Source organism: Crassostrea angulata, chromosome 2 (assembly GCF_025612915.1).
Source record: "Crassostrea angulata isolate pt1a10 chromosome 2, ASM2561291v2, whole genome shotgun sequence".
NCBI lineage: Eukaryota > Metazoa > Mollusca > Bivalvia > Ostreida > Ostreidae > Magallana > Magallana angulata.
Window position 1 is genome coordinate 19,693,223 of NC_069112.1, and position 122,963 is coordinate 19,816,185.

The 122,963-nt window shown below is 32.4% G+C and overlaps 6 protein-coding genes and 1 long non-coding RNA gene across 11 annotated transcripts; 4 read left to right on the forward strand and 3 right to left on the reverse strand.

Annotated features, from left to right (window-relative positions):
• Positions 1-12,415: 12,415 nt before the first annotated feature.
• On the forward strand, positions 12,416-20,756 carry LOC128173992 (scavenger receptor class F member 2-like). The gene is made up of 5 exons (XM_052839642.1): positions 12,416-12,419; positions 15,079-15,339; positions 16,286-16,411; positions 16,518-16,656; positions 20,192-20,756. Exons 1-5 carry the CDS (start codon positions 12,416-12,418, stop codon positions 20,334-20,336), a joined length of 675 nt encoding a protein of 224 aa, XP_052695602.1. The 3' UTR covers positions 20,337-20,756.
• Positions 20,757-24,589: 3,833 nt separating this feature from the next.
• LOC128173433 (protein glp-1-like) lies at positions 24,590-36,525 on the forward strand. 2 transcript variants are annotated; one of them, XM_052839119.1, is made up of 8 exons: positions 24,590-24,826; positions 25,807-25,860; positions 26,321-26,545; positions 27,036-27,296; positions 28,234-28,359; positions 28,490-28,627; positions 30,624-30,761; positions 34,096-36,525. In XM_052839119.1, exons 1-8 carry the CDS (start codon positions 24,760-24,762, stop codon positions 34,233-34,235), a joined length of 1,149 nt encoding a protein of 382 aa, XP_052695079.1. In that variant the 5' UTR covers positions 24,590-24,759; the 3' UTR covers positions 34,236-36,525. The 2 variants fall into 2 exon arrangements, with proteins under 2 accessions (XP_052695079.1, XP_052695080.1); XM_052839120.1 differs by having other exon boundaries at positions 24,591-24,826; positions 34,060-34,226.
• A 2,651-nt stretch (positions 36,526-39,176) lies between these two features.
• Positions 39,177-61,439, reverse strand: LOC128173993 (actinia tenebrosa protease inhibitors-like). Its single transcript, XM_052839643.1, has 7 exons — positions 61,342-61,439; positions 59,413-59,569; positions 47,103-47,174; positions 45,139-45,334; positions 40,784-40,857; positions 39,828-39,899; positions 39,177-39,417 (listed from the first exon to the last, which is right to left on the reverse strand). The coding sequence occupies exons 1-7, from the start codon at positions 61,378-61,380 to the stop codon at positions 39,221-39,223; spliced, it is 807 nt and encodes a 268-aa protein (XP_052695603.1). The 5' UTR covers positions 61,381-61,439; the 3' UTR covers positions 39,177-39,220.
• A 3,597-nt stretch (positions 61,440-65,036) lies between these two features.
• On the reverse strand, positions 65,037-67,519 carry LOC128173435 (uncharacterized). Its single transcript, XM_052839123.1, has 2 exons — positions 67,393-67,519; positions 65,037-66,576 (listed from the first exon to the last, which is right to left on the reverse strand). The coding sequence occupies exon 2, from the start codon at positions 66,565-66,567 to the stop codon at positions 65,554-65,556; it is 1,014 nt and encodes a 337-aa protein (XP_052695083.1). The 5' UTR covers positions 66,568-66,576; positions 67,393-67,519; the 3' UTR covers positions 65,037-65,553.
• Positions 67,520-78,751: 11,232 nt separating this feature from the next.
• LOC128173434 (uncharacterized) lies at positions 78,752-80,003 on the forward strand. Its single transcript, XM_052839122.1, has one exon. The coding sequence runs from the start codon at positions 78,783-78,785 to the stop codon at positions 79,851-79,853; it is 1,071 nt and encodes a 356-aa protein (XP_052695082.1). The 5' UTR covers positions 78,752-78,782; the 3' UTR covers positions 79,854-80,003.
• Positions 80,004-81,026: 1,023 nt separating this feature from the next.
• Positions 81,027-121,598, forward strand: LOC128173425 (mothers against decapentaplegic homolog 4-like). Of its 4 annotated transcripts, XM_052839107.1 has the most exons (13): positions 81,027-81,093; positions 86,488-86,784; positions 89,332-89,506; positions 90,491-90,520; positions 93,956-94,093; positions 94,791-94,952; positions 99,995-100,117; positions 108,762-108,836; positions 112,272-112,331; positions 113,092-113,275; positions 115,682-115,850; positions 116,767-116,905; positions 117,727-121,598. In XM_052839107.1, the coding sequence occupies exons 2-13, from the start codon at positions 86,551-86,553 to the stop codon at positions 117,948-117,950; spliced, it is 1,713 nt and encodes a 570-aa protein (XP_052695067.1). In that variant the 5' UTR covers positions 81,027-81,093; positions 86,488-86,550; the 3' UTR covers positions 117,951-121,598. The 4 variants fall into 4 exon arrangements, with proteins under 4 accessions (XP_052695067.1, XP_052695070.1, XP_052695068.1 ...); XM_052839110.1 differs by lacking the exon at positions 94,791-94,952; XM_052839108.1 differs by lacking the exon at positions 93,956-94,093.
• LOC128173449 (uncharacterized) lies at positions 85,936-86,422 on the reverse strand. Its single transcript, XR_008242506.1, has 2 exons — positions 86,230-86,422; positions 85,936-86,184 (listed from the first exon to the last, which is right to left on the reverse strand). It is a non-coding gene; the product is annotated as an uncharacterized LOC128173449 (long non-coding RNA).
• Positions 121,599-122,963: the final 1,365 nt, after the last annotated feature.

Sequence of the window (122,963 nt, forward strand, 5' to 3'; positions counted from 1 at the left end):
TGTTGTATCTAAATCGATAAAATCACAATTTATGAAATACACAAGAAGACTATCATTGATTTCAGTAACATGTTTAAAAAGGGTTTTTGCATGTTTAACTTTCACTTCAAATTTTGAGATTTGCTTTCTATATATCTATGATTTACTACAAATAATTAACTTGCATGTCTTATGCAGTTACTTTTTTAGGTTAATTTTTAGTTACTATATGAATGTATATCCTCTTTTATATACCATTATCAACACTGAAACGGTACATTTTTTATGGACTTATTTTCTTTTCAAAGATTCACTCATAATCAGCAATCGTTTACGCCTTACTTTATATTTTGAAACTAAATGCTTTTCGATTCGGCTTATTTTATTATCCACAAGTACAATAAGTTAAACATGTTACTTACCTTCATTATTTAGTGCCTTTGAAAATTGTTTTCTTTAATCATCAACATTTTGATAATATTGTAAACTAGTTTTAGAAATAGGTGACTTTTGAGTTATATTTCACTTATACGATTTACAGTAAACTCTGAATCCTTCTTTTAGTATTTGGTAACTGTTTGATTTCTTCAAATTATCAATTTCTATGTCAGATTTTAGCAAATATTTCAGGAAAATTATTATTTCAGTTTGGGGCCGTATTTTTCCAAACATTGCATGTGACATAGATCACAAATAAAATAAATAAACATTTTAGGTCCCCCTCTTTATATCTAAGTGGTTTTCGGGTGATTGACATTACTATTATTTCAGGAGCCAAGCTACTGAAGTTTTGTGTACACGCATTTAGAAATTTGGCATTTAAATACATTGTACTAATCACATTATTTACACAAAAGCAATACCTTAATATACACCAATTTTGAGGTTTGGGATTAATTCATATAAATGATGACAGCGGTTGTAATGAGCTGAGGCATTTTCCATATAGTGTGCAAGTGGGCCTTGTTGAATAGGTTGCACATATAGGTCATGCAGTAATGCATAATGATATGAAAATTGCGAGGAAAAGTACTTTTTGAATGAAAAAATTCAAATAAAACATACATTGATATTTGATGATAATTCTATTATTTACTTAGAAAATGTTTTGGCTATAACAAAACTTTTAAATATTATATAGCGCGTTTTCTGACAAGTTGAAAAGTTAACTCGTAATGAAATGACGATGTCAGCGTTTAAGGCGGCGCAGCAGTAACTGGTACAATTTTGTAAAAACCATGAAATAAATCCTAAGCGGCTTTGGAAGTAAATGAAATTAAGAAAATCGATTAGAAATGCGTATTGTGAATAAGTAGTTAAACAACATTGCAAATATTTGAACAAGTAGGATGACAATAAGTGAAAAAAGGAAACCCCGAACGATATGAATGGACATCAAAATGCAGAACGACACATTTCGGTAAGACGGACGTTAGACAACAGGTAATACAGGTGAAGTTTGGATCCGACAGATCGTTTGTACTTGGAAAATATTTTTAAAAAACACCTAGAAATATATGTTGAATGTGCACTCAGGATACATGTTCAAAGATGATATTTTTTCTAAGACATTTTCGGAAATAAAACGTAAATGTTATCGTAAAACGATGTGGAGGGTTTAGCAACAACGTAAAACTGGAAATTTTCGATGTCGCACATTGCGCCGCCTGACAAAACTTGTTGTTAATAATTACTTATTTTCTCGAGAAATAAATAGAATACAGATTTGAATTTTTCAGTATTGTTTGCCAAAGGGTCATTGAAGAAAACATAGAAGTCTGATGAAATTGCAGTGAACAAATTATAAATGTTGTGTCCTGTCTACATTATTTTGGGACAACCCTCGTACACATGTACTAACAATCCAAGTTAACCAAACGAAAGTGTTAGATTAATTATTTCTTACTTATAAATCTAATATTTCTTATTGTTTCAAAATGCAGTAAACTATAAGACAATGAAAAAAACAAGAACCTACCGTGTCAAAAGAATAATACGCAATACCTTTGCAGGTAAATTGAACCTAAAAATGGGTAACCATGGACGCCGTTGTATATTACGTAGTTGCGTGGCAGCTTTTGTTTAGGACTTTTATAATGTTAATCACTTAATCGATTTTTTAGGATTTTGTCCCGTAATTTTGTATTTCAATCAATTACAATCAATGAGGTACCCAAGACTACCATTGATTTCGGTAGCACGTTCAGGAACAGATTTCCGCATTTATCTATTTTATCTAACTCCATGAAATCACAGCTTAGGAATTACGCAAGTATACTATCAATTATTTATGTAACACGTTTATAAAGGATTTCTAGACTCGTATATCTCACAAATATTTGCTTAAAAGCATACACATGAGACACATTAAAGTAAATTCCATGAAAATACAGTCTTCTGTTATTTCCTAAAAAAGAAGCACTTGGATAGTATCAAAAGGGACATATATATGACCTAATTAGTTATAATTTGAGAATTGAACGAAAATGGCAAAGTTTTCAGATCCTAAAGTAATAAGGTAATGGACAGTTTTTTAAACGTTTTTGTTCTTTTGTAACGGATGTTACCGATTTTAAAGCGTTTTGAGACTGATCAGAATGCATAGAAAGCTAGTGTAGCTAAACTATTACAAGAACCTGATCAAATGTTAAATCCAATGCTGAATTTATATACGTGTATTGGTATATAAATGTTATATCATTAAGATGGTTTGTTTTTGGGGGGCAGATTCTACTAGATTTTTCGTTTTCTATAAATCATTTTGAGTAATTCCAAAAATTAGACTTATTCCAAAACACACATTGTCTCATTAAAGTTATTCATTTGCTTATATTTGTGTCTAATTCCTTAGCTTTTTATGATCCCCTTAGTTGGATATACTTAGTTAGTACACCTGAAATATAAGTGCTTCTAGTATATTTGAAGCGGAGACCATACCTTAAAGTATACCTTTATTCGCCATTTTATGAACCTCGTAACAATTGTTGAACAAAGGTGATATCCGCAGAAGGACAAAAATGCATGACTGCATATTGATCAATACTGACGGTCTAAAAAAGAAATGTTCTACAATGTTCTACAACACCATTGCCACGAACTAACCCAAGAGCTGTGGGATTTTATTTGCCTGCTGCAATTACTCTTCGATATGACCGCTATTAAAACCGCGCTGCAAATCAAGATAGTGTAAACGTAGCATTAGCAGCGGAATAAAACATTTGATATACACGCTTATCAAATTGTGTTATACATTGCTTTCTTTAATTTTTAAAGACTTTTTCAATGTAAAATTCTAATCTGTATAAATAACGGTTAAAAAATAATCGGAAGTTGATAACGAGTGAACAGCGTATATCCATCAAAGTTTCCCAACCTTATAAACTGGCGGCCACTGTTCCAGACTGTGGTGCAGATAAACAAATATCTAGAATTTTTTGTTTTCAAGCTATAAATTTAATTGTGAACCTCCTACGTCACATTGAATGATTTGTTTCTCTGTAGATTCTGAGTATCCTGACAAGTTTAAATTGAATTTCATTAGCAAAAAAGTATGGGAAAACTTCGGATCAAAGTATTTTTTACTTAACATTGTAACTAAGAGATCCTTTTTGCAAGTTACATGCAAGCTACAAGCCATCCAATCCTGTAATCAGATCAGTATGTCTGTCTTTATTTTTCAATTCATTTTGCCGAGTTTACCAAAGATCTCTGTTATAATCCAGAGCTATATCACCTAAATATTATCCTAAATTGTTCCGATCGACTGAAAAAGTCTGCTTTTCATATTGTAGATTTATTTTTATTGGTCCTTCCACATGTCTAAAACTTTGCTTCATTTACACTGCTTACACAACGTAAATTTTCACTGCATATCTGTATTGTTGCAACAAGCTCTTGTTTTACTGTTAGTCTTTTGACGTAACTATATTGGGTCTTTTGCAACAGTACAATTTGTTCTGTAGCAGTATATCAAACAAATATATCTCCTAAGAACCAATGAAGCTTTTTTGTCAATTGGTTTTGGGATAAAGCATGGCATTTATACAGTGATCTTGGATGGCTGTTTGTAGAATTCCCTGATTTTTTACCGAGAGACTGTATTTGTTTGATTTCATTAATATATTTATATAAAATGTGTTTCAATTTTATCTTGGTAATTTCATTTTCCATTTCCTTAATAACAATATCAGTTTTTCGATGTCACTTGTGCCCTAGATTTTCAAGACAAGATCTGGATTTCCGAGTCATGCACGATTTTTTCAAATGTTGGTGATTAAGATATTTTTAACATTTCTTTGTCTTTTTGAAGTTTCTCTATTTATAATCTTACAATGTTTTCTTATTTCTGCAAATAGACGTCCCTTTTGTTTTTCGGAAGATGTGCAATATATAAATGGTGCCTAGGAAACGCTCAAAATGGTTAACTTAAAAACATCTTGCAAAACCTATTTATTTAATCGGTTTAGAACATGTCACGTCAAATTACGCAGCTAGGTTCAATACGTGTGACATATCTAAATAGAGAACAACGTGTATGTATTATATGATATCCTTCTCTAAGTAAATATCAGCTAACCAACGATTAAAATGGCTGGTTTTGTATAGCGTGTAGGTACGTTGAATCATTTCTTCAATAGTGTTTTTGAAATTGTGATTTATTGATTTTAATATCATGTTGTTTTTCGGTTATTTTTGATCGATTTTCCGCAGTGTATTCATTTAAAACCATTTTATGGCAACCAATTCATTAAGTACACAAAACTACAATTAGTTTACCTTTAAAAAACACACTCATTTAAGCATTGAATGATAACGAGCGGTTTTCAATTTGTCTGCACCGCTTGGTGCGTCATATGACCGAGGACATGTAAAAAATAAGCGTTCAATGCTTATATTTATATTTTCATATTGATGTATATTTGTATGAAATATTTTTCATCGCCTCTAAAAAGCCATTATTTACGGCCTTAGTCAGGGATATGAAACATACATAAAACGTGTTATTTAGTTAGCTTCCACGGCAAAAAAGTATAGTGCCAGAAATTTTGTGGAGAAAAATCTTTATAATTAAGGAGTAGACATATTTTAATGATTGTTTTTCAAAAGTATAATCAAATTGGTTATGTAAGATTGAAAGTTTCATTTAATCTTACAATTTACAAAAAAATATAGCCAAAACACATTAAGACGCATGTATTTGTGCTCATGACGCATGATTTAGAAAAGTGTATTAATGAAAAATTGAATGTCGCAGATTTCCTATGCAAACACAAGGGTAAATATACATTGAATGAAAATATTCTCATTTTACCTTACTACATTTTGTCTAAATGATCTACACCAAAGCCTCACAAAAATGAGATAATCATAGTTTCACAGTCGGAAAGAAAACTATAGTTAACGTCGTTAATCTATATTTCACATCATTCTGTAAATCATAGTTAACGCGATCATTTTTGTTTCAGAAGTGTAAACTATAATTAACACTGAAAACAACCATTTGCGTTGGCAAAACTTGATTTATCTGATAAATATAGTTTCATGATTGTGAAACTATAATTAACAGCTACAAACTAAAGTTAACGAATGTAAATTATAATTTACAGATGTGAATCTATATTTATTTGCAAAATCTTTCATTAACGTTATTTGCAGACAGGTAGACTTAGATTACCATTAGTTAACTATAGTTTACAACCGTTAAATATAGTTTTACAGATGAAAAACTGTAGCTGACGAATCATTGATAATAGTTTACGGTTCGTAAACTATAGTTACCAGTTGTTAAAACTAATTTATTAAATGTGAATATATGTTAAGCTCATTTTGTGAATTTGGCGTGCCAGACATACAACTTACTGCAGATGTCGTTACTTCACTTGTCTTTGAAATACATCATCAGCCCCATAATGTGACGTGGTATGTTTACATATGGCAACTTTTATTACGAGGTCGGTTAACCTATAGATTGTTTAAAAGGATAAAGTTTGGGGCAAGTACAGCGACAAAAACGGTAGCAAACAGACTCAATATATAAATATGCATTATTTGTACAGGGTATTTTAGGAAATAAGATTGTTCTGTTCAAAACTAGCGTATTTTTCGAGCGCCGTAAATTGCAACTCTTTCGTAAGTTTCGTATGCTCTGTAGCTACATGTATTCAGTCTAACCCTAATTTTGTTCGTAGAGCTATAACAATGAACCATAAGTAGTTTTGTCACAGGTATACTCATACAAAATATACCCCAGAACCGGCTTTTCTGAGTAACCCCCTGATAAATTATAATTTTGCTCGTGCATAATTAAGTCTGCAACAGCAACCAATCAGCGTTAAGCTGAATCCACCAGTAAAAAAATTGTTGTTAGGAAGGCAGGAATTGTTAATATTCAGTCCAGCTGTTAAAATTAAACGTGACAAATAATTTAGAAAACATGTGTAATAATGTATGTTTTACAAGCTCATGCGTAGCTGTATTAGGTGCATGCTAATACCCGGAAAGTTACAAAGCTAAATATAGTTAGAAAATATAAAACTACACTGTTGTACAACTTTGTAAATGTGTTGTTTTTTACAATACTGAATAAAAATTGTATTACTAATAAATTAACTATTAATGTTATTGTTTAGGGTTTTATTTTCCTACGAGTGGTACGTAAAAGTAGCTGTACAAGGAGCATGCTAATACTGGGAAGTTTAAAAAAAACTTTACTAAAACCAGAAAAGATAAATAAACATTGATGTACTTTGTAACAATGCGGTTTTCACAATACAGTATATTAGTTTGATTGGCAATTTATAAATTTTTAATGTTTTTCATAGTTGTTTTGTTTTGTTTTCGTTTGTTTGATTGCTTGTTTATTTTGGGAGTTTTTGCAAGCAATATATTCTATAAATAAATAAAGAGTTAATTTATTTTGCTGTTTGTAAGTTTAAAAAACAAACAAACCAGAAACATATACATAACTTGTTATGTAGAGAAATGCGCTAGGACATAATGTTTAAAACTGTAATTGTTCGGAAAAAAAAAATTATACACTCAACAAAACCTCTAATTGTTCACCCTGATAAATAGAATACGTTGATATAGCGAAATAAAATCATGTGAAATTTGCAAATTACTTAATCAATATGTCTTTTCATTAATAGCACCGATGAAATAAGGCAAAAACGATTGAAACTAATTACCCGAGACGAAACGTTAAAACATTTTTTTTTTCACGTGCTTAATATGATTGACATTTTTTTGGTAATTGATATTGGTCTTTGGTGATATTTAAAAAGGAAAAGAAACCACTTATCATTGCCAAAATGATAATTGGAAAAAAAACCAGCCAGAGCCGCTAGAATATTGATGTCTGCATCGTTTTTACTGCGACCGATTGTACTTTTGAATTTGGTGCTTATTTTGTCCTCGACATTGTTTTAAATATCAAGCAATCCGAAAGACACATTATTTTGATATAATTGTTTCTCTTCCGTTACTGATTTCATTTCCATTGGCAATTTTAAACAATCTGAAAGCTCTGATATTTAGCAATGGTTGTAACCAGTGGTCAAGGTCAAAGCATTGCATTTAAAAGAAAACCAGTTACTTCGACGGCAAGACAAATAAACATTCTTATTTCTTATAGTAAATGCAGTATACTGGGTGAACACCTTGAACTTTGATTTAGTGTATATCTCAACAACAGTGAAAAAAATCAAAACAAGGAAACTGATTCAATTAATAGCTGGATAAAAACAAAACGAAAATAACATATCCGTGAATTTTAAAAAAATAAATTCCGTTTAACGAGGCCGGGTCTAATTTTTTCTGCCCTAGATTTTTGAATGAAATTTTTTACAAGAATTTCTACTGATATAATTATTATTTTAAGATAAAAAAAAATAAGACATTTACCACACCGTTTGTTTAAGGGGTCATCTCAAAGTTTGTTAATTTTTAACATAGGACCCTATGGGATTTTGCTTGAAATGTACCAAATTTGCACATTTTTTAAACTTCTGCCCTAGGGATTTCTTTTTCTGTTCTAGATATTGAAGTTATTACTAAAAGGCATCAAATTGTCAAATAAATAAAAACCTTTACCTCCTGGTTTGTTCCAGGGGTCTTATCAAAGTTATTTTTTGTACGCCCAATTTCCCAGTTTGTCAGATAATGGCTATTTTTTATTTGACAAAGACGGAAATGGTGATCTTTATTGTATTATTAAAACATTAAGACATATTAAAGTAATAAATAAATATATAACATCACATGTTAAGGGTAATTAATATAAAATACATGGTTAATGTCTTGAAAGAAATGAATTAAGCTATATTTAAGCGGGTTAAGAAAACATGACAGAGGGTTAGGCTTGCTGAACCCTCTTCACGTTTTCGACCCGAGCCCAAATATAGCTTATACTTCGAGACATTTATGTTTATTACACAATATAATATCAATTTTACACATCAAACGAGCTTTTTTCAACAAATTTCGCTGAATATCTGCGGTTGAAACTACCCGCCATGGCGTCAACAAAGCAAAAATATGACGTCACAATACAAATGAAACGCTGCGCGAATGCGTGCGTACTCGTTCTATACTCGGCCTCGTTAAGTGTTGAAATAATTGCAACCCGGCACAACGTGTGCCGACAGACGATGACCTGACACCAACATGGTGTTCCGGGCACATTATATAATTGTTTTACTTTCATGTTAAATACTGAAATCTGATTGGCTAAGACGCAGTTCATAATCCTTTCTATTACCCTCAGCGTTAGCAACGCACTAAGCAACGGGTAACATTAACAATTGTTACATGCGCGAAAATTATGCGCGTACGGTTCGCTGTAGAATTTACGTTATTCCTATATAAAAGCAGTAAAATTTTCTTAAAAATTAAGCCATTTAGTATAACAAAATAAATTGTGCCTGTTTGGGAGGATAACAGTTGAAATTGACACCCCGAGGAAACCATTGTCAACCGACGCGAAGAGTGTCAATTTCAACTATTATCCCCCCAAACAGGCACTTTTTATTTTATCATACTGAATGTCTTACACATGTAATTTTAGAAAAAATTTTACTGCTTTTATATAGAAATGACGTTAATTCTACGGTGAACCATTCGCGCATAATTTACGCGCATATAACAATTCGTTGTGTTACCCGTTGCTAAGTGTGTTGCTAACGCTGAGGGTAATAGAATTGATTATCCTTGAGGTTCAACCCTGTTTTTTATAATTGTACATAATAAAATGTACATTACTCTAAACCGATCACTATAAGAGCTGAGAATAATGCTTATATCATCAGGTAATACTTGCACTGTATGCTTTTAACAAATTCAAGACAATAACAGAGGCAATATATCTTGTCTAAGAGAAATTAAATTCTTTTATGTGCTAGCTAGGTAACTATGTACTCGTCTTGTTGAGGTTTTTTTGTCACTTATATCTTGTAATAATAGGTGTCAGGAAAATTACGGAGTAATGTTTATCTTTTTTTATGATACCGTGTAACGGGTAAGTATCGGGGTTGTTTACTTTGTGTGGTATTTTTCGAGTATGAAAAATCCGCAGAAATTAAAATCGCAAACTATTCTTAAATCACTTACTAAATTATTCACTAATTGGGATGATTAAAGTATCTACCGGTTTCAGGCAGTTTGTATTCTCAAATGTGGTAAGTATGTTACTCAGCAGTCTATACGCGGCATTTACCTCTTTACTCCTAATATCATTTTGGGTGGAACAGTTTCAGCTCATGTTAATAAATACAAGTTTATCTTTCTGCATAATGTTTTCCAAGCACTTGTATAAAATTCATTTCCTTTTCCAAAAATGGTTAGATAAACATTTGCCACGCGACAATTACCGCATCTAAAGTGTCAACAGGCGGCTGATAATGTAATGAGAAATTATCATCGAGAACAACACCCTCATTACAAACAGTAACGGCGGTGATACCCACAGCGGAGCACCCAAAATGCGCATGAACAAAAACTCTTTGGCAAAAAATGCGTAATTTATATAACAAAACTTAACGATATAAACTGAAATGTTGCTAGTTTGGAATTATATTCACAGTTGTTTAAATCAATAGCAACGACAGAAAAATTGGTCGATAAATTGATTGAGCATTCACTATCTCGCAGAAGGTCGATCGATCGATAAGCGGCCGGACTCCGGGAGATAACTCTTACTAATTATCAGCACTCAGTTTTTTGTTTCATCGCGCCGGTTTACAGAAAAGGTAAGATTCGGATTGCACAACATATTTTAAACAAAAACGAGAGGAAATTTCAAGGGGCTGTATAATGTCGCCGGATTGGACAGCATTCCGAAATACACAATATCCGGATTCATCGTTTAAAAGCGTAAAATTATTTGATTGAAAATCGGACCAAGCAGCTTTAACACTAAAATTTACATGTGTAAGACACTGTATTTGTCACGTCCATGATACTGTGCATGAATTATTTTCAATACCTGTTTATTCTTTAAAATCATCACCAATTCCATTCACAACTGTTGTCATTCAAAATCACGTGAGTTAAAAAGAATTTAAATTTTGAGTTGATCTAAACTGTCATGTATTCAAGGAATCCATTGATTTTATCATGTGTTACGTAATTAAGTAATTAGGTTTAAGGGGTCAAATGTCCAAACTTCTGATCACTCATGTATCATTTGATATTTGACCTTTTATTTGATATCAAGAAAAGGGGGCATGCCTCTCAAATTAGGTGGTCAGAGGGTTCAAAAGTATTTTATCTATACATGTAGCTCTTCACTGAGAGATATTTTGTGAAAGTTTATAAAAGCAGATATGTATCTTACAGTTATGTATCTTAGCAATATAATGATTTTATCAAGCGTTACGTAATTAGAGGTTTTCAGCGGTCAAATGTCCAAAAAATTAATAACCCATATATCAGAAAGGAAAAATCTTTGGAAATGCAGTATAGAAGAAAAGATGCTCAAAATGATGTACTGAGCAGTATTCAATCTTCAAAGTGTCATTTAACAGCCCTTATAAGGAGATAAGGGATCTGCCCCAAAAGTTTCCTTCACATATATCTCAGGAACGGTAATGAATTTCTAAACACACGTTGAACAAAATGTGTTTAAAATAAAACGACAATTTTTATTTGATATTACGAATTAGGGACTGATCCCTCAAATTAGGGATCAAGATGTGCCTTAAGTCTTTCATCTATATGGTCATTTACTGAGTAATGTTATGCAATAGGCTATAAAAGCAAAATTAGGTATATTACGTTTATATATCCCAACAATATAATAGTTTTCTCATACGTTACCTAACTAGGGATTTTAGGGGGCAGACGTAAAATAGTTTAATCTTTCGTATCTTAGTTGGAAGAAATGCAACGTAAGAGATTTTTTAAAAAGCATTAGTACTCAACACGTATTTCCAGTTCAAGTTTTAATTTGTTGTCGAAAGTCGATGACGTCATATAACCTTCTAAAATCGTACGGAAGACCTCCTTGTTGCTCGCAAACTACTTGACCAATTTACATGAAACTTTCAGGTCTCATTGATAATGATCTGAACCTTATATGAAATATTTTAATGATGACGTTACTTCCGGTTTTGAGTTATTCACAATTTAACGCTTTTACGTTAGCATTTTGCTAAAACGTGTAGAGCAAATTACTTGATAAAGTCAAGAGCTTTTATTTGAGATCAAGAAAAAGGGGCTGGCTCTTCAAATAAGGGGCTGAGAAGGCTCTAAAGTCTTTTAATTATATCTCTTTACGGTGAAATATTTTGTGATACAGTATAGAAGCAATAATGTTTATTATAAAGTTAATTACTTATGAATGACAATTGTGTACTCCTATATTACGTAAATAGGGATTTTAAGGGGCCAGAAGTCCAAAACTTTGATCCTCAATATCTCAAAATGGAGGAAAATTCTGAAAAGCAATATTGAACAGAAGATGCTCAAAATATTGAGCTTTACAAGGAATAAAGAATTATAAATCAATATAAAATATAAAATATATTAATATAAAAAATTAATATAAATTAATAAGAAATAGAATTATAAAGAAAAATTGTAATATCATAAACATCAGTACAGGAATACGCCTAGATATTATTCTTTTTTGTCGATCGAAATAAGTGAAAGAAAAGTTAACGAATAATAAAAATTAAACGATACCACAATCTGAATTTTACTTTTATTAACGTAATAATTATTCAATCATATAAGTGCGATTTTATTTATCAATTTTGAAAAACGAACAATTCGAGTTAACCGAACAAAAAATGACAGATTACTTATATTTCAATTATAAATCAAATATTCTATATAATTATAAAATGCATTAAACTATAATACAATAAAAGACAATAAAAAGGACCTACCGTGTCGAAAGAATAATACGTTATGCTTTTTCCAGTAGATTCTTATTAACATGGGTAACAGTGGCTGGTCTTGTAAATTGCAGATTTTTTTTTCAGGAGTTTCAAAATGTTTATCCACCAGTCGATAAAGGTTGATGTTCCGTACTATTTCATCTAAATCCATACAATCACAGCCAATGAAATGCGCAAGAAGATTCTAATTGATTTATTTAACACGTTTTCAGACTCTGATTTCTCACTAATACATGCTTGAAAACATACACAAGAGGCCCTTAAGCTTAAATTGCATAATGATACCGTCCCCTATAAGGTCCTCCAAAATACATTTGGATAATCACAACAGGGACCTTTATATAACTTAATCAGTTATATAATTCGAGAATTAAACGAGATTGGTAAAGTTCTCCTATCCTAAAGTACATGTATAAGCTAATGAACAATATTTAAACGTGTGGGTTCTCGGGGGTTTTTTCAGGGTGTTGATAGATTTTTTTGTAACCAATGTAGTCATTTTACAGCATTATGACACTGAATAGAAACGTAGTGTAGATAAACTATTTAAAGAACCTGAGTAAATGTCCAAGGTTTATTGTAGTTCCGTGTATTGGTATATAAATGATTTATTATAAAGATGGTTTGGTGGTTTTTTGGCAGATTCTACTAGATTTTACTTTTTCAAGAAATCATTTTGAGTAATTTAAAAAATAACACTTATTCTAAAGCACATATTGTCTCATTAAAGTTATTCATTTGCTTATATTTGTGTCACATCCCTTAGCTTGATATGACCCCCTAAGTTGGATATACTTTTTTAGGGCACCTGAAATATATTTGCCTCTATTATCTTTGAAGCGGAGACCTTGCCTTAAAATATACCTTTATTCGCCATTTTATAAACCATGTGACAATTGTTGAACAAAGGTGGTAACTGCACAAGGACAAAAATGCATGACTGCATGTTGATCAATACTGATCTACATTTATAAAAGGGTTATACCAAACATTTATTTAGATTTTTTCAATACATAATCACATAATATATAAATTTTCTGTGCAATCTGATACGAAGATTCGAAAACTTACGATTGACACTGATCGTGTTGCTGGTAGAGAAGTTTTTGATAGTCAAAAAATGTTCTACAATTAACACAATTGCCACGAACTACCCCAAGAGCTGTGGGGTTTTGAGTGCTACTTCTATTTCAACCTGTTCTTCAAATCAAGATAGTGGAAAATTGGCATTAGCAGCGGAATAGAATATCTGATATATCCGCTTATCAAAAATATCTTTTACATTGATATCTTTGAAATTACTGTTTAAAAGACATTTTCAATTTACATTATCTAATCTGTATAAATATGGTTAAAAATAATAATTGAAAGATGATAACGAGTGACCAGCGTATATCCATCGAAGTTTCCCAATCTTATAAACTCGCTGCTACTACACGGACACTGGTACAGAAACAAAAATTTCTAGATCTTATGTTTTTAAGCTATAAATTTTAATTGTGAACCTCCCACGTCACATTGAATGATTTGTTTCTCTGTAGGTTCTGAGTATCCTGACAAGTTTAAATTCCATTTCATCAACAAAAAGTATGGGAAAACGTCGGATCAAAGAATTTTTTCAGTTTACCTTGAAGCTTATAGATCCTTTTGGCAAGCTACGTGCAAGCTACAAGGTATCCAACCCTTTAAACAGATCTTTATTTTTTCAATTTATTTTGCCGAGTATGTTTACCAAAGATCTCTATTATAATCTAGAGCTATATCACCTTAATATAATCTTAAAATTGTTCCGATCGACTGAAAAAGTCTTCTTTCCATATTATAGATTTTTTTTCATTGGCCCTCTCACATGTCCAAAACTTTGCTTCATTTACAATGGTTACACAGTGTAAATCTTCACTGCATGTCTGTTTTGTGGTAACAAGCTCTGATTTAACTGTTAGATATTTGACGTAACTATATGGGGTCTTTTGCATCAGTACAATTTTTGTTCTGTAGCAGTATATAAAAAAAAATATATCTCCCAAGAACCAATGCAATGAAGCTTTTTTGTAAATTAGTTTTGGGATAAAGCATGACATTTATACAGTGACCTTGAATGGCTGTGTGCAAAATTTTTGATTTTTGAACTGTGTTCAATCACAATTCGTTAGATTCCTCAATGTCCTTAAATTAAACAAGTTTTTTTTAATAAGGAGTAGATATATATTAATGATTGTTTTTCAGAAGTTAATATCAATATGGTTATGTAAGATTGAAAGTTTCATTTAACATATTTTTCATAAGTTATTTTGTTTCATTTCCCGGAGTTCCGGATACGGACGGCCTGCTTTTACTACAAAACACTATTTGACTTGCTTCATTTAACTGGATAGAAACATTGATGATACCACTTAATTAAATATCGCACATTTAATTGAATAGCGCTGCGGTTAATAATTTTTTTTGTGGACGCATTGCATTGCACACTTTCGGCGACCAGAAAAATATACATACAAAGGGATGTTCCTTTCAATCATGATTAACTTAATAAGCATGTTGAAGAGTGAATTTGAAATTTGATATTTTACCTTATGGGTGCATGGAAAATGTGTAATATATATCGACTAGAATATAGTTGGTTAACCGACTTGTAGTTAGCAATGTAAGGCAAGCACATACATAATCTCATTTTTGATTTGATCCATAACGTCTTGTACAGGTTTCTGGTACTGGAAGAATCTTGCAGGCTATTATCTTGGATTCTCTGTGTATGTCTCCGATACTACGGATATAGCACAGGGAACGTTGTGTTTCAAGGACAACAACTTCACAATAAACACAATACCCCCTGTCTTTACAACAAACTGTTTTGTTCATGGACAATATGTCATATACTATAACGAGAGACTACCAGAAGTTGCCTACCCTAACGATTACAAGGATGATATAGCTATTAACCTCTGTGAAGTAGAGGTGTATGGTGAGTGTTTTGTATATTAAGTGTATTGATATCTTGAAATACGTTTATCTTTTATACGTTTATATTTTCAAAGATAATACATAGTATAGTGTTATATAATTTGGATGTTCTATATGGTAAGAACATGTACGTTTTTTCAGAAAGTATGATTATTTATCATGAATATTTTAAGAAATAAGCTTGATTACTTTTTTATATTTGTTAATAACAAAATGCATTCGCTTAACGTTTTTATGGCACACTTCCATGTGACGTATTGTTTTTCTAAATAAACAATAAAATTAAGTGTAATTATAGTATTTTCTTTCCCATTCTTGTCAACTAATATGGTATTGCATTGGGTTAGTGGGTTTACTATGAATTTGTAAGTCCTGAGTTCGAATCCCGCTCAGGGTTTTAAAATTTTCGCTTCTCTAAATATTTTTAAAGGCTATTTTTTTTGGTTAAATATTGTAAAGTTTGAAAATTCTAAACCGACGAAAGTATCTCAATTATAGTGTACTTAAATCCACATTAATATCGACATATGTCCCTTACCACCTTAACGCGTACGCTTGTCAAAAAACCCCAGAAGAAACCAATATGTATGTTCATTGTTCAAGAAAAGTCTTTATGCTGTATCTCATGCTCAGTGTTGTTTATTTTATTTGTTATCTCTATTTTAAATATCATTGCATTGAAAAATGGATATATGTCCGTATTGGTACCTTGAGTATTATTATGAATATTACTTTTATTCCATTTTTAAAAAAAATCATAGTAAAGTTTAAAACAAATACAACTTTTGATTTTTGTATGGCTCACTGATCTTTTAGCGTAGTTTTTTTTTTTTTGTTTTTTTTTTTTTGCATATACACACACATACAGATGCGATTTATTGCAGGAAATTGACATCAATATAATTTAAAAGAAAAACCAATACTCATAAATCACATTTGCTGTACAGGATGCCATGAAACAGGATATTACACATCGAACTGTTCAATTCCCTGTCTAGACGTTAACTGTCAGTACTGTCACATAGAGACGGGCACCTGTCAGGGCTGTAAACCTGGGCAGCGATGTGAACTAGGTAAATATTGTGTAATAAATGTCATATTTTTTATAAAATATAATACAGAGTTTCATTATGTATTTGAAAAAAAAGCACAACAATTATAATTTTATGATCGTTTAAGAATGTGACAGAGGTTTTTTTGGCATTGGATGCAATGAAAAATGTGGTTACTGTCATGATGAATTCCAATGCCCCAATGAAACCGGGGTTTGCTTGACCGGGTGTGGTGCTGGTTATAAAGGGGACTTGTGTAAAACACGTGAGTAAACAATCGGTAACGTACGTGCTTAATAGCTAACAGCACATCAACAATTATCATAATGGCGCGAGCTTATGGCAAAAATGTTAAATCACATCAAGATATGTTTTCTTTCATTACGCGACGTGGTAAGATTATTGGTATAATTATTTTTTCTTATTATCTGCTTATTTAATTTGATGTATAATGTTTTGTCTCTCTTGTGACTAACACAATTAAGCACAAAAATGAAAATACATTTAGAAATTAAGGAACGGCTATATACCCCATCCCCGCAAGTGAATCCACTTGATACTAAAGTGTTATATCAAGTACGATACTTGTTAAATAATCTTTTTTAAACAAATAAACTTCTTTCCGGTATTTCTAAATAGTCATATCTATTTAGTAATTTCCAGTTTGAACGATCACTACATGTTTGAGGACTATTATGTTAAATAATCAATATCTTAAGATGTTTTAGTTTTTATTCAAAAAATCTCTTTTGTTTTACGGTTTATAATAGTATATTCTGATGCTACAAGACATATACACAGGTGGCCAGTTTTCACACCTTACCACGGTCGCTCTGTCGTCTGCATAGTCTGAGCGTTGTCTGTTAGTTCTGAGGGTTTTACTGATCTCAGACTATCAAAAGAATTTAGTCTGCACACGTTCACAAAGAAAGATACAGTACTCTGTCCATCATACACATTTATTTATAGCTTGAACTTCAATTAAGAAAAGGGACAAAAACACAACCTTTTAATTAATGAGGGAAAATCAATTAATGTATAAATAACCGCTGGTCAAATTACCGTATGTAGTTCTTAACATGTGCATGAATAGTAATTCTCAAAAATCACAGCAAACGTCAGTATGTATCATTAAATATCAGAACCCACAGCAATTATCAGTTACAGTACAATTATCAGTTATTATCAGCAATTCTCAAAAATAACAGTACAATATCAGTTATTGTTTTCCCTTGGACTGAAATGTCACATTTTCATTGGTTTAAACATAGCACGTGATTGCCTCATATATCTCTATATTTGTTCTGTGAGAAATAATATTAGGCAATATGGCCGTCATTGGTCGACGCTTCGCTTACTCATTTCGACATTTCATAGTATTTTATACATAAACTGCATGCCGTAAGTTCTCAAAGTATTTGGAGTAGTTGTCCTTTGAAATTCTTTAAAATTAGAGTAGTTGCCCTTAGAATATTGACGTCACATTGTTTTGTCTGGAGCAGAACAAAATGGCAGCGTCGAAATTTGCTCAAATCTCTGCAGATGAAAGGGAAAAAACATTTGAAATTGAATAGCAACAAAACATTGTAAGTAAACATGGGTGAAGCAAAGATTTTTAAAGAGTATATGAAAGGTGAGATTGAAAATTTTGAAGAGTTTAAATGAGTTAAATTGGACGAGATGTAAGGCATCTTGTTTATGGCTTTGCGAAGATCATCGCTATTTGTAAATAAATATGTCGATTGATAGTCCTCGAGAAAACAAAACACTTATTAGGTTAGTTACTGACTCACTACGGAAATATATTGGGTTGATCAATCTCATAGAAGGCTCGGCTTCGCCTCGCCATCTATGAGATTGATCAACCCAATATATTTCCGTAGTGAGTCAGTAACTAACCTAATAAGTAATAATATAAGAAACTAGACTCTTGTTGCTATAGCAACAAAAAGGTCTTCCGTTCCTCATGTATTAATCTGCACAAACAATCCAGTTATCTTGTAAACAGATAATGGATATATGTACATTTTGTCTTTTCTCAAAGTTTGGATCTTCAAGTTTTCGTTAGTTATAATATCTCGTTGAAAAAATATTTTTATCTAAGTTCCGGAAACAAACAAACGGAAGTGATTTAAAAAACGGAAAGTAGTTATGTTAGTTCATTTACCTACGTACGTTACTGTTCATCACATTGAGTAAAATGTTTTTAAAAAAGTTAAAAGTTTTAAAAAAAGTTCTATTGCTTTTGAACATTTCAAGTATTAACCGGAAGTGACTTAGAACCCAATGAAACCCGTTAAACACATGTTCAATCAATGTCCAATATCTATATAAGTCTTGATCTATCAGTTTCTTGTGGGTACTTTGTTTTTAAAAAAGAAGACTACCTGAGATATTTGAGATGTCTCACCGGAAGTAGATCTTTTTTTTTACCATGTGTAGATGACTTTTTGTATTTCTATAGCTAAAATGTTACTTCAATGCTAAATAACCAAAATATTTTTAAAAATATCAAAATTGGGTGTACTTCCTGTGACGACCGGAAGTTACGCCAGATAAAACAAAAGTGTTTAAACACATGTACATACATAGGTCTATTATCCCACAAAGTTTGGTTGTTCAAGTCGTTACTGTTTTTGATATCTCGTCGAAATAAGGTTTTTGGTCTCTGGACAGGAAACGGGCAAACGGAAGTGTTCAATGTAAATTGTATTCAATATTTCTTGTATACTTGCCTTTTGTACATTATTTTCATTTATCTAACTAAAATATATCAAAGGAAAACAGTTAAACTGATAAACAGCTCGATTTTTTTTAACTCTTCCAGTATGGACCGGAAGTGACGGAAGACAAAATGAAACCGGTTTAACACATCTTCAATCAAATGTCTATCATCCATGAAAGTTTCGTGTCTTGATCGCTTATAGTTTCTGAGATCTCGCGGGTACAAAATGTGTTTTAAAAAAGCTACCTGAGATAATTGAGATATCTCACCGGAAGTAAAAACTTTTTGTTGATATCACATCGCAGAGATTTCCTATGTATAGATTTATGCTTATATATTTATTCTATTGACAAAAAAATTGATGCGTAAAAATAATTATCTTTTTTAAGTGCTTCCGGTGACGACCGGAAGATATGACGAACAAAACAAAAGTGTTTAAACACATCTACAGCTATTGGTCTATCATCCCACAAAGTTTGAATGTTTAAGTCTTTACCGTTTTTTAGATCTCGAGGTGACAAGCTTTTTGTCGTGGGACAGGAAACGGACGACCGGAAGTGAATTTAAAACATTTTTAATTAAAATCCTCTAGATCTTTTTATTTTCTGTCATTCCTGAAATTTTATAAAAATCCATCAAGACATCTCTGAGAAATTCACGAGAGAAAAAGGGGAAAAAAAATAATAATAATAAGAAAGAAAGAAAAAACCTAACAATCACAATAAGGTCTTCCGTTGGAAACGGAAGACCTTAATTATCAGTGGAAAATGGCACTTTTAGTACTTTTAGAGCCACTAGTACTCTAGCATTTTACCTTTACATTGTTTTTATTTTAAATGTTTAAAAAAAAAATAATTGCAGATTTAATTGCATGTTATATCAGACAATGTCATTCAGCATTTAACTCAATTGATCATAGCATAGTATGAAAATACCACATTAAAATCTCATACCACATCATTAGCATTGTATGCTATACACAATATAATACCCAAGAGGCTGTCTGTGAGCCATCATGTATCGTACAAACATCCACACCTTACAACATATTTTTATGTTCTTTTTACCGTTTATGAATGTGACAAAGGATCGTATGGCATTGGGTGTAATGAAACATGTGGACACTGTCGTGATCTGAACCAATGCTCCAATGTCAATGGAACTTGCTTAACCGGATGTGGGGCTGGTTATCAAGGAGATTTATGTATATCACGTGAGTAGACAACTACCAAGGTACATGCTAAGCAAGCACTTTATCATTATTAAAACAAATTAATAAAATTAATTATAATGACGCGAGGTTATGGTTAAAAAAGGTTACATCACATCAAGATTTTTAGTTTCAATTACGCAATGGGATTAATACATGTAGTGATAACAAAAACATATTTACAATAATCTTAAGAAACACATAGAACAGTCGTAGCCTGAGAAAGTACCTCCATATCAACGGTACATGTTTAACTGTATTTGATCAAGGTTATCAAGGAGGATTGTCCAGGATAAGTGAGTACACAACACATCTGAAACACGCATTCTGATTAGATAGATAGATAAATAGATAGATAGATAAATAGATAAAGAGATAAATAGATAGAGAGATAGATATATGTGGATCGCTTTATGACTATATCGATTAATATTGGGGTTTTTTATGTTAGGTTTCAACAAATAGGCAATACCAACAGTATTAATGGGGTTAATCTTTTGCCTTCATAATATTATTTACAAGTAGAAAACGTTTGATGGTGTACACTTAACAAGTCATTTTTATCTTTTTAATATGAATTAACAAATTAATCAAAAAGCAATGCTGCATTTATAAAATCTATAAACGAATCAATAAATACGTTAATTATTGAGCGAGTGTCTAATAAATCTCAAATGGATCCCAACTGGATCTCCACGAAATCTCAAAATGATCGGCAGATAAAAGAAAATAACAGTTCTATGAATACAACATTGATATTATATTTTTTTTTACAGATAACGCTTGTTCTGTCAAATCTTACAAACACTAAATACCACATACATGTATAGAGTTCTTTTCAAGATAATAAAGTAATCATATACTCATATTCAAAGACCCGGCAAAAATAGCACGTTTGCATGAGGTATTAACTTTTAAAGAAAATGCGAAAAATAATGATCGAATGTTTTTCGAATAAATTCTGGAAAAAGTTTGTATATGTTCACCTATCGTTGCAAAGATTTTTAATCAAATCACCATAAAATGAATATACGTAGATTTTGTAACTTTCATCAATATTATTCAAAATGGATTTGAGTTGTTCTGGGAAAACAGAATTATATACAATACGGGCGTAAAACGGCCCCCTAAAATGATCATCATCTGTTAACTGGAATTCTTTATTTTCTTTGTACCTATATATATATATATATATATATATATATATATATATATATATATATATATATATATATATATATATATATATATATATATGATGTTTTTAAATAATGTTCATTTTGATTCAACTACCCACGATTTAGAAATATGACATCGAAAAGACAACCTTTTCCCGCCATATTTGCATTTTTAGCATAAAACAGCTTGTTTTCAAACATTTATTCTTTCAGAAAACATAGAGCGCATGCTTGAACAAACAAAATATTTTAATCAGAGATGTATCTAGCCAAGTCTAATAAGTGACAAAAAAATGTTCCTTGTTCAAGCATGCGATCTATATTTCCCATTCATAAAAAGATAAGAAAAATGTCAATTTTTGACCGATTTTGATTGAATTATAGAAATAGCGTCACTTCTGACGTCATATACTGCCAGTGAGTCCAAATAAATCAAATAAATAGGTGAAAAAATATTTTACATCAACTCCGCTAAAATATAACATAACATTTTATTGTACCAGAAACACTAAAAAAAATGGCTAATAATGGGAGCCAAATTTAACTCTTATCATATAAAGTTCTTTTTATATAAATGAAAACAACACTTTTATTATCGCAAATACTATGATAAAACTCGTGTAGTACGAGGAGGGGTATGGAATTTGTTTTTTAAAGTTATTTTTTTTTTTTTGGAGCCCGGTAAAATTCTTAACAAATCTTTGCAAAATTGTACCGTTATAACGAATTCGTTTATTACGAATATACGGATAAAGCACACCTATCTTTTGAGTCCCGAAGAGGTAAATAATGACAAAATTAACACTTTTTAACAAATTATGGATATGACGAAGTATATCCATAATTCCTATGAGTTCTCTATGACCGAGTTTTAATGTATCAATGATATTCTAATAAACTCAACATAAAATTCCCGAATTCAATTTCAAGTTAATTTCCAAAACATTGTCGTCATCAAACGGTCACTGGTAATATTCCGCCATCAGCAGGAGATAAGTTATGTATATTGTACCTGAATTTACTTCACAGTAAGTCGCACTTCGTTACATCCGTTATGATAGAAAACTGTTGCATTGTGCGTCCGTTGTTTACTTGTTAATATTTACTGTCAATATTTTTTTCTGTCGAGCTATTATTACAATTATTGACTATTCGTCTATATAGAGTTATATTGTGACACTATACAACTGAACATAATCATTTTAAAAAAAACACACATAGAAAATACTCACAACGGTTATTGTGACATTATAAACGAACATATACGGGACATTTATTATTTTTCAAAAAGTATGACTGGAACAACATTTTTAGAAGCTTTTTTTCTGCATATGCCACAAGTGCTAACCATGAATTCTACATGTGATTTTTAGGAAAAAAAATTACTTTGTTTTGGCCGACACAAAACGTTCCGTAATCAAGCTTTCGCGTTGTTGTTAACGCGATGTCGCATTATACTTCGCGCAAACGTGTTAATACTATACAGTAATTGACTTGGTACGAGGGCAACGTATGAATTATTGAACCTAAAGATGAAATTGTTGGCTGATGCCACAGGCAACGATTTCACCTTCGGATCCAACAGTTCATATGCCTCATACCAAGTCAATGACTGTATTGTTATACCTTTCACTTAAATTATTTGCCTTAAAAGCATATGGTTAATCTTTCGTATCACGTCGTATCACTCTTTCTTAACTAAACTTTGGCTTTTGCCGTTCTGTCGAGTTTGAACAAAGATCAATTAGCTTTGACGTAGCGGTCAAACAATGTTGATGTTAGTTTGACCTTGTACATACATGTAACATTCGTTTTATTGGACTTTTTTGTAAGAATTATATGGAAGAATATTTATAAGGGTAACGCCTATGCACGTTTTTCCTTTCTTAGGGTACCATGCTTTATTAGTATTTTATACACAGTGATTAAGATATGTCTTTTCATGAGTTTTTCCTGAAAAAAAAACAATGTTTCATCATCGAGTACTCCTTTGAGAAGCTAATCGAAACACAGTATGAAAATATGTTTATTAGGTCAACATTTCCCATTATAATCCTCAGTAGGAAATCTATTTTCGTTCCTGTGAATTTTATCGAGGGAAAAATGATAATGTGTGAATGAAGTTATTTTAGGATTTTTCCCTTTCAACGATTTTAATTGCACTTCTGTCACAGGTTTGTGTAATTTTCTTAAAAATAGTTCAAATATGCAGCATAATTATCTTGGGACAGACTATAAATCTCTCAACCATAGAGTCGTTAACGTTTAGAGTTTTTGAAGGCTTTTTTTGCTATCTACTGATGTAGTATCTTACAGTGATAATTCCTAATCTGAAGAATGTGTTAGAAGAGTAACATTACATACAATGCAAAGTTTAGGTATCGATTATAAAACACAAACACTTTATAATTACTGATACTTAGTACCCAGGCTATTCTAATTGATTCTAATTGATATTTCACTTACTTTAAAAGTGTTATTTACGCTGGTGGTTAGGTACGCGCTACCTAAGGTCAAACAATACGCGTGGGTATTAAATGCAGTTACCTGATTTACCACATTAATGTCTTGATTTCTTGTTATCATTCGTGCGTAGATATTTTAAGCGGCTACATATTATTGCGTAACTAATGTTTTCTTTTTTCCGAGAGTGAATAAGCACTTTTGGAGTATTCATTCAGGGTATCTGTATCCTAAATATTTAAAGCTCATCTATCAGAGCTACATATGTTCCAATACATGTTTTTCATATCTACGATATGTTCAGTTATAATCCGGATTTATATGTACATAACCGGTTCAGAGTTTATAGTAGTACCTCCACGAGCGCCATGCTGTCCCATGTTCAGAAATGAGTCACAGACAGCTAGTAAACATCATTTATTCACTAGAAAGGCGTCAATGCATGTTTTTCATATCTACGATATGTATTGGAGCCTTTACTAGATTTAATGTCAGTTAATTCACATGAAGTTCAGTGCATCATTGTTTACTTTCATGCTTACAGGTTTTTATATATTGTAACAAAAAATGAATAGAGTTAAATAGACTTTTTTTTACATATGTGTAGCTGTCCCCAACCTATATTATGTAATGACAAGTTCATGCAATTGTGTAATAAGTGATTTTGTTTATATTGTAGTATCTACAGTTTATTCCTAGTGAATAAATGATGTTTACTAGCTGTCTGTGACTCATTTTTGAACATGGGACAGCATACTACATATTGTATATATTATAAATTTATATATTACATATGTACGTATTGGTTCTTCTGACTGTTAAACTAAACCAGGCGGATATATTTCAATTATATAATTCGAGTAAGTGTGGATATATTTCCTTGATTTCATTTTCACAATTTTTAGATTTCATTTAATCTTATCTTGCTCTCCTAAAAACGTTGAAACATGTATGTGAAGATGCAAATGCATATGCAAACGCATATGCAAACGCCTTGATAATAATAAGTTATAACTGTTTAGTAGGTGGATCAAAATGTAAAAAAAAAAATTAACGGGGAAATTCATGGCTTAGAATTTATGCTCATATTAAACTTTTTAAATTGGAAGGGTAACTATTTCCCTCACAAACAGGTACTATTTTTTTTTATTATACTGAGTCTTCCTTTTAATAAAACTATTCCATATAACAATTCAAATTATCAAAAGTATTTAAAATGAATACTTCCAATCAAGCACAAAACATCATATCAAAATGTCAAAAAATAGGACAGATTATAATTAAAACGCCTCTTGCATATTTGGAGTCGGCTTGCTCTTTCGTAGCGATTCTTTTTTAGATGTTGAGCTGTTAACAAAAAATGCAAATAGATCAGATATTCACTTCCAACATGATATTTAACAGCTAAGGACAGTACACTTTGTGCTCATAAACGCCCTTTTTAGAATATACATAATCTTGTAATATTTGTATGTTAAAAAAAAGGAAAACAATTAATATGTGAGTAACCACACAGAGTGCTTGTTTATAACTTTAAAATGACACTCACCGGGGACAAGTGGTGACGCGTCCAACCTCCTCATATTAACAATAAGGTAAAATGATTACCGGATACAAAAAAACTTAAGTTAATATCTAATGAGCATTTAAAAGTATTTGCAAGGAAACTACAATGTTAAGGGTTCCGCTCATAAGATGTAATCTGGAGTTTTTTTTATCCGGTAATCACTTTTTTATTATTTCCGCATAAAAGAATTGGTGGGATATATAACCCAGCACATGTATGCTTTTTATACTTTGTAGCGCAATGTTAAACTTCACTCGATGTATTTACCTTTAGCTATGCTGTCAGTGATTGTATTGGTGGTAGTGTTGGCGATTTCCCAGGCTTATGGTGAGTTTACATGTACCCACATATAATGTAATCAAATTTTGCAATTGTATTATGAAGGTAGTATATAAAATGTTCAATATTTCCTTTTTAATATATGACATTCTGATTAAGGCGGTTATCTACCTGTATTACTTATTGCTAGTATATTTTAAATATAATCATTATATTTTTTAAATTCACCTATTTACTCACTAATTTTTGTTTGGCATTTTGACAAATCATATTTACAATTATTCCTGATATATTTCTTACATTTTTAGAAACTATTTAAGATCAATACATTAGGATAGTTTGTAATTTGATATTAAAGGACAATAAATATGAGGACCAATCAAAAAAACACACAATTCAATGAGACTGTTAACGAAATGTCATTAATATGTAAATGTTAATTTAAATATTATCTGATTATGAAAATTTAACTAATGTTGTTTATGTTGGGATGTGCTTATGTTGACAGATAACATCGCCCTCAACAAATCAACATACCAGCAGTCCCCATACAAACCAGGTGACGACACGTATGACGCCAGTAACGCTGTGGACGGACGTAAATCTGACTTAAGCTGGGGCGGCGGTCAATGTGCAGCATCATTGCATTCAACAACAGCTATCTGGTGGGTGAACCTGACCACCATTCATAGCATCCATCACATTACTATATACTTCAGAACGGACAACGAAGGTAAAATTTACAGTCAATTTAGTATTGGTAATAATGAAAAGTATAGTATAAAAATGTAAATCAATACGCTTTATGTTTTGGTATTTGGATTTATCAATTTACCGAATATTTTAAACTTTATCACTGTGTGTTTGAAATGTCTAATTCCTGAATATTTTGTAGCGTGTGATACCACTCAATTAAACATCGTTCATTTAATTGTATAGAGCTAAAATTAATATTTTTTTCTTTGTGGGAGTATTGCACATTGTTCTTTTTGCGACCAGAAAAAATATACATGCAGAGGGATATTTCTTTCAATCATGATAAACTTAATAAGCATGTTGAAGAGTGAATTTATTTGAAATTTGATATTCTAAGTTATGGGTGCATGGAAAACGTGTAATATATATCGACTAAAATATAGTTGGTTAACCGACTTGTAGTCATCAATGTAAGGCAATCACATGCATAATCTTATTTTTCATTGGATCCATAACGTCTTGTACAGGTTTCTGGTACTGGAAGAATCTTGCAGGCTATTATCTTGGATTCTCTGTGTATATCTCCGATACTACTGATATAGCACGGGGAACGTTGTGTTTCAAGGACAACAACTTCACAATAAACACAATACCTCCTGTCTTTACAACAAACTGTTTTGTTCATGGACAATATGTCATATACTATAACGAGAGACTACCAGAAGTTGCCTACCCTGACGCTTACAAAGATGATATAGCTATTAACCTCTGTGAAGTAGAGGTATATGGTGAGTGTTTTGTATAAGTGTATTGATATCTTGAAATACGTTTATCTTTGCATTTATAACAGTGAATATGTTGTGTATTTTCAAATATATTGCATAGTATAGTGTTTTATAATTGGGATGTTTTATATGGTAAGAACATGTACGTTTTTTTAGAAAGTATGATTATTTATCGTGAATATTTCATGAACTAAACTTAATTACTTTTTGTTTTTGTCAATAACAAAATGCATTCGTTTAAGGTAATATGGCACACTTCCATGATGTAGTATTGTTTTTCAAAATAAACAATAAAATCAAGTGTAATTTTATAAGTATTTCCTTTCCCATTATTGTCACCTAACATGGTAACGCAGTGGGTTAGTGGGTTAACTATGAATTTGTAAGTCCTGAGTTCGAATCCCGCTCGGGGTTTTACAATTTTAACTTTTCCAAATATTTTTAAAGGCTATTTTTTTGGGTTAAATATTGTAAAGTTTGACATGCTAAACCGACGAAAGTATCTCAATTATAGTGTACTTAAATCCACATTAATATCGACATACGTCCCTTACCACCTTAACGCGTACGCTTGTCAAAAAAAAACCCAGAAGAAACAAATATGTATGTTCAAGAAAAGTTTGTTTGCTGTATCTCATGCTCAGTGTTGTTTATTATATTTTTCATCTCTATTTTTAATATCATTGCATTGAAAAATGGATATATGTCCGTACTGTTACCTTGAGTATTATTATGAATATTACTTTCATTCCATTTTTAATCATTGTTAAAAGTTAAAAACAAATACAACTATTGATTTTTCTATTACTCACTGATCTTTTAGCGTAGTTTTTTGTGTGTGTGCAAATACACATACATAAATGCGATTTATTGCAGGAAATTGGTAATCAATATAATTCAAAAGAAAAACAAATTATTATAAATCACATTTGCTGTACAGGATGCCATAAAACAGGATATTACACATCGAACTGTTCAATTCCCTGTCCAGACGTTTACTGTCAGCACTGTCACATAGAGAAGGGAGCCTGTCAGGGCTGTAAACCTGGGCAGCAATGTGAATTAGGTAAATATAGTGCAATGAATGTCATATTTTTTTTGTAATCTATAACACAGAGAAACTATTGCATATTCTTTGTCTTTCATTATGTATTTGAAAAAAAACCACAACAGTTATAACTTTATGATCGTTTAAGAATGTGACAGAGGTTTTTTTGGCATTGGATGCAATGAAAAATGTGGTCACTGTCGTGATGAATACCAATGCTCCAATGAAACCGGGGTTTGCTTGACCGGGTGTGGTGCTGGTTATAAAGGGGACTTGTGTAAAACACGTGAGTAAACAATTTGGTAATGTACGTGCTTAATAGCTAACAGCACATCAACAATTATCATAATGGCGCGAGCAAAAATGTTAAATCACATCAAGATATGTTTTCTTTCATTACACGACGTGTTAAGATTTTTGGAATGATTATTTTTTCTTATTTTCTGCTTATTGAATTTAATGTATAATGTTTTGTCTCTGTTGTGACTAACACAATTAAGCACAAAAATAAAAATGCATTTAGAAATTAAAAAACGGCTATATACCCCATCCCCGCAAGTGAATCCACTTGATACTTAAGTGTTATATCATGTACGATACTTGTTAAATAATCTTTTTTAAACAAATTAACTTCTTTCCGGTATTTCTAAATAGTCATATCTATTTAGTAATTTCCAGTTTGAACGTTCACTACATGTTTTAGGACTATTATGTTAAATAATCAGTATCTTAAGAAGTTTTAGTCCGGGCCATAATCACAATCTTTTTTTCAAAAAATCTCTTTTGTTTTACAGTTTATTTAAGAAATAAACAACGTTATTTAGTGAATATGGCGTTATGAATAGCAATTGCTCTGTTCGCATATTCCATGATGCATATGATGAATCTCTACCATTCAGTCAACTGAATAAAAATTGAATGGTCTGGAAAGGTGACTGAATGGCACACATTTCAGTTACCTTTCAGTCACCTTTCAATTGACTGAATGGCAGAGATTCATCCTGTGATGCGCGCTAGTGCATCATGCAAGATATGCTAGCCGAGCAGATGCTATTCATAACGCCATGTTCACTAAATAATCGTTTTTTATTACTTATATTTGCATTTTACCACTCGCAAATACCCTGCATTAGCTTACACCTTGACATTAAGCTATTGCATCAAAAATTAACATTTAGACTTTAATGCATCTTTTTAATTCACATAGATTTGTTAACAGAATCAATGATATGTTATTTAACAGTAATTCCTTTAAAATGTTATTATAAGACATGTTTAAATTAAATACATCAATTTTATGGAGTTGGAGAAAAACACATAATGTATCTTTTAAAGTGGTTTAAATCTATAAGGTAATGGAAAAGTATATGACGTCATACCTTTATGACGTCATAGTATATAGACAGAGCAATTGCAATTATAGAAAAACAATTGTAGTTCCTCCGTATGGACTCATAGTGGGAAAGAACAATGGATATGCAAATATAATCATTTGTTCTCATCAGTATATTCTGAGGCTACAAGACATATACACAGGTGGCCAGTTTTCACACCTTGCCGCGGTCGCTCTGTCGTCTGCATAGTCTGAGCGTTGTCTGTTAGTTCTGAGGGTTTTCTTGATCCCAGACTATCAAAAGAATTTAGTCTGCACACGTTAAAGATACAGTACTCTGTCCATCATACACATTAATTTATAGCTTGAACTTCAATTAAGAAAAGGGACAAAAGCACAACCTTTTAATTAATGAGGGAAAATCAATTAAGGCATAAATAGCCGCTGCTCAAATTACCGCATGTAGTTCTTAACATGTGCATGAATAGTAGTTATCAAAAATCACAGCAAACGTTAGTTTGTATCAGTAAATATCAGTACCCACAGCAATTTTCAGTAACAGTACAATTATCAGTTATTATCAGCAATTCTCAAAAATAACAGTACAATATCAGTAAATATAAGAAATTATCAGTGGAAAATGGCACTTTTAGTACTTTTAGAGCCACTAGTACTCTAAAATTTTACCTTTACAATATTTTTTTTATTTTAAATGTTTAAAAAAAAATGTAATTACAGATTTAATTGCATGTTATATCAGACAATGTCATTCAGCATTTAACTCAATTGATCATAGCATAGTTTGAAAATTCCACATTAGAATCTCATACCACATCATTAGCATTGCATGCTTTACACAATATAATACCCAAGAGGCTGTCTGTGAGCTATCATGTATCGTACAAACATTTACACCTGACATATTTGTATGTTCTTTTTACCGTTTAAGGATGTGACAAAGGATCTTATGGCGTTGGATGTAATGAAACATGTGGACACTGTCGTGATCTGAACCAATGCTCCAATGTCAATGGAAGTTGCTTAACCGGGTGTGGGACTGGTTATCAAGGAGATTTATGTAAACCACGTGAGTAGACAACTACCAAGGTACAATGTAAACTAGCACCTTATCATTATTAAAACAAATCAATAAAATTAATTATAATGACGCGAGTTAATGGTTAAAAAAGGTCACATCACATCAAGATTTTTAGTTTTAATTACGCGATGCGATTAATACATATAGTGATAACAAAAACATATTTACAATAATCTTAAGAAACACATAGAACAGTCGTAGCCTAAGAAAGTACCTCCATATCAATGGTACATGTTTAACTGGATTTGATCAAGGTTATCAAGGAGGATTGTGCCGGATAAGTGAGTACACAGCATATATGAAACACGCATTCTGATTAGATAGATGGATAGATGTGGATCGCTTTATGACTATATCGATTAATATTGGGGTTTTTATGTTAGGTTTCAACAAATAAGCAATACCAACAGTATTAATGGGGTTAATCATTTGCCTTCATAATATTATTTACATGTAGAAAACGTTTTCGATCTTATATCATTAGTTCTATTATATCATCTACCGTTAATATAAGAATCAACTTTAGCTTGCGTTATTCAGTGTAAGACCGGTCTGTAGAGGATACTCACTCCTCCATGGTACCTGATCCCACCTCTATTTTTTTAGGGGTCCGTGTTGCTCTGCTTTGAATTTGTATTTCGTTTTATTGATTTTTGAGACAGTTGACAGTTTATTATTGTCATTTTTTCACGATATAGTTGCAAACTGTATTGTATATATCGTATAAAATTGAAAATTAAAAAAAGCAGAAAACCGCGAATTGTACGCTTAATGCGCGAGGTGACATTTAACAACGATTTAGGGGAAATCACTGTAATAATGACAGTTTGAGGAAAAGTATGGTAAGTGAATATTTAATCTTAGCATGATCTGATTCAAAGTAATATTGGAGAAACAAAGATAATATGTGTTGATGATTTAAAAGGACAACAAATGTTGCATGCATAACATACATTTTAGCACTGTGCAGTCTAGGAATAAAACTTAGGTTGTCAACAGTAAAATGCAACTTTTCGATGTTTCATGATTTTTTATGCTTAGTTTTACGTCAGTATTATTCTGTTTTTGCTTCAATAAACCACTAATACTTACAATGGTGTAATGATAAATTTTGATTGATATAAAATAAGAAGTCATGGAGTTTAGTCGAAGCTAACTTTTAAAGAATAATTAAAACAAGTTTAAAAAAAATAAGTTCGTGTATTTTTGTACAGACTTCAATTTAGATATCCACTTGATATACAATGTCTGATATATTGTTTATTTATGTATTCAATTTTCAATTTTAGGTTTTGTTTTGTTTTTGGTTTTTTGTCGTAAAAAATGAATGTATAATTAAAAAGCTTGTTTATGCTAAACATAGCTGGGGCGGGGGTAGGTGATTTTGAATTAAGTTGGTCATATGTATCGGAGAAAATATTCTTAGAATAGGGGAATTACTACCTTTCTACAAAACATCTTACTTTGATGTAAACATTGATATACTTTGAAAAAATAGTAAAATCAAATATCAAAATTCATTTAAGGTGGATCTCTACACCAAATAAGTGTAGGAGATTTTTGTTGCATGCATTTGTTACTAATACTCGGCACAATATTCAACAATAATAGACCTCAAAATACAATACTCTATTTTCTAGAGAATTTTTAAAATATCAGTCTGATTCCAGATAACCCCTTATTTATCATATTTTTAAACATTTCTGTTTTAAAATTCTTATGAAAGTGAAATGTCATTAAGTTTAGAAATAAAAGACAAAATCATCATGAATGAAGTTTGTATGATTTTTATTGGAATCCACATAAATATGAAACTTAAATATAAAAATATTCTTTTAAGGCAAACTGCTGGACAAAATTCCACAAAAATCTGAAAATATAAACAATATTCATTGGTTAATAGGATGAAAAAAAGAAATTGAATGAAATTGAAAAATTAAAGAAAATACTGAATTATTGCAAAAATCTTGGTATGAAAGATCCTGTTTAAGAGTTGTCTTTCTTTATTTTACATGGTCTCAAATATCTTGGGACCATTTTTTAATTAATAAAATTCACGAAGAAAAATTTTTTAAAAAAGGAACACGTCTATGCTAAATATGTACATGTGTATATATAAGATTTGTAGTGCTTATGATAACATTTGAAGATGAAAAGTTATATTTTTGATAAACGCATTATATATATTTAACTATTCAAAACAAAATATTAGTAGTGAAATTGTCTTTTACTTTTTTATATACAATAGCAATTATAAACAACAACCATACGCATATTTATACATACATTAGATGTCCATAGTGATACACATGTACGTGAGGAAATGAAAAACATGCTCCTTTTCAAAATTCAGTCCTTCCCTCAACTGGCTTGCAAATACGGGCTTCCACTGCTATTGCTACATGTACCTAGCTTTATCTATTTAAATCAAAATACATAAGTTTAATGTCTAAGTTTCCATGCAAGTAGTTTACTGCAAATGTTTTACATTTGGGAAATTGGGATTAATTCAAGAGATCGTACTTCGGTACTTTCGTTTTATATTCATCGTACATATATATAGTTTAAGTGAAAATATGATATCTGCTTACCTATATCGATAATCCGTCACAAATATATGATCGTCTGTTGCAGATGACATGACTAAAACGTATTGCCAATAGCGGCGAAACAGTAAATTATTTAAATTCCACGTTTTCCGTACAAAACAGCTGATAATCAATGTTAGTTGAAAGCTTTAAACAGGAAGAAAATTGACATACTTATAAGCGTTTTGGTGACTATTTCTATATCATCTCCCTCGTTAGAAGAGTTCAATTTAACGGTGTATAGCTATTTTGTACCACGACAAAATATTATCAATCCGGAACAAAATGGCGTTTCGAACGGATGTCAGACATGTTTTGACGATGTAGCCTTCCACCTTAAACGTCATTACTTGAATACTAAAAATGTGCTCTTTCTTAAATGGCTCACATAATGCACTTTGCTTACAGTGTACCCATGTGTCTTTGAGGAATGCTTATAAGTAATGAGGGAGATACGAATAACAAAGTCACTTACCAAAAATAATATTATCTTGACGTAGAGATCAATATGAATAATATACATAAATATATATAGAAAGATAGCAATGCGAATAACACATGATATATAACTTTTTCAGCAAAAACAACGAAAGTTGATTTACATATACAGTTTGTATGTATATGCTTATTTAGATTGTTTTAAATGAATATATAAGTATTTGTTTGGTTTTTTTTATTCGTCTACATACGTCGTATAGGTATTATCCCATTGATATATCTCCTGTCCTAAGCAGATGGAAAATCCAGAGTCACAATTTTTCAACGAACTGTTCAAAAACCCTCCGAGGAGAAAGATTCTACCGGCCATATTTCTAAGTACCTCGTTGATATCGGAACATTAAGGGCAACAATCAAAACACGGAACACTTATTAATATGTTAAAGCATGTATCTATGCTGATATTCAGCAACTTTTGATGAAGCAGTTGTATGGTTAAAAAATGTTAACTCTACAAATGATCATAACACTGTTTTGTATGACCATAAGAGCTATTTGTTAATAGGTCCATAATAATGCCTAAGTTCATTCGAAACCAACCTCAATAGGTGACTGGTGTTTCCTGTTTACCAATACGTTATATCTACAAATATCATTCCCCCTGATACGTGATGAAAATCATTTTAAAAAAATATCTATAAAAGCTTTCTATAGATATTTTTAAATGATTTTTATTCTTAAATTCTGAATGGGATGTACTTTTATATACATGTACATGTACTTATTTTCGTGAATCGAAACGCGGGAAAAAAAGATTTTTTTTTTTGCCAAAAATATATATAAATGGAGGTTACAATTAAATTGTTCATGAAATAATTATGTTTGAATTATATGTATTTACTGTGATATTCCATTATATTAGTTTTCATTGTCTCTGTCGTTGATGTTTTATCATTTAATACTGATTGTCCATTGATTCGCTTTTCTTGACATAGGTTGCAAAACAATGACATATGTAAATATTTTGATTAATTTTATTCAGGTCACATTTTACAACATTGCATTTCAATATTGTTTTTGATGTATTCATTCAATACAATAATTTTCTATTTCGTTTCTGTAAAAAGAAAATAAACCCTCTAGCATACTTAATTAATATATTTGAAACAACCACCAAACTGTGTTCATTTTAATACAGTCAGTCAATGATGAGTAGGTAATTAACAGCTCTATTACTGTTAAGGAGATCGACGGGTTGAAAAGGTAAAAGCTATGATAAGAAGCAGCTTGTTACATGTAATACAGAGGAAAATAATTTGGATAATATTACTCAAATGGGATGAAACGGCACTGACTCTTGACATGCGTTGTCGTTTTTAGTTCAGATGGAGAAACAAATTTTAATTTTTTAAAAGAAAGATTAATGGGTGCAGAATTGTATTGTAACTTGCTTCAAGGGACACAGACACGATTTTGGTTGATCTTTGTTTTTTCTATTCTTTTTTTATTTACAATGTTTAAGTAATGCATTTCTTATAATCAAACAAAATTTAGAATGTCACTCCAAGAGTTACAAACAAGATAGATAGCTTACAATTCTTTGTTATTTAAACAAGGCTTGTGCAAGGTTTATATTTACAATTGTTCAATATACCGGTAGAAGCTCTTCTTTGAGCTGAATTTTTCTATCTGCTACAATGATAGATACATTTTGTGGATGCATCTTATCTGTTTAAAACACTCATCTCATCATTTATAAATTCTAAAAATATGTAGGATTTGTGGTATAGCTTGAATTAATTAAACTGTCAAGTGTCGCTTAGAGTAGCCTTTTTCTAGGCTATTTCCGCCGTTATCAGCTGTTTGTCGACACAAATGTGTCCAACTGCAGAGGCAGTCTCTGTTGCTTTACAAATATAGTATTGTCATTTGAGTATCACAGTGATAATTGTGTTCAAACTATCCACATACATGGAACAGACAATTTGACTCTACATATTGACATATTGTCTCATATTGAAAACAAATATACCTTCTATATAAAAGTACACAGCGTCTGGTGCCTGTGATTTTAAGATTACTTTTTATGTCAGATTAATATGCTTTCTTTCAAAACTCCGTCCAACTTATCACATAAATTGATGTTAACTGAAACTAATCACAAGGCTAAATGGTACCTGAAAATGACTTACTGATAACTGAAAAATAACTGAATGGTGACTGAAACATGATTGAAAGGTGTCTGAAACATAATTGAATGATGGCTGACTGATTGGTAACCGAAAAATTACTGAATGGTGTCTGAATCATGATTGAATGGTCACCGATTTTTTTTTTTGGCAATTCAGTCAACTGAACCTTAGCTAAAGTTTCGCTCAAGGCTAATGGAAAATCACCTTGCTAGTGTTTATTTTCTTACAAGTTATGTACCATACAGGTACCATTAGGTCAACCGAAAGGTCAGATTTCATACTGTATCTTTTTCAAAACAAAATCTAATAGACAAAATCTAACGTCTGAAATCAAGAAACACAAAGAATGTTGCAATTCAAAAAATGCTAACAAGTGTTTACAGAGCTGTTTTTTATTAAACTAAGGATTAATTGTAAGAGTTCGGTGGACAAACGCTGATACATGCAGCCAAGGTATCAAATTTGTTTGCATTTTCGCAGCATCCTCCGTAGAAAAAAGTCTCGCATCGCGTAGTTCTTCCGTTAAAATGATAACGTAGAATGCATGTTTTGCAAGGTCCAGATACTAGAGGCAGCTCACAGCGGTGGGTCAACTGAAATCATAAAGAGAGTTTGGGTATGGAGACACGGATATTGTCTTCGACCTTTGGTCTTTGGGCCTCCGGCAACATATTTGTACTTGGAAGTTTAAATGCACAGTGTCCCAGCACTTTAGGTAACTGTTGTTTGACTTTCATTCTCCATAAATTTATAAATTTTGGAACCAAACAATTGCTATTTGTTTCGCGTTTTACATTTAAGATTAGGTAACGTTGACTTGAAAGAATGATTTTGATGGAAATAGGAGAACCAATTCTTTGCAAGGATATGAATTACTGTTAATTTGTTTAAAGTTATATGAATCAACTAAATAGAGTTAATGTCAACGTTGTTTTAAGCGAACGCTTTCTATGTATTTAAAATCAACAGGAAATAAAAACATAATCATGTTTTACACTAATAAAAAATATTATCGTTACTTGAGTATTTTCTTCGAATTTTAATAAAAATTAATACTTAAAACCTTGTTTTAGGAAGATATGGTTAATCAAATCCAATTTAAATTCCTAGTTCTTTTATTTAAACAAAAAAGTAAATGTACATTTTATTGGTACATGTTTTTTGTCTTAGTTTTATTTTAATGCATCAAAACCAATCTGTCCGAACACGCTAAACATGGAAAAAAAAAACTTGGCATGGTCTATTATTTTGGCAAAACCAATCAAGATGACATTATTTTTTTCTCAGCACCACAAACTGTTAATAATAAATGACTTAGTCTTGCGGAGACGAATTCAATGTTAATTATCCGGTCTCCTAACTTAATTTTACACGTGCAATTTACGCAGCATTGTTAGGGTCCACCATGTGGTCGTGCTGACAAGGAAGTACGTTAAATGTTAATTATGACATCACACAAAAACAACAAGTCAACAAAATTACTAAAAAATAAGTAATTATCAAATTTTATGTGCATTAGCTGCTACATTAAGGGTGTTGTTTACCCAGGGTTTGAGTTCTCAAATCCGGATTGTTAAAAAGTTCAATTTCATAAGTAACATTTGTTTTAAATACAAAAAGTATTTATGAAATGAATTATTATTGACATAACAATCGATATTTTTACTAAATTATGGAATTTGGCTCTGACAAAGTTTGACTTTTAGAAAAACAGAGGAAATTCGGCTTAATTTTTCAGATTTTGTTTTCCACTGAAATATTTTTGGTAGTACTGTAATATTTAAAGTTAAGATTTTATTTGTTAGTCAATATAATTTTGCATATTTTCTGTTGGTTTTATCTTGCTTTTTCGTTTAGATAATTGTATGGCACACACTACAAAAATATAGAAAAATGCTCAAAAATGATAAAAGACACCATATCTCAAAATTTTGATCATTGCCCTCATATAAATTTTATGCCAACAGAGAAAGGTCAATATACTTAGTTTAATACTATAAATGCTTTAGCATTATCATCATTCAGGTTTTTTTATATTGAATCAAAAATGGGTAGTAATTTGAAAACTGGTAGAGGAAATTCGGACTAGAATATCTCTAAAAATTGTTAATGAAAACTTAATGCTTTGTGTCTATTTAATGTCATTACCATTCATAAACTGTTTTTCATTTGTTAAAGAGTTAAGCAATTTGTATTATTTTCACAATTAAGAAAATCTCAATCATAGTGTAAAATTTTTATGGACTTTTCTTAAATTTTCAAAAAATAATAAATGGCCATTTACTCAAAAAGTAGGTCATTGACCTACCTTTTTGAAAGTGAAGAATAACACTACCACGTAAGGTCTACAACACACAATAGTTGGTTTTTCATTATCATCAGTGGAATTTTTTTTCATTCTGAGTAAACGTCATCCTTAAAATACTTTTGCCTGCAACTATGACAAAGTCAAAGAAACCTAACATATTTAAATATGAGCAACTAACTGATTGTTAGTTTAATTAAATAAACGTAGCATAATCTGCAAATAATTTATATAACATTAATTCCTATTTATCATGCTACTCTCACATTGTAATCCAGCATGTGATTTATTTTAGAAGAATGGATTTGTTTTTCTAGAGTGTCTAATGTACAATTAAATGTGTATGACATCGAAAACCCTATTTGAATCCACTTTTTATGATGGTGTACACTTAAAAAAAAATCTTCAGATAACGCTTGTTCTGTCAAATCTTACAAACACTACATACCACATACATATATAGAGTTCTTTGCCATTTTCCATGATACTTTTTAATTACAAGATGTATGCTATCCAATGATTCCCTTTTCATAAAATAATATGCAAAATAATGTATATTGGTCTTAATGCTATATCATGTCTAGGGATTACAATGGTACATGTATATGATACTGGTATTACTTGTATTTTCCTACGTGCAGAGTTTGTACTCAGGATTTTTAATGTGCATTATTATAACACTGAAATGTAAACTTGCACATGTTATTAAGTAATGTTTTTCCTAACCGGGGAAAAATATTCGAAACAGTTTCATCCAAAAAAAAGGATAAAAGACATTCCAAAAACAGTGTTGGACAAGACCATCATTTGATTAATTATCTAGTTTGAGAATTGTCTGTCAGTGTTCATACCACAAATAATGGCGAAAATAGTTTGTATTGTTTTTCATAATTTTATTGCTTTCCAGTTCTTTTAAAAAACAGTTTAATTGTATGAACTCGAGGGACATGTGTTAGTGCATGCAGCTAAAGTTTCAAAATTGTTGGCATTTCCACAACATCCCCCATAGGAGAATTGCTCGCAGCGCCTTGTGCCTGAATTGTAATAGTAGCGAGGAATCAATGCTTCACAAGGCCCTGACACAACAGGCAGTTCACACTTAGTAGATAGAGGTGGGTCAACTGAAAAATAAAGAATTGTTTGGGTTTTTTTTCAATTATACTGTAATTATTTTTTAAAATATTGAATTTTGTTTAAATTTACTATTTGTTCACCATCTTTTATCACTTTCGAGTTTGAAGAAAAGCATTGCTTCTATATAAATTTTTCAAAACATTTTTTTTGAATATGCAAACAGCGCTAACCTCAGCTAACTGAAAATCTCTTGATTCATGATATAGACCACTTATACTTTTATTTATTTACATATGAAGTCATGTTTTTATAATGAATCAAATGACACTCTTTCGAATGTGCCATACACCTTTCATATCATTTATTGCCTATTGTTCACCAACTACAATATCAAACCTGATAAAAAAATATGTTTTCCGAACGTTGGATTTTAAAAGATACATAGATACGGACTTACTTGGCCACTCAGTGACCCCAGGAGGAGCACACATAGCTCTGCATCCACAACCCCATGAACAGCACTTGAAGTCTGTAATGAGAATAAATACTCATTGACACATTCAGATACATATTTTCTTTGTTGATTCATACTGGGTAAAATTTATGCAATCATTGGGATAATTTTTTTATATCCTGTATGAAAGTTGTTCTGTAATTTGCAGTTGACTGTGTTCAATATTGACCTTTTTTCGTTAGATACGTGAATATAAATTGATTAACATAATACTTTATAGCTGTATGAGAAAAATGAACTATTTCTAGTAGCAAATCATTATAATATAAAATAAAGTTTCTTTGAAAAACTATGGGATAATTTTTAAAAAGAACGGGAAAATTCGAGACATTTAACTCATTAAAGAAATGCATGATTTCATATAAAAATATTTACATCGACTAATTACGATTCCCGCTATTTCTTACAGAAATTGATTGTAATTCATAGCTCTATAGAAACTGACAGGACTGAAATCGATGCGATCAAGTTCCAACTAGTTTATCGATCGGTCGAAACCTTCAGCCATTTAAGAAAAATCACGGACTGTGTGAAATAATAATGATCATGACGGACACAAATTCAACAAAGACAATTTGGCTATTTCTTTTCTGAAACGTACTAATGTACATTGAAAATAAGGTAGTATATTTTAGTTATGTTTAGTTATTTTTGCTTCTTAATATCAATTCATTATCTTATACACAGGTGTAAATAAAATTAATACAATGCCTTCTTCGGTGCTAATTCGGATAAGATGTATTTTCCTGCAATGTCGCTGCCTTCATATATCGCATGAATCGTAAAAGAACAAGTATGATTGGTCTAAATCAGGTATAAAATTTTTAGATGTGTTTTGTGGTAAATTGGATTTCAATACGAATGCAGCGAATTAGGATGGGAAGAGGGAGCAAACTCACTTCCGGGACATTCTCCATCGTGGCTACATCTCACATTGTTTTGATTGCAGTCGCAAAAAGAACCCATTTGTAGGCTGCATTGTCAGGGTTTGGTTTGGATTGAACAGCTAGGGGCGGGGAAAGGCGGCGAAGGGGTCTGACCTTGAACCTGTGAAAAAAAATTATTATGTCAAGATATATATTCAAAAACCGGGTAAAAATAGCACGTTTGCAAAAAATATTAACTTTAAAAGATAATTCGAAAAACAATAGATGTTTTTCGAACAAATTCTGGAAAAAGTTTGTATATGTTAACCTACCGTTGGATATACTTTTTTATTAAATCACCATAAAAAGAATATAGTGAGATTTTGTAACTCTCATCAATATTAATCTAATTGGATTTGAGTTGTTCTGGGAAAACAAATTTCTATATAAATGAGAACAACACTTTTATTATCGCAAGTACTATAATAAAACTCGTTTAGTACGAAGATGGGTATTACGGAGTAAATCCATAATTCCTATGAATTCGCTATGACCGAGTTTTAATGTATCAATAATATTTTTTGGTGATATTTTAATGATTCTAAATGCAATGACCCAATCAGTGTGTATGAATTTACATGTAATTAACATAAGTAGTTTCCACACATTGATTTCTATGTTATCGGTAAAAAAAAACCCTTTGAAACTGTCCAACAATTTTTAACAGCAAAGTTGATGCTATTGAAAAACGCAAAATTTCAAGATTTTGTTTCTCATGGATTTTTTTTCAAGGTTCGTTTCAATATTATGATGTAAAAACCAGTGTAAACTGGTTTTTGAAAAAGCTGTTCTTGCTGTTACTATTTACTTCAACTGTGATCTGTAATTTTTTACCAATTTAGTTGATAAAATAATGCATTTCACCACTAAGGTTAATATAAGCATTAGATAATAGTTTAATAATGCAACACAACATTAACATGCGTATCAATTTTGTATTTATCAATTTATTGTATGTTGTTTTGCCGATTTGCTTTCGTAACTTAATTTCATCAAATGATAAAAATGTAGTTGATATGCATCGGTAATGAATTGATAACTCCAGAGGAAAATTAACATATTAAGTAAATTAGCTTAATTGCTTTAATAATATGCATGGTAACAAGAAGTCAATATAAAATAGTTTCAGTTTATAATGATAATTTTTCAGAACGAAGAGTTTGTAGTTGAAAAGAGAATTGTTTAAACAATAAAACGAGACCGAGAGAGAGAACAAAATAGAACAGAAAAAGCTATACAGACATAAAATGACCTTTGTGTGTATGTGTGTTTGTGTTCATTCAATGAAATGCCAATTTTTAAAATAATGTTGTAAATATGCACAACTATTTTTAATATGGCTTTTGAATTTTCATTTATCCACAATTGTCATTCATACACTATATATGTGACCATCAATTAATAAGGCATTGTTATTTAAATTTCTTGGTTGATTGTATAACTCGAGAAAAAACACAGTCATTAGAATATAAAATGTATTACGTTTTTATATTTGAAAAAATGAGACTTACCAGTTAAGAACACAAACAGATAACAGAATCACCAGCATAATGAACGAATACAGGGATTCAATGAAAAGAAAATCAACGTTGTAACGGTAGACGAATAATTCTGTTTGTGTTGTGCATAAGACTGCGTAGGCAATGCATAAATGAAATAGGTTTGTATCCTCTTTATCAAAATTAGAAATCAGCGATGCATGAATTTCTTGCACTTTTAAACAATCTTTTTACGCAAGGTTTTATTTAATTATTTGATTAAAACGGCGATTCGTGGTGATAAATACCTTTTTACACCATGTGTTAAGCACATGCAATAAATTAAATTAACATATCAACTAATTTTGGACAAAACAGGAAACAATTGCGTTCTTCAGCGACGTCAGGTAATATTTTGTAATTCAAAAACAGTAAGAAGTGGCCTTGGAAAGTATAAAGTCTTGAGATGATGAGACTCCATACAACAGGTCATGGTCCATATCACTGGCCTTCACACCAGAAATAGTCCTTAAGAGGGCTTAATAGCTGTGAAAATTTTACGCTTTAATAATCTCCTTCTAACAAAGAGCTCTGAATAAAGATAAAAGTAAATTGTTTAAAGTTGTTCAAATTGTTTGACGTTAAAATATTTGAATTTTTTCTGAATTAAATAATAGTTTATTGTCACAAAATATTATATATAGATATAGATAACTTTAAAGTAAGTTATCCAGCCTTCTTAAAATGAATTTTTAATAAGTGTTTGATACGATACCAAGATTTTAAAAAAATTAAAAAGAATTCTTTGAAACTGGCAGGATGTTTCAGTTTTAAAAAAAATCATATATACATTAAATATAAATATGATGTCAGGAACTGCTTTGTGTGATCAGTTAAGGCCAATCACAGTTGTAATCGTATACTTTCACTATTTGTGAAACATCTCTTTCCACTATAATACTTTCACACTACTTTGTTTATTATGCAGTGACAGCTTTGTGTAAATCTTCAAGAAACTCAAATCCAATTTGATTTATCTCTAAGGGACATTAGTTTGATGTATTTGGCTTGAGATTGCAACATTCAAACAGTTATATAATGATTTTAATCTCTTTTTTTCTTTACTTACGCTAGAATTTCATTCGGAAGCACAATTCGTCTACTATACGTAAACTAAAGTTTATTCGTTCTTTGCTATTCAAAAAATAACAAAACAACACAAGTTATTTTATTTAATGCATGGTTTACTTTTGGCATAACATAAAAACATTTCATGACGACAACTGATCATTCCTTTAAAAGTAAATACTTATTTCTTACCCCATTATAATGTTGTTGCTTCATATTGAAGTAAGACATTCTAGAAACACTCCGAAACTCCCTTTTGACTAAGGGTCACTGCTTCAACAATATAAAATCTTCATTTAAAGAATCGTTTTTGTTAATTAATGTATTTGTTTTCTGATATCGTGAACATTCACGTACGTTTGTTTATTCTATAGCTTTCATCCACCCACCAAAAAAAGCATGGGAGGGATGCATCAATACACATAGGACTGTCTTGTTAAAAGTTTAAAGCCACCCTTCTTCTTAACAACTGTAGTAATCTATTCATAGTTGTATATAGCAAACGTCGTTGTTATTTTATTTTCTTCTTTTTTCTCTATGACACTAGGACTCATTTATATCATGAAAATAGATACAATAGATTGAAATACTGTGATAGAAATTTTGGGTCTTTCATTTCTTTAAATGATTAAAAATTTTTAAAAAAAGTTCAATTACATAAAATAATGGCCAAGATAAGATGCGATGTTAAATATAGATCGTGAGCATAAGTCCATAATATGTATAATGTACTTGCGAATATCCATTACATTTTTCAACTTTTCCCAGGGGGGGGGGGGGTGGGGGGGGGGGTCCGATGAATAGATGTGTTTGCCAAAGATTAGGAGTCCGAGGCATAATATCAGAAACAGTGGGGCATCAGATATCCGGACGCCATATATCCGGACGCTTCAGTTTACGGCCGGATTTATTTGGGAACATATATGTTGTTTGTGTAATTATTTATCCGGAATTCCGCATTCCTGATCCGGACGGTCTCCCTTTACTACAAAACTTTCTTTCACAATGAACGTTAAAATGTAGATTATATCCAGCATTATACAATAGAAAGATAACGCTAGACCCCTATAAGTAACATATATCAACACTCCCGACTTTCAAAATCACTTTCAAATTACCGACAGTCCTTGTCAGATAGGATTAGCTACGTCTCACTTCACATAGCTTAAGTATCTTAGCCCATGCACCTGTCAAGTGCCATCGCTTTTTAAACTTCCCTTTATTTAAAAGAAAGAATGTACTTTTTAAATCAAGACAACTGGAAAGCTTTACAGAGCTTTGTGGTTTTACCATATTCAAAGGTAACTCAAATATGACTTGATGGTAATCTAGACATGTCTGAGTGGTATAATAATATGACTGAGTGGTAACTCAAACACGACTGACTGGTAACTGAACATGTCTGAGTGGTAACTGAAAAATGACTGAGTGGTATCTGAAACTTGACTTAGAGGTAACAAAAGCACTGAGTGGTCATAAATTTGTTTCTGTCTTTCAGTTGAATTAATGGTAACTGAAAAGTAACCGGCAGTCACCTTGTCAATTACCGTTCCTGGATAATTCAATTACAATTCAGATACCATGGGGTCCACCAAAAGTCAAATTTAATGTTGTAACTTTTACAAAATAAATTGTCAAGTAGCAAGTAGTAAGAATATAGCAAAATTGTTTAAACAAAACAAAACATTTCTTTGCAAGCTTCTTTTTTATTAAACTAAGGCTTATTTGTAAGAATTCGATTGACAAATGCTGGTGCATGCTGACAAAGTTTCAAAGTTGTTTGCATTCCCACAGCATCCTCCGTAGAAGAATGTCTCGCATCGCCCTGTTCTTCTGTTAAAATAATAACGTAGAATGCGTGCTTTGCAAGGTCCAGCTACTACTGGCAGCTCACAGCGGGAAGATAGAGGTCGCTCAACTGAAATCAAAAAGTATACAGCCTTCGGTAACATATATGGACTTGTAATATTAACTGTGCATTGTACTCTTGCAAAGGACTTAGTCCTGTTGTTTGACTTTAATTCTCCAAAATTTTTAGGAGGCCGATTTGGGTTTTTTTTGCGAAAAAACTACAATAGCATAACTCTTTATTTTTTAACCATATGTAATTTAAACCAACTCTAGTTTATATGCGAAGGTTCATGAAAATCGACCGTCTGGTTCTTTTTAGGGACCATCTATAAATAGAGGTACATTTACTATAGGAATATATAGGAAACTGTCATTTTCCTCACATCAAAGCAGTTTTAAAAAATACTACAATAGCTTTTTTCTGAAATTGTTATATATGAAAAGTTATATCATTTCCTACCTTATAAGTAAAAAACACAAAATTCTACCGTCTGGTTTTTAGTGGGGGCCATCTCAAAATATTTAAATGCACCAAATTTTGCTATATATTGGATCATCACGAATGATGATTGGTATAATGGATTCATTCCAAAAATAAGGAAAATATCCTCGAGGATAGCATCATTCTGTTTATAAAATTTCAACAGCGTACAATTTTTACTTTTTCTTTTATGTTATTTCTTATAACGTACTCCTACAAAGCTTCATTTTATCATAACGTCATAAAAGCGCAATGGAAATGCTCCCCCACCGCACAACGTAAAAATCGTATTAAAAATAAAAATTTCCTTTAAAAATCTTTATATTTTTATCTGTATTTTGTTTATTGTGCTCAATTTTATAAATGATATCGAAAAAAATCATAAGAGGTATAAAACAACTATATTATATTAGAATGCGCAATAACATGCGCAATGCATTTTAAAGTCGGCCTCCTTAAATATTTTCGCTTTTAACCTCACATTCTAGAACCTTCTAGAAAAGAATGATTGCTAGGATTATTTAAGAATCGACTATTTGCAGGTACATGTATTGAATTACAGCTAATTTGTTTTATGTTATAATATTCTACTAAGAGGTAACAAAATTAAGTGTAGTTAATTGCTAGACTGATTTCCCTTAATGAACGTTATGCCACTGAATTGTATTGAGTAAATAAGCCTTCAAAGTTAATGTTTGGTTTCTCATTGGTTGATAGCAAAGTGTTTTTCAAACGAAGAAATGCTTTGCTATGTCTTGTCATTCGGTCGGGAATTTTTTTCTTATGGGTTGATAGCAAAGTGTTATAGACTTGACATTTTGTAAACAGTAATCAATTAATCTGTTAAGTTTAACACAAAAACAAAACTCATAACTTGATATTCAATGAACTCTTTTTCAAATGAATTGTAAAGTGTTGTCATTTGGTCGGGGTTTTTTTTCAGAGTTATTTTACAACTAAACCACATAAAAACTGACAAAAAAACAAATCTGTCCATTGATATAACTCTTTTGTATTATTTTTGTTATCTGTTGTTATCTATTTTAGATAAAAAGCAGAATTCACCTTTCAAATTATTTTTCTTTTAATATATATTCATATTGATTGTCTAAATTTCTATATCAGCGTTTTATCACACACTTTTCTGTATAAGTATGCAAATTTTAGGGTTTTTTTCCTGATATAGCATAAAGGTAAGCAAATAAAGTCTAATTTTAAAGATTACGTTACAGATTACGAAAAAAATTCATAATCACTCTTTAAAACCCATCATATTCTACATTTTGTTTACTAGGTGTACAATCATCATTTTATACCTGATGTATAGAATAAGGGTAAAGAGATTAAGACATACCTGGCCACTCAGTGACCCCCGGAGGAACACACATATCTCTGCACCCACATCCCCATGAACAGCACTTGTAGTCTGTAACGAAAATTTAGAGATATTATTTTTATATAAAAAAAATTTAAAAAAAAAAACCTTTTGACATATGACCATTAAACACAGAAATACCAAGCATTGTAGAAAATGATTAACAGCATGGTAGGATTGACTTTTTTAAAAACTTTAAAAAAAATTAAAAAGGTTGATTTTCAAAATCATTCAGAACATTCATCAACCATAATTTAAAAAAAAATAATTAATAAATATTTAACTGTTTTTTTTTAAAATAGAAAAGGCATAATTATCAAACATATATCTTTAACTCTGTATTAACCTTACGGGTTCACCTTTCTATAAATAAGATGACGTCAATTGGAAAAAAAGAAGGAAAACTTACTGCCGGGACATTCACCGTCATGCCCACACCTGATGTTGTTAAGATTACAATCACAGGGGGAGATCATCTGTAGGTTACATTGTCCAGGTTTGGTCCTTAGTCCATAGGGACAGAAGGGGGCAGGGAAAGGCGATCCTGTATTCTTACCTTGTGCCTGCTAAACAAATCAGAAAGGTCAAAAAAGGTTAATTTAATGTTAGATAACAACGATTTAATCTGACATTACATCCTGAATTCGTTAACCTCAATTAACTTCAATATAAGCACATAATGGGTTTTGTTTTAACCTATCAATCTTCATGAAAAGAATTTGTTTTTATATTCGCAGTTAATCTAAGCATTTGTTGAGTTTTTTTTTGGTTTGCTTTATCGGATTATATTTGAAATAGCTTTAACTTTTTTGCAAAAAAAAAATTGCATCGCCGATAAAATCAAAGCCCAGAATAAATATTAGAAATTAAAAGTATTCAGAATTCTGGCAGGGTTTTTTCCTGTCTGAAACTTTTCGAGAACTTTCAATGATCTGAAAATGTTTTCAAAAAACGCTACGTTTAAGATATTTTCAACGTGTTTGTTTCGGCTTTTTATGTCAATTATCTAATTAAGCATTATTTTCGATGCCGTTTAAAATTTTGACCCTAGATACCATTAGCTTGATCAACTGTAAACATTGTCATAAAACGTACTTAAAACTCTACTTAAGAACTAAAATAAAAGTCGTACAACACGAAGAAGGTTATTAAAGGAAAACTCTTTTACCTCTTAAAAATTTTAAATTTCAACCACATGATCATTAAATATTTGCAAAAGATTTGGTGGTAGCAAATGGAGCTAGAAAGGAAGAGAAGGAAGTGGAGATAATCAGTGTGAATGTAAGTCTCTTTAATACAAGTTTTTTTGTGAAATAAAAAATATCGTTAAATAAATATAGGATCTCTCATTGTTTGCGATGGTAAATGATTTTTATCCTACGAGTTGTGTGTTTTCTATCCCCGAGCCTTGGCAAGGAGAGAGACAACACACAACGAGTTGGATAAAAATCGTATACCATCGCAAACCACGAGAGATTCTTTTTATCACATGTTTTACCATGTCTTATACCTCAATCCTTTCTATAAAAATTATAATTGTGAGCCGCACAACACATTTACTGCAAAATGTCAACTACTTTACGCATGGAAAAAAGTTCCTTGACGATTAATAAATGAAAATTTCATTTTCGAGCATTTTTGTAACAATTCATGAAAAAATTAAAACAGCATTAAATGTTTTACATTTAAAACTCCACACTTCAACTAAATTTATTTTTGAATTTTTCATTCTACGTCAATCAACAGCCTAAACCTACGTAATGTTTAATTATGACGTCACGTGGCGTAAGAACACACAGTGGAATATTAAAAATTTATCCCATGAGTGATATTCACCGTATATTGAGATAAACATGTAATAAATCTTGATTATAAGCACTTGAATAAAAAATAATCATTAAGTGACAAAAATAACACTGCTTAAAGTTTTAATATATTTCATGAAAAAAGTGTACTAAAATTACAATTTTATGATGAAACCCGCACAAGTTAAAGTAAAAATGATACTTACCAATGCAAAAAGGAGAGTACATATCACAATCAACAGCATGTCTACGAATCTAAGTTTCTTAAGTGAATGAATATTAAAAATTCTTTGCCTTTTTAAGTTATATTTTCGGGATTTTTTTATGAATCATTCAGGTCAGTCATAAAGCGCAACAATCATGATTCACATACAAATGATATACATTTAATGTTTTGGCAAAAGAACAACAAGATCTTAATTAGTTAAAAACTATTATGCAACAGCAATTATGAGCAAGATGGACATCTATTATTTTTTCAGTTTTCGTCAGGGACAGCAATTTTTTCCCAGAATTAATGACTTGCGTAGATGAGTTTAATGTTAATTATTTTATTTCCTTACTAAATCTTACAAATGCAACGAAGCATAAATTTTAACAAGTATTTAAAAAAAAATACATCATAAAATTCCCTTTTCAAACCACATTTGGTTAAGGAATGAATTCAATATTTATTAGTTTTATAAAATATAAAATGGTTTGGGGCAGTTTACGCTTTATAAACCGCGAAGCGGTTTATAAAAAAGCGTAAACTGTTCCAAACCATTTTATATCGTATAAAACTAATAAATATTGAATTCATTCCTTATGATTTAATTTATTTGCTATCAATTGTTGATAAAAAAAAAAGTCATTTGATATATAAAATGGCATCAAATTGTACAAAATTCAAACGTAACGTCAGGCGGATTGACACGTTTTTGACGTAAGTCTTACTATGACGTAGGCAACATTATTTATACGATATAAAATAATATTTTCAACCAATCAGAAAGCGTGTTACAACCAGAATTAAATTCTTTTAGAGTACAAGAATAAGTAACAAGGACAAAATGTTAAGATTATACCGTAATCGTAATGCTTAATTAAACATAAGAATATTCTAAGTTTTTTCACCCTTGACTTAAAAATGTGTTACTGAGGGACATGCATGGGGAATGATTCTGTTTGCCAAGGGGTGGGGATCGAGGCCTATTTTCAGTCAATTTACTACGCTAATTCAAATAATTTAACCCCCATGCGACCTCTTACATCCGCGTATAAGCGAAAAAAGTCATTAATGCTTTTATGCTAAAAAAGTTAAAGAGAGGATAGATAGAAGATCATTGATTATTATCGATCGGGTTCATCTTTCGTAGATAAATTTTGATAAGAAAAAACATTTGCTAGCTACTTTTTATAGCTGAACAATAATAAAGTTTATCCAATTATCGTGCTCAACATATATTAACTAGTATCTAATGACCCATTCTATCATACAGGAATAAAAGTCAGTAAAATCCTATAAAATTTCCAATGAACTGATGAAATGGAGATTTATTCAATGTTAATTAATTGGTCTCCTAATTGAATTTAGCACGTGCAATTCATATAAATTTTTAGATGTTTTTTTAGAGGTTTTAATTAAAAAACATAAAAAGTTTTATTGGCTTATTTTTTGTAGATAATTATGATAATTTAGTTTGAAGGACATCCCTTTAGAAAAATCATCAAATCACAAATGTTTTCATTATATAATGAATAAGATATAAATGAGACAAGATACCTGTCCATTTTAAAAATTAGATAGACAGTGGACATAAAGTTAACCAAGAATAACAACATCTTAGTCCTTTTTTCTCATGACCTGAACATGCAATACTAAGGTGCATGCGCACGGATCCATGACAGTTCTGGGAGGGGTGGGGTCTCGAGTGATACATGTAGTTGTGCGTGCCGAAGGGGTCCGAGGACAATTTTCAGTAAACTAACTATGTAAATTTAATTACTCTGGACTTTTAAGATCCCCCAAACATCTTCTAGATCCACTAATGAAGCAAAGCAGTAATTCATGCTGTTCTGTCGTATGATATATATTTATTATGTATATAACGAAAGGCAATGCGTTAATGAGAAATAGAGAGTTCTGGAGAAAGTTCAACCTACTGTCGCATATTCTAACCATGATAAAAAGGATGGAAGTACTTACAGATTTAGTTTCTAGCATCAAAATACACCAAATCAAAAAACATGTGTTATGTGAAAAACGTATTCTACATCAATGAATAAAGCAATCTTTTCTTCCCAAATAAAAGGTGTAACATTCTCTTTAAGATATTTCAATGATGGAATTTAAATGCCACTACTTGTAACAACAGATAGAAATATAAATCTTATTTTTAGTTTTAATGTGATGAATATTCATGATGGTAAACTAAAGAATAAATGTAACAACAGATAAAAAAATAAATCTTTTTTTTAGTTTTAATGTGATGAATATTCATGATGGTAAACTAAAGAATACATTCTTAAAAGAACTATATAGGCGATGTATGATAAAAATAAAGATCTTGTTATTTACAATCATGATCAACGCTTTCAAAACAATTTTATTATGCAACCACAGCAGTAACGTTTGATAAATAAAATTATACGCAATGCATGATAAAAATAATGTTCATCTTTTGAACAATCAAAGTTTTTATAACAGGTTTTTTTTTTCCAGCCACGGCAGTCACGTTTATTGTCTGTTTTGTATTTGTCCAATAAGTAGGTTGATGGCGAAGGAGGTTTTAACCATTTGCCTTATAATTCAATTTCTATCTAACTAGGGTCTTCCGTTTCCGACGGAAGACCCTTGTTATTCTATTGTTTCTTTTCTTTATTATTATTTTTAGGGTCTTCCGTTTCCAACGGAAGACCCACTTGTTTTTCTTCGGTTTCTTTTTATTATTATTTTTTTTTCTGACTCCTTCTCGGCTTTATATCTCAAAAATTTTTCATCCGATTTCCATGAAATTTTCAGAGCGTTTGTAAAGTAATCATGCCTGGACGATGTTTAAGTTTCAGCATTTACGTCACTTCCGTTCAAATCTGACGGCCATTTTTAATTTTTGAAAAAGTGATTTTGTCCGGAGGATTTCTCCGTAACCTTAAAAGATATCGCTTCGAAAATTTTACTAATGATAGATGCATCAGTTCTATGGTGTACTTGGGGGGTTTAAAATTTTATTCATCGATTTTGCTCAAAACCGGAATAATTTCCAATTTTTGTACATTTTCATTTTTTTTTTAACAAAATAAGACATTACTACAGTCTTATAGAAATTGCCATAGTAAATTAAAATCTCAAATCCGTTTGAAAATCGGACGATGCATTACAGAGATATCGGGGTTTAAAAATTGATTTTTCCGGAAATTTTGATTCCGCGTCCTTGGTTTGAAAAATAGCGAAATGTTCAAAGTTAAATAAACTCGTACCGAAAATTATTGTTAAGTCGTACTTGAACACATTCGGATTTTTTTTGTTAAGTCGTTCTTGAAATAAGAAAGGTTTTTGTTAATTCGTACTTTAAATTATTCTGATTTTGTTAAGTCGTACCAGGAATAATTCGATTTTTTCATCTTTTTATTTTAGTTACTCTTGTTATTGGTTTAAGAGCTCTGCTTCTTACAGGAACTTCCAGCTTTACTTCCAACATTAACGGAAGACCCATTCGTTGCTTTGCAACGAGCTTTGCTCTAGTTTTTTTAAAAAAAATTTTTCTGACTTTTTTCAAACGCTATTTCTCGTGAACTACTCGACCGATTTGTATAAAATTTTCAGGACGTAATGAGCATCATACGTACTTGATATTTAAAAATTTCTAGCTGATGACGTCACTTTCGGTTTGAGATTTTGAGGATTTAGTGAATTTTTAAGGCCCATTTTGTCCACGTAACTTCCCAAAAACTAATTGCGATAAACGTGAAACTTTTAGGGATAGTAGATGAATGTCTGTAGATGATCCTATTTATTTGATTTTTTGAAAAATGTGATGGGCGGCAAAGCTCGCACGAGCTCAAAAATTGGCACCAATTTTTTTCACGATTTTTTCGCACATTTTTAGCTTTCAGCCCTAGCTTTTAATGTGTTAATATTTTGTTTAAACATGTAATGCAAAAGTTGTTCAAATAAACTAGGACTTTCGTTTGATTTCAAGAAAAAGGGGTTGGCTCCTCAAATTAGGGGCCAAGAGGGCTCTAAGGTATTTTTGCCATAACTATTTACTGAAAAATAATTTGCTATCAATTATAGAAGCAAAAATGTTCATTGTACAGCTGTTTATGTATACAAAAGTATACCTAAGTCATATGTTACGTAATTAGGGGTTTCAAGGGGCCATAAGTCCAAAACTTTGATCTTTAATATCTAGAAAAGGAGATATATTTTGATAAGAATTACAGAACAAAAAATGCTAAGAATTATGTTCTTAACAATATGCCACCTAAATAATTTTTGTTGGTGGCCCCAGTAAGGATTTTAAGGGTCGGCCCCTTAAACACATTTGTTCAGATATCTTTAGAGCGGTCAACAATTTCTGAACACTTGATGAACAAAATGTGTTTTTATTTACAAGACCTTTTATTTGATATCAAGAAATAAGGGCTGGCCCCTTAAATAAGGGGCCAAGAGGGCTCTAAAGTCTTTTAATAATAAGTCTTTAGTGAAAAAAAATTTGTTATTAATTATAGAAGCAAAAATGTTCATTGTACAGTTGTTTATCTATACAGTACCATATGTAAGTCATATGTTACGTAATTAAGGGTTTCAAAGGGCCAGATTTCCAAAACTTTGATTATTAATATTTAGAAAAGGAGAAATATTTTGAAAAGCATTGTAGAAGAAAAGTTGCTCAAAATAATGTCCTTAACGATATGGGATCTAAAAAAATTTGTTGGAGGCCCTGGTAAGGAGTTTAAGGGTCGGCCCCTAAAACACAGTTGTTCTGATATCTCTAGAACGGTTAATAATTTGTGAATATTTGTTGAACAAAATATGTTAATATTTACGATACCTTTCATTTGATATCAAGAAAAAAGGACTGACCCCTCAAATTAGGGAACAAAAGGGCTACAAAGTCTTTTCATTATAACTTATATTTTAGGGATAGTATGTTATTAATCATAAAGCAGAAAATAAGAACTTATTATTAATAATTTAAAACTGAAACCCGGTCTAAAATCGGGCGATGTATTACAGAGATATAGGTGGTTTAAAAATTGATTTTCCGGAAGTTTTGATTCCACTTTTTTGGTTAAGAAAATAGTTTTCTGTTAAGAGTTAAATTACCTCGTATCTAAAATTATTCGATAATTGTTAAATCGTACTTTTACATATTCGGATTTGTATTTGCTAAGTCGTGTTTGAAATCTATAAGGTTTGTTAATTCGCGGTTTTTATCATTTGGATTCTGTTAACTCATACCAAGAATAATTCAATTTTTTTTCTTTTTGTCGTAGTTACTTATGTTTATTGGTTTAAGAACTCTGCTTCTTACAGGAACTTCTAGCTTTAATTTCAACATTATCGGAAGACCCACTCGTTGCTTTGCAACGAGCTTTGCTCTAGTTTTTTTAATTTTATTTTTTTATTTTTTTTTTTTTATATTTTTTTTTTTTAATTAAAAATGGTTGATATGCTCTAGTCTGAACTGTTCATTCCAGTAGAGAATTTTTTACCTACATGTATCAAGTAAAAAAATTCCAATTCCTTGAGTAATGCCTGTGGTTACAAAACAATCAATATTAATTACTTTCAGTTCACAATAATCATTGTCAGAGGCAGGAGATTGTAGTTGAACGATAACAATTATTTTTTTATATGTGTGTTTGTGTTCAATCATTCATTCATTCATTATAAAAATGCTATTTTTTTAAATTCTTAAAAAATAAGCAAATATAATATCTGTATGAAATTTAGAATTTTCAATAATTCACATTTTTATTCATTCATTTACAATACGTTTTACTACAAATGATAATGCACTGTTATTTTGTTTTCTTGGTTTGTTATCTCGAAAAATAATAGTCATGCATATATAGAAAATGTATAACGTTTTCATGTAAAAAAAAAAAAAATGAAACGCACTAGTGTCTGAACCAAAGCAAATAGCAGATTCAACAGCGTTCTTAATGTATCCATTGATTCTTTAAAACATGAAAAGGTCCCGTTACTCTTAGACTTCTAAGTTGTGGCTTTTGAAGAATTATACCGTGTCTGAATTTTTTTGTTTGAATAAAAAAAACAACTTTGACTGGTCTAGATCCGGTATCAAATTATACATGTGTTTTGTGTTTCATTTGCATACAACTGCAGCTAATACGGTTGGGGTAAAAGGGACTAAACTCACTTCCTGGACATTCTCCATCATGGCTACACCTCACGTTGTTTTGATCACAGTCACAAAAAGAACCCATCTGTAGGCTGTATTGTCCGGGTTTTAAAAAAAGACTGAACAGCTAGGGGCGGGGAAACGCTGTGCAGGGGTCTGACCTTGAACCTGCGAAAATAGATCCATCATGTCCATATTGATTAGACACATACTTAAATTAAAATCCTAAGCAAAACGGAGTGAAGTTATGGCCACAAATGTACAACGAAGTTCTGGAGAAAGATTCAGCTACTGCATGTCGCATATTTAAATCATGATTAAATAAAAAATTCTGAGATTTAGTTACTAACTCCAAAACAAATCAAATTAAAAAAATACGTTCTACATCAACGAAAAAAGAAATCTGGTTATCCCTTCGGGCTTGGGCCGATACCAACCGCTAGGGCTGATACCAGGGACAAGATCAAAGCAACAGTGTGATGTTGTTTATATCATATATCTAAAATCAAAAACTTTATTTATTCAAATTCAGATTCCAAATAAGGAATGTAATTTATCATGAAGAACCTATAGATTTTTTTTGGATTTACAAAACTCGTTCGTTTTTATTCCTTTTTATATGTGTTAAGAACTGTAAGAGTAGTTGGACTTTGTTAACAAACCATCATTGTTTGAAATACAGTAGAAGGGAGTCTGTCGTCTGAGATGAAGCACTATCATCTCTAATTTAAAATTATTGAGAGAAAAACTTCCAACCTACGCAACTTCTTAATGAGTCTGTAACGTGTTTTGTCCTGGGTTCTCAGGGATAATATATGCAATAAATTTTCCTCTAACTCTACCTGAGTTAATAATGATTAGTACAATGATTTTTCTCTAATTGGGTAACGTTTAAATCACTATCAATCATAAATGGGGATAATGTGTGAGGTGGGCTTTCAGTACTGTGTGTCTATACCCGGTTCCTATTGAGAGAGAAGTACTTGGTGTTTCAATCTTCTTCAGATTTACTACACCAAGCACCTCACCTCAATTCCCTGGGTTTCTTGCCACTAGTTTCTATTTAACCCTACCTCTTAACTCTTCTATCTTTCTTCTTTCTATTTTCTTTCTATCTATCTTGTCCTTCCTACTCCGCTGTTCACAGACGACTCTCCCAGACTCTACAGCACAGCTGTTTATATAACCTTGGAGTAGTCCACTCCAAGGGTAGTCAGGTTATTCCATTTCCCCCACCCAAATCTAATTCATTACAACGTTTATTGTAATAAGGCATAATCATTACAAGTCAAATTCTTTCACTGGGATTTCGTAAGTTTCCTGTCAGATTCCATTCATAAAAATCCATACTGTTATAGCAAGTTGTTTGAGAACGTTTATAAGTGCATCCAATACTTTAAGTTGATTAACAACTTAATTTTGACAATTTAAACTCTGGTATTCTAAGATTAAGTCTCGTTCCATCCTTCTCTATACCCTCCATAATTAAAATGTTGAGTGATATTAAATTAAGCGTGCTATTGTTCTAAATACACAAACTTTGTGTTGGTTACCTCCCTCTTACTTAAAAACAAATCACTCTTCGGCGCTATTTTTGAGTTATAATTTTTCAATTTTTAGAAATAAATAAAAATATTGAGACGTGTAAGGTGATGCTTTATTATTTATTTGTTATTCAATCGTTATTTCACAAACTAGTCTTAATTTAAAGCAAAGATATTTGGGATTAGCGATTTTAAATTTGAGGGCAATCCACCCTCTTGACGACGGGCTGAGACAGAGAAATAGCAGCCCCGAGGGCGATACAGCCCTAGCTTTTGGTGGCTATCTCACCTAGTCCAAAACACGTGTATCAGGGCTGATACACTACTAGATATATGATATTTCATGTGTTTTTCTCCAACTCCATAAAATTGATGTATTTATAATTAAAACATGTCTTACAATAACATTTTAAAGGAATTACTGTTAAAACATATCAATGATTCTGTTGACAAATGTATGTGAATTAAAAAGATACAGTACAGTCCGAATGTTTATTTTTGATGCAATAGCTAAATGTCAAGGTCTAGGCTAATGAAGGGTATTTGTGAGTGGTAAAATGCAAATATAAGTAATAAACAACGATTATTTGTAACTGGCAATCACCTTGTCAATTACCGTTACCGAATAAGTCAATTATAATTGCAATTCAGATATCATGTGGTCCACCAAAAAGTCAGATTTAATGCTGTAACTTTTACAAAATAAATTGTCAAGTAGAAAACAGCAAGAATATAGCAAAATTGTTATAAAAAAATTCCTTGCAAGCTCCGTTTTTATTAAACTAAGACTTATTTGTAATAATTCGATTGACAGGTGCTGGTGCATGCTGACAAAGTTTCAAAGTTGTTTGCATTCCCACAGCATCCTCCGTAGAAGAATGTCTCGCACCGCCCTGTTCTTCCGTTAAAATAATAACGTTGAATGAGTGCTTTGCAAGGTCCAGATACTACTGGCAGCTCACAGCGGGAAGATAGAGGTCGCTCAACTGAAATTAAAAAGTATACAGCCTTCGGTAACATATATGGACTTGTAATATTAACTGCGCATTGTACTCTTGCAAAGGACCCATCATTCTGGTCCTGTTGTTTGACTTTCATTCTCCAAAAATTTAAATATTTGATGAAAACATGTTCGCGTTTTACCTCAAATTCTAGAACCATATACAAAAGAATGATTGCTAGGAGTATTAAAGAATCGACTATTTGCAGGTACATGTATATGAATTACAGCTAATTTGTTTTTTAAGATTCTATTTAAAAGAGGTAACATCAATTTTGAATCAAATGTGTAATTTCTACACAACTTTCAAATTTTACTTAACAAAATTAAGTGTAGTTAATTGCAATACTGATTTCCCTTAATGAACGTTACGCCACTGAATAGTATTCAGTGAATAAGACTTTAAAGTTAATGTTTGTTTTCTCATGGGTTGATAGCAAAATGTAATAGACTTGACCTTTTGTAAACAGTAATCAATTAATCACTTAAGTTTAACACAGAAACAGTATTTATAACTTAATATTCAGAAAACTGTTTTTCAAACGGCGAAATGCTTTGCTATGTGTTGTCATTCTTTTTTTTTTCTCATGGGTAAATAGCAAAGCGCTATAGACTTGGCATTTTGTAAACAAAAATCAATTAATCTATGAATTAAAAAAAAGAAACAATACTCATTACTTCATATTCAATAGACTGTTTTTCAAATGAATTGTTAAGTGTTGTCATTGGGTCGGGGTTTTTTTTTCAGAGTTATTTTACAACTAAACCACATAAAAACGGACAAAAAAAAACAAATCTGTCCATTGATATAACTCTTTTCTATTATTTTTGTTATCTGTTGTTATCTATTTTTGATAAAAAACAGAATTCACCTTTCAAATTATTTTTCTTTTAATAAATATTCATATTAATTGTCCAAATTTCTATATCAGCTTGTTATCACAAACCTTTATGTATAAGTATGTAAATTTTAGGGTTTTTTTTTTCCTGATACTGAGTATAGCATTATGGTGGGCAAATAAAGACTAAATTAAAAGATTATCACATTTTACGATTAAAATTTATAATTACTCTTTATAACACATTACATTCTACATTTTGTAGTACTAAGGTGCACAATTATAATTTTATACCTGATGTATAGAATAAAGGTAAATAGATTAAGACATACCTGGCCACTCAGTGACCCCGGGAGGAACACACATATCTCTGCACCCACATCCCCACGGACAGCACTTGTAGTCTGTAACGAAAATTTAGAGGCATTCTTTTTCATATAAAAAAGAATTTTAAAAAAACTTTCGGCATATGACCATTAAACACAAGTACAAAGCATTGTAGAAGAATGATAAACAGCATGGTAGGATTGACTTTTTTTCAAAACTTAAAAAAAAAAAAAGGTTTATTTCCAAAATAGTTCAGAACATTTATGAACTATTATTTGAAAATGCTAATTAAATATTCAACTGTTTTTTTAACAGAAATTACATAAGGGCATAATTATCAAACATATATCATTAACTCTGTATTTACCTTACGGCTATCTCTAAATAAGATGACGTCAATTAGAAAAAAAGGAAAACTCACTTCCGGGACATTCACCGTCATGCCCACACCTGACGTTATTTGCATTACAATCACAGGGGGAGGCCATCTGTAGGTTACATTGTCCAGGTTTGGTCCTTAGTCCATAGGGACATAAGGGGGCAGGGAAAGGCGATCCTGTATTCTGACCTTGTGCCTGCTAAACAAATCAAAAAGGTCAACAAAGGTTAAATTAATGTTAGATAACAACGATTTAATCTGACATTATATCCTGAATTCGTTAACCTCAATTTACTTCAATATAAGCACATAATGAGTTTTGTTTTAACCTATCAATCTTCATGAAAAGAATTCGTTTTTCATTCGCAGATAATCCAAGAATTTGTTATGTTTTTTTTTCGGTTTGGTTTATCGGATTATATTTGAAATAACTTTAACCTTTTTACAAGAAAAAAAATTGCATCGCCGATAAAATCATAGCCAAGAATTAATATAAGAAATCAAAAGTATTCAGAATTCTGGCAGGGTTTTTTCCTGTCTGAAACTTTTCGAGAATGTTCAAAAATGTTTTCAAAAAAACCAACTCTTATCAATTCTTGAATTCTATATAATAGAAAAAAATCTTTCATATATATATATATATATATATATATATATATATATATATATATATATATATATATATATATATATATTTAACTTATTTCTAGTGAAGCAAAAAGACTGCCTAACCACAGAGATTTATCTTTTACATACGTAATGAATTGTTAAAGAAATTTGTTAAAAATACCATAATATCGTATTCTTCCGATGACAAGAGACCTTTTTTAGGTAAACATTTTTATTATGCATGTATAAACTGTTTCATGCGTTAGCGCCACTGACATTTTGTTTATGTCGTCGAAATAACGAGATACATTATTAGAAGTGTTTGGCCGCAACGTTTACGATATTTATTTTTTAAGTTAATTATCCAACTAAGCATTACTTTCGACGCCGTTTGAATTTTGACATTAGATACCATAAGCTTTATTAACTATAAGCATTGTCATAAAACGTACCTTTCACGATACTTAAGAACTAAGTCGTACAACACAAAGAAGGTTGTTAAAGGAAAACGTTTTTACATCCTAAAAATTTTAAATTTCTATACATGATCTTTCATTATTTGCAAAAGATTTTGTGGTAGGAGATGGAGCTAGAAAGAAAGAAAAGGAAATGGAGATTATCAGTTTTAATGTAAGTCTCTTTAATGCAAGTTTTTTGTGAAAAAAAATATCGTTAAATGAATATAAGATATCTCATGGTTTGCGATGGTATATGATTTTTATCCAACGAGTTGTGTGTTTTCTATCCCCGAATCTTGGCAAGGGGATAGACAACAAACAACGAGTTGGATAAAAATCATATACCATCGCAAACCATAAGAGATTCTTTTTATTATATGTTTTACCATGTCTTTTATTAAACCTCAATCCTTTCTGTAAAAATTATAATTGTGAGCCGCACAACACATCTACTGCAAGACGTCAACAACTTTACGCATGGAAAAAAGTTCCTTGAAGATTAATAAATGAAAATTTCATTTTCGAGCATTTTTATAACAATTCATGAAAAAATTAAAACAGCATTAAATGCTTTACATTTAAAACTCCACACTTCAACTAAATTTATTTTTGAATTTTTCATTCTACGTCATTCAACAGCCTAAACCTACGTAATGTTTAATTATGACGTCACGTGGCGTAAGAACACACAGTGGAATATTAAAAATTTATCCCATGAGTGATATTCATCGTATATTGAGATAAACATGTAATAAATCTTGATTATAAGCACTTGAATAAAAAATATTCATTAAGTGACAAAAATAACACTGCTTAAGGTTTTAATTTATTTCATGAAAAAAGTGTACTAAAATTACAATTTTATGATGAAACCCGCACAAGTTAAAGTAAAAATGATACTTACCAATGCAAAAAGGAGAGTACATATCACAATCAACAGCATGTCTACGAATCTAAGTTTCTTAAGTGAATGAATATTAAAAATTCTTTGCCTTTTTAAGTTTATATTTTCGGGATTTTTTTTATGAATCATTCAGGTCAGTCATAAAGCACAACAACCATGAATTATTCACATGCAGATTATATACGTTTAATGTTTTGGCAAAAGAACAAGATCTTAATTAGTTAAAAACTATTATGCAACAGCAATTAAGGGCAAGATGGACATCTATTATTTTTCCAGTTTCCGTCAAGGACAGCAATTTTTTCCCCAGAATTAATGACTTGCGTAGATGAATTCAATGTTAATTATTCGATTTCCTTGCTAAATCTTACAAGTGCAACGTAGCATAAATTTTAACAAGTGTTTTAGAAAAAAAAGTACATCATAAAATTCCCTTTTCAAACCACATTTAGTTTAGAGTACAAGAATAAGTAACAAGGACGAAATGTTAAAATTAGCCCGTAATGTAATGCTTAATTAACATAAGAATATTCTACGTTTTTTCACCCTTGTCTTAAAAATGTGTTACTGAGGGACATGTGCGGATCCAGAACATTATCTTAAGAATGATTCTGTTTGCCAAGGCGTGGGGATCGAAGCCTATTTTCAGTCAATTTACTACGCTAATTCAAATAATTTAACCCCCATGCGACCTCTTATATCCGCGTATAAGCGAAAAAAGGCATTAATGCTTTTATGCTAAAAAAAAGTTAAAGAGAGGATATATAGAAGATCACTGATTACTATCGATCGGGTTCATCTTTCATAGATGAATTTTAATAAGAATAAACATTTGCAAGCTAATTGTTATAGCTGAACAATAATAAAGTTTATCCTGATATATTTCAGATCATCGTGCTCAACCTAAAATAACTAGCATCCAGTGACCCATTCTATCATACAGGAATAACAGTTAGGAAAATAAAATAAAATTTTTAATGAACTGGTGAAATGGACTTGCAGAGATTAATTCAATGTTAATGAATTGGTCTCCTAAATGAATTTTACACGTGCAATTCATATAAATTTTAAACAGTTTTTTAAAGAGTTTTTAATAAAAAAAAAAAAAACTCCCTTTTAAAAAAATAAAAAGTTTTATTGGCTTTATTTTTGTAGATAATTATGATAATTAATTTATCATTTAATTAATTTAATTCATCAAGTCACAAAAATAAATACATGATTTATTATTATTACATAACTGCTTGAGAAATGTATATGGTTACAAAACAATCAACATTAATTACTTTCAGTTCATAATAATTATTGTCAGAGGCAGGAGTTTGTAGTTGAACGCAAATCGTTTCAACAAAAAAATGAGGGAAAAAGACACAGGACAGAAAATGTTATGTAGAGATAACAATTTTTTTCTGTATACGTGATTGTGTTCAGTCTTTCATCCATTATAAAAATGCTATTTTTTAAAATATTCTAAAAAAAAAATAAACAAGTATAAAATCTGTATGAAATTTAGAATTTTCAATCATTCATATTTTAATTCATTCACAATACGTTCTACTACTAATACTAATGCACTGTTATTTTATTTTCTTGGTTTATTAGCTCGAGAAATAATAGTCATGCATATATAGAAAATGTATAACGTTTTCATGTATAAAACACGAAACGTACTATTGTCAGAACCAAAGCAAATACTAGATTCAACAGCATTCTTGATGTATTCATTGATTCTTTAAAACAAAAAAGGTCCCGTTACTTTTAGACTTCGAAGTTGTGGCTTTTGAAGAAATATACCGTGTCTGAATTTTTTTTAAATGAAAAAAGACAAGTTTGTTGGGCTAGATCCGGTATCAATTTATACATGTGTTTTCTGTTTCGTTTGCATACAATACGTTTAAAATGAGATTCTCCATCATGGCTATACCTCACGTTGTTTTGATCACAGTCACAAAAAGAACCCATCTATAGGCTGCATTGTCCGGGTTTGGTTCTAAGCAAGACTGGACAGCTAGGGGCGGGGAAAGGCTGCGCAGGGGTCTGACCTTGAACCTGCAAATAATAAATCCATTATGTCCTAATGATTAGACTCATACTCAAATTTAAATCCTCAGCAAAACGTGGTGAGGTTAAGGCCACAAATGTACAGAGAAGTTCTGGAGAAAGTTTAAGCTACTGAAGCATATTTAAATCATGATTAAATGAAAATTCTCAGATTTAGTAACTAACTCCAAAATAAACCAAATTAAAAAATAATTGCTACGTGATAAATACGTTCTACATCAACGAAAAAAGAAATCTGGTTATCCCAAATAAAAGATATGATATTATCTTTAAAACATTTCAAAGTTTGAATTTAAATGAAACTACAGATAACAACCAAAAATCAAAGTACTGAAGTACTGACGGAAGTTGATTTTATCGATTATTATTTATCTTAAAATCAACGATATGTTATTTTGTCATTTTTATAACATGGATTCTCGGACTTTTCCGACAAGAATTTCGAGAAAACCTCTTATGAATCATGTTGTGTAATATTTAAAAATAGAATTGATTTCATCAATCTATGTATCGGTATTCGAAATATATTTCAAAAAGTGTATAGATCCAACCAATAATGAACTCTAGTCTCGTTCAACCAGATGCTCGGCTGTCTCCGTTTATCTCCGACAAGTAAGAGATACTAGGTCACGTGATAGCTTGATGATGCAACCTCTAAATATAGACTGACTCTCTGCTTGTCGGAGATGTACGGAGACAGCCGATGATTGAACGAGACTATATTGAACTCTGGCGTAGGAAAACATATGACTGCAAAAAAACTTCTAAATTGTTCGTACTTTTTAAAATCTGACTATTTCTTAGGTATTTATAAATAAGTTTCCTTTTTAAAAAATGCTTCAGCGTGCATTACATTAAATTTATCGATTATTTTTAAGAACTAACTCTTGTCAGCGGTGATGATTTGTGCTTAGGTCCAAACATTGTTTCAGTTTCGGTTCGCCAGAGTAACTGCATATGAGAGTTGATTAAAATCAACTCACAAAAATAAATCTTATTTTTAGTTTTAATGTTATGAATATTCATGATGTTAAACTAATTAATACATTCTTATTTATTTGAAGTGATTTGTATAATAAAGAACTGTATAGGCGATGTATGATATAAAAAAGTGCTTTAAATTTATAACAGGTGGGTTTTTTTTTTTTTTTTTTTTTTTTTGGGGGGGGGGGGTTGGTTGCAACCACGGCAGTCACGTTTACAATTTGCTTTATAATTAAATTTAATTTATTTTTTGTGGAGGTGGTTAAAAGTACTTGATATACGCTAGTCTGAACTGTTCATTCCAGTGGAGAATTAAAATAACAAAAATTAAATTATTATTTTTTTTTTTCTTTTTTAATTATTGAAAATTTTTAAAACAAAAAGACCCCGTTGCTTTTAATATTTGACTTTGTGACTCTTGAAGAAACAGGGTCCACTTTCAACTTTAATGGTTTGTCTATATGCAATATCTGCAGATATCAAAAGCACAGATACAACATTTACTTTTGGAGACCCCTCGATTTCATTGAACCAAGATAAATGTACCAGTACATCACACCATAGCCCACTCATTTATACATACCGTATTTATATTTGTATTAACTTTGTACTTTAGTTTAGCTGATAATGTCACAAATATTGAAAAACAACACAGTAAAAAACATTTTATTTTCATCTTAAAAGCAATAAAATCTGCATAAAAATGGTTTAGCAACAATTCACATTTACGATCAAGTTGTCGAACTTAAAGTATATCTTGTAAACTGTTGGAAGGCTGAGAGAGAGAGAGAGAGAGAGAGAGAGAGAGAGAGAGAGAGAGAGAGAGAGAGAGAGAGAGAGAGAGAGAGAGATCTTGTAAACTTTAAATTTACTCTGTGTGGGTGTAAAATGACATTGTATTTTGTATAATTTACACCATCCAGTAAGTTTATAATTTACAACATGAGAGGAGGATAGTTTAAGCTTCTAGTTTAGGCAAATGACCTAACACCTACTCCTAAAAATATTTTTTCATGAAGAATTTGGCTCTGTATTATTATTTTAGTAAATTGAAATTTTGATAAATGCATTTCCTTAAAAATTATTAAAATTGTTGAGAGTCACATTAGCTGAAACTACTGCACACTTGTGATACAATATTAGACTGTGATAACACAACATGGAGACTCATTTCTCTAAGATTTTAAACTTTTTGACCAATTTTGACTCTAACTCTGCCACCCAAATTGAGTCCACCCCGTCAAAGCACAGACCATGGGGCTCCTTGATTCCCGCTTCTTCCGTTAAAAGCAGACGAACAAATGCGCCATCTTTATCGATCACGTGAATACTGTGTCTAAATTGGTCTGCGATGATCACGTGACCTAGGGTGTCGGTATCGATATCCATGGGCAAAAATTGGTAGGATTTATTTTTAGCGACCCCGAGGTACGAGAACCGGAAGTGACCGTGAGCGTCGACTGCGGTGATTTTCTTCAAGTTGTAGTCGCTGACTATGATGTCCCCGTTGAAATTTTCAGTGATGTGTTCCGGTCGGCTGTATAACTTCTGATCTTCCCCCAATATCTCTCTTACTTTATTTCCGGAGACAGTGTACTCTTCGACTTTTCCTACTTGGTCCACCTCATAAAGAGGATCATGGTGGAAAAGTCCCACGAGGATCGAGCCGGACTGGGTTACACAGAGACCGCTGGGCGACCAATCCGTGCTCACAAGCGTCTGCGATTCACCACTTCCGGTCACCACTAAAATCCTCCTTGTCTCTACATCGCTGTACAATATACTGCTGTCTGGCAAAATTGCCATCCCGTCAGGTGATACCTCTGTGTCTGTGATTATCGAAGTTTGACTCTGTCCCTTTTTGTCTATCACCAAGATGCGGGGGTCGTTTCCAAACACAACTATCTTGGAGGACGATATACATCGGACCCCAAGCTGATATTCGAGATCCGTTTCAAAACAAGCTTTCTGTTTCGGTGCTTCCGCCAGGCAGCGTTTTAGAGTCCGGACCTTTCGACCCGTGATCGGGGCGATCACGTGGTGTCTCGTGATTTTCCGCCGGTTGTGTTCGGTTTTGCACTCGCTACATAGATACCCCGGACAGTTTTTACACATATATTCTGCAGCCGTTGTTTCGCACTCTTCGCAGGTCATTGAACAAAGCGCGGGTTCGATTGACATGTTTCGAACCTAAAAAAAAATATAAAACATTTTTATAAAATGCTTAACGAAAATACAAGAATTGTTTTCATTTTCATATTTTTGTAACAAATAAAACAAATTGAGGGATGGGGTAATTTTGAAACTAAAAATTCTATCTAAACAGTGTTATCTTCTTTTATAGCTAGTGAATTTTTATTTTAAACTAAGTGGTGAAATCAATAATACATCGAAGTTTGAATGTCAGAAATTTCCTTGACAATTCAAGAACAAAGTTTTCCGATTATGCCACAAGGTTATCTTTAGATTAGAAAGTTACCATCTTTATCGCGATTAATACGTCTTAATTTACGTTTGTAAAGATATATCCCAAAAAATCAATTTCTTGTACTTGTACTTGTACCCTGAAATCAAATTTTAAAATATGACCAACAAATTGGAATGAGTATACCTGTTATGTGTGGAAAATGAACATAAATGTATGCCAACATTATACCTCAAGTTTCTGGGTTTTTTTTGCCCCCCCCCCCCCTCTTAAACACACACACACACACACACACACACACACACACACACGAAGACTCAAGCTCCATATATATAACATACTCATTACTCCAGTTGAATATAGAATACGGTTATTAAACATGAATGTGTACATGTGCATGTCCTCACACCTCTAAAAACTTGCGAAATAAACATGAAATGTTAACCTAAAAATTTTAATGCTGTTTTCATTAAATTCTACATTAAGTGCCCATATATGGCGGTAAATGTGAAAATAGAAATGGGCAGTACATAGAAGAACACAATAAAATCAGAGGCAATGTATCAGCACAGTAGAATTACCTTAAAGGAATCGTTGCGAGTAAAGGGTCTCTTGATGAGCAGAGAGATTCTGATGGTTGGTAATGCCCCTTTAATTTAGATTCAAACTTCCTTTTCTACGAATTGCTTAAAGGTATGTGTATATTTATAGGTATTTCTTTATCTAGACGTGTTGCATTTTGGATTTTTTTTTTCGTGCATGTTAAACGAATCGTCCTTATCTTAAACGGAAGATTTATAAGGTTTGTGTGTATTTATATAGTGAACCTGATAATAAAATTTGATACCACTGGATTTTTAAACTGTCAAAAAATGACAAATCACCATGTGTCCTATTGATCGTCGTTGCATTAGTCTAGATTGCGTAATCTTTTTTGGGTGTTTGGGGGTACCCACTGGGAATGAGTCACCTAAAGGAGATAAAATGAATGCGTATATAATTCTATACATATATTCATGCGTATGAATTCGTTAACGAAAAAGTTATACTTTATCATTTATTGTTTTTGTCATTTCTTCAATGCACATACGCGGATCTAATCTAGAGGAAGCGCCAGGGAAAATTCAGATGTTCAAGAAATGCTAACATTTTTATTCTCAAATGTACAAGATGGCCGCACATTCCCCTTAACTTCAAAAAATAATATGGGCTATGTACATTTTTTTCTGCAATGATCGAAGGAATTTTATTGTTTAAACTAGCATTTACATCTTTCTTTTATCAAATAAACATTGCCATATCCCTATATTTCTCGACTATAGAACAATATAGAAACTACAATTTTAACGAACAAATGTAACTGATCGTCTAAGGAAAGATGCAATTGGTAACCTTTTTTTTTTTGGTAACCTTATTTTTTTTAATTTTAAGCACTTAACAATCTCAATTTCTTTACCATCGGGTGCTGATAGGGGGGAGGGGGGGGGCTTTATTTCTACTTTTACTCCCTCCCCCTAGTAAAACATAAGTATAAAACAAATTGTAGTTCTGTTTTACCTAATTTATTCTTTTTAGAATCGCCTTTCGAATCTAATAAGAATTCCACAGAGTAGTAATGTATATTTAACATACGTTTAATGAGTTAAGGCCATTATCTATCAAATTGATTTAATCTTAATTTATTTAGAAAAAGAGACAGTTAGCGTCACAATAGGTTTTTTTAAAGATATACGTACATGTACATATATTTCATTCAATGTGAAGGTTTGCCTTAATAACACGTAAAACAAACCCCCCAATTAAAATTCTCTGTTTATTTTGCCTTAGAAACAAAACACTCGCTATTTTTGTGTACGCCTACCCATTAGCAGGCGTAGATTTTTAGTACCGGAATAAGCTAACGCCTTATTGTGAAAGGCAACTTAGTCTGGTTTTGAGGTTTAGTCCCGATTAAGTCCGGACTAAGCTAACGCCAGTATGAAGGACTTTTTAAAAACTGGCCCCTGGATCGGCTTGGACCAGATCGCCGAGCGACCGGCATCCACAGAATAGGTTCCACGGCAGCTCTAGCGCCGCGGAGGATCGTTCTTATGGACGCACCGGAAAGCAAAGCAATCAAAAACTTAAATTCCTACCCCTAAATGTGTGCAGTGTGAACCGAAGACTCAATAACTCGGAATTCATCGAATTGTTGGCCGGTTATTAGACTAACCGAAACAAAAACCGATATTATATTAAAGCAGACATGAAATCATCGGTTTTTTGGCGAAGTTAAATGCACGCTTGAATGAAGCAAAATTATGCAGCACCTCACCATCGCCCCATCGGAAATTCTACGCCAGCCACTAAACGGAACTATGGAATATTAATAGATTAAAAACGTGTATGTCATACTGGATCAACAAGGGATATTCTTCATCGATGATCCTATCAAAGACGACGAGAACTTTCTTTCATTTGAAAACTTTCAAGACAACTTTAAAGTTCAATGTTCATACTATTTTTTTAACCTGCAAAGGGTTGATATCGGCCATCCAAAAGCGTTGGAAGAAATTATAATTATACAACATCCCAAGAGAAGAAATATGTGAAAGCAATATTGAAAAATTATAAAAAGGCGCAAAATTAAAGGTATCAAAACTGTTTTAACTTATATTTTAGCCGGGCTTTGCTGAAAGCAGAGTCCTGGATGTAGGGAGGCAAATCGCCAAAGATACTATAAATAGCACAACTTCAAAAGTAAACGAAAAACCGAGCAGCGTCAAAGTAAAAGCTTCCGCTATAAAAATAGTTACACAGAGAGCCATGTTTTGTCAAATCTATTGGTTTTTCATTTGTTTGCGAATAAATTTAGCTTTGAATTTTTTTCCCTTTCTCATCAATTACGTGTTATTTTAAACAAGACTTTGCGTTTTGGGCACATATACAATGGGCATGAATTTCCATGAACTACTTTTCAAAGCATTGGTATTTGGCTTCACATAGAAGTAGTGAGGGGAAGGGGGTTGACTTTATAACGCTTGTTTCAAATTTCAATGCAACTGTTGATTTTTTTCTACTAGACAGACATATTTATATTTATAGTCGCTAACAAAACAATTCAGTCGCTCTCTGGCACATTTCCGACATTAAAAGCATGAGAGAGAGAGAGAGAGAGAGAGAGAGAGAGAGAGAGAGAGAGAGAGAGAGAGAGAGAGTTTTTACTACAAAATATGCATAATGACACATCAAACGAGCCCGGCTTTCAGTACTACTTCAGTACTTTGATTATATCATCTGTCGCCGAAACCGTTGTAAACGTACATGTGTAAACCAGAAGCAGTGGAGAAGATGCCAATAGAAATTGAAGAAAAGGAAAGGGAAAAAAATATGATTCCACATAATGTCACAATGAACACGAAATTGATAATTTGCTAATTCCAAATTTTACATAGAATTATGTTCACAAACTCTCGACTATCTATATCTAAAATTTTTAGAACCGTGTTAACAAGAGCTTGGACTTTCGGTCGGATGTTTCTATCTAGTTCGGTCGGATGTTTCTATCTAGTTCGGTCGGATGTTTCTATCTAGTTCGGTCGGATGTCGGATGTTTCTATCTAGTTCGGTCGGATGTTTCTATCTAGTTCGGTCGGATGTTTCTATCTAGTTCGGTCGGATGTTTCTATCTAGTTCGGTCGGATGTTTCTATCTAGTTCGGTCGGATGTTTCTATCTTGTTCGGTCGGATGTTTCTATCTAGTTCGGTCGGATGTTTCTATCTAGTTCGGTCGGATGTTTCTATCTAGTTCGGTCGGATGTTTCTATCTAGTTCGGTCGGATGTTTCTATCTAGTTCGGTCGGATGTTTCTATCTAGTTCGGTCGGATGTTTCTATCTTGTTCGGTCGGATGTTTCTATCTAGTTCGGTCGGATGTTTCTATCTAGTTCGGTCGGATGTTTCTATCTAGTTCGGTCGGATGTTTCAATCTAGTTCGGTCGGATGTTTCAATCTAGTTCGGTCGGATGTTTAACTGTCAAACATTGTCCTTTTTTCTTCTAATTCGCTAAGAGAACCTTATTAATATTCATAGACTGTCCAAACCGTTGCTCTGCTGGGTAAAACTGACACTGTTTTAGCGAAATATGCATCCCTGGATGAAGTCGGACGAGTGTTGACCATTGCGTTCAATGTATGCATATCTATTAGCCAATGGCTGGACAGTTAACCATTAGTAGACCCCGCCTTCATTGAATCGGCGTTTATCACGTACTGCCCAAAGTCCAAGCTCTTGTTAAAACGGTTCTAGATCCTGGACTGTGTTCATTTTGCCGTGAAACTAAGGAGTCAATGATTCATCTTTTTTTTCTATATGATTGTCTGCATGCACGAAACTTTTGGATTACAATATGGAAAAAACTTAAGATTTAAGTAATTTTGATGTATGTCTTAATGAACAAACAGTAATCAGTTTGTCAAGCCAAAAAAAAGTATATATTCCCAAAATCATAAAATTCCTAATCCGTAGGGGGGGGGGGGTAAGAATTTTTGATTTTTTGATATCGCCCTTATTATTTCCTTATTTCATTTAATTCCTTACTCTCTACCGGAAATTTGGGGTTTGGGGGGGGCTGGTCCCTCCCTGATGCTATGTGCCTGATGGTTACTTGTAGGTCTAACTTTGCAAAAAAAGGGGAGGGGGGCTAAACCTTCCCTTCAGCAACCCAACCCCCCAACCCCCGTGGTTCCGACGCCTATGCCATTTATCAAGCATACGAAAAGAACATGAGGTAAAGGATAGTTGGCGGATCTTGTCAAAAATATTGTTTTCTTGATGAGTTTTCATTCTTTTATATTATGATGGAAGAAATGCAATCTTTGTACATGCATAGTTTTATGAATAAAATGTGGGGAAAACAACAAAATTAAAAAAAAAAAGCAATATCCACAGCAGTTTCAACAAAAACATTACCGTTGAATATTTTGCGGATATGTGCAACATATTATCATGGAGTGAAATTTGAGTAACTGTTATCTATTCATAAATATGCCTTTCCCTTTGTACAAGACAATAATTCACTTCAGTTATAATTGCTTAATTATTTTATTAACTCTTACCCTCACCTTTGATTTAATTGACTCACTCATATTGAAGTTTTACTCTATGACATATGTCACTCGTGCTTAAGTGCTAATTACTATTGTTTTCAATTCTTATTTATATTGTGTTATACACCATTGTCGGGAGAGAGGAATTAGGTTTCGGATTGTTCGGGTGTAGTTTTTGGATTCCCAGAAATCACCCATACCGACCTAAAGTTCAAATAAAGTGCTTTTTACCATCTAGAGCATTTGAGTCTTATTGTCGCCGGATATATAAAAACACCTTAATTTCCCCGGTGATAGTTTGGTGGAGATATCCTAAGGGTATTTTACCCGGGACTGCTACATATACTTTGTAGCAGTAAGATCCTGCGTACCAGCAACCGAGCGAGTTTCCAAGAGCATCAACAAACGACGATAATACAACCTAAGAGCAGAAGATTCAAACGCCTTTTACGACCATATACCAACGTCGCTGCTTTTCGAGTTTTGGACATCCCAGGACTTGCACGGACATACTCTACGCCTGGATTCCATCCAGCATATAACAAGAGATGGATGACGTCATCCTGCGAACACTTGTTCTCGTTCTGTGTGTTTCGTGTGTGGATTTCTTTGCCATTATGCTAATATGTTCTTTTAAGCGACCGATTTATTGCATTCGAATCCTAGGAAAATTTTTCGGGTGTGGCGACCGACGACAAAGGTTCGTTTTAAATATGGTTCAGCCCAGAATGCCGTGTTGCAGTTGTGGATCTCCGCAATGTAGAACACATTTTGCATATTCCGGCCAAGACCTAAGCAAACGACGCTGAGATACAGACCGCACATTCCCTACAAATCATTCCGGTGATCTTCTAGACGAGGACGTCTCATTTTTCGAAGCGCGAGGGAATTATCATGGAGTGAAATTTGAGTAACTGTTATCTATTCATAAATATGCCTTTCCCTTTGTACAAGACAATAATTCACTTCAGTTATAATTGCTTAATTATTTTATTAACTCTTACCCTCACCTTTGATTTAATTGACTCACTCATATTGAAGTTTTACTCTATGACATATGTCACTCGTGCTTAAGTGCTAATTACTATTGTTTTCAATTCTTATTTATATTGTGTTATACACCATTGTCGGGAGAGAGGAATTAGGTTTCGGATTGTTCGGGTGTAGTTTTTGGATTCCCAGAAATCACCCATACCGACCTAAAGTTCAAATAAAGTGCTTTTTACCATCTAGAGCATTTGAGTCTTATTGTCGCCGGATATATAAAAACACCTTAATTTCCCCGGTGATAGTATACATATATATACAAATGCAAATATTTTATTGGCACAAACACAATTACAATAATTGGCAAAGGCGCGACATATGCATAAACAGAAGTATTGAATTATTACATGCAGGATTTAAGGTATCCAATGTATAATGAAGGGATGTACATGTTGAACAATTTTGAATCATTTTAAACCAGTTGAATATGTATTGCTAGATAACAATGAAAGTGAAATGAACCAAATTCACATCACTGACCACAAATAAGAAGCCGGTCATTTTGCACCTTAAATTTTTTTAAAGAGTTATCTCCCCTTGTTGAAAAAAAGAAAATTTTAATTTTGTCAAAATATCTGCGGTAAATGATTCATTTTATTTCATATTTTAAAAAAGAGAAAGTTTATGCATGTATTAACCAAGAGAGTTTTACAAATTTTAAGTTAATTTTTACAATATCTTATTAAAACATACGTTGCCCATAGACTTCAATGCAAAATTCAAGGTGTTATTAGTTGGACCATAATTAATATTTTGAAAATTCCTTTGGTGGAGTATTTTAATTTGATAACATCTTCAAAATGATATCATGATTAAGAATATCGGACCATTCATTTATTAGGTACAAAATGTGGTAGTTATACGTCGAATACCTTAATTATATAATTACATATAATATAATTTAATATTTAATTTATCATGATAATGACAGGATATAGGTGCAGGAGAGGTGTGATTCTACATGTTAACGTAAACTTAAAGAGACGGACACTAGATTAACAGCTGTCAAAGAGAAAACGATAGAACTAGAAAAAAGTGCTGGATTTGTATCAAATAAAGTGCATGATTTTGAAAAAAATATCCAAGAAATGAAAATCAGCATGAATAGAAAGGAAAAATCACAGAAAGAGCTATTAGACGAAATGAAGAGAGACATTAAATCTCTGCAAACAGAAAAAGAAGATATTGGGCAACTAAAGGATTCAATCGTCGATCTGCAATGCCGCTCCATGAAATACAATCTCTTGTTTACGGGGCTAGGTGGGTAAACAAAGGAAGAGGACACGGAGGGCAAATTGCGGGACTTCATATATTTTGAATTAGGAGTTGACTGGAAAGTGGAGTTCTGTAACGTACATCGGTTCGGTCGATTTCAACAGAACAGGAGCAGACCTATCGTTGCGAAATTCCTTTATGAAAATGACCGAGTAAGTGTTCTAGAAAGAGCCTATAAATTAAAAGGAAGTGGATTCGGCATAAATGAACAATTCCCGCATGCTATTGAGGAAAGACGAAAACAACTCTATCCTACCATGAGGGAACTCAGAAGTCAAGGAAACAGAACCAAATTAGTGAAAGATCGTCTGTATGTGAACGGAAAGTTATATAAAGGTCCAGAAAGCAGAGACGAACACCACACAGGAACACCAGATAATAGACAACAACGCCACGCAGCCACACACGCGCAACACATAACTCGATCGACAGGAGCCCAAGGACGACCCAACGAAACAGCAGGACGGCATGAAAGACAGACTACACATCCAACGACCGCGTACAGTACAGTCGCCTCCAACTCGTACACTGGACATTCTACCAGTCACTAGGACAGGCTCGGGAGTAGGAGTGAGGATTTATCTATCATCGCATGGAATGTTAATAAAGGCCTAAAAACTAAACTAGATAATCTAGACTTTGTAGAACTTATAATAAAATATGATATAATTATTTTATTAGAATGTTGGATAAATCAAGATGATTGTTTCGATCTACATGGATATAATAATTATAGTTTTCATAGAACAAATGGAAAAGGAGGTGGCATTGTTATCTTTATTAAAAACATGTTAGACATGAACATATCAATTGTCTAGACCAATTTTGTAGTACTGGTGTCTGGATACGTTTTGAACATAAAAGTAAACAAGGTACACCCATTTTTGTAGCCGCATGTTATATACCCCCAGAAAGTAGTGTGTTTTATAAAAAAGAGAAAGTTGATATTTTTGATTATTTAGAAGAATCTTATTGTAGTTTTCACAGTAAAGGTCATATATATGTGGTAGGGGACTTTAATGCCCGGTGTGGAACTTTGGATGATTTTATTTCTGATGACAAGCTTGAAAAGTCAGTAGAAAAGAATTTACAGTCATTTGTAGACTATGACAATAATGCCAATGTATACTGTAGACATAATGCAGACAGAGGAGTGAACAACTTTGGTAAAAAGTTGATTAATTTGTGTAGAACTACCGGATTGAAAATTGTTAATGGAAGAAATGAAAATGACTATAACGGTAATATCACTTTTTATAACGCCAATGGAACTAGTATGATAGATTATTTACTTACAGATGTGTACAATTTTGACAATATTGCTTATTTTTCAACAGGTATTTTTAACTGCTTCTCCGATCATGCGCCTGTTTCTTTTTGTATTAAAACTAACTACATAGATGGGGGATCAAAAGCCTTGTGCTGTGCAAACACTTCACAAGGGAACGGGAGTATAAATCAATGTACTTCAGTTAGATGGAAAGAAGGTGCTGATTTAGAAGCTACGTGGTCAATAAGTGAACACTATGATTTATTTTTGTCATATGTAGAAAACCAGTTATATACACAAGAAGATGTTGACAATTGTGTAACGAATTTTAGTAAGACACTCTGTAAAATAATGAAGCCCTATTGTATTATCACTGGTGGACTGGCAAATACAGTTATAGATGCAGAACGTTGTATTGATAAACCCTGGTTTAATGATATTTGTAAATCAAAATACCGTGATTATAGAGGTGCACTGCATAATTTTAATGTATGCAAGTCGGATGTAAATAGAATTGTACTTTGTGCAAAGAAAAAGGTTTATAAAAAAACAGTCCAGAAGTTTAAGCATAACTACGAACGATATCAGGGAGACAGAATGGAATACCTAAGAAAATGTAACCCAAAGCAGTTTTTTCGTTTATTTAAGAATAATAAAAAAATCAGTTGTGATGTAAGTGCCAAAGAGTTTTTTGAGCATTTTAAGAACCTTTTTGAAAATGTAAAAACTACTACGTATGACAACACTAGTGATGATTATGAAATATTACCATGTTATGAAGAGTTAGATGTGTGTATTTCAGAATTAGAGGTTGAGAAAGCTATTTTGAAACTGAAAAGTAACAAGAGTAATGCTGAAGATGGTGTAATTAATGAATTTTTTTCGAAATGTAAAGAGGTTATGATACCTATATTGTGTAGACTTTTTAATAATATATTTGACTCTGGTTTTTACCCAGACAATTGGTCAAAAGGTTGTATTGTACCAATTTTTAAAAAAGGTGAAATGCAAGATTTAAACAATTATAGAGGTATCACATTAGTTAGTTGCTTGGCAAAACTATTTACAAGTATTATAAATACTAGATTGTTAGAATGGGACCAGAGATATAATATCATTACTGATGCTCAGTTTGGTTTTAAACCAGGGGTAGGTACAATTGATGCCATATTTGTACTACAGAATCTCATAAGTAGAACTTTAAAAAACAAAAAAAGATTGTACTGTTGTTTGTGGATTATACAAAGGCCTTTGACTTAATTGATAGATCAAAACTATGGTATAAATTGCAAATGGAGGGTTTTGGAGGAAAATTATTACGTATTATTAAGTCTCTATATAAGAATATAAGAGCATGTGTTAAACATAAAGGTACATTTACAGAAACATTTAGAATCTCAGCTGGAGTTCTACAAGGTGAAATATTGTCTCCATTATTATTTTCAATGTACCTTAATGATTTTGAAAGATATTTCATAAATAGTAATTGTACATCAATTGAATTACAAATGATTAATATGTTTTTAATTATGTATGCTGATGATACTGTCCTTTTGGCAGAATCGCCCGAGGGTTTACAGGATATGCTGAACACATTGCACAGATATACTGATGAATGGAAGTTGTCTGTTAATGTACAAAAAACCAAAATTGTAATTTTGTAATTTGGGTGTCAGAAAAAATACTTGCAACAGTGCAGTTTATTATGAAGTAGGTAGATTTCCATTAGAGATTTTCAGGAAACAAAAAATTTTTAAATACTGGTTTAAATTGAGAAACAGTAAAAACTGTATTTTAAAAGCATGCTACGAAGACATGGTGAAAAGTAATGACATATGGATTTCAAATATCAGGAAAGAATTGTCCATCTTAGGCTTAGCCGATTTATATCAAAGTACTATGAAAGAGTCTGTTATTTTAGATATTATATTTAATAGAATGTGTGATGTCTTTAAACAAAAAGTTGTTAACGATATAAGCAATGCATCAAAATGTATATTATATAAACATGTTGTTGATCATTTTTGTTTACAAGTTTACCTAAAGAAACCAATTCATGTAAAATATCGTAAATTAATTACACGCTTACGGTTGTCCTCACATGACTTAAAGATTGAAACAGGGAGGTATGATAATTTAACACGTGATTGTCGAAAATGTGAATCTTGCAACTTAAATGTAATTGAAGATGAGTTCCATTTTTTACTTATTTGTCCATCACTTTGTAGTTTAAGAGATAAGTATATTAAAAAATACTACTCCCGAAAACCAAGTGTCTATAAAGTTATACAGTTATTATCTACCTCTAATACTAAAGAACTGTGTAATTTAGGTAAATATTTATATTATGCAAACAAGCAACGAACTCTCCATGTGAATTATCCAAATTGATTATGTACACTTTGTTTTTCTTACTGTTTATTTAATATGTATATGTTCATATGTATAACCTATGAGACATTTGTCTCTTGGAATAAAGAACTTGAACTAATTGAACTTGAACGTCTGATTAACTTCCACCCACATGATTCATCTATATCCTCAAAGACGCCCGAGAATGCAAATTAGGTCGTGCACTTTGTTGAGTCCGTCAGTTTTGAGATCTTCTATCTTTCGTTTGTTTACTCACACCCACCGCATTTCAAGCATACATTATGTACATAGGCGTCGGAACCGGGGGGGGGGGGGGCTAGGGAGGGCTTAGCCCCCCCCCCCCCCCCCACACTTTTATTGCAAAGTTATACCTAACCATTATAGAAACATAGCATGATAGAGGGTTCAGCCCCCCCCCCCCTACACACACACTTTTTCTCGCAGGAAAGATTATTGTTTCTAAATTTACCTTGTAAGATTGAGAAGTTGGATTCAGAAGCATACTAGCCCCCCCCCCCCCCCCTCCCCCACGGATTAGGAATTTCATGATTTTTGAAAAAGAAAAAAAATTTTTTTTGGAAGTATAGGTATACCCGCCCCCCCCCCCCCCCCCAAGGATTAGGATTTCCATGATTTCGGGAATTACTTTTCTCTCAATATTCCTGAGGATTAGTCTAGCCCCCCCCCCCCCCACTTTCAATTTGCTTCCGACGCCAGTGATGTAACATGCAACATGCGTGTGAAGATTCTATACTGTCCTCAGAGCAGGGTTTGTACTTTGCATTAATTATGATATGGACTATTGTTGAAAAGGCAATTAGATAAGTGTCTTACTTCAACTAATCCCTGGTTTGCACAATTTTAATACATTATATGTACAAATTGGAAATTACAAGTCAATGTTGATAAATCTAAAATCATGGTTTTTAACTCAAATAGTAAACATCAAAGCATCAATTTCACTTTCAATGGAAATACTATGCAAGTTGTATCAAAATACTGTTATTTGGGTATTGTATTGAAAAGTAATGGGAAGTTTAATTTAGCAACATCTGTGCTTGTTGAAAAGGCCAGAAAAGCATATTTTAAAATGAAAAAAATAATTGGTATTGATAATCCATGTAAGCTCTTAGAAAAACTTTTTGATTCTATTGTACTTCCTGTACTTCTTTATTGTTGTGAAATATGGGGAGTGGATCTCTCATTGAAAGATATTTCAGTTATCGAAAAATTTCATGTAAAATTTCTTAAAGATATACTTGGATTACATTGCAAAGCATCTAATGCTGGTTGTTTGGCAGAATTAAACAGGTTACCACTTTGGTCTAAAATCTCATTCTCAAGCATTAAATATTGGAATCACTTGATAACATCTAATTCTTTAGCATTTAAATTATATCAGGGAACGATCAATTCCAATTCCTGGACTAAGAAAATTTATGGCATCCTAGACAATTTGGGATTCTCAAACATTAGTAATTATAAAAGCACAATCCAACACTTTTTACCAAACATAAAGCAAAGAATCATTGACCAATGTATCCAAGAGCAATCATCAAAAATTTTTAGTTCAGAAAAACTTTCATTTTTTCAAAAATTATATATGAGAAAAAGAAGTCCTTATGTTGATATACTCAGGAAAAGATCTGAGAGATCCTCTATTAGTAGAATAAGATTAAGTGCACATAAACTTGCAATAGAAAGTGGTAGATATAATGCCACAATTAGGAATGAAAGATATTGTAATGCTTGTAAAACTGGTGCAATTGAAGATGAAACTCATTTTCTTTTTCAATGTAAAGCCTATTCTCATCTAAGGAACAGCTATTTTAGTAATTTTTATAAGATAAGTAAAATAAATATTGCCAATAACTTGGACAAAGAAAGATACATTTTACATGTATGTTTAAATAGTGAAATACATACTATTTTAAATATTACTGTTAAATTCATTAATGACTGCTTTGAACACAGATGTCAATTAGTCTAAGGAAATGTTAAACTGATCTATATAGATCAGTAAAAATATATATACTGTACATGCAACTATTGTAAACATACAATGATGTTCTTATATATTCATTGGGCCTTTGCCAATTATTGTAATTGTGTTTGTGCCAATAAAATATTTGTATTTGTATTTGTATGTACATGTACATTTACTGTATAGTACTAAATTTAAGAATGTGTGCAAAACGGGAACAAACCGCACACGTTTAGATACAGTATTGCTTTAGCATGATCGAGAAGAACGGAATTAGGACTTTTAAAAAACGTAAGTATGAACTGGGTAGAGAACATCTTTCTAAATTATACATTTCATTCGTTAGACCTACCCTTGAATATGCTTCGATTGTGTGGGATGGCTGTTCTGTGCATGATGCAGACAAACTTGAAAAGGTTCAATTGTGTGCTGTACGATTTAGATTTAAATAATATTTCATTGTGTATATCTATATTATAATTTCTTTTGTTCTATATTCATGTACATGACAACTATTGTTTCAGGAGAGGAACTTGTACATGTACGTTAAGTTGTTAGAACTTGTTTCTGATTCTTTTGTTTAATCAATAAAATATGTTCAAAACAAAACAGCAGAACGGACCTTCTTTAAACATTGCCTCTACGTGGAAGCAAGTAAAATATATATTATATCTTTAATGAATGACATGCACGGATCCAGAAAATTTTTCCAGGGGGGGGGGGGGGGGGGGGGGGTCCGAAGGATAATTGTGTTTGCCAGGGGGGGGGGGGGGTCCGAGGCATATTTTCGCGATAATTTTACTTTGTAAATTTAATAAATTTTCATTTTCCAGGGGGGGTCGGGTTCCCCCCGACCCCCCCTCTAGATCCGCGCATGAATGAATTGAATAATTTGCATACACATGTAACATGTGTAACGTGAAAGTTGTCTGAAATTAAACGAATAAAAATAAATAAATAACAAAGAAAATACAATATTCAGTTAATTGTGATAAAATATGTTATCATTTTAAACCATTGTTTTAAAAGTTTGAAAGACCTTCTATCCCGCCACTTCCATCTGAAGCTCAGTGATCCTCAAACCCCTATATACCCACATCAACTTCCAGATCCGCCACTGACAATGTTGAGTTAGAGTTATCTCGCTTAAAACGGAACTGTCTTTAATGATTTGTGCGCATGCGTTCTTCATTTATTTTGATTTTCACTCGCGCCATGAGATTGTCAAAAACATACAGTTTTTCAGGTAACGTTGTTAGGAAATCAAGACCACGCACACAATATTTTGTTCTCATCGTTACGTTTCTTGCCCCTGTGTCTTTGTATAATGGCTTCAGCTATAGAGCATACCTATCTTGTTTTGTCGAAAGACAGGACCGACAAAATCTGTCGTTTGGTGCCAAGATGTCTAGGTCTAAATACAGTATTCTTTGTGGTCGCAACGTGGCTCACGAAGGCATCGACCAACAGTGAGTTACAAAAGCAGTTGGCCCGAAACATCGGTTTAGCTATTATTATTTTTTTTTCATAAAAACGACAAGGGAATTTGGCTCAAATTGAGCAAAAAAAAGGTGGGGTGAAGCATAATAGGAATGCTATCATAATATTGCACCCCCCTTTTTTTAATCAAATACCTGTAAATAAAGGGATGATAATGATATGAAAAATTTCATTAGACCATTTTGTATGAGCAAATGCTCGATATCAATCTCAAATGGTGCAACTTCTTTCAACACCAAAATGTTTGTCTAAACAGCTGATATCATATGCAGTTTTCAATGCTGTTTTATTTTGTATTTTAGTTTGATGTTTTTAAGAGTGGACATTATCCAAAAGCTAGCAAGAGGAATGTTTTTCTTTTGAGTTAGGGATTGAATTCTATGTTGATTAGTTTTATACGATATAAAATGGTTTGCGGCAGTTAATGCTCTTAAAAGGCATAAACTGTTCAGAAACATTTTATATTATATAAAACTAATAAATGTTGAATTCATTGCTTATAATTTAATATCTTGCTAATAATTGTAGATAAAAATGGTCATTAAAGGGACACGGGACACGATTTGAGATCAAAAATTTTATTTTTATTTTTTATGTATAAAATGGTTTATTGGTGCATTTTAAATGATTGACCAACATATTAAATGTTAAAGTCAAGTTACAAGCGAGATACAGAAGTAAGAATTGATAGTTATGTAAACAAAGCTCGAGTCTTATAGATGTTTACAAAAAATGTAATGTAGAGAATTACCATTTCTTAGACAAAATGACATGTAAAAACAATTTCAACTAATTCAATATCTTCTTAAATACTATTATCAACAAAAGAAAGTTACATTTGATTGAAATTTACACTAATACAACGAATATATTAAAATGACAATATATTTGAGCTTTGTTTACAAAACAAAGAATTATGATATCTGTATCTTGCATATAACTTGATATTTGACTTTCAAATTTTGACATAGCATTATGAACTTCTATATTTATCAGTATGAACATTGAAACTGGAAAAACCAAATTTGAAATTTTTAAATCAAATCGTGTCCAAGTCCCTTTAACTTAAAAAAATGACATAAACATGTATCAATTTCAAACGTAACATAATCTGGTGTTTGAAGTGTTTTTAACGTTAGTCTTATTATGAAGTAAGGAACATTCTTTATATGATAAGAATATTTTTTTAGCCAATCAGACAGCATGTTAGCCGTTACAACTGGAATTAAATTATATGATTATAATTAGTACTGTATGATAAACGCAGTACTGCATGTTCTTATTGAGGACACATTGGCGATTGCTACTGGTGCGTAACCAGTTCATAGTATGTGTGTAATTTCTCGCCAATGCATTGTTGCATCATTTTGATGTACGAAAATGACATAGAGCTGCAGTGAATGCACTAGCGAGACTGTTACTAGGCGAGAACTGGTCACACACCTGTATAGTTTGTAATTTTTTATGAGTTGATAAAAACACTTTTTCTTATAAGATTAACGTCATCAGTTGCTATAAAGTTATAACTGTACATGTATGTGATGAGTCGATTAAAAGACTCATTTGACCCAAAGTATGATGCCCTCTAATTTATACAGATACTTATTGTTAATTCATAGCTCTATAAAAATATACTGGAATGAAATCTACACACCCTGTTTATCTATCATGTCTATTAGTCGAAATCTACAGAGAACTAAGAAAATTTACAGACTGCACAAAATAATCATGATGTCAGACTTAATTCCTATTATAGCAGACAATTTGGCTTTTTCTTTTAGCTTACATACTGATGTGCGTTAACAATAATTTATTTAATTTAGTTTACTTTTTACAATCAATTTATTATTTTGTTTAAAGAACGATGTAATAAAAAAAAAATAAAATGCTTTCTTTGGAGATTCAGGCCACAATTAAAAATATTTCAGTTTGTCCAAACCCGACCCATGATGACTGGGTGTGGGTAGGTAGGTAGGCAAATTCTTTTTTTTTTCAGAATTTGCATGAAGATATTGTAACACTGAGTAAGGTATATCTTTTTCACTATCATACCTTTGTAGAGACAATCAAAAGCCATGAATTTAAGACCTGTATATACATGTATTAGTCTATTATACTGAATTAAATCATTCAACAATAAATTGGGTTTTTAGCACAGGGGCTCGTCACGAAGTTTTTCCAACCTTTAATATCTACCACCTCTATACAATAAAATATACAAGGGAGGAATCAAAACTCGAAAAATCGCTACCTCCCGATTTCGGTCGCCTCGTATTAATTCTTCTCGGACGTTAAACCCTGCACTCTAGGTATCATTAGATCGGGAAAGGACCATAGTTTTTAGGAATACCAGCAAAATTTAAACATCTGCAACAATTTTAGAAGTTGTCACGCATTTTCTTCCAGTTTACTCTCCGGTGACACTTTCTTCGATCAGATGTCGTGCTCTCATTGGTCAATTCAATATTGCTCAAGATAATTCGTACGCGGACTTGTATTTTAGAGGGAGGTAGCGATTTTTTTTGAGTTTTGATTCCTCCCTTGTGTATTTTATTGTATAGAGGTGGTAGATATAAAAGGTTGAGAAAAAAAACTTCATGACGAGCCCCTGTGAGCGGACACGAAAAATATCCGAAAAAAAAAAATTCTTCCAAAAAACGGCAAAAAAAGAATTTGAGTCGGCGGGTTTTTTTCGGGTCGGTCGCGTTTGGGCAAACATACAATCTTTTTATTTTGGCCTCATCCGAATTATGAAGGTTACGATCATTGCAGAAAAGAAATACATAACTCTCTAACATGGGATGTGAATTTTTCTGCAATGTGGTCACCTTCATTTCCGGCACAAATCACCAAAGAAAGCATTTTATTATTTAAATAAATTATTAATAGTTCATGTATATCATATTTATAAAACACTAGCTTGGCTACATGGCAGGGAAGTGATAGACAAATGATCTTAAATCTGTGCTGAATAAAGTAGGTTAAAAACTGTGATGCAAATTCAGACTTTTTCTTACGATGTGTAAATTTAAGGAATGCATTTTATTTCCAATTTGTTTGAAACTGTAAAATAAAATAAAAGACTATGATAAAGTAATTGGTTTTAATCCATAAATTTGTTCTAACTAGTGATAAATTTTCAACCAATTCTTCAAAGTCGACCTATTTATATTTTTTTTTAGTAAAAAACGGGCTCCATCGCCCCATAAAGAGGATCAACGTAATTTCTAAAAAAATGTGGTATGAGGGTTGTTCAGAAATTACTGAGACTCTTATTTTCTTGGGGAATAAGATAAACCCTTGAAATTTTACCAAAACGTAAACAAGGGTAGAATTTATCAATGTGAAAAGTTATTGTTCCAATGTTTTAAACATCTTACAGACGAACGGAAATTAGAAGATATTCTCTATTTCTCATCTCAAGATGTCAGCATTTGCATTTTCTCTCAATTCTTGATTTTTTCACCTTATTTCTAACCGAATGCAAAATTACTGTGAAATGTCACCGACAGTCATCATGGTCATTCTTTATACATATTTTAGAACTGTTGACATCAGTTAGTGTGTAAAAAGTACTTGATATCTAGTCCCTTTGTCTTAATCCTAGTTAAGGTACCTCACTACACCTGGACTTATACTTTTTAAGACACTACGTCACAAGATGGTGATTTAAATGTTTTGTTAAATTGTTTATGTATATCCTTCGACAGGGCTGTATATCGTCGTAGGTCAGTGGTTAAAGTTTTGGGCTTCTGAACTGCAGATCATGAGTTCGAATCCTCCTGGAGCTCTTGTTCTTGTTTACTGAACTTAATTTTTGAAAATGTAATTCTTCATCCAAAATTGCACATTTTTTGGCCTTTTGACTTACATACTTCTTATCCATTATGATATCTATCACAATCAAGTAATACTCTGCTGATTTGAGAAAATATTTCAAGGTGTATAGTGAGCCACCTTAATCAATTGGTGAAAAAAAGACAATGGACTTAAGCTATTTACCCCTTGCCATCATATAGCTTTATTTCCACCATGTTGATGTATGTTCGCTGCACCGCCTTGACGTCAAAATTCAATATTCTGTCACTGTCAGATTTCTATTGTTTGGTAAAAATATCTGTACCATATCCCTATTTCAGATTGAGCACTAGTGAAGCCTGATCAAAAGATAGTCACAATAATTGGCAAACTGTACATATATATATAATTTGATGTCTTTTATCATAAACTGCAAGTTTTCAAAACTTAAAAAAGAAGATGTTTTAGTTTTTTTATTCTTCAAGTTTATGCCTGCGGCATACTTGCCAACTGACCCGATTTCGTCGGGTCACACCCGATTATTCAACCCTTCACCCGATTATTTTTTATGACCCGGCGGGTCATGCTTTTCACCCGATTTTTGTCGTACAACCCGAAAATCTCCCGATTTCCGGATTTGGTTCGTAAATTACGTTGCGCGTTTGACTTTCAGTCATGAACCCTGCGCCGGGTACTCCAACCATTAAATTTTTTATCTACCGTTGTAAACAAAATATAAAATATTTTTTTATTTTAATTTGTTTAAATTTTTGTTGGGCTTTCTTCAATGTTTATGCTAGTTTTCATCCTAATTCATTACTTAGAAAGGGAAATTTAATTCGTGTTGTCTCAATAATTTCCGAACAATCCTCCTAAGTGTGTTAAAATATAAAGAAACAGTATTATCGTAGCAATATTATTACATGTTATTTCATGTGGTTATTTATTCATTAACACTAGACCAACCTATATAAATTGTGCCTGTAAAAGGGCAGTTATTATTTCATTTTTAAAGGATGGCCTTAATATTGCGATTTTCCTTTCAGCCATTTTAATTGATAATCAATAGTATGCATGACAAGACTTGTTTTCAAATTTACTTTTGATCTTGTGTCCAATCCCTATTTTCAGCATGCCAGTTGGATAGGAAATTGATTTTAGCTTTCAAACCTGCTAATGAGCGTGATAATTTCTTAAATAAAATGACTGTTAAATCTATAAATAAATATCACATTTGTTTAACTTGTGTTAGAAAATAGAATTACATAGTACCGACAATAAACAGAGTAACATTGTTGGCATATAAGAGAAAAGTCTTAGTATCTATCCTCATGCGTTCCAGGTAACAAAAGTCTACGAGGACAAAGAATTTTACTAAGACGAGAACACTGAAGACATCGTCGTCATGACGCAGGCACCAACGTCTAACGACGCCTGTCTGAGCATCGTCCATAGTCTTATGTGCCATAGACAGGGAGGAGAGAGCGAGAGCTTCGCCAAGCGCGCCATAGAGAGTCTGGTGAAAAAACTGAAGGAAAAACGGGACGAGCTTGACAGCCTCATTACGGCAATCACCACCAATGGCGCACACTCCACGAAATGTGTGACCATTCAAAGGACCCTTGACGGACGGTTACAGGTATTTATTTATTTATTTTTGGAGGGGGGGGGGTTTGGAATTTTTTTTTGTTTAAATGAAGGAGAAGGAACAATTTTGCCCTTGTTTTAAGAGGGTTGAATGGATGTGACCATTTTTTTGGACTCTATTTACCTCCTTTAGAAGAAGAACTTTATTTTTTATAATAAGGTATGGAAAAAATACAAATATTTTTTAGTTATTTTAAAGCTGAAATATATGATATTATCAATATTAAAATATATTATAGTATTTATTATATATAGAGAGAGAGATTAAAATTCCAGTGAGAAAGTAAACCAATTTCAGTAATGAAATTAAATCTTGAAGATTTTACTTTTGTTTTATGGTTGTGCAAATTACCTATACATGGTAAAATAGAATGATAAATATGCTTATTTTTTCATCTTGTTCCAAACATGTGGACCATATTTCCTAAAATGGGTCGAATGATTGTTGCTTGTTATGGTTTCTAACCTTCGGTGCTATAGATCATTTATATACTTGTCCAAAAAAAAACAAATCGAAGGAGTGTTCAAACTTGTACAAGACAGAGAAGTGATAAAAATATATGATGTACGAAAGTTCCGATATTTATTTGGAGGTGTTAATTGCACATGTATGAACAATTAACATGTTCAATACTTTTTAGCATGTTTGGCGCAAGTCCGCTTCTGATTAATAAGTATTAATTAAAAAGAAGTTACCTCACCAAAATTTATTGCTATACATTTAAAGAATAAATGGTGATCGCTACCTTCATAACTTGCATGAATCATCAAAGAAAGCATTTTTATCCCCTCGCGCAACTTGATGCGAGGGGGGGGGGGATATAGCATCGCTGCTGTGCTCTGTTGCTACTGTGTCTAGGGTCCAGATTTTTTTCCTGTATAAATAAGCAAATTTTCTCTTGATTTCTTGAACTCTCGAAACTCTTGTTCCCTCAAAGTCAAACAGCAGTCCTGTTATTCATAATCTTAAGTTTTTTACTCTCGTTACCTCGAAGTGGCTGTGTATATCAAAGCTTTACCTACCTAATTGAAACCTACTTGGTCATTTTAATGGTTCCATAATTAACACCAAATGTTTTACGATAATTGTGAAAATGAGAAATTAATTGAGATGAAACGATAATTTTGAGCCATGGTAAAAATTTAAGAATTATTAAATAATAGACATTATGCTTAATATCAGGATCATTGTCATTAATATAATGAATATTACTGAACAAGTCTTACAGCTGTTGTAGTATCCGTAAAGTGGAAACAATGGCTTAATCATAACATACGGTAAGACAAATTCCGAACTCTTGAAAACTCAAAGTCTTCATAACTAGAAGTTTTCCTCAGTGCTATGGACTTTGAGCTATCAAGAGTTAACTGTGCTGTTAATGTATACTTCAGCACGTTGGCTAAAAGAGACAGACAAGTTTTCTTGTATATGAATTTGAGCAGTATTTTGTGCAGTCCATGATATTTCTTAGGTCACTGTAGGTTTTGACCAATCAATAAACAGGAATGGTAGATTTCCATTCTGTCTGTTTCTATAATGCTATGAAATAGAGGGAATCATTCTCAGTAGATGTAAAAATATATATGATTACGTACGTAAGATTAGCCAATCTTGAAAAATACGCTGATTCAAATCCTTGTTTATTTGTGAAAATTTTGTCTACAAACATGACAAAGCATTTTATATGCTAAATATTATGTGTTTACAGTACTTTTACCAATTGTGACCAAAATGATTGAAATTTCTATTTGTTTAATTTTCACCAGATATTCCAATACTCATTATTTTGAATTTATCAGAGAGAGAAAGAGAGGAGAGAGAGAGAGGGAGAGAGAGAGAGAGAGAGAGAGAGAGAGAGAGAGCAGCTCTTGGTTTAAAAAATAGCGCAAAGTTAAAAGTAAAATTAACCCGTACCAAAATTAATTTTGATTTTTGTTAAGTTGTACTGTGACACATTCTGATTTTTTTGTTAAGATGTTCTTGATATCGTAAAGGTTTTTGTTAGTCCGTACTTAAAACCATTCAGATTTTGTTAAGTCATGCCAAGAATAATTCCATTGTATTTATCTTTTTGTTTAAGTTGCTCTTATTATCGGTTTAAGAACTCTGCTTATTGTAGGAACATCAAGCTTTACTCTTGACATAAATGGAAGACCCACTAGTTGCTTTGCAACGAGCTTTGCTGTAGTTTCTTGTTTTAATTGTTGACAATTTTCTATTATTTACTGACTTATCTAAGTGTCAAATTTTGAGTTAAAAGCAAGATACAGAGCTTTGTGCACAATGCTATGTTTGTACAAAGACTAAGGTCATGCTTTAATTTGTTTATATTTTAAATGCTGAATAGAAAATACCAAGTTTGGCACAATATTCTTTGAATGCCCATATAAAGCCAGTGTTGCTCAGGTGAGTGATGTGGCCCCATGGGCCTCTTGTTCGAAACTTGCAATAAAAATGAAATACCTGCATGTCTATTATAGTTTTTACTGCCATCATTGCATAACATTTGGGCCTTAATCTTGCATATTATTCTTGCAGGTGGCAGGAAGGAAGGGCTTTCCTCATGTCATTTACGCCCGTATTTGGAGATGGCCTGATCTTCACAAAAACGAGTTGAAACACTGCAAATTCTGTCATTATGCTTTTGACCTCAAGCAAGACAGTGTCTGTGTGAATCCATATCACTATGAGAGGGTGGTTTCTCCTGGCATAGGTAAGATACCACTCTGTGAGGGTGGTCTCCCCTGGCATAGGTAAGATACCCTTATTAGAGAGTGGTCTCCCTTGGCCTAGGTAAGATACTAGGACGATTCTGTACTTGGCCGATTCGTGAAATATCACGATACATGAGATGTGATACGATACATATCACGATACATTGCAACTAAATGAAAACATGAATAAGGGTTAAAAATTTATTCAATCTGTCGATTTATTACCGCATGTCCAAAATTATTTTGATATAGTTAAAATGAGCATTGCACAATAGTCTCATGTACACTACTTTTTCATAAACAAGTAATCCAAAAGTTATCCACACTCCAGATTTAGCTTCCTAACAGTTTTGACAACTTTACAAGGTTTTCCGCCATCTTTGTACTTTCATATTAGGCGCGCAGACTAAAAATGGCCAATATATGAAGCTCGGATATTTTTTGAAAATAAAAAAAAGTTTGCTTAGGTATCGTTGTATTAATGGTAAATGTATCGATCCAAATATCGTCAAAATAAATACCGTGATGCATCGGTGGATCGTCCCATCCCTTTAAGATACCACCAAGAAAGGGTGGTCTCCTCTGGCATAGGTAAGAAACTACTATCAGTGGATACTCTCCCCTGGCATAGGTAAGAATTAAGGAAGCTCAACATACTTAGTCTCCACTAAAACTACTTGAGCCTAGTGAGTTTTGAATGACTGTTGTTCCAGATTGGACTTTGAACGAAAAACCAGTGCTGAACATTGTCTAAGAAGTTTTACGAAATTATGAAATGATATCTAGTAGATATTTAACTTTTTGAATATGTGAACTTGGTATTGTTTTTCAGCAAACTAAAGAATATGTTCTTTTAATTTACTTTATGTCCTTGATTGCTAGTGCATTTATGGAAGAAAAAATATTTAACAATTAACAAAATTATAATTTTAAAGTTTACTGTACTGTGCAAACTAATTTATAAGTGTTTTTTTTTCTCACAGATCTATCTGGACTGAATATCCAACATGCAGGTAAGGTTTATCAAAAGGAAATAATTCTAAGACAAGCCAATGCAGTATTCTTGGTGGTTTATTATTCAAGTTGTCATAATATGTTTGTTAAGCAAAGGGCAGATTGAAAATTTCAAGTCTAAAAATTGATAATGGGGAAATGATCTGTCGATATTCTAAGTCTGTTAAAGTGTATCAAACAAAAAACCAAAAATAATCTGAGACGAGCCAATGAAAAGCTGTATTGTGGTTTATTGGTCACTTTGTCATAAGCTGTTTGTTAAGCATCCAAAGGGCAGACTGAAAATGTCAAGTTGAAAAATAAATATTGGGAAGTGATTTGTCAATATTCAAGTCTGTTAAAATTTATCAAACAAAAAGAAAAATAATCTGAGACAATCCAATGATAAGTAGTATTGTTGTGTTTAATTGGTCAAATTATTATAATCTGTTAGATGAACATGTAAAGGGCCGATTGAAAATTCAAGTCCGGCCACAAAATATGCAACGAAACTATATATATATTTGTTCATCAATAGTTACTTTATTTGTACTAGATTGTACGAATTAAATGATCTTAAAATTTTAAACATTGGATGAAAAACTTAAAGATATTAATGTAAATTTTGAGAATCTGGTTCTCTTAGCAGTGTTTTCTAGCTGCGAAATACAGTTTTTAGAAACTTTGAGGAAAAAAAAAAAAAAGATTTCTAGTAAATATAATGTTGACTTATTTCAGTCGGATTGATACAGGTCTGACGACCCCTTAAGGGGCGTGCTCTGTATGGAAGGTAAATTTTTAAACAATTACAATGAGCAATACTGGATCAGGCATTAAGATGTTGGGGCAAGATTGTTAAAAATGTCACTTAAAGGGGCATCATAAGTCACAAACTTGGGTCAAAATCCATTTTTGGGAGTTGATTTTAATCAACTCTCCTATGCAGTTACTCTGGCAAACTGAAAGTGAAACAGTGTTTGGACCTAAGCACAAATCACCACCGCTGACAAGACTTTGTTCTTGAAAATAATAGAAAAATTCGATGTAATGTATGCTGAAGCATTGTTTTTCAAGGAAACTTATCTATAAACACTTTGAAAATAGTCAGATTTTATATAATACGAACAAGTTAGATATTTTTGTACTCTCATGTATTCCTACGCCAGAGTTTAATATAGTCTCGTTCAATTAAGCGCTCGGCTGTCTCCGTAAATCTCCGATAAGCAGAGAGGCTCTTTTGCTTGTCGGAGATTAACGGAGAACAGCAGAACGTCTGGTTGAACGAGACGAGAGTTCGACATCAATAGTGCTTGGATCCATACAATTTTTAGAATTGTTTCAATTACTAATACATAATTTAAAATCCATTTTTAAAAATTACACAACATGATTCATATGGGGTTTCTCGAAATTCTTGTGAGAAAAGTCCTAAAAAATCCATATAATACAAAAGTGCGTAATTCAAATACAGACTAGAAACTAATTGCCATGCAAGATAAGTTGATTTGAAAATAAATGATAATCGATAAAATCAACTCCCGTCAGCACTTCAGTACTTTGATTTTTTTTTTAATGTTATCAATCGTCTATAAGTTTTTATGAATATGACAATGCTTATATCCTTTATAAATTGGGTAACTTGATGTCTGATTGGTTATTATCAATTTTTTTTATTTTTAGGACACTCTTAAAAGCGAAGCATTGATCATTGTTGAATCTTTGTGCACTTTGGGATATTGTTGAGATCTGTAATGTGGAATCATTAAAATTTGTGGGGGCAAATTTTTGTGGATTGCTTAAATTTTACAGGTTCAAAGGGACGTAATTTCGTGTATTCTCGTATACCTACAAAAGGAAATATGACTTTATTGCCTGAAATTATTAATTCGGGGAGGATGTTCCATGAAAATTGAGCCACCACAAAATCTAATGATTCCACAGTATTTTGATTAGACTAGATAAGACTGAACAAAGTTAGCTTATCTTTTGTGCAGGTCTGACTTCTCTGCATGCACAGAAACTAGTGTCAGGGACAATCTAAAAAAATCCAATGTCAGAAGTCAATCTTTATTCACATAGGATATTTCCCAATTAAATGTGATGAATTATGTGGGTGTAAAGTTGTGAGAAGCAACCTTCATTAATTTTGAAATCTTTTGATTTTTGATGTGTGTAAAACAAGGAATCAATAGGTGTTAATTCAAGTTGAGCAATGAATAGTGTTTTTTAAAGGAATAAATTGGATAGTTACCAAAATCTTGGATTATATACTGGTTATAGCTAATTTCAACTTCAATTAACCTGTCTATCAGATTTAAGTAAAATGTAAACTTTTCCCGACCAGTTAATAATTGCATGACTGGAATAGCAAATTAATTCATATTGAAAAAAATCTCTGCTGACATGAATAAAAATATTTTGAGTACTGTGGAATCATTAAATTTCGTGGGGGCCAATTTTCGTGGATTGCTTAAATTTTACAAGTTCGTGGGGACGTAATTTTGTGTATTCTCTTAAACCTACAAAGGAAATATGACTTCATTACCCTAATTTATTAATTCGTGGAGGATGTTAATTCGTGGATGAGAGGTACCCACGAATTCCACAAAAATTGAGCCGCCACGAAATCTAATGATTCCACAGTATGTTACTGTTTTTTTAGAGTCAGGATAAGGCATACAATTTTGTGGTTGGGGTTGCTTTACATATTTCCATTTAGTCTCCACACTTTACCTTCAAGTTGAAGAATATGTGTTGGTGATGTTATAAATCTTGAAATATTTTTGGGTATCCAATGTAAGAATGTGATGGACAGTGAAATACTATGATAGGAAAGGCCTTACAAATTGGTTACTGCCATTGCTTCCATAGCGTTTATAGAAGTAGATCTCGAACTGTGTGATGGATAAAAAAAATCCCTGAGTCAATGTGATTTTCTTGTGGTTTAGGTGAGAATGGAAACTTCAAAGTAAAATGGCTGTCAATGTGGGGAAACATTGGGTCCCTATCCTCTAATTGCAGGTCTAGAAATCCCAATTATATGTTACAATTTCCAGTTGGGTATGATGATACTTTGAACGAGGCTTGACGGTCAACAAAATTGTCCATCAGATTTTAGCCATTGTTTTTTTAAGCTATAATTAACTACTACAACTGATTAAAATCAGATCCTTTGATCCGCTCACGAAGTTCGCTACACTAGCGATCTTAGTGAGCGGATCAAAGGGTCTGATTTTAATCAGATTGTTGACTACTATTTAGTGAAAGAAAATTTCACATTTGTTTAACTTAGAAGTTTGAGTATTTGTCATATATCTTCATACAGAACTCTTCTCCTCAAGGAGACCAATATAGTATAAAAATGGCTGTGACCATCGAGCCCTCTTGAGTAGAGAGTGTGGCCTTCAAATCATGATGAAGAAATCCCAATTCCTGTGATTTCTGATATATTTCAGCTCCCCCATCTCGGCTTGTGAAGGATGAGTACGGAAATGAGATCGGGATGAGCATGTCGAGTTCCGAGGAAGTCTCGCAAACCGTTCAGCATCCCCCGCAAAACGAGTTCGCTCGGATCCTTACTTCTGGAGGAATGGGTCTGTGCTCAGTGTACTGTATTGTCTCCCTTTGGTCAATAATATTGCAGGGTGTATCCAGATGAACTGGAACTGTGTAGTTGGAAGGAGGCAAAGGGGGGGATGGGAAAGGATATTGAGTGTATTCAATAAGTTAGGATACCATAGGGTTGATTTTTTATCTTTATTGCGGTAATTAAATTGAAATTTTGGATTTTTTTAAAACCATTTCCCTACAGGATTAAAAACTTTCTCTTTTATGAACAAACACTTTAAGGTTTTTTTAGTTTATGAACAAGAATGCAATAGCTGAATTGGTGGTTGCATGGCCTGCCATCAATAGCTTTGATATTGTCAAAGTTATTGTCATTTCAGTTAAAGTAAGCACTTTGTTTTCTTTTTCTGCTTTCGATATCAATGTATGGCCTTATTGATATCAGATATCTCTGAGGGAGATGTTGCTGATATCACAAATATCAGTCAATGTTTGTTGCTGTATTTTTACACTTTAGCTCGATGTTTACTATGAAAAATTTGTTTTAAAAAATATTTTTTAAGCTTAATATGTACAAAGTATAATTTCTATTATTTCTGTTTTTGTATTATTCAGATTTCAGGCCACTTTGATCTCGTTTTTTTTTTCCTGCAAAATGTCTGCACCTCTGATTTTCAGAAGCGGATGGATTTTAATGCTCTGATTGGTTGATTTTAAACACAGGTCAAGGGTCAAGTGGCCCTCAATCAACTGTACCTCAGCACCCCCATACAGCGGGACCGGCTATATCTAGCCCTCTGGGGCGGGGCTCGAGTGCCCCCAACACCCCACTCCATAATCCACTGTCTCCCTCAGCCAATCCTTTATCACCGCAGGCACATTCAGGTTCTATTTTTAGTTTTACCGTAGAACTGCTTGACATGTAACCTTGGTGCTGTAGATGTGGATTTTTTTTTTTTTTTATTGTGTGTTTTCATAATGAAACGTCTGTGTATCCGGCAATAGTGTGTGTGTTGTGTTTGTGTGCACAACGAAATGCTTGCTTTGTAAGCGTATGTTTATCTACACCCCTGCTTGGCTTTTTCTTAAATCGCTTGGATGTCTAGAGAAGACAGTTTGACCTATAAGGTTAAAAGATATTCCTACTGACCATGTTTCCCTTTTTATCGCCTCTCACTGTATGTCCATCTGTCTGTCTGTATCTCTTTATCTCTCTCTAAAGATAGACTACTGTTTCAGGTATGAAAAAAAGAAGTCTAGTGATATTAAGGAAGTTCCAGTCAATTGTATAGGAAAACCAAAATTACAAATTACAAATATCATATAATAATTTTAAATGCGTACAGCTTTAAACATGTTTATTTATTAAGTTATCTGTGGTGAAATTATTCCAAATAAGGCTTCATATAATATTGAACACTCATTTTTATTTTTATGTACCTGTTAGCACCTGTATTTTTTTTATGGTGGCTCAAATAATTTTTTTTTAAACAAATGTTTAAATTTAGTTATTTCAAATCCATTGATATAAAATTTTCTATATGTTTGATTTACTAAGACCTGTAATAAGTCAATTCAAAAACACACACCAGCTGTTTTCAATTCATCAGAAAACAGTCTAAGAGTAGCCCAGGTTAGAGTGTTGAGGATATGGCCTATGCGTCAAAAGGTGGCATTAAGGGGTAAAGAGTTGAATCAAACTGACGTGTTTAAGTATTCTACACATGCAATTGCATGGTCATACAGGTAAGCTGTCAAACATATTAGGTACTTCTTTGTAGATGACATCTAACATTGAATATGAATTGAATAGCAGTCAGGAATATTCTAATATTGGTGTATGGTATTTGTTTCAACACTTTCAATTACACCACAGATGTAGACAGTCAAAGTCCTATAATAAATCAAGCAAGCCAACTCATCAACTTCAGTCAAGACATTTAAAGGCATATATACATTAAATCTCAAGACAATTCGAATGATATTTATAACTCTAGACAGTTGACCTACGGTATATATATTTCACCAAGATTCTGCAAGTCAAGTACTGTAGATTAGCAAATAATCACGATGGATTTAATTTCACTATGTGTGCAATTTATCATTTTTCCACAAAATTAAACCCATCATAAGTTTTCAGAAACATTTTGAATGCTTATTTTGATCATTGCAGTGCAAAATTAGAACCATCCCGATTGGTGCTTTTTGGAGAAATCATGAAATTTTAACAGCGTAGAATTAAAAAGAATTCAGTATTAAAGACAAACCAAGTCGTGCATCAAATCAAAACAAATCATTGACAAGTCATATATATTGGATATTATTTTAATTCGGGGGGGGGGGGGGGGGGGGGGTCAGTTACACCCCAACGCCCATAACTCTCTGATAACTGAAAAAAGTGTTCAGTGCTCAATTCTAAAGTCTTCTCTCGGCATGCTTGATCTGCACGTAGTGTCGCTGATTTTTACGCTTGTGCACGTCTGTAGTCTGTAACCTTTACATACAGTGCATGTTGTGTATTTGGTTTGTTTGTTTGTTTTTTGTTTTTCCCGAAACAGTCTAATCCCCAAAAATGGAGAACTCGATTTCAGGAAAATGCTCATCGACTGACATACCGATGGACATTGTATTGAGTCATGTAATTTTCAACTTATTCTTCACTTCATTACAAAATTTATTATTTCACATTCTCATCTTTTTTTGGGCAGTATTGTATAATGAACTTTCTCATCTGTTAGTACTTCCAATCGTTGTTTCTTGTTAAGCAGACAATGTACAGTAAAACAGCGGTTGTAGCGGAAAGGCTTACAATGAATCAACGCTTACAGTGAATGATTTTCATTCCTAGTGACTTTATTACATGTTGTAAACTTAATATAACAAATTACGCTTATTACGAAGTAAAATTGCTAATCCCTGGCACTTCATCACATTAGCGTGTTTTACTGTAATGAGTCACTGGTTGGAGGAGGGGCGGAGGTTTGCAAGATGTGTTTGATATTATGAGTTAGCACGTGCAATTAAATGCAAACTCTAGAACTGATTTATTTTTTCAAATACCAATTTTTGCAGAAGATAATGATGGAAAAAAAGAGGGGTAGGGGGTGTTAAGTCTCCAAATTCAATTTTGTTTCAGGTATATTTAAGGAACCTTACTACATCGAGACATATTTTTTAAGAGACTACATCACGAGATGGCAATTCAAATGTTTTGTTAAATTTGTTTCTATCAATTGATATGGTTAAATATCCTCCTAGCCCCATGGTTAAAGTAATGGGCTTGTGAATCGTAGGTCATGAGTTCAGCTCTGCCTGTGGCTTTTGTTCATATAATTACTTTGAATTAAATTTTGGAAATTCAATTTTATTTATCCAAAATTGCACATTTTTTCACTGATTTGACTTACATACTTCTTATGCTTTATGCTGTTTGTTATTATATAAATAGTCAAGTAATTTTCTGCTGGTTTGAGAAACTATTTCAAGGTGTTCTGATGCTATGTTAAAAAACAAACCAGAATGGATGGAATGACTTTACTGATTAAAGTTCAGTGGCAGCTCTCATAGCAGTGGGAAATTTAAACTAAACAATAGATATTTCTTGATATATTCATTGTTTTGTTTTTTGGGTTTTTTTTAAGGCGTCGAGCTAATGCTCGGCAGCCTTCTAGCGATCGTCTGGATTGGCAATCGTCCAAAAATTCACGCGCTGCACCGCCTTTTAAATGCGCATAAGAAATAAGTTCCTAAAAGTATTAAACGTATTACAAGATTTTTTTCCCATTTATTCAACTAAATTGTGTACAAAAAACCCAACTTTGCCTCCCTGGTGATTGACAACTCATTGCATAAGAATAAATTTGCTTAATCAAGAAATGGCGGATGAATACAATCAGGCCTAAGTGTAAAGATTCACTATTTATTATTTTAGTTTATCGCTTACATTTTAATTGGAGACTGTGCCCGATAGAAATAACATTTTAGATGTAAATTTATTTGTTATCGGGCTCGGTCTCCAAAATAAATGTAAGCGATAAACGTATCTAGTAATTTCGTTGCAAAAAGTAAACTCGATAATGCAGTTAGTTTGGTCGAGCATTATAGATAGCACATGTTGTGGATTTGTTTGTAAACAACCATACCATAGGAAATCTTGTTTCAAACGGGAATTGAAATAAATAAATGTATGTTTTATTATTATAATTAGGGACACACTGTTAATGTATTCAAATTATGAACCTATGAAAGTTGTTCAAAGACTGCTTGAAGCAGAAAGAAACAAATTATTTTTGAACTTTGAAATTTCTTCGATTTTTGCAATTATGATGAGTTATTGTATTAAAAAAGCACCACTACCTATTTTATAAGAAAATATACCAATTTTTGTTTTTAAAGCAGCAGAAAACATAATTCAAATACTTTCTATTCTAAGTCTAATATCATTTGATATGACTATTATTTTATAGTACAGAAATTCAAATTATTGGTATCATTCTATATAAAAGAAAAAAATGTCAGCTCGACGCCTTTGTGGCCGTTCCGGCCTTTGATTTTTAAATAATTATGATTTACAATGATAATAGATGATAATTAATTCTCCCCCTTTAACTTCCTATACAGAGGACTAGCAAAAACCAGTATCCATGGAAATAGCAGTGGCAGGTATTAAAATTCAAGACCTGTGGACTGTGCTTTTTGAGGATGATCAGAATTGTTTCATAAGCTGGGCCTTTTGAGGCACAGGGTGATTATAATTGGAACATAATCTGGCCCAGGGGCCACACAGATAAGAACTAGTTCATTTTTAGCTCACCTGCGTTTTCATGAGAACTGATGTGTCAAAGTAAGCAATGTAAGAACTACTGTTGACCAGTTTGTAAAAAAAAAAATGGCCAAGATTTCCCACAGTATTGTATTCATACAGAGTTGAAATGTATTTTTCCTTGACATTAACTTAGTGTAGATAATAGCTAGTTGTTTACCTTTCAGACCAGTTGTTCCTCTGTGTTTGCGTATTGTTTTTAGGAAAACCTTGTGTAAATGTGAAATTTTTCAATCTTACTCCTCATACCCTCATTCTAAAGTCAAAGTTCTGCAGGTTATTTGGTAGGGTAGAAATAGGCAGTAAATTATTCCAACATTGCTAAAATTGGAGTCATTATAGATATCGATCATACTTGGAAACCATTTTAATCTTCAAAATACCATGTTTGAAATTGAATGGCTTTATCTGCTAGAATAAACAATAACAATACTTATACTAGTATATACGGATCTTCAAGCATGGCTTGATTTCCTCTTTTGAATTATAACTGCTTTTGGAACCATTTTAATAAGAGCTTTGACTTTTGCCTACAAGAGCTTGGACTTTGGGTAGTCATGTCAAACAGCAATGTGACATAGGCCTGTCTATTTCATTGCTGGCCACTCAGTCATGGCTCTTTGAAATCAACAAGATTTCTGGCTTTTGAGCTAAGTCTAATTGCAATTAGGGCATATTTGGTTGAAACCACATAATTTTTAACTTGTTTTGTCTCAAGAAATAGATGGCTATGTCCAACTGAAAGTCCAAGGTCTTGTTAAAATGGTTCTAATATTATCTACCACAGCTACTATTACTACTTTCCTACTACTATTTCTACTACCTGTAAAAGTCAGGAAAGTATTCTTCTTATAGAAATATCAAATAAATTCCAAAGGTAAGGAATTTTGAAAATAAAAGGATGAATTAAAGAACCTTTGAAGAAACAAAAAAAAGCCTTTAAAAAAATTGAAATTTATTTTTAGCTGATTCTTGATAACTCCTGAAATTTAAGCACCATTTTTTTTTCCACAGGATTTTAAGTTTGGAATATATGGGGATGAACATTTAATACATTAGAAATGATTCTTTGGCGAGGGTTTATATTTTTTCTCTCTGACCACAGCTGCTGCCAGCGCGATGTCGCATGGGCTGCCTTCACCTATGGGGGACGGATTCAGTGGACCGGTGTCTGCCCATGTGTCCCAGGCCCCACCGCTGTCCAGTATTAACGCCTTCCCCCCACGCAGTAAGTATAAGTAGATTATAAGTACCCCGACCCCACAACTCCAAGCAGTAAGTCTTGTATAAAGTGACCACAAGCAACTTATAGCTGCATTATTTTAGTATGAACGCCTTACCTCATGCAGTAAGTTTATGTAGTTTATAAGCACACCCACCCCTAGCAGTAAGTCCTGTATAAAATAACTATAAACAAGTTTTAGCTGCATTATAATAGTATGAATGACTTTCCCCCACGCAGTAAGTATAAGGTGAAAAGTTGTGTCTCAATTGGGAAACCCAGGGCATGTGGCGTACCTTGCCAGCACCAAACTACTGAGCTATTGAGACCTGACTGTTAATTGACAGCCACACACCCATTAGCCAGCTGGTTACAAGTATATAAGCACCACCCACCCCTCCACGCCGTAAGTCTTGTATGAATTAACAAAAAAAAACATATAGCTGCATTATATTACATAGAAAGTGATGTCAACAAGTGAACACAGTAGGGCTTATCAACAAGTCTTAGTATTAGTATTAGTAAGTTATGTCAACATGGTCAAGAAGTCCACACACAGTAAGGTTTATCAACAAGTCTTAGTACGAGTTCGTATCATCTTCGCTAGCCAAGGGTTTTCAGTATACTTTGCTCCCCATAAACCCTTGGCAAGCATAGAGAACCGAAAACCCTTGGCTAGCGAAGATGAGTCCCTATAGAAAAAGGACATGCCTGACATCATGCAAAAAAAACCGTTTGGGTGTCCATGTTATCCAGTGGACAGTGCTCTTGCTTCTCATTGCTCAGACCTGGGTATGATCCACATGATCATGATATGTGAAAGCCTATGGGTATGGTGGTCCACAGCTTGGGCACATGGGTTTTCTCCTCAAATTCTGACTTCCTCCCTCATTAATGACCCCCCTCCTCGCTCTTGTATCTTTGCAAACGAGATATTATCATGAGTTGTCAGAACTTATTGTACATGATTTAGATTGCTGTAGAAGCACATATTTTCGTTGGGTCAAAATTTGTTGTTTAAAACCAAATAACACTTCGTTGCCATTTAATTTCTGCATATCATAATCTCTTTCTATGAATTCATTGTTACTTGGGTTAAAAAATTCGTTATGGATTTTATTACGTTGATTTGAAAAAAACGAAAATAAATACTCAATGAATATTTCTGCTTCTACAGTATCAATCATTGTAAAATAAATAAAGCTGATTTATCTCTAGGTCTGTGCTGAATGTTTGAAGTACATGTATTACTCATACTGTTGATGTGTTAATTGACCTAGACATGTTAGACCTTATTATTCATAGCAGGAAAAATTTGCGTGACAAATTTTTATTTCAAGCAGACAAAACACAGACAGTATTATGTATATAATATATTATGATTAATACAGCAGACTGTGTGTGCAACTTTTTAAATTCAATTACAGTTTAGAGTGAGGTCATGAAATTTGAGTCACAAATTCTAATTAAACCGAACAAAACACAGACAGTATTACATAGTTATAATTAAGGCCATATAAAAGTAATATTTAGATTCTTATCCTAATTTGCTAAAAATATGGGGTGGGTAAGGGGACTTTTTAAATTATTTTTTATTTTAAAAAACCACCTTTTTCATAGTTCATGTTCTAGAAATAACAACTGCTGTATTTTTTTAAGTTTTTAATGATGCTAATATAAGTACACAAACCCAGGTGTTATAATTGTTTTGAATTTTTTGTATACCGAGCCCAAATTTTTTCCCCGAAAATATTCTTTCCATAATTTTTTTTTTCAAAACAAAATAAAATGCATCGGGGCGGGCAATTTTCAAAGGGGCGGGCGGGGATAAGAATCTAAATATTAATTTTGTGTGGCCTAAAGGTCTCCGATACTCAGCCTCAGTGTATTTTTTCATCATAGAAATGTTATTTTCTTTCAAACTTTATAAATAAGATAAGATGAAAGTTTAAGATGGTATCCTTGCATTTTACAAAGTTATTGCAAATTTGCCCACATGGATGGATATAATGGAATCAATTAACAAGTTGAGATTGGAAAAGAAAGTAACAGTTTGCCATGGCTGGAACTCTTTACCAACATGTAGTTGAATAATAGTTCTCAAGGAATCCACAACACCAAGCACGTAGTTACATGTACTATGTGACCATGTAATGGTAGTACTAACACTAGATTATTATTAAAAACTGTCTGTATTAAAGTCAGATTTATGGTAAGAATAAAAGAAATCCAGATATTTTAGAGTTGGGTTTTTTCCCCCAATTCTGAAAAATTGGGTTGATTGGTCTTGAAAAATAACTTCATGCAATCAAAAAAAAAAATAGCCTAAGGTTAGGCTTGATGATCAACTAATTATTAATATTAACCATCTTCCTTAAATTTTTGGATATGCTTGGTTAGTTACAAACTGTCATTTAGAAAAGAAAGAATAATCCATATATTTTAGCTTTGAAGTTTGAGTATTTTGCTATACATTAAAGCTCTTCCTTTAATTAAAAGGAGATAGATAAAGTCTATAAATGGTCATGTCATTATCATGTTAGCCCTCTTAACACCTGTACAACAAGACTGTGCGACTTATTGAAAAACACATGAAGCATCCATGATGTCATCAATGCAACCCAATTAAGTAAATTAAGTAAATAGGAATGAGTCACTTATTTTGAGTCTCCTTCTTTAACCAAACAAAACACATACAATATCACGTAACCTTGATTTTTATATCAGATTGGGCAACTCATGTCCAATAGAAGCATCAATGAATTGTCATGAATAGTCTCAATAATTAAGTATAAATTAATAACTTGAAAGTTATGTTCACAAGTCTATACATAGAAATTGATTGAGGTCAATTAATTTAAGATCACAAAAGACCTTCTCATCTGTAGGTATTAAGGACACCTTGCGCAGATGTTCAAATTAATTTGAAATTTCAATTTCAAAAAAACAAAAGAAAATATTAAGAAGGCTTGTTGGTCACGACCATTTTTAGACTGTTTTGGTCTCCTTAAGAAGAAGAGTTCAGACTGAGTATAAAGATATTGGAAAGCATAAAGGTATGGGAACATACTCAAATTTAATAGCTGAAATTTATGGATTTTTTCTATACTAAATAATACTTTCTAGCTAATCAAATCCTTTCTAATATTTAAAGGTGAATCTGGTCCCGTTGAGTGATTTATTGACCACCCAGCCCCCTTAAAATTTGGCTCTTCTGAAGTTTAGTTGTTGTTTAGAAAAACAAAGTATACTTAGTCTCCGGTGTAGGTGCTAGTGTAGATTATATGCTTGATGATTCAATTAAGTATATCCCAGTGTTAGAAGACTGTGAGGACGAACTGTATATGTCGGATAAATTCTGTAAAAAGCGAAAAAACCAGGACAAAGAGACAAATCATTTTGGTAAACAATTACTAGATCTGTGTGCTGTGGAGGGAATTCATCTTGTGAATGGTAGAACCAACAGTGACTTGTTAGGAAACTTTACATTTATTTCTAACAGAGGGTGTAGTACAATTGATTACTGCATAGCTGATTCAGCAATGTTTAAGTACATTAGTGATTTTAAAGTATTAGATGTAGATATTTCCCTCCATCTTCCCATACTTTGTACTTTAAATATTGTTAATAATAGTATTGAAGTCATGGAGGTTGATGTACAACTTGAACATTTACCAAAATTTAAGTGGGATATGAGTAAATCTGTTGAATTTTCACATAATATGCATAATCCTGATGTGTTATCAGAAATTAAATGTATTACTGAGTCATGTAACTTAAGTACGCAGGAAACTGTCTGTAAATTGAGGGGTGTCTTGGAGAGGTGTGGTGAGCACATGGAAGTAAAAGGTGAAAAAACAACTAAGGCAAATACAGAAAGAATCAATCAAAAATGGTTCGACAAAGAGTGTGAACAACTCAAGAAAACAAAGTGCCAACTTCTTAACAAGTACAGAGTAACGCACACAGCAGAACAGCTAGATGAATACCTTGAATGTAAGAAAAGATACAAGGACCTATGTATAAGTAAAGAAAGAGACTATAGAGAATTTATGAAAAATAAATTGTGTGAAGCGACCAAAGACTCTACCGAGTTCTGGAGAACTATAAAGTTGCTGAAGTCAAGCCAATCAACAGTGAAGAAAAAACCTGTTATTTCAGCCAGAAAATGGGCCAATTACTTCTGCAACTTATTTAACCAGGAAGAGACCATAACAAATGACTTTACTGAACATGTAAATAATATGCTAGAACAACACAAGGAAGGCTGTGATTTGTGCTCGTACAATTCTGATGAGATTCTCGACAATGAAATCACAGAAGAAGAAATTCAGGAAGTTATCAAAGGTCTAAAAAACAATAAAAGTCCTGGACAAGATGGAATCCCAAACGAATTCTACAAGTATTCCAACAAAGAAGTAGGAAACCTACTAAGGAAACTTTTTAACCAAATATTTAATTCAGGACAATTTCCAGAGTCTTGGTTCAAAAGTGTGATTATTCCTCTCTTTAAAAAAGGAGACAGAGAAGACCCTAATAACTATAGGGGAATCTCACTACTTGATTCCTGTAGCAAAATATTCACAACAGTTCTAAATAAGAGACTCAATTTATGGTCTGAGACCATGGGTTGTATTCCCGAGGAACAAGCAGGATTTCGTCATGGATATTCCACAATTGACAATATTTTTGTTCTACAATCTGTAGTGCAGAAATACATTACAAAAAAACGAGGGAAGATCTATTGTGTCTTTATAGACTTCTCCAAAGCATTTGACTCTATCGATCGTAAAAAACTATTTTATTGTCTTATCAACAAAGGTATACATGGTAAGATGATCACAATATTACAGTCTATTTATCACCGTGTGCTAAGTTGTGTTAAAATTGGAAACAAAATTACTGAATATTTTACATGTAATGTCGGTGTCCGTCAAGGATGTATCCTAAGCCCATGGCTTTTCTCTATGTACATAAATGAATTTATTGAGATGCTACGCAACTCTCAGTGTGAAGGAATCCATATTACAGAACAAATATCGGATATAACAGCCCTCCTGTTTGCTGACGATCTTCTTATGATATCAGACACTGTAAATGGACTTCAAAAGAAACTAAATGTACTACAAAAGTACTGTCTGAAGTGGAACCTATCAGTAAATATGGACAAATCAAAAGTAGTGGTTTTCAAGAGAGGTGGAGCAATTGCAGGGACAGAAAAATGGATGTTCAATGGGAAACCTATGGATGTTGAGTCTTACTACAAGTACCTTGGTACCACATTTTCCTGTCGACTGAAATGGACCCAATGCTGCAAGTTACTGGCACTACAGGCACGAAAAGCATTAAATATGTTAAAACATTCTTTGAAAATCCTGAATAACCGTGATCCCAAGGTGTGTTTTAAACTTTTTGACAGCATTATCGTTCCTATTCTAACATATGGAGCAGAAGTCTGGGGAACTGATATCAACGAAGAGATTGAAGCTGTACAGAATGACTTTTGCAAATGGATATTGGGAATAAGCAAAAAAGCTACCAATATAATGGCTAGAGGAGAATGTGGAAGACTACCCCTTTATGTTATATATATTATAAAACCAGTGAAATACTGGCTAAAAATACAAAATATGGAAACTACAAGATATCCAAGACAGTGTTTCGAGATGCTTTATAATTTGGATTTGTGCAGCAATCGTTCAACTCCAAACTGGGTATCTAAATTGAAATCAGTCTTAAATCACTACGGCTTTGGGGACGTTTGGTTAAGTGGTGGACCCGGAGATCCAAAGGTCTTTATGTCAGAATTGAACCAAAGGGTGAGAGACTGTGCCCTACAGGATTGGAACTCAAAGTTAGACAATTCACCAAAGTGTGCTTTCTATGTGATGTTCAAAAAACAACTTACATGTGAGAGTTACCTCACCTTTCTAAGCTACCCCTTAAAACAGGCATTAGCCTCTTTCAGGTGTTCCTTACATAAATTACGTATTGAAGAAGGTAGATTTGAGGGAATTGATAGTGCAGATAGATTTTGTCAACTTTGTAATTTAAGACAAATTGAAAATGAAGTACATTTTCTATTTCACTGTCCAATGTTAGCGGACTTAAGAAGAAATTTTTTATTTCACTGTCCATCAGAAAGAAAAAAGGTTCCAATTTGTATTGACCAGCTTTTTAACAGCAATGACCAAAATGTCATCAAATGTACAGCAATTTTTATCAAAAAAGGTCTGTCAATAAGACAAGAAATGTTAACTCTATGACAATCTATGTCAAAACAATACAGTATTGTTACAAATTTTGTATGTATATGCATTATGTATATAACATGTTTATGTTGCATATTAATATGATGCCTAGATGTACAGTGGGCAATGGCCTTTAAGTACCAAATAAAACATCTTATCTTATCTTATCTAGTCTCCGGTGTGACCGGTAGTTCTAGTCGAGTGCCATTTCTCGCCAGTACATTGTCACGTCATTTTTCGTCTATAATTTATGTGCTGATAAAATGACGTCACAATGTACTGGCAAGAAATGGTACTCGGCGAGAACTGGTCACACACCAGCAGATGAGCAATTCTTTGTAGGAAGTTTTGATTTGACAATTTTTTTTTTTTTTTTTTGTATCATACCCTTTGTTGTTAAAAATGAGTGTTTTTATTGCATGTTTTTAACGACAAAAGTATAGATGTGCAATACTTTTAAGGAAGTTTTGATGTGATGATTTTTTTCAAGGTGTCATCTCCCATTACTGTAAACATGATACATTTGGCTTTGTATTCTATTTAGTCTTTTTAGCAGAATGCGGCCTCCGCTAAATCAAGTACATCGCTAAATGCATCCATTTAAGTATAAAAAATCTGGAATCCTATAAGTCAAAACCACACCAACTTGTTAAAAAACTGTGTTTAGTCCAAATATCACACTCACAATATTATAGCGTTTACAGTATAGGTAATTTTGTGTGTGTGAAGAGTTAACTGCTATTCATTATGTTTTAGCATTATAATTTGTAATGCTTACACAATGAATGGCAGGGTATGCTTCACACATACAAAATTACCTATGTTGTAAAATGACCTATACTGTAAAATTACCAATTATACTGTAAACACATTAAATTTGGTGTGTTTATGATTAGAGATGGGCAATCGCACTAAAAACCTTAATTGATTATACGAAAAAGTTGGACACATATAATCCATTAATAGTTGATTATGATGGGTATTTTCATCCAAATTGTTAAAAAAGCATGGCTTGCTGAGTATTAATAAATCTGGCAGTTACAATTATAAACCTAAGTTTTGTTTCCCTCCTTTGATCACAATTAAATAAATCTAAATTTTAAGTCATGGAATTTAGTTTATAATGTATCCAAAAAAGAAATGTTTTAATATGCAATTAAAGTATACCATTAAGGGAGTCAGCAAGATCCCAGTTCCCCAAGAGCAAGTCTATTTCCCAAGGCAAAGCGGAGGGTAATAGGCTTGCTTGAAGGGAACTGGAATCTTGCTGACTTCCTTAATGGTATACTTTAACTGTTTTATTATGCCAATACAATCAATCCGAAAAAGTTCAAGTTAACATAATTCTTCATGTATCCAACAAGTTATAATTAATATAACGTCAAAGTAAATAAAATTAAATTGCACGTGCGTTGTATTGTGACGTAGGCAAGTTATGTTATATGATAAATATGAATAAGACTTCGTATAGCCAACCAAAAAGGACATAGCATCTAGAATTAAATCATATGATTATGAATATTCATGATTTTGTTTGGAATATTTTGGATTTTTTCGTTTGGTTAACAGAAAGTGTTCCGAATAGGTGTGTATCAGTTTCTGATGCACCTTTTTGTAGGAAATCAGTCAGTTTTGCAGGTCTGTTTACGGCGATTTTCAGGGAATCAGAGAAATATATGCAATTACTCTTATATAGTGAAAATATAGGTATTTTTAATAGGTATAATAAAACCTATTGAAATTACTTTTAATTACATATCACTATTAACACTATGTGGTTCCTAAAATTCAAAGCATAATGGGAACTAATTCAGTATCCTGTAATCATCTTGCATTTTTCTGTAGGGATTTAATTGAAATCACACTTAGCTTGATAAATATAAAATATTGAAATTCAAGAGTATGATTACAGATGCTTGCAATTTTTACACTGTATTTGACATGCTGTCAAACTTATTTGTTTTTGTTTGTAGGGTTTCTTTTTAATCTGTATAACATTGTAAACTCGGATATATTTGACATTGTAAGTTCTGAGGATGGATAAACAACCCAACCTCCTTAATTGTTACTGTCACCATTAATGCAATCAACTACCTTTTTTTTCTTGTTTATATATCGGGTTTGACATGTAGAAAATAAAATCTTAACCAAAAGTTATCAAAATCTGGATTGTTTTTGTTTTTGATTAGTGATGTAGACGACTTTTATTTTGAAATTGATTACTAGCATCGTGGGCCTCAGAACAATAAACGATTGGTCAATAGCAAAAATTGTGTCAGTACTAATTATAATTGTTATGTGAGCTTGATCAGCTTTTCAAATGTGTATCATTAATTAGCAAGTTTTTGAACTGAGGATTAGATTCCAGAATTTGTAATAAAATATCTATCTCTTTCCAGGTTCTATGTCTGCGACAGCAACTTGGGTTGGCAATAACACAGCAACTTATACCTCTTCCCAGGATCCGCAGTTCTGTAAGTCATCATTTGCTTAATTCATTTTTCATACTCCCACAAAGTAATAATTTGCTGGGAATTTTGGTCTTGTTAAGAGGGATAGATACAGGACCAGATAGATACTGTAGATTCCTTATTTTATGTGAGTACTGTATCCATTAATTAACGGTTTTGCATCAAATGGCAGAATATAAAATTTGGAACATCTAATTAAGGTCTTCCGTTTCCAACGGAAGACCTTATTGTTATTGCTTTGTTTCTTTTTCCCTTTTATTTTTTTTTTTTTTTTCTTACGCTTTTTTGTACAAGCGATTTTTTGAAAACGACTTGACCGATTTTCGTGAAAATTTCAGATCTTGTAGATATTGATAAAAACCTTATATATAATTTTTTATTTTAATGACGTCATTTCCGTTCGGGAGATATTGACGTTTTAGTGAATTTTAGAGGGTCATTTTGTCCTGCTATCTCCTCCTAAACGAAAAAAGATATTGAATTTAAATTTTCAGGGATTGTAGACAAAAGATTGTAGATGTGTTTAAAGGCATTTGTGGTTGTCTGGCTTCAAAGGCGTCGAAGCTCGCCTGGACCCGAAAATCGAGTTTAAAAAAACGACGTAATTTTTAATGGTTTTCGTTCTTTATCTCCTTTCCTGAAAATATTTTACCATGACATATAGAGCAAATAAAATTTATATTTACACGATCTTCCGTTTGATAACAAGAAAAAGGGGCTGGTCCCTTAAATAAGGGGCCAAAAGGGCTCTAAAGTCTTTCTCCCATAGCACTTTACTGAGAAATATTTTGTAATATGTTTAAGAAGCAAAAATGTTCATCTTTTACTAATAAAACTATACATTATAAATTTTTTATTATGCGTTACGTAATTAGGGGTTTTAAGGGGCCAAAAGTCCAAAATTTCGATCGAATATATCTCAAAAAGGACAAATATTTTGAAAAGCAATATAAAATAAAAGATGCTTAGAATGATGTTTTAAACAATATTCAATCATAAAATTTTGGTTATCTGGCCCCAATAAGGAGATTAGGGGTCGGCCCCTAAAATGTCCTTTCCAAGATAGCTCTTAAACGGCAAAGAATTTCTAAACACTTGTTGAACAAAATATGTTTAATATCAAAAGAACTTTCGTATGATGCCAAGAAAAAGGGGCTGGCCCTTCAATTTAGGGGCCAAAAGGGCTCTAAAGTCTTTCTTCTATAGCACTTTACTGAGAAATGTTTTGTAATATGTTTAAGAAGCAAAAATGTTCATCTTTCGCTAATAAAACTATACATTATAAAAGTTTTATTATGCGTTACGTAATTAGGGGTTTTAAGGGGCCAAAAGTCCAAAATTTCGATCGAATATATCTCAAAAAGGACAAATATTTTAAAAAGCAATATAAAATAAAGGATGCTTAGAATGATGTTTTAAACAATATTCAATCATAAAAGTTTCGTTATCTGGCCCCAATAAGGAGATTACGGGTCGGCCCCTTAAATATCATATCCCAGATAGCTCAAAAACGGCAAAGAATTTCTAAACACTTGTTGTACAAAATATGTTTAATATCAAAAGAACTTTCGTATGATGCCAAGAAAAAGGGGCTGGCCCTTCAATTTAGGGACCAAAAGGGCTCTAAAGGCTGTCTTCCATAGCACTTTACTGAGAAATATTTTGTCATATGTTTAAGAAGCAAAAATGTTCATCTTTTACTAATTAAACTATACATTATAAATTTTTTATTATGCGCTACGTAATTAGGGGTTTTAAGGGGCCAAAAGTCCAAAACTTAGATCGAATATATCTGAAAAAGGACAAATATTTTGAAAAGCAATATAGAATAAAAGATGTTTAGAATGATGTTTTAAACAATATTCAATCATAAAAGTTTCGTTATCTGACCCCAATAAGGAGATTAGGGGTCAGCCCCTAAAACGTCATATCCCAGATAGCTAAAAAACGGCAAAGAATTTCTAAACACTTGTTAAACAAAATATGTTTAATATCAAAAGAACTTTCGTATGATGCCAAGAAAAAGGGGCTGGCCCTTCAATTTAGGGACCAAAAGGGCTCTAAAGTCTTTCTTCCATAGCACTTTACTGAAAAATGTTTTGTTATATGTTTAGGAAGCAAAAATGTTCATCTCACATTTATTTAACAACATATTATAATAATTTTATCATGTGTTCCGTATTAAGGGGTTTTAATGGGTTTTAAGGGGCCAGAAGTACCAAACTTTGATAACATACCTCAAACAGAACAAATATTTTAAAAAACATTATTTTGAAAATCAATATAGAATAAAATGCTGAGAATGATGTTCCTAATAAAATTCAACCATTAATTTTTTTGTTGTTGCCCCAATAAGGAGATAAAGGGTCAAATATCAAAGTCAAGGTCATATAACCTTCAAAAAATCGCACGGAAGACCTCCTCGTTGCTCGCAACGAGATCGTGTCTAGTTTTAATAATTATTCCAAATAGCTAACACCTGTCTGAAAAATTAGATTTTGTAGGCTATATGTACCTCGATCCTTTTGACAAAAAGCTGCGCATAAAGATATAGAAAAGGGTTCAAACTGTTTGGATTTTTTTTTACCAAATGATGGGTTATTGCCAAATATATTTGAAATGTTTCGGTAGGGATGTGTCCCTGACGAATATTATCAAATAAAGGAGCGGACTTCATACTGCTTTCTACTTGTGTTCGAAGTTTATTAAACAACGCAGACACAACGCAATATTTTGACAATGTTCAACATGTGATCATCGCATGCTCTGGTCATCTCTTATTCCTTCAATATGTGATACTGAAATAAAACAAAGAATAAAACTAATTCCGTGCATTAATCTAAATATTACTGAATTAAATCATAGCAATATTTCACGTTTAGGAATATGTATCTCTACATACCTTCTTGCGCCCATTTATAAACAAAGAAACGTGTACATCTTTCACTTTTGCACTTTCATGTTTAAAATTCTCCAAAACAAAAGAGTTACAATAACTTGTGCGCATAATAATTCATGATATAACTTCTGTGTTGACCACTCATCCTCCTTAAACTTGAAGTCTGGCAAGTATTGAAAATAGTTCGAAAACAATTGTCATGGAAACCTTTCCTGAGGATGTTGTATACTCCGAATGAAAAAAAGTCCACTGACGACAAGGAAACCCATCCTTTGTATGTTATAGAACTTTGATTGTAGCATCAATGACCAATTAAATGTTATTGAAAATTTTCTGAATATTTAAAAGAAAAAAACCTTAAAATTTCACACTATGATTGAAATTTTCTTTATGAAAATAAAACATATGAATAAGCATTTTCAAATTAAATACAGTTTACAAAGAGCAGTGTCATATCAAAACAAGGCCCTATGTAGTGGAGGGTGAAGAATCTGATTCTGATTTGATTGCTTTGATTTCTAGAATGTTTCTCATTAAAGGGAATAACAACCACATGCAGTCGTCTGAAGTGCAGTCATCTCCCCTTACCAATCAAAATCGTAAGTACCTACCTTAGTCTCATCATTATCTACTGTAGACGCAGAAAACATTATGGTGTTTTTAATTTCACTTTGTTCATGGTCAGACAATTTTCAGTGAGCATTATTTAAGCCACTGTGAATATTCTGTGCATTTTTTGCCTTCATTAAGGTTGCCATTACAGATGTGATTGTGGTTGAGCGGGGCCTAAGTTACCACTTGTTTATCGTAATCATACTTCATTTTACATGTAAATTTGGTAAAAATAGCAAGCATTAGTATTACTTTAATTCAATACAATTAATATCATAATTAAACAACTATAATGGAAGATTTATTTCACCTTTATCTCTGCAACCCTTTGAAAACATTTGTTAACACGGACGGTAATTGTCACTTACTGTAGATTCCTTATTTTACGCGAGTACTTAATTCCACGATTCAACGATTTGCCATCAAATCGCTAGTACATAAAATAGTGATTGCCGAAATTTTATCAAATTTTCATGTAGTTTACATGTGTCCCAAAATTAACAGCGAGATTTTAGAATTCGCGAGACGGGCTTCTCGCGATTTTACGCGGATATTAATTCCTCGTGTTTAATTAGGAATTTACAGTATTATTTCAGACGTTTTAATTGTCGCTTATTACTCAGACATTTCCTTAGGGCAAAGACTTTTGCACAATCATGACATCTGCAATCGGCATTCATATTGAGCAGTTCATTTTAAGATTCAATTTGGTTGATTATAAACTTAAGGTGTACTTCTTTTTAACAGCGCCAGAGTTTTGGTGTACCATCACTTACTTTGAGTTGGACCAGCAGGTCGGCGAAACGTTCAAAGTCCCGTACAGCTACGCGCGGGTCACGGTGGATGGCTATACGGACCCATCCAGTCTGGACAGGTTCTGTCTGGGTCAGCTCTCAAACGTCCACCGGACCGAGACCAGTGATAAAGCAAGGTATGGACCTGTGTGCTCGATATACTGTAAATTCCTAATTTTACGTGAGTAGTTAATTCTGCGATTCCGCTGTTTTGCAGCAATCAAATCATGGGAATATAAAATCGTGAGCAACTTTTTTTGTTATACAGACCCTGAAACGTACTACTACACCAAAAAAGCGTGCGACTTTCGTGCGAGAAACGTTTCGTGTAAACCGTTTAGCGTTTCGTGTAAACCGTTTAGCGTTTCGTGTGAATCGTGAAGCGTTTCGTGTAAACCGTTTAGCGTTTCGTGCAAAGCGTGCAGCGTTTCGGGCAAAGCGTGTAAATCGTTTCGGGCAAAGCGTGCGAGAACCGTGTGAAACGTTCATCAGATTTCATTCGGAACTCTCTGACAATTTAATTGTTTGAAAATAGCGCTCGTGTTAAACATTACTTTAAACTGATTGGCAAAACTCCTTTGAGATATTCTCGTGAAAAAAATCTATAAGAAATTATATACTTATCTTTTTACAAAATTGAATTAATTTTTAACAAACAAAAGAAAAGTACGCGTATTGAAAGAAGACTATAGTTACTGAGACTATTCGGCTGTGTACAACCAGTACACATAACCTCGGACATCGGGTAGGACCTGCACCTGGCTGAACCTGTCAATCAAACTCTGTGTATTCGTTTTCATTGGATGGTCACGCGTCTCTTTTTTTGTCAATAGCCAATAGAAATTTAATGACTTCAAGGTAGTCGGAATCAGTATTTGATGATGCACACAAAATTAAATGTAAACATAGAAAGAAAATATTCTGTTCATTTCTATGAAATGCGGGAAGTAAATTCTTCTGAATCCCGATTAAAAATATTTCTACAAGTTATTATTTTAATTATTTAAACACTGATAACGGAAAACAACAAGTTATTAACACACTGAAATTTTCCTAAAATGTACACATGCAATTAATTATTATGGGAATATATATGCATGGTATTTAATTCAAATAGATTATGATAGAAATATTGTACGCCGTTATTTGGGGCGCCGGTTATGTATACGAATATTTTTTATTTTTTGTTCTTTCCGAAATCCAAAACAGTAATGACAACTTTCTTTATTGTTTAATCCATTGATTTTTCTCTGTGATTTTATGTACGGAACATTTATTTACGCGAATGATTCGACATAAAAAAAATTAATCGGTTGTTTTATAGCATTTTTCTAACTTATGTGACTAATTTTATTTTACATAACTTTCAAAATTATTAATGTAAATAATTACAGGTTTATTTACAGTTAGTATTCTATGAAACCAATAAAAATATTAATGTGAGAAGAAAAAACAAATCCCGCCGAATACTGAAAAACCAAATTATCAATGTAAATAATTACAGGTTTATTTACAGTTAGTATTTTTACATCGTATTCTCTGAAACCAATAAAAATATTAATGTGAGAAGAAAAAACAAATCCCGCCGAATACTGAAAAACCGATTTCAGTTTGTAATCATACGGATTTTATTTTTCGTATTTAAATATTGTGTTACGGTAACTTTTTTCTCTGGAATTTTTATTATTTACGGGACTAATAAGAATCATGGATATTTCTTTTGAGCAATAAATATATTTATAGAAGTAATATTGTTGGCTAATTCTGTGAATAAATAATTTTTTGCTTTAAATATACGTATCAAATTAATTAATAAATCAATTCAATACGTATGTACATATATGTTTCTAATATCAGTATTTCTATTATTTCGTGTTTTCTTAAAATTGATTTTTGCTAACAGAGTCAGGGTAAAAATCCGAGAGGACCCGAATCGATCAGGATAAAAGCGTGTCCAAAGCGTGTGAAAAGCGAGCAAATCGTTTCGTGCGAGAATCGTTTCGTGTAAACCGTTCAGCGTTTCGTGTAAATCGTTTAGCGTTTCGGGCAAAGCGTGCAGCGTTTCGTGTAAACCGTTCAGCGTTTCGTGTGAACCGTTTAGCGAGCGTGTAGCGAGCGTGCAGCGAGCGTGTGGTGTAGTAGTACGTTTCAGGGTCTGTAATTTCTTATAGCTCAAAACTATCTGAAAAATAAAAGCGAGATTTTAAAATCCATGAGAACTGTTTCTCACGATTTTACACGGAAATGAATTCCTCGTGTTTGATGTGGAATTTTCAGTATCAATATTTTATTATATAAATTGCCCAATGCCTGCTTAAGATGGATTTATTTTCTAATATCTGGTTGTGTTATGTCCGATTTTACTTGCCAAAAAAGAAATTATTACAGCTACAAGATCTGGTAGGGCAAAATGTAATATGATTTATCTAATAATTCCTGGTTTTATTGACTGTATTGTACAGTTGAGGTAACTTCTACCGCTCAAAATCTCTTAGACTAGTTTATTTGCAAGGAAACTATGAACGTTTGTTTCTTGTGGACAGGTTACACATTGGTAAAGGTGTACAGTTAGATTACAACGGTGAGGGAGACGTGTGGATCCGCTGTGTCAGTGACCACAGTGTGTTTGTACAGTCCTACTATCTGGACAGAGAGGCAGGCAGACAGCCAGGGGATGCGGTCCACAAAATCTACCCCAGCGCTTATATCAAGGTATGTCCACAAAATCTACCCCAGCGCTTATATCAAGGTATGTCCACAAAATCTACCCCAGCGCTTATATCAAGGTATGTCCACAAAATCTACCCCAGCGCTTATATCAAGGTATGTCCACAAAATCTTCCCCAGGGCTTACATCAAGGTTTGTCCACAAAATCTACCCTATCGCTTATATCAAGGTATGGAAAATCTACCCCACTGCTTATATCAAGGTATGTCCACAAAATCTACCCCAGTGCTTATATCAAGGTATTCCACAAAATCTACCCCAGCGCTTATATCAAGGTATGTCCACAAAATCTACCCCAACGCTTATATCAAGGTATGTCCACAAAATCTACCCCAGCGCTTATATCAATGTACAGTAACAAAAAAATTTACCCCAAAATTGGCTTGGTATATCAAAATTTCAAAACATTTAACGGCTGCTTGACGTGGATTATCATTTGATGTCAGTCATCTTTGTTATCATGTTGATCTAAAAGTTAATAAAATGGTATTCAAAGAATAGAAATTGGTTTGTGTACTTACATTGGCATTAACAAATTAAAAATAAATTGAGCAGTTTTATTGATAGAACGTGGATGGTCAAATAGATAGCATCCTTCATTTTCTCCAATTGTAAAATACTTGTCAATGATTTTTTTTTGAGCATGGGTATCATTTGTGAGCTTGCTCACTGTATTTGAGTTTAAATCGTGATTATTGTTGAATTTTGCTTATTTTTCCCACAAAATGATTTAATAATAAATTAACGATTGTAGAATAATTTTTAGCAAACACACATCAGTGTCACAGACAGACGTGATATATTTACAGTAATCTCTAACTCCGTTTACAGGTGTTTGACATCCGTCAGTGTCACAGACTGACGTGATATATTTACAGTAATCTCTAACTCCGTTTACAGGTGTTTGACATCCGTCAGTGTCACAGACAGATGCAGGAACAGGCTGCCACCGCACAGGCTGCTGCCGCTGCTCAAGCCGCCGCTGTGGCAGGCAACGTCCCAGGACCAGCATCTGTAGGCGGTATCGCTCCAGCAGTGGGTAAGAATGTGGCAGTTATTATCTGCTGTAAATGTGGTTTTTAATCTATTGTCTTTATCTTTATGTAAAATACCAGAATGATGGCAAATTCAATGTAAAAAAAAATAATAAGGAAAAGCATTATATAGAAAACAAGAGATGTGTGTAAAACACTTATGCCCCCCTCCCTTGGAAACATCTGCGAAGAAAATGAATAAAAACTGCAAATAACTGAAACATCTGCAAAGAAAATGAATGGAATCTGCAAATAATTTAAGTTTTCTAAGTCCAAGGGGCATAACTTGTTGAAAATTGCTTGATAGTACCTAACATTGAACTTGACCTAAATATTGTCATGATCATGATGATAAACCTGTAATCCAAATTTCATTTCAAATATGTACATGTACATCCTCTGTGGAGAAAATGAACGGAAACTGTTGTAGAACCAAACAACTGACAGACAGACATTTGAACATTTTTACAATAAATTCCAATTGAAATTAAATGCGAGGAATTCATATCCCCATAAAATCGCAACAAACACACATCTCAGTTTTTAAAATTTTGCTTTTTTTTTTTGTTTTTTTATACAGTTGTCAGCTATATGAAATTATAACAAAAATTGAGTGTAAGCGTTTTTATATTTTAGCTTGCAAATTGACACAAATGAGTGTAATGTGCAAAGTTAAATGCTTGGGTAAAATCAGGAATCCATGGTATTCAGTTGGGCTTCTCATCACAATAACCCAAACATTTATATAGTCCGTTTTTTTTAGACATCGTAATAACTCTGAGTTATTGAAAAAGACTCTAATCTTTTGCGTGTTCTTTTAATGAAGGCCTTAGTGCTGCCGCTGGTATAGGAGTGGACGATCTTCGTCGCCTCTGTATCTTGCGCCTCAGCTTCGTCAAGGGCTGGGGACCAGACTACCCTCGACACAGCATCAAGGAGACCCCATGTTGGATCGAAGTTCAGCTTCACCGACCACTCCAACTCCTGGACGAGGTTCTACAGACCATGCCAATCAATGAGCCACGACCTCGCGGCTTCTTTCTGGGCTAACCTCTTGACCTTTGGTCATGGACTGATGAGTCTGGAGGCTGGACACAGTATTTGATGTGTGTATTTTCTGTGGGTTTTTTTTTCGAGACTATCTAAAGGTCACCTCTGTTGTAATCCACCACTTCTGTATCAACTGTGGTGGTTTTATTTTTAACTTCATTATTTATGTGGACGACAAATTTCAAGACTTGGTACTTGGATGAAGTGCTTCAGATGAGGATCTCATATTGTTGATTATGTATAATTACTACTGTGAAGCCTGTCGATAGAAACGGGTTTATGTGTGCATGAACTAGACTTGTGATGGCTCAATGGCCAAACATTGAATTGATTCAGGAAAACAGAGCTGTTAAAGGTTAAGAAGTGGGTAAAAATACTGGCTTTCTGAATATCATAACAAGCCTGCAATTTTTGTAAATGGAGAAACAAAGTGAGAAAGTGCAGTGATCTGAATATAATCACGACAGAAACTGAAAATTGCCAAATATCTAGACATGCGGTGGTAATCATAGATTTCAAGGAGAAACAGTAGTTAGAGAAGTAGGTCAAAGATAGAGCTATTTTTCTTATATGGCTGCCGAATGCTGCTTCATTGAAGGACCTGTGTGGTTAAGTTTTATAGACTATGTTTATGTTGAGTTTTTATGATTGGATGTCCTCTGGCCTGTGAAATACTTGAAACCATGTATTACAAGCATCTTTTTGATACACATGAGATTAATGAGAACCATAGGGAATATTTATCGTCTTGTTCCTTTTTTATATTGAAGTGAATAAAAGGACCACTTGCTTGGGAAGTATTTCTCAACTAGCTACTGTTTACAGAGTTATTTTCGCCCCGTATGTTATTTTCGCATGTTTACACTTGCACTTTCGCCCCATCTTGAATTTGCTGAAACGCAGAAATATATACCCTTTCTAATTAACTGTGTTAATCTGAATTTGTTTTGAATTTGCCCGCTGACAATGAGAGGGAAAGACCCGAAAATGAATTATACGGGGCGAATATTTACCCGTATACAGTATTCGCAAATAAAATATGATGCATATAATACATGGTTTACAGTTAACAAAATGTTTTCATTTACTAGCACTAACTGCAATTTTGATTTAAGTCGGGCAGAGTTCTTGTTTGTGTGTTAATATTCATGTTTATAATTGACCCTGTCATTTAGATACTTTTAATGTGTTACATTGGCTCTGTATTCTTTTTAGCATTTTTGGCGGAAAGCGGCTTTGGAATAATCAAGAATAATGAAGTACATCCTTAAATGCAATGAGTTTATGTATGAGATTAGTAACATTCAGAAATACGTGTATCTGTTGAAAAATCTTTTTTTTTTGCCAAGTGCCATACACGCCAAATATGATATGTTTACAGTAGCCAGACTGCCATGACTTCCTGTATTATGTCTTTTAAGTTTTAACCCAACAAGTTGTTAGACTTACAGTGAAGTAATGTACTCTTTTTCGCAACAGGGCAAACAGTTATCTTTCAACAAATACAAAGGACACTTCGTAAAAGGCATTTTTCTGGTTACTTTCCTACGGTTACATGTAATTCCTCACGATTTGCACCATGTATCATTGTGTATCATATGTTTTAAACCAGCGGGCTCTCTATCCTGAAGCCTTTCTTAGTAGAATTATACAAAACTCGTAATGACTGTAGCTTTTAAAAGATTCCTGTCACAACGTTTTAACCCTAATTTTATCAATATAAATTTATAAACCTAGAAAGCCTTATGAAAGAGATGCTGCCCTTTGTATTTGTGAATCCTCATTTTTTTTCATAAAGATTGATTAGAAAATGCGAAGCATTTTGTTTCCCTCTCTTTAGAAGAATTTTATCATAATTATGAGAGATTTTAATTTTTACCATGCAGTTATTGCAGAGGGGTTGTAAAATATTATACATGGATGTTGATGTTTACTGTCAACTATACCTGGTTATATTTATATGTGTATATAATATGTGGTTGTTTTTATTAATGGGATTTATACCTTTACGTTACTGTTAGGTTAACTTGTGCCAGACTCATACTAAAACTGTATACAGGGTTATTTCTGCCCCGTGTTATTTTCGCCCTTCAAATTTGCAAACGGTTTCGCCCAGTCTTAAATTCGCCCCCTGGAAACGAAGGTGAAAATAAAACGGGGCGAATATATCCATGTATACAGTATTATAGTTGTCAACATCCCAAAAAATCGTTAACATTGTAAACATTTTCTTTCTCAACGATTTCTACCCGACTTGTCAATGATAAAACTGGTTCTCGTTAACTAATTTTCGTAAGTTGTCTTTACAGTAATTTTCAACAATTACGTTGTACATTCAACAACCTTTTTACTTTGATGAAGTTCTTGCAAATTTCGTGAAATTTACCTATTTACGATTTTATGAAGTTCTAGCAAATCTCGTGAAATTTACATCCGAACAATCTGATGAAGTTCTCGCAAATCTTGTGAAATAAACCTCCAAGCGACTAAGAGTTTGTTTACAGTGTTGTTTTCTTTTTCAAGAGGTTGTTGCGACTCCGCTCAAATATTGCCAAAAAATTGCAGCTCATTGTCCTTGTCAGTAAGTTTGGTTTATAGCTATGGACATTTGTTCTCGGTTTCTATTCTTTCTTTTTTCAAACGAGTTACCCCTTACTTTGGTAGAACAATGAATATTTGATGATCAATGGTAATTTTGTGTCAACTGATTTAATGCATACACTTTGTCATTATTTCTTGTGTTCAATTTTGGATACTGAATACTTGCCACATTTGAACGCCTAAAAATGTTATTTCTATGGTGATGTTAATTGTTAGCTATAAGATAACACGAATTTAACGAAATATTATTTATGTTAACATGGTTGAGAAACCATTTGTATAATACATTTTAATTTCTTGTTCTGAACTCAAAAAAATTAAGAGGAGTTGCGTAGGATACTAGTAAACAAATGGCGTTGGAGTAATGTAAGTAATTTTTCGGAGTGGTTGTACTGAATAGATTTGTTGGTCTGAGAAAATTTACTAGCAAAAGTTTTTTTGTACTTCTAACAATTACAGAAATTTTTTGGATGAATTTGAATTGTCCTTTTCTTGGCCATTTCAATCCGGTGAATCCAGAATTCTTCCCGCTTTTTTTTTTAGAGTACCTTAGATACCTCTATTGCAAAAGAGTTCACCAATTATCAAAAAACTTCTGTATAACAGCTTCTATAGCATTTCTAATGAAACGTTGTGTACAAAGTATGTCCATGATGGCCCTTTATCATAAAGATATTGTTCTGTTTTATAAATGTATGTATTTAAAAATCATGTTCATCAAAGATCATTTTATGTGTCTATGATTCAGTCATCACTCTTTAATTGTTACAAGTAGATGTGTTTTGTATTTGTGCTAAATTTTGTCTTACTAACAGTGGTTTTTATTGTTCATGTGAAATAAGCGACAAAAATTTATCACGCTTTTGAATGAACTTAAAAGGATTATATACCTCTATTTAGCAAAGCAGATTTTTAGATGATTTTAAAAAGTAGAATAATTAGTGCAATACTTGTGAGAAGTTTTTTTAACTTCCTACATAAATGTCATACACGATTGGTCATAACATCTTTTTTTTTTCAATAAAGGAATTTGAAGAAAGAAAATAATGTTGTTATCTGATTTATTTCACGTAACGATACAGTACCGATCAGACCCAACCTAACAGAAAGTAAACCCCGAGTAAACCCCGATCAGAAGTATACCCTGAAAGCAGACGCTACATATGTATTCGGAATAAGCACAGACAGTAGGATGATAAGTTAAAATACAAGCCTGCTTCAGACTTCAGTGCGTATAGTTGACTCCGAAAGCAATCCTCGAGTAAACCCAAAGTAAACCCCGAGTGGACCCAAATTTTCAAAAAGTAAACCCGGGGTTTACTTGGGGTTTACTCTGGTGTTAGGTTGGGTCTGATCGGTACTGTATGTGCAGTTTTAAAATATCATAGCTTGTCCTTACTCTATATAATAGTAATGATAATTGAAAAGTCTAGATGTTAACTTCGTTTCAAGTTCCTCTCTATACAAAAATGTGTTAAGATTCTATGTCACTACATGCCAACTTTAGGTGGAATGTCACACTGACATTTTATTTTATGGATCAATAGAGTTACTGTATTATTTTCTGAAACATGATTCCATTGTTCGAAAAAGGATATATGTTTTTCTTTTTATTTTATAGGATTTTTTTCATGAGAAAGTGGAAAATTTGTCACGGCTGTAGCGCAGTGGATTTAACTGAGGCAAATGCCTTACATTTGAAACGACTCTCATTTTTTAAAATAAAGTATTTTCAGTATATTCGATCAGTGCTTACTATCCATTCAAGATATATTACTAAAGTCGGGTATCTTTATTCAATTGCACTAAATGATATATAGTTCCATTTATGATCAGCAGTTACAACAGTACAAAAAATGTGTAGAATATCAATGTTTATATAGTGAGTAAAAGGAAAAATATTTGACGCTAGGTTTTTCTAGAAAATATAGGAAAATCTTCGATACGATTTTATTGCTTTAAATTGTATTGATATATTAGAATTATATTTTATTTACTTTCATGATTATTGTTTGTTGGTTATCACACAATTTCTTAATACTTTTTTGTGTAAGATTTGTGTTTTTCTTTCATTTTCTTTTTAATGACGGAATGGTGATGCAACACCTGCACCATACAAATTATGACCGCACTCATGTAGACTGTTTGGGTACAGGTGTGTGCAGTGTTTGCTAGTGATGCAAGACTACAGCTGGTGGTATTACTTGCTACGGACATGAAGAACTATTGAGTATTTATATCAGTCTCTTAACAAGTTTATTGATATTAACTTTAAAACAAAGCAAAAATTGACAAGGCAACTTAACTGAGGATTTTGCCAACATAGAATCAGAAATCTTCCCTACCTCTCCGGGGGTGGAGCTGCTGTCTTTTACATGTCTGATGGGAGTGAATAGATATGGGTTTTCCCAT

What these genes read in the sequence shown, in the direction of transcription:
- LOC128173992 (XM_052839642.1), top strand. An exon ending in CTGTGAAGTAGAGGTGTATG is followed by an intron (nt 15,340 to 16,285) that starts GTGAGTGTTTTG and finishes TTTGCTGTACAG; the next exon opens with GATGCCATGAAACAGGATAT. An exon ending in GGGGACTTGTGTAAAACACG is followed by an intron (nt 16,657 to 20,191) that starts TGAGTAAACAAT and finishes TACCGTTTATGA; the next exon opens with ATGTGACAAAGGATCGTATG.
- LOC128173433 (XM_052839119.1), top strand. Translation starts at nt 24,760, where the DNA reads ATGTACGTATTGGTTCTTCTGACTGTTAAACTAAACCAGGCGGATATA. An exon ending in CTGTGAAGTAGAGGTATATG is followed by an intron (nt 27,297 to 28,233) that starts GTGAGTGTTTTG and finishes TTTGCTGTACAG; the next exon opens with GATGCCATAAAACAGGATAT. An exon ending in AGGAGATTTATGTAAACCAC is followed by an intron (nt 30,762 to 34,095) that starts GTGAGTAGACAA and finishes TGTCCTAAGCAG; the next exon opens with ATGGAAAATCCAGAGTCACA.
- LOC128173993 (XM_052839643.1), bottom strand. Translation starts at nt 61,380, where the DNA reads ATGCTGTTGATTGTGATATGTACTCTCCTTTTTGCATTG. An exon ending in GTACTCTCCTTTTTGCATTG is followed by an intron (nt 59,570 to 61,341) that starts GTAAGTATCATT and finishes TGATTTGTTTAG; the next exon opens with CAGGCACAAGGTCAGAATAC. An exon ending in TGACGGTGAATGTCCCGGAA is followed by an intron (nt 47,175 to 59,412) that starts GTGAGTTTTCCT and finishes TTTTCGTTACAG; the next exon opens with ACTACAAGTGCTGTTCATGG.
- LOC128173435 (XM_052839123.1), bottom strand. Translation starts at nt 66,567, where the DNA reads ATGTCAATCGAACCCGCGCTTTGTTCAATGACCTGCGAAGAGTGCGAA.
- LOC128173434 (XM_052839122.1), top strand. Translation starts at nt 78,783, where the DNA reads ATGGTTTTTAACTCAAATAGTAAACATCAAAGCATCAATTTCACTTTC.
- LOC128173425 (XM_052839107.1), top strand. Translation starts at nt 86,551, where the DNA reads ATGACGCAGGCACCAACGTCTAACGACGCCTGTCTGAGCATCGTCCAT. An exon ending in GAGACCAGTGATAAAGCAAG is followed by an intron (nt 113,276 to 115,681) that starts GTATGGACCTGT and finishes TCTTGTGGACAG; the next exon opens with GTTACACATTGGTAAAGGTG. An exon ending in CGGTATCGCTCCAGCAGTGG is followed by an intron (nt 116,906 to 117,726) that starts GTAAGAATGTGG and finishes CTTTTAATGAAG; the next exon opens with GCCTTAGTGCTGCCGCTGGT.